The sequence below is a fragment of the Scomber japonicus genome, chromosome 21, assembly GCF_027409825.1.
Source record: "Scomber japonicus isolate fScoJap1 chromosome 21, fScoJap1.pri, whole genome shotgun sequence".
NCBI classification, from domain to species: domain Eukaryota; kingdom Metazoa; phylum Chordata; class Actinopteri; order Scombriformes; family Scombridae; genus Scomber; species Scomber japonicus.
This window is the reverse complement of record NC_070598.1, coordinates 17,548,094-17,689,943: the sequence shown is the minus strand read 5'-3', so window position 1 is coordinate 17,689,943 and position 141,850 is coordinate 17,548,094. Positions and strand designations below refer to the sequence as shown.

The 141,850-nt window shown below is 39.2% G+C and overlaps 12 protein-coding genes, 2 long non-coding RNA genes and 1 pseudogene across 21 annotated transcripts; 11 read left to right on the top strand and 4 right to left on the bottom strand.

Annotated features, from left to right (window-relative positions):
* Nucleotides 1–5,255: 5,255 nt before the first annotated feature.
* On the bottom strand, nt 5,256–7,572 carry cebp1 (CCAAT/enhancer binding protein (C/EBP) 1). Its single transcript, XM_053342261.1, has 3 exons — nt 7,448–7,572; nt 5,827–6,138; nt 5,256–5,725 (listed from the first exon to the last, which is right to left on the bottom strand). The coding sequence occupies exons 1-3, from the start codon at nt 7,448–7,450 to the stop codon at nt 5,420–5,422; spliced, it is 621 nt and encodes a 206-aa protein (XP_053198236.1). The 5' UTR covers nt 7,451–7,572; the 3' UTR covers nt 5,256–5,419.
* A 935-nt stretch (nt 7,573–8,507) lies between these two features.
* On the top strand, nt 8,508–12,598 carry ngdn (neuroguidin, EIF4E binding protein). The gene is made up of 11 exons (XM_053342254.1): nt 8,508–8,528; nt 8,760–8,819; nt 9,180–9,251; nt 9,651–9,788; nt 9,895–9,979; nt 10,144–10,196; nt 10,306–10,423; nt 10,662–10,836; nt 10,972–11,125; nt 11,805–11,868; nt 12,432–12,598. Exons 1-11 carry the CDS (start codon nt 8,508–8,510, stop codon nt 12,449–12,451), a joined length of 960 nt encoding a protein of 319 aa, XP_053198229.1. The 3' UTR covers nt 12,452–12,598.
* Nucleotides 12,599–14,275: 1,677 nt separating this feature from the next.
* Nucleotides 14,276–29,542, bottom strand: pabpn1 (poly(A) binding protein, nuclear 1). Of its 4 annotated transcripts, XM_053342256.1 has the most exons (9): nt 29,410–29,542; nt 29,052–29,241; nt 26,600–26,708; nt 25,602–25,669; nt 22,952–23,058; nt 22,306–22,393; nt 21,280–21,431; nt 15,870–15,893; nt 14,276–14,568 (listed from the first exon to the last, which is right to left on the bottom strand). In XM_053342256.1, exons 2-9 carry the CDS (start codon nt 29,184–29,186, stop codon nt 14,373–14,375), a joined length of 879 nt encoding a protein of 292 aa, XP_053198231.1. In that variant the 5' UTR covers nt 29,187–29,241; nt 29,410–29,542; the 3' UTR covers nt 14,276–14,372. The 4 variants fall into 4 exon arrangements, with proteins under 4 accessions (XP_053198231.1, XP_053198230.1, XP_053198232.1 ...); XM_053342255.1 differs by having other exon boundaries at nt 29,052–29,536; XM_053342257.1 differs by lacking the exon at nt 15,870–15,893 and having other exon boundaries at nt 29,052–29,536.
* A 1,590-nt stretch (nt 29,543–31,132) lies between these two features.
* zfhx2 (zinc finger homeobox 2) lies at nt 31,133–52,207 on the bottom strand. Of its 4 annotated transcripts, XM_053342247.1 has the most exons (7): nt 51,867–52,207; nt 49,557–49,716; nt 49,282–49,442; nt 41,088–41,246; nt 39,686–39,746; nt 35,063–39,267; nt 31,133–34,298 (listed from the first exon to the last, which is right to left on the bottom strand). In XM_053342247.1, exons 1-7 carry the CDS (start codon nt 52,146–52,148, stop codon nt 33,861–33,863), a joined length of 5,466 nt encoding a protein of 1,821 aa, XP_053198222.1. In that variant the 5' UTR covers nt 52,149–52,207; the 3' UTR covers nt 31,133–33,860. The 4 variants fall into 4 exon arrangements, with proteins under 4 accessions (XP_053198222.1, XP_053198224.1, XP_053198223.1 ...); XM_053342249.1 differs by lacking the exons at nt 49,282–49,442; nt 49,557–49,716; nt 51,867–52,207 and adding an exon at nt 43,565–43,640; XM_053342248.1 differs by lacking the exons at nt 49,282–49,442; nt 49,557–49,716; nt 51,867–52,207 and adding an exon at nt 42,929–43,062.
* thtpa (thiamine triphosphatase) lies at nt 44,337–46,953 on the top strand. 2 transcript variants are annotated; one of them, XM_053342260.1, is made up of 4 exons: nt 44,337–44,418; nt 45,737–45,806; nt 46,129–46,629; nt 46,747–46,953. In XM_053342260.1, the coding sequence occupies exons 2-4, from the start codon at nt 45,737–45,739 to the stop codon at nt 46,845–46,847; spliced, it is 672 nt and encodes a 223-aa protein (XP_053198235.1). In that variant the 5' UTR covers nt 44,337–44,418; the 3' UTR covers nt 46,848–46,953. The 2 variants fall into 2 exon arrangements, with proteins under 2 accessions (XP_053198235.1, XP_053198234.1); XM_053342259.1 differs by having other exon boundaries at nt 46,126–46,629.
* A 2,330-nt stretch (nt 52,208–54,537) lies between the features above and the next one.
* Nucleotides 54,538–67,869, top strand: dcaf11 (ddb1 and cul4 associated factor 11). Its single transcript, XM_053342252.1, has 15 exons — nt 54,538–54,727; nt 55,052–55,292; nt 57,710–57,837; nt 57,928–58,046; nt 58,298–58,362; nt 58,610–58,710; nt 59,693–59,839; nt 60,628–60,682; nt 61,056–61,124; nt 61,389–61,446; nt 62,883–63,068; nt 63,318–63,471; nt 63,959–64,111; nt 64,299–64,405; nt 66,712–67,869. Exons 2-15 carry the CDS (start codon nt 55,066–55,068, stop codon nt 66,787–66,789), a joined length of 1,647 nt encoding a protein of 548 aa, XP_053198227.1. The 5' UTR covers nt 54,538–54,727; nt 55,052–55,065; the 3' UTR covers nt 66,790–67,869.
* Nucleotides 67,870–69,403: 1,534 nt separating this feature from the next.
* On the top strand, nt 69,404–71,789 carry LOC128382349 (fat storage-inducing transmembrane protein 1). The gene is made up of 2 exons (XM_053342347.1): nt 69,404–69,693; nt 70,996–71,789. Exons 1-2 carry the CDS (start codon nt 69,404–69,406, stop codon nt 71,669–71,671), a joined length of 966 nt encoding a protein of 321 aa, XP_053198322.1. The 3' UTR covers nt 71,672–71,789.
* Nucleotides 71,790–71,923: 134 nt separating this feature from the next.
* On the bottom strand, nt 71,924–77,582 carry psme1 (proteasome activator subunit 1). Its single transcript, XM_053342217.1, has 12 exons — nt 77,503–77,582; nt 77,329–77,374; nt 77,037–77,069; nt 76,864–76,926; nt 75,329–75,430; nt 74,302–74,359; nt 74,008–74,105; nt 73,668–73,736; nt 73,449–73,516; nt 73,056–73,110; nt 72,765–72,851; nt 71,924–72,188 (listed from the first exon to the last, which is right to left on the bottom strand). The coding sequence occupies exons 2-12, from the start codon at nt 77,365–77,367 to the stop codon at nt 72,108–72,110; spliced, it is 753 nt and encodes a 250-aa protein (XP_053198192.1). The 5' UTR covers nt 77,368–77,374; nt 77,503–77,582; the 3' UTR covers nt 71,924–72,107.
* Nucleotides 77,583–81,633: 4,051 nt separating this feature from the next.
* Nucleotides 81,634–91,658, top strand: pck2 (phosphoenolpyruvate carboxykinase 2 (mitochondrial)). The gene is made up of 11 exons (XM_053342039.1): nt 81,634–82,089; nt 86,066–86,278; nt 86,437–86,621; nt 87,120–87,190; nt 87,630–87,765; nt 87,866–88,053; nt 88,712–88,874; nt 88,959–89,174; nt 89,636–89,773; nt 90,047–90,142; nt 90,301–91,658. The coding sequence occupies exons 1-11, from the start codon at nt 82,058–82,060 to the stop codon at nt 90,768–90,770; spliced, it is 1,908 nt and encodes a 635-aa protein (XP_053198014.1). The 5' UTR covers nt 81,634–82,057; the 3' UTR covers nt 90,771–91,658.
* Nucleotides 91,659–93,588: 1,930 nt separating this feature from the next.
* LOC128382348 (B-cell receptor CD22-like) lies at nt 93,589–101,574 on the top strand. The gene is made up of 8 exons (XM_053342346.1): nt 93,589–93,632; nt 93,984–94,059; nt 94,312–94,695; nt 94,877–95,182; nt 95,287–95,547; nt 100,356–100,661; nt 100,766–101,023; nt 101,486–101,574. Exons 1-8 carry the CDS (start codon nt 93,618–93,620, stop codon nt 101,572–101,574), a joined length of 1,695 nt encoding a protein of 564 aa, XP_053198321.1. The 5' UTR covers nt 93,589–93,617.
* A 3,508-nt stretch (nt 101,575–105,082) lies between these two features.
* On the top strand, nt 105,083–107,087 carry LOC128382347 (myelin-associated glycoprotein-like; annotated as a pseudogene).
* Nucleotides 107,088–107,516: 429 nt separating this feature from the next.
* On the top strand, nt 107,517–108,280 carry LOC128382201 (uncharacterized). Its single transcript, XR_008323699.1, has 3 exons — nt 107,517–107,565; nt 107,684–107,735; nt 108,107–108,280. It is a non-coding gene; the product is annotated as an uncharacterized LOC128382201 (long non-coding RNA).
* Nucleotides 108,281–110,787: 2,507 nt separating this feature from the next.
* On the top strand, nt 110,788–121,939 carry LOC128382346 (B-cell receptor CD22-like). Its single transcript, XM_053342344.1, has 10 exons — nt 110,788–110,888; nt 113,169–113,244; nt 113,497–113,880; nt 114,436–114,741; nt 114,846–115,103; nt 120,336–120,641; nt 120,746–121,003; nt 121,121–121,187; nt 121,306–121,357; nt 121,730–121,939. The coding sequence occupies exons 1-10, from the start codon at nt 110,874–110,876 to the stop codon at nt 121,937–121,939; spliced, it is 1,932 nt and encodes a 643-aa protein (XP_053198319.1). The 5' UTR covers nt 110,788–110,873.
* Nucleotides 121,940–124,377: 2,438 nt separating this feature from the next.
* On the top strand, nt 124,378–139,555 carry LOC128382345 (sialoadhesin-like). Its single transcript, XM_053342343.1, has 10 exons — nt 124,378–124,443; nt 125,563–125,638; nt 125,891–126,274; nt 126,827–127,132; nt 127,237–127,494; nt 137,968–138,270; nt 138,375–138,632; nt 138,748–138,820; nt 138,919–138,970; nt 139,343–139,555. The coding sequence occupies exons 1-10, from the start codon at nt 124,429–124,431 to the stop codon at nt 139,553–139,555; spliced, it is 1,938 nt and encodes a 645-aa protein (XP_053198318.1). The 5' UTR covers nt 124,378–124,428.
* LOC128382204 (uncharacterized) lies at nt 128,001–128,594 on the top strand. The gene is made up of 3 exons (XR_008323702.1): nt 128,001–128,040; nt 128,173–128,209; nt 128,572–128,594. It is a non-coding gene; the product is annotated as an uncharacterized LOC128382204 (long non-coding RNA).
* Nucleotides 139,556–141,850: the final 2,295 nt, after the last annotated feature.

The following is a 141,850-nucleotide window of genomic DNA, read 5'->3' as shown; positions in this document are numbered from 1 at the left end:
GACTGCCTTTATGGTCCAGGCTGATGTGAATATGAAAGGATTCACTTATCATTAGTACACATGAGAGAGGTATGGGGGGGGGGGGGGGGGGGGGCTGTTCAGTTTCAATCATATGTATCACTCTGTTGCTGGCACACTGCATTCTGACTGCAAGTATGACATCAGAGACGCATTTAATCTACTTCAGTCATCATGAGGCTGAAGGCTTGCCAGCAGTATTACTACAGAGTGCCACTATTACCACTACTACTAGTAGTATAAGAGATATTTTGAGTTACTCTTTCCCTCTCTCCCAGTAAATTAGACAGACACCTTGTTTTTAGGTGTCATATAATAAAATGCCAGACTTAGCTCACCTAATATGCATTGTAACAGCATCATATTTCATGTTTGGAGCATATATGCATCATCATCTTTGGTCCTTAAAGAATAAGGAGTCTACTTCATTAATATTTCCTTCTTCTTCTTTTTTTTAAATCATTGAAGGAACATAACATTGTTATGTTAGCATGGTGCCTGCTTCATCTTGAGTTCAAAGTACAGCCAATCATTCACTTTTATCTTTGTGGTAATCAAGACCTGACATGCAGCTCCCGCCCAGATGTGGATAGAATTCAGCAGTGACGTGTAACACAGTCAATCACACACTCACAGACCTGCTACATATACACACAGTTCACATTCACCTGTAAGGATATAAACCTCTCTCTCTCTCTCTCTCTCTCTCTCTCTCTCTCTCTCTTTCTCTTTCTCTCTCTTTCTCTTTCTCTTTCTCTCTCTCTCTCTCTCTCTCTCTCTCTCTCTCTCTCTCTCTCTCTCTCTCTCTCACACACACACACACACGCCACACACACACACACACAGAATCAGGACACAATTTAATTGATTAGACAAAAACATTTTATGTAATCTTGATTTGCACATTCACAGTGGTTATTTACATTTAAAGCATTGTAGATCTAGTTATTCAAATATATAAATCGTAGGACACCATAGTCAATATTATAATATAAAAGGTGACTAAACGGCAAATGGCAAATATCAAACGCTGGTGGTAATGACTGTTAAGCTACACTTGATGGCACCAAACCAGTTTGTTCCACTGGTGTTGCAGTAGCCAGAAGTGGCTCCACATGGGCAACACAGGCATTGCTGTAAATGTGAATTGTACCAAACACTAGAAAGCTTTTCTCCTATGTTAAAGAGGATCATAAAGTGGTAATACTGACATTAAATCTAACAGAAAACACCCCCTCCATCTAATAAGATTAATGTCTTCTGTCATCACAGTGAATGTGTGTGTGTGTGTGCGTGCGTGCGTACGTGTGTGCGTGCGCGCGTGTGTGTGTGTGTGTGTGTGTGTGTTTGTGTGTGTGTGTGTGTGTGTGTGTGTGTCTCGCCCACAGAGCACAATGATGGCTGCCACTTCCCCTCTAAATACCAAGATAAGACTGATGTATTACAGATAATGAACATTGGTGGGGATTTCTACTGCTGTCTCAACAGTGGTGCCTTTAAAATCCTGTATAAAACAAAGATAGATATTAAAATAAAAAATGTGCTTTCTTAGAGAGGGATGAAACTCTTCCATTTCATAAAAAAAGCACCAGGGTACAACAGATCATCCACCACCATCAAATTATTGCATATTGATTAACTGGATACTGTGAAGTTTTTTGAAGACATGGGTGGAACCTGAAGGGAAAGAAACTCAGTGTTTCACTGCAGAGTTATACTGAGCTGCCTCTAGTTGTGAACGTATGAATGTGGAGTGCGGAAGTGCTGAAACAAGGGTGAAAAGTTTATGCCTCCCATATTTGGACTCCATCTTGTGTCGCATGTATATTCGGTCAGTCTCTGCTCCAGCTGTCTCGATGGATGCTCGACCACTACCATAAAAACTAAACATATCTTTAATTGACAGCAGTTCTAAGATTAGAGCTGGTTCACTGGGGTTGTGGTGGGGCTCATATGGTCGGCTTGCTGTTGGGTAACTTGCTAAGGATTAGGCGAAATACAGTCTTTCTTCACTCTGTGGAGATGTTGCAGTCCTGGGACCACATATTGCCCCACACAACACTGTGGGACATTTCAACAGACACGGTCACACAAGAAGTCATTATGTGCTGCTCAGTACATGACAGGCAGTAAGTAGCCTGTAGCACACTTTCACTCTCCTTTGTAAATTAGTAGTTCATTACCAAAGTGACAAAAAAACATCAAGTTAATGTTTATCATGAGGATAGAGTATCCAGTTTGTAAAAATTCTGACATTTTATCAACCATGTATTTTCACTATTCAAAATCTTTTCACAATAAAAGGCACTTTAATTTATTATATTCTCTGATGTTTTCACCCCAAAACTCCTGAATTTACACACAATCAGCTGTTATTCATCCATGTTTGCAGCCTGTATAATCTACTAGAGATACTTATTATCTGTGAAGAACAGTGCTCAGTAATAGTTGATTAGATTTCATTCCTGCTGGATTAATTAAACTGCAGAGTTCATAAAATGCATTCACATTAAAGGTGCATGCTCTGATCAATATAGTGTTGTTCGTGTTTTCAGATCGGTTTAATGATTGCAAATTAATATTTTAATCCTCAGGCAGGTGTTTCTGTTATTATATAGTGAACAGTGGGGAGGTGACAGGAAATGTGAGGGGAGATGGGGATAACATGTGCAACAAAAATCCCTGATTGGACTCAAACTGGGGTTACTGTCAATGTCCAAGGACAACTGTGACATGTTATTGTAATATTTAAGTGGTAACTGGTAATAATGACAAAATGTCTTTACTATGTAAGAAGGTGTAACATCCACGTTGCTTCATTTGTTTTCAGTTCCTAAACCAGCTATAAAACCGCTATTCTTAAAAGCCTTTTTTATTTATTTACTTGTGATATTCACAACATGAGAGTCAAAGAGGGCATTAGAACTGGAACATGTGTGCTTTTGGTTATTTAAAAAAATATCATAATAAGAGTGATAATGCAAACATGCCTCAACCCTTATGAACCAAACTTCAAGAACTACTTTTGGTTCTAATACGGTATTGAACATGTTTTACCCCAAATATATAAGATATAAATATAATATGATGCAACAATTGTTTTGAGCAAAGATTTATATAAAAATGTGTCTGGCTGGCTACCCCCACCCCCTCCTCTCTGTCTCCTATCTCTGTGTCCCTTCACTACCATCACAGCCACAGGAAGGCCCTGGCAGCCCGAAACACTGATACTATCTCTGCGCTGCTCATCTCCGTCCTCCACTGTGTTGAAATCTTGCCCATCCCACAAAGGGAAACCGCTGGTGAACAACGGTCCATGGCATGACGTCCGTTTCTGTGGGTAGACAACTTATGGTAAATAATGTGGCAGGTGCATTTCATGTTCCCTGCTTATGGACAGAATAGAAACTGGGGTTATATCACACCATTTTTTATAAGAAAGATGTGTTGTTTGAGGGTGCAGTGTGCTGTAATGAAAGCTGGATGGTGTCGCATGTGTAAAGGCTATTTGAGGAAGCAGTGAAGCTGCTTCAATAACCAAAGACATTTTTAAATATTCTGTGTATATATTTTAATGTAAAATTAGAATCACTTGTTACAGGTTTTATATATAGGGAAATGGTAGACATAAAAGACCATGTTGCATTATATATAGGCACCAGCATTTTTTTAGGTAAAAAAAATTGACAAAGTATCTCTTCAGCAGTGTATTACTATAAATGTATATATAACACATTGACAACACCAAAGATAATCTCTTTATATGTGTTAAAATCTTTTCAAGTAATCCCATAGAGATAAGAGTATACAGAGAGAAACACTTAGATTTCATTTAATCCCCTGGAAACCACAGGCTGTTGTGTAACGCTATTGAGCAAACAACACTTACACTCATCTCTGACTATCAGAGTATCAGGTAGATGATAAGACAGTCTACATACAGTACTTATGTGAAGATGCTGCCTTTAAGAGCCATAAGTGAGTTTTGGAATTTGCTATATCGAAATATACATTTTTGTTTGTGTTTGTCCAATATTTTGGATTTTTAGATCTGCAGTACATCAAAATCTCCTTAAAACCTTCTTCCTATCTAACGCAGCTGTTTTACAAGTGTAAAAAGGTTTATATGTTTACAGATTCAGCCACTTCTATAAGGTTTCTGTGTGCTCTCAGGTCTCAACACTCACAATTTGAATATGCAATAACTCAAGAGAATTTACATTCAAATCCATCACCCTTTTTCCTACAGTAATCATGAGTAAGTCAACTCTCACCCAGAAAAACAGACTAAATAATCATGATTTCTTTTACTTACATTTTATTGACTCAGTTAACTGTTATACTGTCTATTTCATTTCTCAGCATAAAAGATCTCAGAAATGTAGCCAGAAATATAAGTGAAATTCTCTGAACTCTTACATTATCTTAGCAATAATAACTAACCACAGCATGCCTGTCGAGCTTCTGCTTTCTCCACATGTTGAAGCGGCATGCATGGAGTCGTAACAAGAGTGCCACTCTGTAAAGAGTTTGGCCTTTAAGAAACAGAAACAACAGAGGCCAAAAGCAAGGGCACATTATGTAGTGGGGTTACAGGTAATGTTAGAAAATATCTGTTCAGGGCTGAAACATGAGGGCTTTTGAAAACAAAAAAACAAAAAACAAGTTTGTTGGAAGCACAAATCGCATACTGACAAAACTGACACAGATAAGTCAGCTAGAAAATATGTTTTCACCCAGCTTGTGGGGTCTTGTCATTAGGCCAACAAAATCCACAGTCAAAGGGGAGAAACAAATGTTTTACTGTTTCCTTGAGTGCAAAATTGAATTGTTTCAAAAATGACTGCAAATTTCAAGTGCATGAGTAATCAATACCAGAACAGAAAACCTGACAGGCGTAGAAAAGGTGACTGAGGGGTGAGGATCTCAGCGAGTTGACCTTAATCTCCCCCTGGTTTGAACAGCAAACACAGAGGACATGACCTCAGTGTTCTCAGTAGTAACTACGGCCCTGCTGGTGTGTCATGCTTTCTTTCTTTTCAATTTTGCACTCCACACAGTAATGCATTCTCAAATCTACTTCTATAAGTGATGTAAAGTATATCATACATCCAGATGGGCTAAGATGGGCTAGAAGAAGCCTTATGGATGAGAAGTGAAACATATGCCAGAATCTAAAGAAAGGCCAGTTTCTCTTGACTTAGCCTTTCTGGATTTCTATGAGTAACTTTTTTTATTTCCTGATTTATCACAAATGTTTGCCTTGTTGGAGACTATTTGAGAAATCAACGAGGAGACTTTGGGGTTTGAGTCTTGGGGGTCTGACTAGACATATTAATGATTAATCTGATGCTTGTAATTAGATGTGAATACCAGGTAAACATGTGCTTCTTGGCTGTGTTCAAAGAGTAGACTCCCCCGCTGCTCCGTCCTCGGTTCCCTGCTGGTGCCGCTGTGACAGGATGTGTTTGAGAGTGTCCAGCTCCTGTGTCAGCTGCCCTATTCGCATCTGCAGCTTCTGGTTTTCCTCCTGCAACTGCATGGCCCTCTGCTGGGTCAGCAGGATCCTCCTGCGGGCCTTATCCCGGCTCTTTCTCACTGCGATGTTGTTCCTCTCACGTCGCATGCGGTACTCTGCACTGTCCTTGCTGATGCTCCTCTTGGTCACTGGAGCCCGCAGGGTTGGCAGGAGGAAGGGAGAGAAGTCCTGCAGGTGAGAATATCATACATGTCTTAGTTATGAAGAAGAATGATGAAGTTTTATTTTAGGTATCACACTCAGACAATGTGTAAAAACCTCTGTCTCACCTGTTGAGTGTTGGTATGGCTCTGGTGGTGGTTTGTGCTCCCTGCACTCGAAGTGTTGCTGAGACAGGTCGACGTGTACGGCAGGTACGACATTCCCATCATCTGCTCAGCCACTCTGTCATCACCGCCCCCCCTGACCAGTCCCTGAGACTGACTGTATGAGATCATGTCCATCGGAGTCAGCTGATTAGTCGAACCAGCCATGTTGGAAGTGGTGGGGTTCAGGGTCTGGGTGTGGGAGTGGGTGTGGGGCTGACCTGGGTATGAGCTCACCCACTCCTGGATGACAGACGACACCCTGGAATCAGACATCTGTTGGGGTTCAGTGAACAAAGTGGGATTTAAGTTTAATTTAAATTTATTTTTTTGTTAATCCCTTTTTTCAAATGAACAACACAAACTAAATCCAATGTACAACATACAAATAGAAAGCACTCTGATAGTCACAGAAGTAACATGGAGGGAAAAAAGAGAGCCAAAAAAAGGAAGAAGGAGGATAGTCATTAGTGCTTAAAGAACTAGCAGATAGGGTGGTTTCCATTTTATACACCCTCACTACTATGTCATACTGTATTTAATGTATTTAATACTGGAATGTATTTTTTTTACTTTGCTACATTTATGTGACATCTTTAATTATCAAATGGATCTCAGATTAAGATTTTACATATGAACCATGAGATCTTATAAAATATCATGCATTGTTATAGATTAAACTCCACAACTAGATAAAGTAATTATAATTAGGCCCACTACAACCAACTACAACAGTAAAATCCTGCTTATAATTGTCAATAAACTGTTGACGATAATCAAATACAATTTATCACAATTCAACACGTTGAAAGAGCTCATTTTACTGAACACGGTGTACTTTGATACTTTAAGCACATTTTACTAATACTTAACTGGTTTTGTACCTTTGCTCAATTAAGGTAATAGTGTTTTACAGCGTGGTGTTGCTACTTTTACTTAAATAAAGGATCTTAATTCTTCTTCCAGCACTAACCAAAGATACAAATGTCTTCACTTCACCATCTATACATCTTATCTTCTTAAGATAAAGACATATTATCAAGTAACACATCCAATATATATAAAATGATGGATGATTGGGTATATAAGAATATTATTTGGTTTAATGAAACAACCAAATTACAATAAAATGTGTAAGATACTTTTTTGCATGGGGGTTAAAGACTAAACACTTTAACCCCCAGGATGTAATGTTCTTAGTTGGTAAGTAAGTAGTAAAAGTAAATACAGATCTGCGTAGGCACAAGACAAATCATACAATAAACAGAAAAGTAAGGCAGAAAGAAACAAACACTAGTTTGCAAACCATGAATGAAAATCAATTATTTGAGACCAACGGTCATATAGTATTTCCGTAAAGCTATGAACCTGACTCTAGCTGACACTAACAGTCACTTTATCAAATAAAGTATAAATTACAAGAAAAGACCTTTAAATAACTCCATATAAATTCTGTTCAAAAAGAGAAGGTACAATGACTGATTATACTAAATCTAAGACACATTATAAAGTACCTATAGTATAAAAGTACATCTATGTTTGTTTAATATTGGTATAGAATTTAGTGAATTCTGAACAGACTTACCATGACTTTTCTCTCCACAAACTCTCAGAATATTCTTCAGGCTGTCCTCTGACAGTCTGACACTCTGCAAATGGTCTGAAAATAAGCCAGACAGGTACTCCTGTGATTATCACACCATCACTTCCTCTCTGTCTCTCTGTCTCTCTCTCTCTCTCTCTCTGTCAAACACACACACCCACCCACACACATCCACACACACACACACATCCACACACACACACACACACACACACACACACACACACACACACACACACACACACACACACACACACACAAAGAGAGAGATGTTCTGCTAACTCTAAGAGATTTGTAATATTAGCAGTCCAAGCTCTAATTGTCTGAACAGTGCAACATTGTAACACTATAACAGTATGAGCTCTAATTGACTGACAAGTGTAACATTGTAACATTACAACAGTATGAGCTCTAATTAATTGACCAGTACAGCATTGTAACACTATAACAGCTTGAGCTCTAATTAACTGACCAGTACAGCATTGTAACACTATAACAGTATGAACTCTAATTAACTGACCAGTAAAGCATTGTAACACTATAACAGTATGAACTCTAATTAACTGACCAGTAAAGCATTGTAACACTATAACAGTATGAACTCTAATTAACTGACCAGTACAACATTGTAACACTATAACAGTATGAGCTCTAATTAACTGACCAGTACAGCATTGTAATACTATAACAGTATGAACTCTAATTAACTGACCAGTACAGCATTGTAACACTATAACAGTATGAACTCTAATTAACTGACCATTACAGCATTGTAACACTATAACAGTATGAGCTCTAATTAACTGACCAGTACAACATTGTCACATTATAATAGCATGAGCTCTAATTAAATGACAAGTGCAACATATTAACATTATAACAGTATGAACTCTAATTAAGCGACCAGTGCAACATTGTAACATTATAACAGCATGCCATGAGCTCTAATTGTTATCGGAACAGTGCAAACGTGTGACAAGCAAATCATGCGCTGCCTTCGACTCTGTCCTTCTGCGGCTTCCGTATTCTCAATAAAATCAAAATGGCTTCCACTATTGACAACGTGAGTTGAGCTTAGCATGCTGCTAGTCAATAAAGCATTTCTGTTATATTTCCATGACTTTTGTCAACCTAATGGACCATTCAGACGACTGAATGTGTACACGTTGACTGTGTGTTAACGTGAGCTTGAGTAGAGTGAGGGATAATAGCTGTTTCATTTGTAAAGACTTGGGCTAACCAGCTAGCCTCCAGCTAACAGTTCTTTCTTGTATGTCTTTTCACTGTCTTACAGGATTTGATTGAAAGTGATTTGCCAAAGGCTGTACAGCTGCTGAATACTCTCACAGAGCAGGTACAGTATGTCGGTTATGTGGTGGAAATACTATTTGAATATATTAATTGAAGTCATGGGGAATTAACAGTCCCAAGTGTAATTATGTTTGTTTGAGATATGTAAACAAATTCTTTAAAATATATTTCACATGTCATGACACATCAGACTAAGTAGTATTGAAACTATTATAGTTCCATTGTTGGTTCAATCCCATATCATTTCAATAAAATTGGTCTCAAACCAAGGAAATTTAAATATTATTATTTAATGGCTGATTGTCTGTTTATTCATCAGTTACACTAACGACAGGGTACATAGTTGCAAAACATCTTAACGCTGTTTAAACCGCTCACAGATGAATGAAATCTTTCTTTGTAGGTGGCTTCAGTCACAAGTCATGTCCGCAAGTTGCTAACAAATGTCAAAGATGGGGCGTTTAAGACATCAAAGGTGAGTAAAAGCTTCATCAGAGCTCCAAAAGTACACACCAGTGTGTTTGTATTTTCTAAAGATTCTTACTGTATGCACCAAGATGTTTGGACCATCACAAGAAGGCAAACTAAACACAACACACAACAAAATAAGAGACTGAATACAGAGAAGCATCCTGCTGCTTGTCTAAGCATATTTGATCAACGTATTTAACATAAATACATAGTTGTCATGACTGATAATTTGTTTTTAGTCACTTGTTTTTCATAAATACTGATTAAACTGTTGGTCAAAACAAAACAAGCAATTTGGGCTCTTGGAAAACAGTGAGGTTAATCAATAAGGAAACTAGCTGTTAGTTGCAGTCTTCGTTTCTTTGAGGCCTTCTAACTCTCTGTCTGCCCTCTCTGTCTGCAGGGTTTGTCTTTCTTGGATCTTCGGTATCACCTGCTGCTCTTCTACCTTCAAGACCTCACTCATCTGATTAGCATCAAGACAGAAGGAGGCAAAATCAAGGACAGTGAAGCCTTGAACAGGGTGGTCACAATTAGAACGGTGAGATGGTTGTATGAACACACAACAAACAATAAACAAATTTTTTCACCTGGCATATTTAATAACCTTTCACCCCTTTACTGCTTTTTTTTTTTTTTTTTTAAAGGTCTTGGAGAAGATGCGACCGCTAGACCACAAACTGAAATACCAGATTGATAAACTGGTGCGCACAGCTATCACCGGCAGCTTAGGTGAGACTGGCGTGGCTTCCAGCAGTAATCTAACTTTTAACCTTGGCTTCCCATGAAAGATTTGATTTAGGTCACATGTCAAATATCAGACTTGTAGAGAGATTTCCTTCCACGTTTCACAGGCTTCAGTGTATAAACTGTCTTTTGTTTGTGTTGATTTTTAGCTGAAAATGACCCACTGCAGCTGCGTCCTAACCCTGAGAATCTCATCAGCAAAGTAAGGCCAAAAAAAATCCTCATAAATTAAAACTGTCATTCAGATACTACAGAGATATTTTTGTTGCAGGCTGAGTTTTTTATTCTTACATGCTTCATGAATTAAACAGCTGAGTGAATCTGAGGAGTCTGAAGGTGATGCTGACAACAAGGCGGACTCAGAGAAGAGAGCAGCTCACTCTAGTGGCAGGAGATATGTACCGCCCAAGATCGCCCCAGTGCATTATGGTAATGTTTGTGTATTTTTTTTGAAGAGTTTTTGTCTTTCTCTTTGTTATAAAATATTATTACAGTCTGCCTTTTATTAATAGAATAAAAAGGTTTTATTTTGTGTAAGTTAAAAGATTGTAAAGAATCTAGAAAGCAGCACATCTCCTCTAGTTCATTTGAGATGTTTTGTCTTACTTATCCTAAAGTACAATTTATAAAACCTGTATTAATAGTTATCCCGTTCTTTTTCCTCTAGATGGCGACATGACAGAAGCAGACAAGAAGAAAGCTCAGGTGGAGCGTCAGCGGCGAGCAGCCCTCAGAAGTTCTGTGATCCAGGAGCTTCGACAGCAGTACAGCGACGCCCCCGATGAGATCAGGGACCGACAGGACTTCCAGAGCGAGCGGGACAGCCGCGAGGAGATCCACAGGTATTTACTCTCCTACATGTTATTAAGACATGATGTGGGGTGGCTTAACAGAAATCATATTTGTATAAACACGCTCAAAAAGAAATAACGTGACGATGATCATGTTTTCCAATAATTCTCTTTTCCTCTTCGCAGGAAAAATTATGAGGAGTCGATGATGGTGCGTCTCAACATGCCGAAGCGTCAGAAGAACTCCAAAAAGAGAGGCATGATGTCTATGTCCGGCCAGCTGAGCGGGATCACACACTTCAGTGACATCACGGCGCTGACAGGCGGCGAGGGCGGCCAGGTGAGCTCATACTGTAACATCTGTACCTTATTTGCTGGTGTTAATTCAAAGGTTCGGTCCAGACGGTTAAATTAATATTAGTAAATTTCCCGTCATATGGGCTCAGACAGGAATTGATTGGGAGTTTTAAGGTGGAGGTTGCAGTTTCATTGGAGCGTGTATTGGTTGGATTCCTAACAGAGTCTGGGCTTAAAACAGCGGGACACACCAAATTATTTATATTGACTATTATGCAACTTTGGCTGCCACCAGCACACAATTAATGTTGGACAGAACAGCGCTGTTGTGTGTTTTGAAGAAGTCTGGGTATCTTGGTGACTCAGTTGTCTGGTGCTGTGCTGGCAGCATTGTTGGCAACAGCTACACTGTGTGCCTACAGCCTGCTGTCATAAAAAGTACTAATGAGTGAGAGTAATGACTGGCCGGCAGTCTCATGCTGATAGTCTGTTCCACCGCTTGCAGATGTGGAAAATTCATTCAGTTAAATGTATTTAAGAAGACTTGGAAAAATCCTCGTGCTATGTTTAGACCTTGTACTGGACAACATAAGACGCCACTAAAGGATGTCACTAACAGGCCCATCTCCATCCAGTATGAATGGGACCATTGTGGCTCATTTATTTCGATCACATTCTTAATGCGACTGCTGGTTCTAACGTTTTAATTTTCATTGGCGCAGGATGGGGACAACCCTCGCCCCAAGAAAAAGAAGAAACTTATGAAGAAGAAAACTAAAAGAAGAGGTAAGGACATTTAAATATGCTACGTAGTTCAAATGGATTTCATGGCATTTCGACACATCTACACTCTGAGATACAACGTGACAAGTCAGATGTGACAGTAAAAAAGACTAAGTTATGGTCAATTAACTGAAAACCTGCAGGATTCAGGGCTGCAACTGATCATTATTTTCATGATCAATTTAATGGCAGGGTTATCACAATATCCTAGAGCACAAGATGACACCTTAAATAAGCTCAAATGTAGGAGACCAAGAAAAATATCTTTTATTTAAGAACCAGGAACCATCAAATATTTCTCATTTTTGCCTTAAAAATGTATTTGATTATAAAAAATAGCTGTATTTTGATGATTCTAGGGGTTGAATTTTGGTCACTTCACTTACTAAGTTATAAACCTAAAAGCCCATTTTCTTTTTCAGATGTTGTCATAAATACTTATTTACATGATCACCTCTCTATAGCAGTACAGCACCAAGAAATGGAAAGGCAGCATTCAGTCATAGCTATTATCTGCATTATGAGCCTGTTTCATCTTAATGATCACTTGTTTTCTTTCTCTGCAGCTTTCAAGAAGCATAAATAGATCTGAACCGTGGCGCCCGACAATGTTCAAAGACCATCATCACGTCAGTTTAAAGGATTCTATTACCAACAAGTCTTACCAATGTATACATTCTCCAAAAGCTTTGCATAGTTTTTCACGTTTGCGGAATAAACATTTACTGTTAACAGTTGTATCTGTATGTCATGTTTCAATCATTTGAGACTGCCCTATTGTCAGACATAACACATTTTTTATTCAGTTTTCTCTCTTACCTCCTCCACTGTCTAAATGACTCTCTCATAAGAGCTGTGAACATTGAAATGAGGTAAAGATATTATACACATTCAATCCAGGCAGATGCTGCTTTAACATAGCATTCAAACACACCAGCCAACTGACCACAATACAAATGTAAAGCCTGCTTGTTCATGCATGCCCCTTCAGGAATTCACAAGCCCACCATCACTACTAAAAATTCCAGTATGTCACCTCAAGTATAAGCTAACATATGATTAAGTAGTTTTGTGCAGTATGGTTAGACTGTACTGTTTGACACAATTATCTACTGCCCACATTATCAGTCAGTTTTGTCATGTTGGTCAATATATAGTCCTGGTTCTATATTGAATAGTGTAACCTCTAGCCATTGGAGTACATAAATCTGTCTGAGCATATTTTCTGTCTATAAACAGTTTTTGTAAGTGTGTCCTGAATGGATGATTTTTACTAATGAGGGGTGTGAAGTGTTTCATCAACCAATGACCAACTAGTTTGTTAAAATAGCTCAGGGGTCATTTTATGAACCTTCAATTGGCGAGCATATATAGACAGAGCAAAACAGTGTTACACTTTACGATGAACAAGAAACGGGGTCAAGAGAAGAGGTCAAGGACAGACACATTCTCAATGAAATATGTAAAGGGCTTGACTTACAGATCATGTTCTCAATCATGGCCTTACAATGGCAGAGTCTGGTTGAAGGGTGCAACCACTGTAACTGGATTTTTCCCACAAGCAGGACTACCACAGGGTCACCTCCCACCACTGTCTTTAATATCTTAGTAGTTCATAGCAAATTTATATCAGTAGACACTTTGATAAGTCTGTTACATTGACAGCATGGTTAATCATTTCACTATCTTGTTCATAAACAATGACACAGGGACTCATCCTGATGGCAATGACATGTTCAGTAACGCATTTACTTTTGAAGCATAAACAGGATTTTGAGTGATAGTTCTGTAGTGCTGTTTGTATGAATTATTGCCATGAAATGGACCTACGGATGATTTGAGCAATGTACCAAAGTCACTGAGAAAAGCTCTCAGTAATCCAGACAGGACAAACTCACACCAACACAGTTTCATTTTTACACAATGTCTTTATTTTTTTTTTCTCCTAATTACAGACTCATGGGTTAAAAATAAAAATAAAAAAGCAAAACATTTTTTTTTTTTGTTCAAACCCACTCCCCCTTTTTTTTCAAGAAAAAAAAAATCTCCACACAAACCCCACCCCTGTCTTTCCCCGCCCTAAAATAACAGCTCCGGCCCACTCCATTCATTAAATTAATAATCAATGCCGTTAGCTCATCAGCCTTCCTCAGACAAGCCGTGACTGCACTGCGCGTAGTCAGAGAAAGGGGGCGCCTTAAGGTCCGCACTGTACACCCCAAAAAACACCCTTGTCTCTGGTCCTGCCTTCCTCACTCTCACGCAAACTTGCCTGCCTGCCACTCAGCTATGTTGGCTTCAGCTCTCTGTATATAAATCATGTGTTGGGTTGACGGCCTGTTAAGTGCCATCTGTACTGCAGTGTGCTGTGGTGTATGTTGAACAGGTGTGTGTGTGTGTGTGTGTGTGTGTGTGTGTGTGTGTGTGTGTTTGTAGTCTAAATGTGTATGTGTATGTGTGTGTGTGTGGGTGCGCAAGTTGAGGTGTGAAAAGGACTAAAAGCATCATCAGCGTTTGCTGTTGTAGTAAATGCCCCCTGCGGCGGGCCTATGGTCGCCCTGCCCCCCTCCCCCACCCCCCCACACGGACAGGATGGGGTGAGTGTGCATAGCGGGAGCAGAGAGAGAGAGAGACGCTGCAGAGACAGTGGGGGGGGCCTGCGCCACCTGGGGAGGGGTCGTCAGCCTCCACTGGTCCTGAAACCTGAAACGACAAGAAGTGGTCTAATATACAGAGAGAGGAGGGGGGGAGGGGGGAGGAGGAGAGACGGGAGACAAGGAGCACAGAGGGAGGGGAGGGGGAAAGGAGGGTGGGGGGGGTGGTGTTTGCACGAAATAAAAACATTGATGCCTGTCAAAAAAAAAAAAAAAAAAAAAGAATAAAACATGCTGCGGCCATGCCTGAGTTTGAGGTGACAGGTATGGACGAGCAGTGGGGGGGGGGGGGGGGGGGGGAGTTGGCCGCACAGCGAAGAAGCCCCCCCGCCCTCCATAAAATAGGGGGGAGGGAGGGGGAAAAAATTATGGATGTATAATCCCACTGAACACTGAAGGTCCGTCACTGTCCAGAGAGCAGTGCAGACAGTGAAAAACAATCCATAGTGTGATGAGCCAAAGAAGAGGAGGGGGGATGGGGGGGGGTAGTGAGGTGAGGTAAATGAGTTATAAAATGCAGGGAGACGGGGGGCAGGGGGGGGGGGATGACAGAGGCAGAGAACGGCGGACACAAAAGGGGGGTGGAGGGTGGTTGGGTGGGTGGGGAGGTAATGATATACTCCAAGCCACAAACTTAAAACACAACAACAATACTCTGACTAGCAGAAGTTTCACACATGTACGGTACATTAAAAACAAAAAACAAAAAAATAACAGAACACAGTATTCTTTCTTGTTCCTGTTGCCCCCCTCCCTCGTTTTTTTTTCCTTTTTTTCTCTTTTCTTTTCTTTTTTTTTTTTCCTTCTTGTATTGGTGGTGGGTGAGTGGGTGGGCTGTGTTGGTGATGGTGTGAAAGCAGGAAGGTCACAGCCAGACCAAAGGAGACACATCTGCAGCCTGAGATACCATCATTCCTCCCCCTCCCTCCCTCCCTCCCTCCCCCCCTCCAAAATACCAACAAAAAACAAAGAAAAACTGCCACCATGTTCTCCCCCAAATGGTCAACTTATACCTTACCAGGGGTGACCGCATCAACCTCCGCACACGCACGCTCACACACAATCGCACACTGCGGCCAGTCAGTCTCTCTGTCCAGAAGAAGTGTTTTGTTTTGGGTTTTTTTTTTTTCCTTTTTTTGTCTTTTTTTTCTCTCTTCTGGGGGGGGGGGGGGGGGGGATTCTCTTCTTTTATTGTTGGGGAAAGGGACTTTTCTTTTTTTTTTCTCTCATTGTGTGTGTTGTTTTTTTAAAATGGGGGAACAGAGAGGGGAAGGGGAGTTGATAGTAAAGGGGAGTGTTGGGGAGGGGAGGGGTGGGGGTGGGGGGGGGGGTGTTTAGTAAGGGGAATACCACGATGTTGTTCGCCCTCGGCCCCTGGAAAAGAGAGAGAAAAAGAGGGTGAGTTTTTTTCTGGTTGGCTTAAGAAGACGGACACCAATTTCCTGGTGTGATATTAGATTATAGATATGTGTAATGTGTGTGGGCAGAGAAAGGGTCTGCGGAAATTTCAGTTCCTAGAGGTAAAACTGAAGGGGGGAAAGAATATATTTATATTTATATATAGATATCAAAATGAATGACAGGATTCACAAATCACTTAATAGACATACCATCTTAACGGTATTGTGCCTTTGATCTTACAAGGTGTTGCATTACGACAAATCAGATCTGGAAGAATGAACTACAGTGCTGAAAGAAGCTGAGAGCAGCTTTGCCAAGAGAGGAAAAGTGTTTAATTTCCAGATATAAAAGATAATGATTAGTGGGTGTGGGTGTGAGGGGACAGCAAAGGCACTCTCTCTCCCTCTTTCTCTCTCTCTGTCTCTCTCTCTTCGAGAGCCGCCTCTGGGGTCACTGTGGGGGGAAAGACCTTGAGGACAAACAGCACCACACATATACCCCCAGCAAGACATGATGCACACACACACACACACACACACACACTTATACACACATTAGACAATTTGGGGGACAGGACTCACAACTGCATCGTTATTTTCCACACTCAAAACACATCCCGACACATACACAAAAGCCAGGCAGGAGCAACCTTTCCATACATCACCCCCCCCTCTCACACACTAACACACACACACACAAAAACAAAGCATTTAGTGGCAACAAACAAAACAAGGTCACACTGGGACTGAAACCAGTGGTTGTTAGGCTAGATGCTGAGGTCAGGCTGCAGTAATGAACCCTCGTTTCTGGGAGTGAACGCTGTAAAAGGTGAATCTGAGTTGGAGTATGTGTGTGTGTGTGTGTGTGTATGTGTGTGTGGGTTCATGTACATGCAAGGACATACAGAGAAAACAAACAAACAAAAAAAACCCAACAAAAGATCCTTCAACTTCATGAGTACAGTATGTGGGTCTTCTGGCTCGTATCAAAATCTTGGCTTTTCACTATGCCAACTTGGGAAGATGACGGAGCATGTTAATGGATGCAATACCCAAGAAAATACCTTTAGCGTAAACGTTAACACAATTTCATCTTTGTTCCCTGACTGTTTTCTAGACAAACGCCACTGTTTGGCTGCAATGTCCTCTAATACTATTAAAATCTGGCAAATTAAGCTTCACTTCAGCCTCTACAGGAAATACCTGCTGGAGCCTTCAGTAAAACTTCAACTTCTTGTAAAATACAAAGCCAATCAATCATGGAAAACGCTTTAATGTATTCGTACTATAAATCTTCCCGAGCTCAGAATAGATCAATGCAAAGATTTTGAACGAGCCATGTGTTTCTGTTCACCGTGGATGTGTTCCCACAACAAGACAAGGCACCAGTGAAAAGTGTTATTTGGTTCAGATCTGAGCCTGACTCTGCTCAAGTGCAGCCATCTTAAAGGAGACTAGAGATGAATTCCTGATGTCAGCCTCTCTGCAAGAAGTGATCAAGGCCAAGTCAAGTCAAATAACACTCTGCCTCTCTGCATGCTATTCTCTGTGGGTTATTACTGAGTGTTAACCAACGCTGCTAGATAGTGGGCAGATGCATCATGGAGCTATCAGCAATATCCACAAGGGTGTTTCATAATAACAGATTACTGAGTACAATCATTATAGTTAAATTACTGATGACGGAAACAACTGTCAGCCTCCCATGACCTTAGAGCTGCCAGCTTTAATCTCACTGACAAAACTGTGGAAACATTAAAACATATTAGACCGTGTGTGTTTTCAGCAGCTTTCTGAGGTTAATGCTCTTTTGCTGCTGGAGTTTCATTATCTTAAAAATAAATGCAAAACAGTCAGACAGAACGTTAAAAGTTCAAAGATGATAATATGTCTGACGTGCATATAAAACAAGCTAAATTAAAGCTTTTAATGCCAAATGCAGATAAGTGTGTTGGCTTGTAAACTGCCAGTGATCAGTTCTTTCAGCTTCTGGAGATGTGATTTAATATAAGAGCCTTCAGCTTCTCCTTGCGTCTTTGTGTGCCTTGTCCTGCAGCTCGGGCCAAATCCCAGCGAGTAAACTGGCAGGGTTAGGGTTTCTTGGTATGTGTGGGAGTGGCTGGGATAAGTACACAGAGTGATTAAGAGAGATTCTGACCTTGAGGTTCAGACACTCTCACACAAAGGAATGAGCGGAGATTAGGGGTGTAACGCTTTGTGCGTTTGTCCCAAACAGCTTTCGGTCCAGGATGTTCGGTACGCGACTTTTTCCTCGCTTCGGTTAGCTTCACTGACTCAAAACTATGACCGTCAAAATAGTTACAATAATTCAAGCACTCCACCTGAAAGTTTTGGTACCACTTAGCTGTAGTCGTGGTTACCTGTGCAGCAGCATTATTATTATCACTACTATTACTACAGACTTATCTCTGTATTTAAATAACATTGAAACAATTTGTCTCCTTCCCCTCTCTCAGCTCTTCACTCTGCCTTTGACTGAAGCCGTTTAGAACAACTAGAAACACATTTCATTTCCAACATGGTCGGACCACATATCAGAAAAAACAACCAAAAATCAGTGTAAAAACATCTGTCAGCAGGTGTTCTGTCACTGGTTGTTATCACTTTTCCACTACAGCACAACTAAACTGTTTCAGTCAGAGATGCATCAATTACAACAATCATCTATCCCATCTTGAGCAGACCCGGGACGGTCCTAGTGTAGACCCTGGCTAAAGCCTTTGTCTGAACCCTGAGCCGTGACGGTGTGCGACATGTTGCCGGTAAATAAATGTTTGAACAGACTAAAACTGCAGCAGATGTGCTGTAAGGTCACCGGTGGACAGCGAGTCTCTGCTGTAGTTTATAATCATTTAGTTTTTGTGTGTGTACTGCCGGTGCCGTCACAGCCCATCAGAGCCCATCAGCTGAAAACCATCCATTTTTTAAATTGGGAGCCGACTTATTAGAGCCTCTCAATTTTCAGTAATACTTTTGGCCTATGACTTATTATTGGATGTGTACATTTATAAATATAAAAAGACAAAAACCTCTTTTTTGTTCCTGCTATGCCGAAAATGTAAAAAACCATGACTCCAAAACCGAGGTACATACCGCCTATTTTGTGTACCGCTACACTCCTACCAGAGAAAAACGAAACAAGATAAAATAGACTGCATGAAGGGTTGTCAGCAGAAACCGTTAATCACTGTAATAAAGACCTCTGCATTAAGACTTTTATGCCCTTTCCAAAATGACTGCTGCAGCATCTTGGATACAGTTCTGTTTATTAAAACATTAAGTATTAAGCAACGGTCCACGGCCTAAGGGTTCCACATGCTTTCCACAAACCATCAAATCAGAATCTCTCTGTATCAAAACTCAGTGCATGTGTGAGGAAGTTGGCATGCTGATCAATGTGTTTGGCACCACATCTCCTTTCTCAGTCTCGACAGAAAAAAAAACACAAAAAAAACAAAAAAAAAAAACAAGATGGCTTCACAGATAGAGCTCCACCCTGGGGCTTACACGGAGAGAGATTCTTTACAGCCTTGCACCATACAAAGGCTACAGACAACCATGTGTTTCAATTACCTACACAACCCTCATTATTTTTCACAAATCTCATTTTTATAAACTAATTTTTTTTTAACTTTTGATAAATCTTGAAAGCATTTAGTCTGCAGTGACACAGCTTTGCAGTGGAAACAGGACCGGAGACTCTCAAAGCCCCACAGCAGAGCTCTCAAGTGAATCCCACACAATTTAATTCTTATGTGACCAAAATCATTTCAGAGATCTTGTCTGCCCTTCACAGAACACTGTATGTAGAAAGCCACCAGTATCCCCCCCAGTGCACATCACTCTGATCGGCCCCAGGCTTTTCCTGTTCAATCTGGATCACAGTAATGGCAGACCAAATTGAGGGTTTACATGCCTATCACAACACCAGAAGCACCGCCATGATTTCCAGCTGCAACATGTTTTGATGAGATGGAGCATTAAACACGAGGCTGCGGTGGAATGAAGCATGGTCGCTCTGAATGACGTACTTCGTTTTAGTTATCGTGCTGCTCCGTCACACACGGCCCGAAAACCTCTCGCAGTTATGCAGATGATTTGCGCTCTCCTGTGTCGTAAATATAACCTCCTCCAATCTTTCTAAAAAACCATTAAATGCAGCTGCTGGTACCTGTTATCGTTTAGTTGCAGGAGATTGTACTGGCGCTGACACAAACACAGATCCGATGTAACGGAGTATGAAAAAAAGCCTGGGAAGAACAAATTGATGTGCACGGAGTCTGTTGGCCTCCGTTGAAATGGTTGTGTGATGTGGCATGCAATGAGCTGCACCGTCCCCCAAAAAGCTGATGTGATGTCATCTCTAAACCGACCATGTGGCATGTTTGTGTGTGTCTGTGTGTTTCCATTACATTTGTGTTAATACAGTGCATCTCTCTCTCCCTCTCTAAAAACTAGTAAATATTTGATTCCATGATGACCAGATTAAGTAGATATCATGATAAAAATGTAATTAAAGTTTTAGACTCTAGATTTGAGGACAGAACTTAGCTTGATTCTTCCAAATAAATGAGTAAAAACCTTTTGGATATTTAACCTCCTCTCAATTAATTAATTGGTAAACTGCTATTCTGACGTTTCTGGACTTACCTTCTCTAAGCAATCATGAGGCAAAAACATCTTAATTTATCGTCCTGCTCATTCTTTTCACTTCGTTTTAGATGTGACCATTTTCTGACTCCATTTTATTCTGCCCAATTAAGTCTGGAGTTTAAAAAATGCGTGCAGCTGGGAATAGTGTGGTGGGCAGTAGCTCCAGCTGTATGAGGCGCACAAACATCTGCACTCGTCTATTTTCCGTTCGTTATCTATACGAGGGCCGGCCCAGGATCATTTTTTATTCCCATTTGGAGATTTGAGAAAGATTCTTAGATAAGTTTTCCATGTGGGCGATTGCTGGTTCCTGCCCTATTTATTCTTGTTGTGGTTAAATAAGCCTATCATTGATGGCCACGAGAATGTTCTAATTTTCTGTGGAATAGTTTATCATTTCTATGAAACTGACGGGACGGTTGTGGCAACTGTCCAATACTTGTTTTTCTCCCTAGCTGCCTCCCTCTCTTTTGTACAACAAAGCAAAGCAATAAAAATCATAATTGTGGGTCTATGTAAATCTTTAACGCCAGCTGTTGCTTCTGGCTGGTCATGATGGGATTTTCTTGTTTGTTCTGTCCTCCCTTCCCTTTCAGTGGAAACAGTGAATAAAATGCTGTGCATGCGGGGTGCAGTGCTCTCCCATCCCACGCTGTCACAAGTGAGGCGTCTTGGCGTCAGCTCACCTGAAGGCCCGTCCTCTGCCTCTGGGTGGCGTGTAGCCGCTGTAGTAGCGCGCACGTGACGAGAAGCTTCCTCCCCGTGATCGGAATCGAGCCCGTGGAAAGCCGCGGTCTGTGGTGCTGATGCCTGGTCTGTTTGTTCTCTTAGCGCCCACCTGAGGAGTAAGATTTTGAAGAAGGGATCATAATGTAAACTGACAAGATTGAGTGTTTTCTCTGCAGCTTTTGTGTTTACAGATAAACTCATCCAGCCATCAAACGGCTCTACACTTAATTTCTTTAGAAATGCATTCACTTCATGCAATTTCCGTTCCATCTGAATAATGTAGGAGGTCTGTTTAGCATTCTGTGGGTGATCTTATACCTGGAGATCCTATCATGTTCCTCAGTGATGCAAAAATATAAAATGTTGCCTCTCACACCAAACTACACAAGCCAATTTCAATTATTAGCAAACTAACCATTCACATGAGCTACAGTAATGTCTTCCTGGAATGTAATAAAACTATATACTCTTGTCTCAAACAAGAAGAATGAAGGCCAGACATTTCAACCCCTGCTGCATCAGTACAAAGGGAGTCTTTTAAAACAGGCTAACTTGCGTGTACCCGCTCAGCCAATCAGAACAAAATCTCATCAATTCCACCCAGAACTGGCACAGTGATCAAAGTGGTTTCTGCCACCGTCACTCCCAAGCATCAGTGTCGGCTACATTTAGCCAACACTGTTTCTTCTGCAACTGTTTAGTTATGGTGGTCACTGAGATTATTTTGTGTGTCTCGCTTCATTTTATAAATGCAGCGAGTGTTCCAAGTTGGACAATTGACAATGACGGAGCTCCATCACAAGAACTTAAACTTGTTTTTTGCTTCGTGACGAGAAAATGAACGACGATAATTTGCTGTTTTTCCCTCACAATGGTGTCACTTTTCTTGCCATAGAGACCTGTGAGTACTGAAAGTGAAGTGTGAGTGTCACTTAATCACACAGAGGGAGAAAAAAAAAATCTGAAAATTGAACGTCTCTTACCTTTATCTGCCTTCCTCTGAAAAGGGACTCGTCCAAAGCCATGGCTGTCCTAACAGACTCTTTGTCTGCAAACTCAATATAGGCAAACCTGGAGGGGGAAACAAAAAAAATCATCAAAGGAGTTAATGTCCATTCAACTACAAAAGTACAGCAAGAAGTAACATGAGAGCACCATTATCTTGATTCATCACAGACATACCACTGATGTATTCAATAGCAAATCCTGTCCTGTTAACTGCCCCCATAACTAGTTGATAAAAGGAAACCTATTCTGCTCCAGGTGAATAACCCAGTGTGTATAAAGCTGAAGCCACTCTGGTGGGACTTGATGTATCAGCAGCATTGTGGACAGGAACAGTGGTTGCCAAGATGTGCAACCAGAAGTCAAAATGTTTGACAGCAGTCCAAATCTGGTCCTGGGCAACCATTCCTGTCTACCCTGGCACTCCTAACAAAGCACCCACATTCTTTAAGAGTTGAACTGTCCGACTCTAGTGAACCTTTGGAAAGACTCAATTAAATCTTTTTAATTCACACTTTTCCCTCATCTCGTTACCTTGAACATTTCCTTCGAGATTATAATAACCTGTAATCCACCCCACCCACCCATCAACTGCATAGTGAAAGGTATTAAGTTGATTATTACCCCTTAGGATGCCCTGTGTATTTGTCACATAGGATGGTGACTCTGTTTACTGAACCGCAGCCATGAAAGTGAGCCTCGAGCTCTTCTGCTGTGGCACCGTAGTCCACCTGAGGACAGAAAGGGTAAAAGGTTAGTCATCAAGAGAGTTGCATCACCGTTACTAGAGCATGTACATTTACAATCAGAATGTCAAATAGTCTTCCTCAGTTACATGAGATTCAGTGTTTCGGCTTTTAAAGGTGGAAGACTTTGACTATATCTAGACATTAATCTCTGTCCCAAGACAACTTTAATGATAGTTATGATGTATTAAATATAACAGACTATAATAAAAACTACAAACACTGACAATTTTTAAAAATGAATATTGTGGCATTAATTGTAATATTTAAAAAAAACCTACACTTACATACAGCAATATAAATATAGTATTCACCTCCCTGGATGTTTTACTACACAGAATCACAGTGGATGCATAACAGCATCCTCCAAAGGCCCAAATATTTACTGTGACGCATCTAAATCATCAATGCTGCAGCCAAAATGTTTAAAAGTCAATGGGAATTTGATTTATGTCCAATCGGTGTGTGTGATTTAGATCAAATACACCTGTATCTGGAAGGTCGAACAGCTAGTTAATAAATGTATTCTAAAAAAAAAGGTTAAAAAAAACGTCTCAAATGTGAGGGAGTTCAGTTAGGTTAGTTTTTAAATAAATAGATAAATACAGTGCAGCTTTAAATCAGCCTAGAGCAGGTGTCTTAAAAAATTGAGCATGTGAGAAGGACACTGATGGGAGTATCCACTAAAAACACAGCTCTGAGGGAGCCACGGGTTCCTTTCGCTGAGAGACACTTGGCTTCAATCACTAATAAATGTGCAGTAACAAAGCCACGGTGGGGAGAGTCTGAAATGAAGTGAATTAGCAAAGCCATTCAAGCCTTTGTGGTAACCGCCATGAAAATGAATTATTTAAACCTCAGAAGTTACACTATTGGCCTGAATGTAAGACGACCCCTCCCCCTCTTTTCCAACACCATTGGAGGAATACATTGAGTACAGTTACATACTCACACTCTCCTATCAAGCTCTTTAAGGTGGTCAAAAATTATTTGCTGAGACTGTTTGTCTTTTGAGCTCCTAATCATCTGTGACTGGTATCTGGCAGTTTCATATATTCACTTTCTGCAGTGGAGAACTCAGAAAACGCCCTGAACTCGATTTCACGGCACAAAACTTGACTAACTGGAAATGAAACCACTTTTTTAGGGCTGACTGACTCTAACACACTCAATACAAAGACTTAAAAAGCAATAGCTTACCTAACAATGTAACACCTGTGTAAGAGGCCGTTTTACTTTATCCATTCAGAAAGAATGGATAAAGTAGTAGTGTATTCTTTATAGCCTCTAGTCTAATGGCGCTTTTCCACTATACAGGTCTACAGGTTTTTTTGCTTTTCCATTAGGGATAGTACCTGGTACCTGGTACTTTTTTAGTAAGTGCTCTGGTGAGGTTCCAAGCGAGCCGAGCCAATACTAAATGTGACGTCAACAGACTGCCGGCCACTGATTGGTCAGAGTGGTCACTGGAAGAGTCATGAGCCACAAAAATCAAACCCGGCATTTTTAAATAAGGCAACAGCGTAACAGCCATATGGCTCAATTTTCTTGCTTTGTGTGTGACAGAAAGACACATACAGCAGCAAGTACACCATCGTCTCCATGTCCTCCATTGTTTATGTGTTTGTGTCGCGTATAAAACGAAGTCAGGGCAGTTTCGCGCAGCCGTGCTCTGACGACCCCGCCCGCGTTGAGTAGGTACTATAGTAATGGAAAAGGTCGTTCCTGGTACCAAACCAAGTCGAGCTGAGCCAGAACTGTACAGTGGAAAAGCACCATAAATGTCTATCTTTGTCATCAAGTGGCTGACTTTGCAGCAGGAATATTGGTCGGCAGGTGTGTCATTCTTTATAACAAACGTTTCATCACTTGAGCCACTCACTCCGTAGTGATCAGCTAGACTCTGGTGGGTGTAGCGTGATTGCTTTCCCATAGTAATCGCAGCAGCTCTACTTGAATGTTATCAAATTTTAGTTTTATATTCTTTATGCTAAACGCCATGTTTGGAGGATCACAAACAAAAGGACATGGGGCTAATTTATCAGGAAGACAGTGGCTGCAAATACATCCACAGCCTCCATGCTAGTCGACAGAACTAAAGTGGTTCAATGTCAAGATTTGCAACGCTGATACTAAACAAGAAAGACTCAAGGCTGAAGTTGCAGTCAAATGCAGCTTTACAAAATAGTCACTTAAAAAGGCGGGCGATTTCATTCTAAGATTGTTTAATGCATATTTTGATACATTATCTACAATCAGGTACAGAAACTATAGATACATACAAGTGCCACTAAAATACTACTTTATACTTCATATGGATTACTATGTGTTTATTTGATATTTATAAAGATGAATTGGACAAATTGTATTGGATGCATTCAAACCTTTGAAACCTTAATTTTTTTTTTTTTAAAAAGACAAAATTCAGTGATTTTCCTTTAACGCCCTATCAAAGGTTGCCACAAAAATGAAGAAATAATGTGGCCAATATAGCCTCTGTGTGAGACAATGAAGAGACGTTTACTCACATTTCCGACATAAATAGATCTGCCATCTGCTTCCATCTTTTCCTCGATAGACATGATGACAGGACCGACTGCACATGAGGGAGAAGGGGGAGGGGGGAAAAGCTGAATAAGGAACAAAATATCTCACTAACTAACATTCACAAGTCTTGTTTCTTAAACTACAAGTATGTCTATGACTGGTAAATCTATCAAATGACAAGAACAGTATAACATACAGTTCTGAAGGCAATGCTAAAATGTCCTTTTTGGAGGTAATGACTGAGGATAACTATCTTCCTTTTTTATTAGCAGATACTGGTTTAAGGCTATATATACACACACACACACACACACACATATATATATGTGGTCAATTTCCTTCATAGTAATGTTTTCTGAAATACTGCGTAAACACTTTCATGCACCATCATTTCCTCTGTCTTACATTTGTACTACATTTTAGTTTTGCTTGATGGAACATAGTGATTAGAATGTTGTTGTATATACCAATCTGAATAACATATCTCTATCTAGATACAGGTTGAACATGAGTGATACACATTTTATAGATGAATACAGCTTCCATTAGAAAAGTGCAGTGTCTTGCAAATTCTATATTGTTTAAGTGTTCAGCCGTAACACAAACACGCTTCACAAAATCAATCATTGCTCCAACCACACACTGATTATTTATTCTAACTTTAAACTAATATTTAAGCAATTTCCTGCAACTGACATATCAGCACAACTACTGAGAAGAACATGGTGTGGATATTTTTCTAATAATTGAATATTCTAAACTGATCTTTAAATGTCATAGATTTAAATTTGCTATTTTGAGGTCGCTAGTGGTTGAAATTCAATGAGGCTATCAATTTTATTAAATTATTTTTTTAAATAATGATGGCATTCTTCCTTTATTGAATTATACTGTCAGAACAGAATAAGAATCATGGACAGGCAGGAAGAAAGAGAGGCCTTCCCCTCCCAAAACAAAAAACAAACCAACACAAACATACCTGGTGGGGGGCTGAGATTCATCTGTTTCTCCACCTCGTTCTGTAGCTCCTTCAGCTTCTCTGCCTCTTCCTCCATCTCTCTCACCCGGGCTTTGATTGCCTCCAGCTCCTGCAACAAACACACACACACACACACACACACACAAAAATGTCAGTCCATCGTGTTCACAAAACCGCACACAGAAAGATTAATTACAAGTCCAATAATCATACTTACATTGACGAGAACTGACCAAACACTAAATTTTAGCTAGGAAATGAAAATCACGGACAAATGTTGCCAGAACAGCCCTTCATCACACGCCGTTGACAACACTAGACCAGAGATGTTGAACCTTTGCGTGATCGAGCTGCCTTAACATGACCTCAATCTAAAAGAGGGACAGCAAGCGTGTGTACCGTTTTTGTCCGCATCATAAAATCCAACACTGAGACCGCTATAATCTAAAAATGGGCTGTCTGGCTGGTCTTGCACCTTTACTACTGTTCCACTGCCTCTCATCCCACACTATTAACCATGTTTACTACCATGCAGCATCATTTTGGCAGTAGCTGCTTCCTACAACTTGAAACCTCAACAAGACGAAAAAAAGTGTTCCACGGGCCCATGATACGCCTGATTAGCATTTTTTGGAACATGGGAATAAAATGTATGATTCAGTATGACACCCTCATACCCTCGTTTTTGTGGTTCCTCAACAAAGCCACTGTTGAGAATTGGCATTACAGACAACACAGAAACCACAGGACACTAAAACAATTGTAAACACAAAAATAATCAATACCCATTTCAATCCCAAATTCACTGGTATTGATTAATTTGCCATTTTATAGGTTACATGACACTGAGCATGTCAATAAATAATTGGTATATAAAATCAATAAAATGTATTGTTGCAGTTTTAATGACATTCAAATTCAATTAAGACATTTAGGAAGCAAAACGGGAAATCCCTATAATGAGGGCATAAATGCTCAGAAGAAAAACTGACACTCACAAAAACAAAAATGGCCAAAAAATCGAAATATTCCCACAACGAGCAGAGAGCCGGCAGTGTCCTCATGTGAGAGCAGACCCTCCTGTACAGTGGTGCACTGCAGCACAGTGGGAGTCACTCCAGCTCCATCCAGGGCTGCTGCCTACGGTGACAGATACCCACACCAGCACACACACTGACTGCAGGGTCACAAGCTGATCACATTCAATTCGAGCCTGCTTACCAGAGAGGAGTGCACCTGCACTCAAAAGGACCATCATTTCTCAGCCTTCTTGTATCCATGTGCCTGATAAAATGTCATCAATATTTAAAAAAAAAAGAAAGATATCATAACTGCATGTCAAGATCATGAAAGAAGAGAAGGTAATCCACAACCACAGCGAGATCATTTCAATAAGCCATCCAGCACTGGCACGTTGTGGCTCCTATTTTTTTGTCGCATATTCAGTCCAACCTCTTTCACTCCCCTCCCATCTCTAATTCTCCTTGCTCCAGCAAAACACTTAAGGATGTAAATCCAGCCCCTCAAATACCGCAACCCCCTGCATCTGCTGGTGCTCTACTACCCCCAAAAAACCCACCTGGACATACTGCATATAGACAGTATCAGGGAATATATATGCACCAGTGCACAGGTGCTGAAAATGAAAACCAGGCTGGTATTTTAAAAAACGCTGATTGTGCATAATGAAAAACATACATAGATAAAGGACACAGTAAATCCTGTGTCTGACTGTCCAAAATAAACGACAAAAGATGGTCAGGTGCACGTCTGCCATCTCCACCCCAGCTTTGTTCACAGCAGCTAGCTTGTTAGCCAATCACAGACCCATCATCATCATCTGGTAATAAATCTAGCCAGCAGCCGGACAGAAACGATAGCTTACGGTACAAAGGCCGCATTTTATCTGGTGACTGGTCATTACGGTTGACATGTTCCGCTGGTCAGTCTGGCTGCAGCACTTGATGATGGTGCCTGCGATAAGCTACCCGTTAGCCTGCCGTCGCTCGGTCATCTTGCATGTGAACACACCGGCGACTGAAATGCCGCAGCAGCCAGCATATGATGAGGGTAATGGGAGTTAAAAGGTGTCATTACCGTCAGCAGGTCGCCTTCTCAAGCAGGTAGACTTGCACAGCGGCGGTTAACTGTCTCCTACATCTCCGTCTCGCTTTTTTTTACCCCCCAACGGTTCTAACTGCTCCCTGGCGCAGAGAAACTGGCGCCGCTCTTGCGCCAAGATGGCCGCCGATACCACGCATGTCACCACCCATTTCTACTGCACTGCGTGAACCACAATGGCGGTTAATATCGTAACGCACACGGCATGTGACCCAAAGATTCTTTGTGGGGAAAATTTAACAAAACGGTTGCTATTGCTTTAACCGAGTATCCTTACATGACCAAAATATCCACTAGTATTCATGTGGCTGAAACAATGCCCTTCACTTACCGGGTCTTCAATCGCGGCCTCTCCCTCTTCTAACCCCGGTTCTTCGTCGCCGACACCCGGGTCTTCCAGCTCGGGATGTCCGGGGTCTGAATCTAGTAGAGACTCCTCCGCCAGTCCGTTACCGAACTCCGCCATCGCCCTGATCCAACTGTACCGACTCGCCTCGTGGCCAAACCACCGTTACAGGCCGCTACTCACACACACACGCACACACACACACACGCACACACACACGGGGGGGAGAGTGAGCGGAGCGGGGAGGCGGAGAGGAAAAAAACGGCGGAAAACGCCGCTTAGTAAAGTTAAAATGGGTAATAAAATGCCTGCTACAGTCCCAGCCACTACTCAAACAGCATACCACGATAAACAGTGACTGTTGTTTCACTCGCTGCCTTCGGGTAATGGTCCTAATTAAGACAAAGAAGCTAGTTTATTTACTTAATTGTGTATAAAAAAAAAGGCGAGGACTCTACGCGAGAGCGGCGGCGTCGCTTCACTTCAGAGATGGCAGCCGAGGGCGGAGTCGTGTATCACTGCGGGCGTACAACTCTCATTCCTATTGGTCAGTGGGCGATTCTAGACCGCCCTATTTGTCGTCTGCCGCGCTCCCATTAGATAATATAACAGGGCTTTCCGGTTCCCAAAATCACGTCGTTGCCTTTTAATTGGATTATGTTTCTGTCAATCAAATATCCCCGTCAAGTCCCGTGTACACTGGTAAAAGCAAGCTAATTGTACAGTAAATTGAGTCCAAGCACATTTGAGTTTCATTTAAATTCCCTCACACCCTCTCAGCGACAGTTGTATTAAAAGTTCAAGTTTACAGAATGATGAGATAAATAATTTTAAGTCTATTTTTGTGCAGAATGATATATGTGTAGAGTTTGACACCAGAAGGCCGTTTTCATATTTATCTGCTTAAAGTGGAAAGTTTCTCTAAACTCATGGAAAATCCAATTTTAAGAGACAGGCCTATGTACATGATTTGTGACATCACAAATAGTTTGGAAGCCAATCGCGATTCAATATTCAGTTATAAATAAAGCAAATACTCCATTACAAGTAAAAGTCCTGCATAAAAAATTCTACTTCAAATATTGGCAGCAAAATGTAGTTTAAGTGTTAAAGTAAACATAGTGTTTTGGTCCTTCTAACTGGTATATTATTACGTCATTAGATCATTAGATTATTAATACTGAAGCATCAGTGTGTAAGCAGCATGTTACTGTGGTACCTGTTGGAAGTGGAACTAGTTTGAACTACTTTATGTAAGCTAATTTAGTCTAATGGTTCCTAGCCTAGGAGTCAGGCCCCTCTAAAAGGTGACCAGATAAATCTGATTGGTCATGAGATGATTAATAGGAGAGAAAAGAAGAAAAAACAAAGTTCTGATACACAAATCTAACATTACATTTTTGGTGAAAGACTAGATCATTAGTTGAAATTAAACCATGTGAGGAGTTTAGAGGGGGAAAAAATCAATCACTATTTAGTGGAACTTAGACATCTGAAATGTGACCATAACCACACACTGCTTTTTTTAGGACATCAAGAGCCAAAAAGGTTGGAAACCACTGATTTCATGTTAAATAATGTGTTGTATTTTAAAAGCCTGTTATATTATCCATTGTGTCAAATAAATGAAGTGGAGTACAAAGAATGCCTCCCTCTGAAATGTAGTGGAGTTAAAAGTATAAAGTTGCATCAAATAGAAATACTCAAGTACAAGTACCTCAAAACTGTATTTTTAGTACTTGAGTAAATGTACTGTCATGTCCCTTCCAGCTGCTCCACCTGACTTGATATTGAGCAGAAGAGTGTCAATATATTGTTGTTATATAAGTTGTAAGTTGTTATAGTACTTAGTTACTTTCCACCACCACATGGAGCCTGCAGTGCACACACATAGAGAATGGACTTTACAGTGAAGTAGGAGTCATCTTGTGTCCTGCTAAAATATATTTGCATAGTTATAGATTGTGTCATTCTTTAATGAGGGAGAAGGAACAAATGTCATTTTAAGGATTTTAACATGATTTAACTTTTATGAAAAAAAACATATCAGACACAAATTATTACATCTTCAAACTTCAGTGACAGAGTTCCACTGTGATAAAGACAGATGTTATGTTGTTCAACTGATTTTATTTCTTTTTCTGTATATCAAAGAAAGCATAATGGAGACCAAACACAAAAAGGCAGGTACAAGTGAGGAGGAAAAAATAAGCTTAATCAAAAATCTAACAATTCAGAACAACACTGCCACTATTATTGTTCAATATTCATAGGAATACCAGAGCAGAGAGGTGGCATTTAAAACAATTATGGATCAATAATAATCAAAACAGTGATGAGTAGTAATGATAAATCGTATAAGTAGTAGTACAGTTATAACAATAGTGATAATCAAAGTGACAATGAAACGTAAGAGAATAAAAAGCAGATCTCCATAAAAACCTATCTAGTTTGGACAGTGCAACACCGTGTCTGTGTGTGTGTATGTGTGTGTGTGTGGGTGTGTGTAATCCCAGTCTCGAGCTTCAAGCACTCCAGTCCTTGCTTTACACACAAGATACAGTTTCCAACAGGAGTACAAATTCTAACTCTTGAAAGGACATTGTCACCCTCCTTGTTTCAAAAACCACACCAAGTGACGTTTCATGTTGCGTTGATGGCTGTGTTCATTTGAAATGTCTGTAGCTTGTGCAAAAATTGTGGACTAGTGCAAGTGTCAAGCCGTGGGATGTCCTTTACAGTTTGCATTTGCGAACACCTCTCCTGCTCTCTGTCGACCTCAAGATTGCTTTTTGGTTTTTGAATGACAGAAAGCAAAGGGAGGATTACTTTGGAATATCAGTTATTTTAATATATTTCCTTTACAAAAAGTTCATGTTTTAGTTTTGCATTTTGTTAAAACTATCAATAGTAACATTAATATACAACTTAAATTGAAGGAAAACATCTTTAGTATGTTAAGTGTCCTTCAACACAGCACCATCTTATTAGCTCTCAGTCAACACATTTAATGTTTCCCAATTTGCTTCCTAGATTTGAGTATCCATTAGTCCCTCACAGATACTAGGAATACTCAACTTTCTCCCTTGTCTTAGTTTCCAGATATTAGATCTCATTTCACAGCACGTACATTATCAGCATTAGTAACTCTGTTTCAAAACTTAACAAAACAGGAAAGCGGGGGGACAGAAAACAGCCCATTTTAAGCCCTGGTCTCTTGATATTTCTAGACTTTTGGCTTTTTGACCTAAATAAACATCAGTTATACCAGTTTTTTAATTGCTTCTATTGTCATTGGTATAAATACTGAAGTAAATAAAATGAGTACTTAAATCTCCTGTCTTATCCACAGTATTCATGGCAAAGAAAACCGTAAAATTTATTAAAATCGGCCCGACCCTCCGTGCTAGATGTGGATGAAATTAATTCACAAACATTTTATGAGGATCACCTGGGCTTGTATTTATATACCTGGTGGTGTTTCCTCTTAAGGCTGTCATATTTTCAACACACCTAAAAAGTAGGTGAAAACATCTATTTTCCCCAACGGGTCGGAAGAGCTGCATTCCAAAATGAGATATACACCATTTGGGGAAGAAAGTGAAATCCACAGGATCAAAGAGATTTGTCGCAAAAGCAAGTTTGTTAGTAATTATAGTCCTTGGCCAATAGAGTGCTGACAACTTTACAGGCAAGATTTGCTATGTTCTAGGAACAGAATACGACATTCAGAGTTTCCTCCCCCCCAAAAAATGACGTAAAAGCAATTTGGAACAGAGCTCTTCTTCATTTATATCCCCATGTCTGCTTCTTGCACAATATTATGCTCACACCTAAAGCATGTTTCATTAGACTAGCAAAAAAATCAATTTATTTCACGCGATTTATATTAAGGCATCCAACATGCATGGATGTATCTTTCCATAAAAAGACACTTGCATTAGAATGCTTAAAAACATTTCAAACAATGTAAAATGTGTCAAAGTGCGGTATGCCAAGATTCTACTTTCCTCGGACTCTCTTTTTGCCCTGTCTATTTGGATTGTCATGAAAACTATGAACATGTACATGGGGACAATTCAACAGCCCTATTATCTCTAAAGTACCTCTTTTATATCCCAAATAAGTAGACACAACACTCTTCAGATCACACTCTGTAGCAAATAAAAAGGTGACAGTTAATACCAGTTCTTCCACTCCCAATGGTTCAGTCCAATAATTTTATATCCAGGCAATCTCCACCCTAGAAGTGAAAGTAGGCATAAGAAAAAACAATTCCACAGGAGCAAAGTAGGAGTTATGAATGTGAGTATTTTGTGTTATCATCCCAAAAAGTGTTTCCGGCCCACTGTCAATCGGCCACTTCCAAAGAAGAAACACTTTTGCATCAGTCTTTAGGGGAGGACAGTTCAAGCATGGCAAGTTGAGTGCCTTTACAAATTATAGGAAGGTAACATATAACCACAGGGTTAGGACCAAAAAGTTTGGGTGAAGTGTATGAGGACTGAGGGGAAACTTGAGATGTGTTCATCACTTATCAGACAGCAACTGATTAAGTAACAAGCAGCCTGGAAATAGTTTGCTGTTGTATTGTATTCTAAGTGAACTCTACAGATTAACGGATATTGAGTCAGTGAAGGTTGAGCAAAGGATAGCGGGTGCAGGGAGAGCCAACTTCAAAAACTAAAGAATATTAGCTTTTGAGGATTAGTGCTCAAATTTGTTTAATAAAATCTGAGGAGCCCAAATGGGTCCAAGAATAGTCAGTGTGCAGACCAATCCTGATCTGAGTCTTTAACTGTTGCTGGTGGCCGTCGGTGGAGGCGACTCAATAATCATATCCCCTCCAGAACCAGCACCAGAGCTGGTTACTTGAGTGGAATGAGAGACCTGCGGGCTCGGCACAGTGCTGCCAGGTCCGCTGTTAGCGGTTCCGTTCTTGTTGACGAGCGTCGTCGGCTGACCAAAGTTAGTGGTTCTCAGGGTTGCCAGATGACGCGGGGAGAAGACGTGGTCCCTTGCTGCAGCCCGGGATTCAAAAGAGATGTTGCAGGCATCACAGCGGCCCGTCAGGGTCTCCTTTGGCACAGACTGGCCGGCCACTGGGGAAGCTGGAGGATCAGTAACTGTCAGCTGAACGGGTTTGGGCAGGATGGGACGATTGGCTTTGAGAGCGTTGTACTGCAGGTAGCTTCCTGAGCTCATGTCCACTTTCCCACCTGACAGAGGTGACTGAGAATGGAGAGGTGGGGTGGATAGAGAGGACCAGAGGGAACACATTTAAATGTCATATCATTTGTATTTACAGTTGTAGACTAAACCAGACAACATTTAAGCCCTCTATATAAATTCTATAACCACAGTTAGCAAGTGTGCTTTTGACTGGCATTATACTTTTACAACTGAGACAGCAAAATGTGCAGTATTTCAAGCACTCAAAAGAAGGCGACAGTAATACAAAAATAATAATAATAAATAAAAAACTATACGTGCAGTACTACAAAGATGCCATGTTTGAAATGCTGTATGTTGACTGCAACTATAGTATCTTCAACTATAAAAACTTACACAATAGGGCACTATAGCTGAAATCAATGACGACATCATTAAACCAAATATTTGAGAGGTTGACACAATATGGCTAATGTAAAATCACTAAATCAAATTAATGTTTAATCCAATGCACTAAACTAAACTTTTCACATGTGTAAAATCTAAATATAAGTCACGCATTGTTAATGTTTAAGGAGGCCTGAAATCATTTATTTAATACAATTTTGAAAAACACAATAAACTCACCACAATATGATTTTACTGAAAGTTAATACATTGTTAAACTATTGTACATCCCAAAATCAAGGTGTAAAGCCACAATGTGATCTATAAAATAAAGTTCATAGTCTGTGTTTTGTGTCTTGCTGTGCATTTTATTATACTTTCTAAACAACTTCAATGTAGTTACCACATATTTAATACAAGTCTACTTGCCAACTTACCATTTTCTCCTGCTGCAGCCTCCAGCGCTTCTCCTTGGCTCTTGTGTTTTGGAACCAGATCTGCACCACCTTGAGTGGCAGGTTGAGCTCGGTGCCAATGGCCTCACACTCCAGGGCGTTAGGGTGGGCACAGGTCTCGTAACAGGACTGCAAAATGGACAGTTGTAGGCAGGACAAGTGTGTGCGTGGCCTACGGCTGGATGAGTGGATCAGAAAGCTGTTTTCTGTTGGACCTGATTTAGCTACAACCGGGGTGGATGGGCTGGCCACTTTGGCAGAGCTAGGGGTATTCGGGCTGACTGGTGCTATGCTTGGGGTGGGAGGAGGGGGGATGGTACGAGGAGTCGTGTGTGTGGGAAGGGCCAGTTGTTCTCTCGATAAGGTGTTGATCTTAATAGGAACTTTGGGGGTCCAGTAGTTAAGCCCATTCTGTTTTTGTGGCACCACTGTTGTGGCAGAAGGCCTGTTGTTGATGGGCGTTGAAGGAAGCTTGGGTACCATGCGGTTAGTAGTCCATGGTCCAGGACCCATCTCATTGTCAGGGTCTCTCTCTTCATCAGTCTTTTCCTCCTCACTCTCCTCATCTAGCTTACGCTTCTGGGACGGCCGTGGGGCAATGGGGACAGGATCCTTGGGTGGTGGTAAAAGGACAGGGGGGTTGACTTTGGGTGCAACTTTGACCATAGTGACATTGCTGGTGGTTTCGAGCTTGGTCTTTGGCACTGCAGAGGCACTGCTGCTCACAGGAGAGACTGTGGTAGACGAAACAAACTCCTTAGGCTTGATGGGAACTGGGGTTATTTTTTTCATCACAGCTGGTTTTCCCAGCTCCTTCACAGGATCTCGCTCCGTCTTCATGAGGGTGCGCACAATTGGAGTAGTTGTGATGCATCCAGTATTGTTTCCAGCAGGCTTGTTGGAAAATATAGGTTTGGAAAGAGGCCATGTAAATTTGATGAGGGGCTTGCCAACTGCTGCCAGGGTCCCATCACTGATGAATCGGACCTCACCCTTGCGTTCCCTCGCCCTCATGTTCTGGAACCAAATCTGAACAACCTTCTTTGGGAGGTGGACCCATTCAGAAATCTGTTCAAACTCATGTTTCCCAGGGTTTGGGTCTTTGAAATAGCAGCCATACAGTATGTCAAGTTGTTCAGCTTGAATGATGGTCCTTGACCGCCGCATATCTCGATACCGCTTTCCTTTGGACTTTCTCTGCTGCTGATCCTGCTCCCTCTCCTTCTCTTTCTCCTTCTCTCGCTCCCTTTCTAATAATGTGGCATTCATTTTTTCTGCTGCCCTCATGTAAATACTAGATCTTGTCAAGTTATTGCAGTTGACCAGACTCGTACTGCTGTTGGAAGAGGACATGGCAGTAACAGATTCAGGTTTAACCTGGACGACGACAAGACCTTTGGATGTGGGCCTCAGGCCAAGCCCATCCAGTAACTGTCCCTTCTGTGCTGCAATTTTATCAGCCAGAGATGATGAGGAAGTAGCAGATTTTGAATTGTTTTTCCCCATGCTGAGATCCAGAGCAGACTCACAGTCACCACCATTGGACCAGTGAGAAGTTTGGTTGTGTGAAGAGAGGGTCTGTGAGAGAAGAGAGCTGGAGAAGCGTGTAATGGTTGGTGGGTTAGGAAAGATGGGTAATTTGCTCCCATCTCCAACCATTGATGGAGTAAGAGAGAGGACATAGGGGCTGAGGAACTGAGTGGAAAAGGAAGCAAGGGATAGAGGAAGTGTGTGAAGAGCGCCACTTGGAATCTGGTCCATGGAGAGGGACTGTGAGCTTGGAGGATCCCCTTGGGCCTCTAACTCAAGATCAACGTCTGGGTCCTGTCTCTCCTTCTTCACCTCCACCTCATCGCACTCAAACTCCCCTTTTCTCTTTTTTCTCTTGGATCTTGGACCCCCTGCTCCCTCCTCATCTTCATACTCATCCTCTGCATCAGAGAGAAACACAGTTGTGGAGCGCAAAACCTTTCCTCCAACTGACCCCTTGTCACCATGGACCTCCCGCTGTGTTTCATCTTTAGCAGGGCTTTCAGGACCCTCCCTCAAAGACCCATTCTGACTTTCCTCATCTGAAACAATGACAGAGGTGTAGACCTCATTTTCTGAGTCAGAAGTCAGACAGGAATCTCCCTGACCCTCCCTTCCAAAATCTCTCTGCCGGCGCTTCCCTCTTGTACTAGACAGATCGATTGCCTGACTACCTGAAGCTTCTGTGTCATCCTCACCTTCTGCTATAATCAGTGAGCTTTCCTCATCATCAAAGTCATTGTCAGAACTTTGAGCATTTCTTGTGAACCCTGCCAAGCCTTGCAGGTTTAGCATCTCTGTTGCCCTCTGCCTTTGTTTAGCATGTCGGGCTTGGCTCAGCCACCTACGCACCTCTTCCTCAGAAAGCCCTACCTCTCTACCCAGCGCCTCACAGTCCTCACGGGGAGGGCTTGCAGCATCAGCCTCACTTCGTGACTCAAAGAATGCCCAAAGAACCTCCGACTGAAACTCTGACAGCACTGGAAGGTCTGGATAAATGGATGACATTGTATTACAATGGGGCCGAGTTTGGTTGTTAGTTAAGGCATTTGTACTCGGGCTGGATTTTGGGGTGCCAAGAGAACCACAAGGGCTAGTGCCAGAATGTTGTTTTTGAGGAGTTGAATCAGGGCTAAGTGTAAGGTTCAAATTTAAAGGACTGAGGCTTGAGTTGCTGGGCATAGATGCAGAAGGCGAGAGGTTGTTATTGTGGAGGCTCTTCTCTGGGCCCGCTGGGGAGAGATTCAGGCTAGATGCTTTATCACCTTCCAGGTCCATCTGATTAGTCGAGCTCTCTCCATCTGTTGTGCCATCTCTATGTGCCTTCCCATTGTCTCCATTACTCTCACTCTTCACCTTACTTTCTACATGAAGATCTTGTGCAAATTCTCTACTATCCTCTTCCTCAGCTTTCTCAGTTTTAATGTTCACTGTAGTCCACTTAACCCTGTCCTTGATCTGATCTGAGACCTTCTCTTCAACTGTACCATCACTGTCCTGCTTCTCCTGTTCTCTCTCACTGTTTACACTTTGCTTTTGCTCTTCCGGGCAGGACTGTATGTTTGTAGTTAGTCCTGCAGAGGGCCACTGGTTCTGTAAGCTGTGAAGTCTTTGGGTTAGGAGGGCTTGCTGGGCTGTGCTGAGACCTACGAATGGCACACACTGGGTAAGGAGCTGGCCTTGCTGGTTTTCTGGGTGCTGCTGGGTTTGGGCTTGAAGCCCATTCAAGATCAAGGGCATGACCATCTGAGGCTGAGGCACAAGCTGAGTCGCGGCGGCACCAGGAGCAGCACCGGCCGCAAACAAGGAGGGGAGGAGGGAGTGTGAGAGGGTGTTGGGACTAGATGTGAGGAGGGTGAGAAAGGCTGAAACTGCCTGAGCTGAGGCCACAGGGGAGGTGAGGAGAGAGGGACCCACTTGTGTTGTTTGGATCTGCTCCCCATCTTTTGTAGTAGTCACCATCAAGGTCCCAGGAGCTGCACAGTTGGTGGTGGTAACTAACTGACTGGGTCCATTTCCAGATGTGCTCACTACAGTGTTTGGAGCACTGTTGATGCTGCCTCCCAAACCAGTGGCCACTGCACTGTTTGCAGCATTTGCAACAATACCAGCATTTCTGCTGCGGGTCTGGTGCAAGACGGATTTCATATGGCTCTCGAGGGTGATGGCATGATTGTAAGAGACTCGACATATAGCACACTGGTAGGGTTTGTTTGATATATATGGCCGAGACAGGACAGGTACTGTATTTTGGAGATCATTTTCTCCACCTTGTTTTGCAGAGCCTGTTGTCATCCTCTGAATGTGGGATGCAGAGTTGTAGTGAACACTCAAGGCAGTTCTACTGGGAAAGGATTCCAGGCAAGCATTGCATTTGAAAGACCGGGTGTTATTTGCAGCTGGCACACTGGTTTTACCAACTGACTGACTAGCGTCTGGGATTTCTGTATTTTCAGCTGCATTTTGCTGTTTGGCTCCTGTGAGTTTATTTCCCTCCTCTTCTGGCTGTGGCTCAGCTTCACCTCCCTCCTGTTCATTTATTCTCTCTTCCTCCATCTCTTTGTCTCCGAGCGTCTGGGTAGCGTCTGAACGCTCACTTGATTGGCAGGGGTCTGAACTGACGTCTTCAGCAAGCTTCAGTTGTGACAATACAGCGTCTGAAAAAACAGATATACATCCAGCTTTTATGTTACAGTAAAAGAGTTACTGAGTGATAACAGAGATACACATTTGCATACTGAATTTTGTACCAGTACCATCAACCTTAATGCCCACCAGCACCCTCCAAACCTGTATTAGGTCAATTTTCCACTGTCATTGTAATATTTCTTTATGGAGTTTTAAAATATGCTTAACACCAGGTCATTGCCTAAAAAAAAGGTCCTTGTTATAATATAAATCCATTCATAAGTAATTCAGGCTTGTCCAGCTAAAAACAAGTACGTACACAGTGTTATTAGAAGAACAATGAAGGGCATGTACAGTATGTTGTAAGAGTTCAATTTGGTGATTTTCTATCTTTTATCATTTTAATAATAAAAAGCAGATGAAAGGAACAGTCTTTTTCAAGCTGACCTGAAGACTTTAGAGCACCTTTGTCCTCTTTCCCTCCGCTGGCACTCTGTTTTAGAACAGCCTGTTAAAAGAAAATCAACCAAGGGAGAGTCAGTAAAAGTCCCAGAGAAAATTTAACTCTGCAACAGCGCCTTTCAGATGAACTGAATGCTATGTAGTTTTTGACAACATATGGGCGTGACTCATTGACGTGTGGTTATATTACACATTGCAATCCTAGCTAGCCTTTAATTTGCAAATTACCCTACAGACATAAATGTAGCCGTCTTTCATCAGTTTATCCACCAAGTCCCTCCATTTCTTTACACTTTACATAGTAAATTGTTATGGACCTACTTCAAATAGCGTGTTCAGTTAAGTGCTTACTTTCTTCAGATGATGACTATTCGTAAATACTTTCAGACGGATTAATCCAAATAATGAAATATTCAAACTCATAAATATAATGGACACTGAATCGCACACTGTTAAAAGTAAATACAACCACCCAGCACAGTTTAATTTACAGTTCAAACAACTAATCACCAAGAAATAAATAAACCATGTGTATAATAATCTAGTTATTCAACTATCTCATACAATATTACTTTGTTATGCTGAGGCTCGTTGGATAAGGATTTTAATAAAGGTTAATAGGACATTTATGTTGGGAAAAAATGCCATTGTACTTTTATTTCAGCTGAACAACAGCTAAATAACTAAAGCAGTCCCTACCTATGTTATTACCTACTTATAAAAGAACGTAGAAGGATATTAACTTTTACTAATTTGTTGTTTTGTTAACAGAACTTTGCAATTTACAGCAGCCCAGCAATAAATACTGATTTGGTGAAGTGTGTGTCTGTTTTATGTTTTAAGACAAGAAATGTTGCTCCAATTCTACCTGTGGCTACTTTTCGTCTTTGCTGAAGCAGTTTCTCTCCATTTTATCATGTTACCCATGATTTTGATACTTCTCTCCACTTGCCACATCACATCATTTTGTTACCAATACCCCAGTAGGTCTTACATCAACTCTCAAGCCCTTTGCAACTTTACTGCTTCAGAAATGGAGGGCCATAAAGTTGAGTCAACATCTCAGAGTCTAATGCAAAAAAAACAAAACAAAAAAAACAAAACAAAACTACTTAATAAGCTACACCAAACTTGTATTTACCTCAGGGATACAGCATTGCATTATAGGGTGTTTGTTATTTTGCCCAACCCCTGTATATTAGCCAGCAACAAGTGGGCTACTTAAATATGATGCACATAATTTATCACCAAAAGTAATAAGATTTTACCTTTCAGGGAGTATAACCAGTGTGGAGGAAAAAGACCCATGTGAACACAGACAAAGATTATGACACTGACAATTTCATATGTTTTGTCTGTATACCATATATTGCACAGCTATACTTACAATGTCCAGAAGTCTGTCGACACAAGTTGGAAGTACACTGTGTTGCTCAGTGAGATGTAGAGACAGGGAGGATCTGTCTGGTTGCCCTTTTTGGCACAGGGGGCACAGCCATTCAGCTGCTCCATTGCTTTCACTGCTCACCTTCTCTCCAGACTCCTCCTAAAAAGATAAAAATGCTTGTTAAAGAATTGTACCCACTAACAACATTTCTTTATATTTATCACCAAAGATGTATAAAGAATTTTATAGACAGGAGGAAGGGGAGGGGGGGTGGAATGAAAAGACATTTTTGTGAAGGAATGCAATATGGAGATAAAGAGGGGAGCTACAAGATAAAATTATACAATTAGTTGTTAATTATGTATCTTATAGTAAACCTGTACTCATCATGCAGTGTTGTGTTTAACAATCTACGCTCTTAATCATAAGCCATCTAACATGCTCACAACAACAGGCAAGTCATGTCCTTTAACAGCAAAACTGATCCCAGATCTGTATCTCATAGGCCTTTGAAGTTGCATTTCTGACTTCTTTTTCAACATTATCTATGTTTTGAAGTGAGGTTCACAACTATTTTCCCTGCAATGACCATATCAAATTACACAATAATACAATTACTTAAATAACACCTTTGAAATGTAAAAAGGAGTCATCACCTAATGCTTTCAAGCAGGCTCCACATGGCACTGTTGTGAAATCCAAATGGATGTTTTCATAGCTCTTTACAACCTATTTCCTTTTAATAAACTGACCTGATATTATAGATAGCATATATACTACATACAGAAGATAACATATACTAAATGCAAAGCATTCAAGAGTCACACAACAAAACAAAGCAAATCATAACATATGCTGCCTTAAAATATATATTGACTAAACTGCCTCTAGAGCTACTATTCCCCCGTTTTTTTGTTTGTTTTTGTTTTTTTAAATAAACGCAAGGACCATGTGGCTGATGTATTGAATATGATCAGTTGTCATATTGCATTAGCTCGACATATGATCAAATAACTCTTATTCCCATGCAATGCTATGAAAGTCTTATCAAACCATTCGTTTAGATTTCAGCATGCAGCTTCGATTCTATTTTTCTTAAAGCATTCATGACTCATAATGCAACCGAGACAGCAAATTCATGCCCATGAGGAGAAATACCTACACAGCTCCGGTCCCCACTTCCTCGTCATGCCAATTAGCAAGCTAGCGGGGGTAATATGACCAGATAATGTTTCGACAACAAGTCTATATCTGCAGAGTATGTCGTGTTTAAAAGCTGCTTATCACGAGGTTCATAATTAAACGCCAAGATATAACTCGACTGGCGTATCTCTACTTATATTTGGCTAATTAATGAGCAGTCTAATTAGCTATGCCGACCAGAGATGAATCAATTAGCTCGCAAGCTAGGTTTAGGTTTAGGAGCCCCCCCCTCTCCGTACCGTCGCATTACAGTGGTGTCTCTGAAATGCTGGTTAGCTGTTAGTTTACTGGATATAATTCAGCAGAGATAAGCAGACACTTCTACCAAACTGCAAAAGACAGAGCAGGCGGCTGGTTAAAGCTGGACGGTCGTTGCATTAATAAACCCAAAAAACAACAGAGGGTTAAGCCATTAACAGTCGTGTCACTTTGCTAGCTAGCCTGTTAGCAGGCATAGATAATTAACCGCTCCTCAAAGTGTCTCCAACTGGCTATCGTCTACGCTCCCCCCTTTACAAACTCTGCCTGCTCCAGGTGGGAAAGTGCAGCTTCATAACACCGACTGAGTTGACCCAGGAGAGAAAATACACTCCCCAGGCTTCAGCTCTAAAGACCTCGGCCTCGAGTTGCTTCCTTACCCCTGTGATTGTGGGTTGCCAATCGGGCATCTAGTGTTGCACCGCCCGCCGCCTGCTGCTCAACAGCGCAAATTGAGGCCTAGCCGGAGTAAAGCCATTTAATTAATGAACGTGGGCTCCGTTTACAGATGTGTTGGAAAACACTCGCACCCCTCCTCCTCCTCCTTCTCCTCCCTCGCCGCCCAGCAGACCCCGTTTTGACGCGTCCTAGCACTCCAATCCATACCTTTAACACTTAAACGGTGCAACACATGGCCATTTAAACTCGCCTTTTTTAACTGCTTCACGCCGTAATTGGCGAAAGAATTAAGCGCAGAAAAAAGCGGCGAGTACGTGCGCCGCGGTTTGCTTTTCGACGATGGGGGTGGTGTGTGAGGTAAAAGGAGAGCGAGGCGAAAGAGAGACGGAGAGAGGCAGGGGAAAAAAGTTTGGGATTTAATGTTGGATTTCTATAAGGGATCGGATTAGTATGGGGGCACAATCCGTCGTTTTTGCTCGATCCTCTATCAGTCGCAGGCCACTCTCCTCTCCTCCTCCTCCTCCCCCCTTCCTCTAACACCACGCTCAAATCAGCACAATTAATTCGCGACTGTCGTTTAATTAAGTTCGGAGCAATTAGCTATCGCGTTTTTTTACCTGCATGGTCGCCGCTCCAGCACGCACGCACACACACACGCTTCCTCTGTGGCTCCTCAGAAGTGAAAAGTTTTCTTGCCTGCCCTCCCTCTCTCTCTCTCTCTCCCTCTCTCTCTCTCTCTTTCTCTCTCTCCCCGGCTCTCCCCCTCCCTTCATTCGCCCTATCCCTCTCTCCTTCCCCTCTTCCCTCTAGTAAACAGACCACAGCTCCCCCCAAGGCTGATTGCTGACATTCAGAAGGGACAGACACGGCTATCAAATCCCTTATGTAACCCCGCAGATATTAGAGATTATTAATGTGCGCCGGAGCACCGATTACTGATTGAGCCATATAGATAAGACAAGAGATAAATGGTTCATATATTTATTTGATTTCATAAGTGTGTCGATGCCTAGATTGATCGGAATCCTTTTTAATAGCCAAATCCTTTCCTCCTTTTAACATTAAAGGTGAATAAATAAACGAGTCCTCATTCTGCCAACTTGGATCGAGTGTGACGAGTTAATTAATGATGAATAATAGAGACGTGACCGCAAGAGGCTTCACTTCACTCAGCACCATCCCACCTCGAATTATATGTCCCTTTTTCAATCAAATGAGAGGTGTGGCGCACATCAACAGCCTTCAGTATGTGGAAGAAATATTTATGCAGCGAGGGGGGGATTAAAAACTGCACCATCTGTATGCCCCTGCGTTACTGGGACAGGATGTGATGTCCCTGAATACCCTAATAGGTGTCTCTAATTGCGCCTGTGCAAAATTAACTTTGCTGACGTGTAGGGGCTGCTCGGATTGCTCTGCCGCTCAATCTTTCATGCCGATTTGTCTGGATTTAAAGCCGTGACTTTGGAAGGTGTGTGAGGGTGCGGTTTTAGACGTGTCTGCTTTGTTTCAGACGCTCTGCTGTTCAGTTTGGTGTTTTTTCAATTGTAGTTCATGCGTGACCTGCAGCAGTAGCAGCAGCAGCAGCGTCACTGAATGACTCGCGTGTTTGACTGGTTATGGTAGGACAGGTGCGACTGTAGCTTTTGCTGTATTGTAATAGAGTCGAATAATAAAATATCGACTGTTAAAAAGTGTGTTGTGTTAAAAAAGACGCATATAAATCAAGTAAATAAGATAAAGACTTTAACGACCGTAAGAAGATTCAGGCTAACTTCAAATCAGTATGGTGGAAATATTTAGGTATTTTCTTTAGTTTAAGTAAAGTATTTTGATCATATATGTACTAAAATATCAAAAGTAAGCGTTTCATTTGGCAGCCGAATGTATTAGACCACAGGCTTTATTCACCTACAAAGAAACTAAAGCTGTTAAATGTTCCAATTCACTTTAGATGTAGAAAACTACAAAGTGACAGTATTTAAGTACAACACAGTACTTCAAAACTGTGAAAAAAATATAGTGCTGCTTGGGTATTGTACTTAGTTAATTTGCACCATTAGATATAGAATCAGTCTATCTCATCCATCTCATAAAACCCAATTATCTGCAGTTACAATAACCAACATCAAACCTCAGATGGTTTAGAACCTGTAGCAGGGTATACAGTATTGAAGCAGTTTATAATTTTCAATGAATTGCCAAACAATATGAAAAAAAAGTATTTAAAGTCAGTTCCATTTGGCAGTTGAATTATGCATTACAATTTATAAGAGCGGCTATATTCACCTACAAAGTAACTAAAGCAGTTAAATCTTCTATTTGTGATGTAGAAAACCAAGTAGCAAAAAGTTCTTAAGTAGAACATGGCACCTCAAAACTTTGCAAAAGTATAGTGCTGCTTGGGTACTGTATGTAGTTAATCTGCACCATTAGATAAACATGCATAGAATACATAGAAACAAGATAAGATAAGATATTCCTATATAGTAATACTATATCAAAATACGATAAGGGATTGAATATACAGCTATTAAAACCCAATTGTTGCACTCACAATGATCCACATCAAACCCCAGAAGGTTTAAAGCCTGTGGTGAGGTATGTGGTGTGTTTTGAGGCAGTTTATAATTTTTGGGAAAACAACATTAAAAAAAAAAGGAGAAATTACATCTGCCAATTAGTTTACTTACCATAAACATTTTAATCAGTCTCACAGTAGGTCAGTGGTGAATTATGGTGTATTTGCAGGCATTAAGTACTGATGGTGTTGATCTGTGTCATTTCAGATGAGTGTGGAAGTGGAGAGAAAGTTTTTATGCAACGCTGACACTCTGAAAACGCTGGAGGAGATCGGGGGTACGCCTTCATTCTGCCTCCCACATATTTACGCATGGGTAAATTTAGAATAGAAGCATTTAGCTGATGCTGTGATCCACACTGACTTACAACCGGTCACTGAAAAGCTTTTCAAACATTTAATGACACTAATTGATGTGGTTTGCTCTGTAATCGTAGTGACACTGGCCATCTGTCTCTTGTTAATAGTGAAGCTTAATTATTTGTATCAGCCTCATTAGGATATCTGAGCTAAAAGTAGTTTTTATGCAAGAGTCAGTCTTTTTTTCTTTTTCTTTTTTTAAACTGTCTCTCTCCTACTGCCATTTCATATTTTCAGCAGTGTGTGTTGGTCAGCGGCAGTTTCAGGATCAGTACTTTGACACTCCAGTGTTTGACCTCACTTTGAACGACATGTGGCTGCGGAAGCGTAAAGGATGCTGGGAGCTCAAGTGCCCGACGACAACAACAGTCAACGGGACAGAGGAGACAAGTGGGGAACAATCTAAAGCCGCTGCATTGTGTAGTCGCTACAAGGAGATAACGAATCTGCCCGATATTCAGCTGAGAGTGAAAGAGGTCATCAAAGAGGACGTGGACAGTGAAACAACAGAGAAAATCTCATCACAGGAGGATGAGTCTTGGCTGGGTAAAATGAATCTAGTGTGCTTTGCAGAGTTTACAACAGTGCGACGGTCATTCACTTTAGAGGAAGAGGGGGTGCAGATAGATCTAGACCAAGCTGACTTTGGCTACCACGTGGGAGAGATAGAGGTCCTCATACCAGAGGGAGGAGATGTGCAATCCGCCCTGGAGAAGATTGAAAGAACAGCTCAGAAGCTGGGTGAGCTCAAAGCTGAACTGCTGAGCCGTCTATTACATTCAATATCATGTTTTCTATTCATTAAGTAGGATATCAGTTTGCAGCTCGGTGACCTGCTTTTCTGCTTCTTCTTCACAGGTCTGACTGGACATCAACGAGTTGAGGGAAAAATGAATATTTACCTTAAAAGATATCGCCCAGAGCACTATGAAAAACTACTGAGTGCACATGTTTTGTAAGAGCTATTCTATATGTGACAGCGTAATGGTTTTTGACATGTACATAGTCATATCTGTTAAACTGAGGTATTATTTATGAGAAAAGCTAAATGAATTTTATTGTAAGGGTTAGGGTTAGGGTTAGGGTTAGGGTTAAATCATTTTTTACAGCTTTAAGGTACTTAATGCTGAACAGAGATATACTGTTATTTTGCTGAATCAGAAAAGTCTTGTAACAGTGTTACGAGGGTAGTTTATAATCGTTTATTTTTATGGCTGTATTGTTTTTTTTCTGACAGTTAATAATTGTCACATCTTTGAAAATGCTCAATTTTAAGATTACTGTGAGGGGGAACTATGGATTTTATGAATGTGCACAACTCAAACTGAGCCCAGATCAGAAGACATTTGAGGAAGAAAACAGCAAAAGACCCTTGAACGTTTTCATGCTGTTTCATTATTGTTTTAATCTAACTAGGCTTTTTGTGTCCTTACAGTTATGTAGTTTTTGGCTGTAAGATGGACAATGTGAGAATAACAATAAATACTCATGCGATGATTAATGATGAAACCTGGCAGCTTTCTTTATGGCGTCTAAATCTGAATAACATAATGACATGACTTAATAACTCATTTCCAAAGCTTTGGAAATTGGGTATAGCATGTCACCTGTCACCTGTTCAGTTTTAAGGCTGCAAAGAAATACATAATATACATATATAATGATATGATTATATGTTTTAGCTACTTTTTTGTACATAATGAAGGAATGAATTGTTTGATATGGACAGTCTTCTCTGAGAAGCTCTGAGAAGCGTCTAAATCTGAATAACATGACTCATTTCCACAGTTTGGGAGGTTGAGTTCAGCATTTTTCCCGTAAACTGTTCATATTTTTAGAGGCTGCAACTTGTGATCATTTTATTCAGTGTATTGTTTAGACTATAAAATGTCATCAAATAGTAAACCTATTACTTCTCACACACAACTAGACAAAGATAAACAGCAAATTCACACATTTGAGAGGCTGACACTAGGGAACGTTCACTGAAAAATGATCGGTTATGATAAATAATATTTCCATCAGCTAACATACAAACAACAGTTAAGTGAGTCATTGTTTCAGCTTTAGATATTTCAATTGTGTTTGTGTCTTGTAGAAATCTGTTTAGCTTTTGTCCACTTTTCCTGTGAAGTAAAGGAATGAGTTGTTGTGATGTTTGGCTTCTCAAACACACTCACTTGCAAGTACAGGTTAATTATTGAACATGTAGTGTTTGTTTGTGAACTTCATGTCTTTCTAGGACCACAGCATTTTTTCATTAATATTACATTAGTTAAACCAAAGTGTTTCCCATTTTTGTTTTTGACCTAAAGCCAAAAATGGGTAGTGCAGAAGGGGTTTGTAGGGCAGAATGAGTTCTTCATCCCTCCATCTCACTGAGGTATAAAATATTATAATAGAACAAATAAAAAATAACATGTTAAATGCCACTTTAGCTAATAAATGTGGCTCTCTCCCAGTGTATTCTCTCTCCTATACGGCAACAAACTAGACTAACTCCTACACAGCGTCCGCATGCTTATAGTAATTCCATGCATATTTCTCAACAAAAACTAAATTTCAGTCACGCCCTAAAATTCAGCAGTGCAGAACTGTGATTGATACCAAAACATGTTTTCCCTTTCACTATACAAGAGCTGTGTTGTGTTATCATGACAAAGCATCTAGTTATGATGAGGAAATAATGTTGTTCAGTTTACAATACGTTTTACAACAATAATAACTGTATGATTATAATGAGACAAGTTAAAAGTAGTGTTGCTGGTATTCTTTTACAGAGATAGTAAATGAATTGGTTAAGTCTTTTTTTTTTTTTTTTTTACAGCATGCTCTTGTTAAGCAACATACATCAAACTGTAATTAGTGTGCAGCAGACATTGCAGGATGTAGTCTATGCAACTCACAGACAGTGGAGTCACTCTGATTGACAAAAGTAACAGCTCCCACCATGAGAAAAACTGTTCCTCCAGTATCTTCTCATGTTAAAAATACAAAGAAAGAAAAACATTTTCTCCTTATTTAAATGAATAACTTAATCATGACGTTTAACCATAATTAGAAAGAGAGGAAGGTCTGTGGAAATTACAGTGATGGGTTAAGACTGAGGAGATGAACATCACAGAACTAGCTGTGCCATAAATGTCACTCTGGTTAACCAAAGCAACTGGATTAAAGAAGGTAATTTCTCTTAGCAATTCAGTGGAGTAGACAAAAAGCTATGTGGTGTCTGCTTAATGACCGTCCCATGATGTATATTGATTGACAAGAGCAAAATTTCATTGTCTCTAAGAGAAGTTCATTGAAATGCTCACGCTCATCCAGGACTACTGCGCTGACAACATTAACGTGATTCTTTCATGAGACAGAGACTTGTAACAAAAGATGAGTTACCACAGTCACGCATTGATCGTCATCTTCAATTTCAGCCTGTGACCAATTAGGTGGAGGAGATGGAGGAGGTCTCTCATAGGTTGAAATCAAACCTTCGACATATTGTTCTGCTAGTCTAGTCTCGACAGAAGCGCCTGCTGTGAGTAGCTCAATCTGGACACCTGTGATAGACACACACATTTTACACAATAATCCATTATATTCCAAAGAATATTGTGTTATCTTTGTGAGGATTGTTAAAAGTAAAGGAAGTATAATTCATTAGAGAGACACACCCAGTTTTCTCCTGTATACCGGTCTCCGGTCTGACAGCTGGGTCCCTACAGTCCTCGTCCTGATCACTGGAAGATTACACTGGAGACCGATTTCATGCACGACCACTGAGTTGCACTGACAGGCCACATCTGCTCTTTGTAAGCATAATCCAGCTGTCCCCTTCATAAAAGACAAAAACAAAACAATACTGTTGTTACATTTACAATCAATACAGATGTTGATGATGTCAATACAATGTTACACTTAAGACATTTGAACCTTTTTCCCATTTTCACCCACCTTTATTTATCGTTTGTGGTAAACAGACTGCTCAGACTGCATGCCTGATTTTGAAAGTGTACTTCAGTGCAGCCTTCATTTAATAGTTTTATTCAATAATTTGTACAACATGTTTTACTTCGAATTTGGATGATATGTGAGTGATAAGTTAGCAGACCATAATAGATGAGACAGACAAGGATAAGTGAGACCAATTTTATCTGAGTTTCAAGATTCAACACAGCCTTGTTTTTTACTTCCAACTTTAATGGCAACAATCAAATGAAAACTACAGTAACATATCAACAACTTCCAATAAGAAAAAGAGGAAACACAGTGCCAGGTTACTGTAGGTAGTTAAAAAACAACATTTGGTAAAGGGATTGTGCTAGAAACTTTTTACTATTCAATAATAGCTAAATATAATATACAGGAGATAAAAATAAATAAAGTGGTACAGATAAATGATTAAGTAACATTAGTTGATCATTTTATTTGTTTCAAATATTGCCTTTCTATTTTTTGTCTTGATTACAGAACTGTACTATAATAATGCATTTTATTTAAAGGCGCCTTTCAAAGCCCTCAAGGTCACCTTACAAGGCACATATAACACAACAACAGTACATCAAACAATGAGCTTAATATCAATTACAAATAAGGTAAAAATGTGTTGTTTATTGATCCATTTCATATAGAATTTGCAACATTTATGATAAGTTGGATTTAAAAATGAACACTTTGGTCCATTGAGTTATTTCCAAAATAACTTAAAATATCATTGCTATAAAGTATGATCTGTTTTTCTAGATAGAAAGTTTTGTGTATCAATCCAAAATACTTTGCAATAGATACAATGGAAAACATACTGTAGGTGAAAATGTGTTTCTTTGTTTAGACTTATTTAGTTTAATCCTTTCCAGGATGTGCTTTACATGATAGATTATGTATAACATTTTTAAATGAAACGTCTTTCATTTTATTGTCAAACGAATATTTGTCTGGTATTCTCCAACAGCCTTTTTCCAGTTCAAGTCACCATAGACAGACGAACATTTGGAGTTGGGGAATATTATTCTCTACAAGGGTTTGTTCATTACCATATATCTGATTTAGGATCACGGCCTTCTTAACTTTAATTTACACTATGGAAGTTACAATAGTAACAAGGCACGCATGTATGCTTGAGGTCGGGTCAGATCCTATTACTTTAACAAAGAAATAAAAATATGAAGCAAACGTAAACAAAATTAAATGAAATAAATTACAAATAAAATGTCATTACATAAGGCTCTGGTTTTACAGCTTTAGAGTTCATGAAGTATTTTAGTGTCCAGATAGGATTTTAAGTAGCACATGAAGAAAGTAAGGTTGGATTTCTGTTTTGCCAATTTGCTGACGTGTGTATGGAAATTTTCTGATAGAAAAAAAATTACAGTATTAGCAGCACATATTTTCTCAACAGGAATTTCATCTGCAAAATAAATAAATATATTAAATTCAATTTTGAGTTTGAATTGAGTTGAGTTGACCTAATTTTGAAAAAGTAAGGTCATACCACTGAGTCTGACTAAATGTAAGGTCCCAAATTGGGTAATAACCATGTTTTTTTCCAGTCTATATCAATAGACAGATTATTCCGGACAAACACGGCCTAATTAGAGGCGTCCTAATCAATACGTAGCACGTCACTACCAACGCGCTTGCGTCACAGCCACGTACTACGCTTCTGCTGCAGACACCGTTCCAAAACACACACAGCCAGACAGCCACAACCCTCTCTCCACATCCACAGCTCACTGCTAAACTAGGACGTGACACAAGCGAGTTATTGCATCAAAAGTATTTACATTTAAATCACAAGAGACGAACATTTGGTCGCTTACATGTTCGTTAAGCTCGGTAACGAGTGGTTAAACACACCGTATGTAGACTTCACCAACTAGCTAGTTTCTATTAGCGCACACTTTGGAAAGCCACCCCGCCTCAGACCGTGTTGCACGGAGGAAAATATTTTGTTTGAAACTTCGGCCACTAAAGCAAATACTCACATGCTGAAACCATGTTGGGTATCCTGGATAAATGGATGGCACTGCGTCAGCTTTCAGAATTAACTTCTTGGCAAAACCCATCGACCTTTGAAAGAAATTGACGAAACAGTCGTTAGTAAAATGTGAGCCGCAGATACGGATTCCCACAGGATTTGACGGTCTGCTCAAGCGGTGTCTGTAAATAAAATCCAGCCATTTCTGTTTCAGCACAGGGTTCTTTGGTAAGTAGTGAATGGAAGCTCTCGGATCTGGTCTGCATCCCAAAACAGCACAGTCTGTCATATTTTCAGAGCTGTTTCAGAGATTATAACCACTACACCAAAAGCTCCACTCGAACTGCTTTCCCCCAAAGTACCTTTACTGTTTACTGTGTGCTGGAAGTTTCACATTTCCACATTGGTACTTGTGTAATATGCATGTACAGTGTTTGCATTTTCAGTCATGATTGGCTTCAAGCTTTGTGATGTCACAAATATATGCAGTGCCATGTGGACATAACTTATTTCTAAAGGAGCCCCTCCCCCAACTGTACAGTATAGGTTTATCCATCTTGGAAAGTATGTGTGGTGAGAAATGTGTTAGGGGCCACCATCCATCAATATTTTGCAATTTCTGTAACAAATGTGCAATATGCTGGATGACAGAATTTTAAGTGTAACCTGTAAGTGTTTGCATCCTATCCAATAGAAATGTTTCTGTGTACAGAAAAGTGATCAGATTTATGGCAGATCATTTTACAGAAAGCACAAAGGTTATATACATCAGGTTTTAAAGTATATCAATCTTATCTATCTTAGGTATGTGTGACAATTACATGTTTAGGTAGCGGCAGGTTTTTTTGTTTTGGTTTAGTTTTTAATTTGTTTTTCATTGAATGATTTAATTATATAATCATGGGAGTTTTTTTTCACAAGGAAGATCCAATGAAACAAGTCTGTTTACCTTCTGTAGTATCTGAGGGGCAAAAATTATCTTGTTATTCCCCCTGTTTGTGCAGCTCTCTGTGTATTGTGTAAGTGACCCCTCACCTCCAAATACCCATTAAGTGCACATTGCAGACTATTACAGCAGGCTACACATGAAAACACTATGTCGCCTTTAAACATAGGACATTGCCTTCCCCAGATACACTGTGTTTCTTTTATCTAAAATATACTCAATATATATACATTATAAACTAAAAAATCATTCATTTGTCTCAATGAGTCTTATTGCTCTTAACCTTGCTTTTAACTTTTAACACCCTTTATTTTGAATTGTGTAAAAAGCAAGCACTTCTAATGTCTTTATTTGTCTTATTGTGTTCATGTTTAATGTTTTGGTGTTTTTATGCTGCTTTGCAAAACTTATTTCTTCTCATGGGACATTAAGGATGTGAACTGGACTGGACATCAGAGTGAGTGGTGGTTAATCCAAAATTTGGAGAGCTAATTTACATTTAATGAAATCACTGTAAACCAAGTGACACACAGTGAGTTAACCTGTGGCTTATGACCCTGGTAGTACAACCCTGCAATTCAGAGGAACTGTAGCTGATGAGATTGTTTCAAAGGAGCTACATAATGGAAGTCAAGCATGGAGGGGCCATGAGATGATGAACCTCTTGTCAGAGATGTCTCAGAGGCCCCCTGTCCAAGTGCAATCCCAGGCACACACAATACACAAAGGTGTCATCATGATAGCCTCTTAGTTGTCAGTGTCATTTAATTACAGCCATCCATTATTACAGTCAAATGTTGTTTTCTCATAATGATAGCGATGTTGATGTGCTACTGCATACACCGAATGAGGACCCAAATAGTGGTCACATGGGGGTTTAAATGGGCCCCTAAGTATATAAGCTTCCATGGGTCACTGGACCTGCATCCCTGTCTATGATGTCAAATATAACGCTATTACAATTTCATTAGACAGACACTTTTATCCAAAGTGACATACTCGTGTGTTAATACAACACATGCAAGAATCAAATAAGGAGAGAACAACATGAGTAAATATATATATATAGTATATGGATGCCCATAGGTATAGGCATAGAGGTAATGCATACAGTGCATAGAAGCAGATAATACATTTTTATTGCAGAAGTCAATCAGGTGAGGAGGTGTTCAGAAAAGAGCTGGGTCTTTTTTTTCTTCTTGTTCCAACAGTTTGATGTTTGAGCTTCACTGTGCAGATGTGTGTGCAAAGTTTGATACTAGAAGGCTGTCTTCACAGTAATATGCTGAGAGTGGAAAGTTTCTTAGTGCTCATTGAAAATCCAATTTTAAGTCGATGAGCATACAATATTCCAATATTCTAGCCTTCAGTGCACACACACTGAGACTGGAGGAGACATTTTGTGTCCAGCAGTTAAACTTTTATAGTGAACAAAATATGCATATTCATAGATTCTGGAAATTATAATGAAGAACAGATGTCATTTTAATTTAATTTTGAATGTTTAACCTCCTTTTTGTGTTTGTGGGATCATCCATATCAGACACACATTATTAATCAATTGAGAGTATTTTCAATACATCTTGAAGCATGTCTGCAGAGGATCTTTACATTATACTGAATTGTACTGAATTGTACCTTTTAGTTAGAGTTTGGTCCACGGAGCAGCCTTATGGTCACGTGACGGCGAAGGGCACAGGGTTTTTTCACACTTTTGTAAACAACATGGCGACTCACGGACTGGCCCTGTTAGCAGACTGATGAAACACTGTGCTGTCAGACATTCAGCCTCTTTTTTTTTTTTTTTTTTAATGTGCGTGATACACGTCAGCGAGGTAACACACCGGGCACATTTGTAAGCTCGCCTGGAAACGACACCGAACTGGACCGACGAGCTGTCAGAGCTGTGTGACAGCCAGACGGTAACATTCACGTTAAGTCGTTAGCATTGTTAGCTAGCTCAACAATAACAGCCTCTGCTCTTTGAGCGTGATAAGATAAGGTGCAGTACAGTATGCGTGCTTGACGACTATAGTTTGCAGAATAAGTAGTTTGTCTGCATGTAGAAGTAGACGTGTTATATCTCGCGTTAATATCCTGAGCTGTTTTTTTTCTTCCTCTCTCCAGCCATTATTACCATTTCCTCCCTGTTTAAATGTCTACACACAGTCTATACATCCACACACTAAATAACTCTCAGCAGGTAAATGGCCAACTGTTTATGTTCAATGTGTTCTCCCTGTCAGGCCCTCTTCAGTCTATGGGCTCTCAGTCCAGTTCTGGGATGTCTGGTGGAAGGGGCTCTTCCAGTGGCAACCCAGTTGAGCAGCCTGAAGGAACAGAAAACAACCAGAGCAGTAGCAGCAGCAGCAGCAGTAGTAGCAGCAGCCGAGGCCGCAGGACGGCTGAGAGGCAGCCAGGAGACAGACAGACAGCACCAGAGGAGGACGTTGACTTAGCAGAAGTGCTGGCTTACCTACTGAGGAGGTGAACTGCGAAGGAAATTTGTAGTTTTAAACACAGTGACAGTAGTTCAGTTTCTTGACAGTGTTGCCCAGCCTGTTGTTTGTTTGGTGTGTTGTTTTTTTATTCATGTGGTTAACAGGATAGAAGTTGATATCATGACTTCACAATGATTCAAAACGCAGGATGTTAATCGTCACTCTGGTTGTACAGGTGTGAAATGCTTTTGCCATTACATTAAGAAAAAGTAAACAAACATAGATAAAAATACATCAAATATAAAAAGCAATAGAAGATAACAAATATATAAATGATAAAAACATAGCATATATATTTAATATTTTCTATTATAGTAGATTTGTAAACAAGGGTTACTAAAGTATAATTTCTTAGGGGTGCTCTGCAGAGAGTTCCAGGCGGTCACAGCATTAAAAAATGCGGATCTTCCAAGCTAGTGAAAACTCTAGGGACGTGAGTCATAAGACCGAGTATAAATCAAACATAGTTGAGATATCAGATGGCAGCTTCCCAATAAGAACCTTGTAGATAAATAAATACATATGCTTATCACGTCTCTCAGACAGACAAGACCACCCGACCTTTACATAGAGAATACAGTGATGAGTGCTAAAAACATCACCAGTAATAAACCTCTGAGGGCTTAAGAGTAGATGTAAATCACATCACTATAATGCAATGCTATTTGTCGACAAGATTATCTATATGAAATTTGACTGTGATGTTGTCATCTGTCCACCACTATACTATACTATACTATGGTGTTTAGTCCGTAACTCTCAATAATGGATCTTTGTACAGTGGAAGTATTAATGTGTTTGATGCCATTACTTTAGAGAATAACATGAACTTAGTTTTATGTGCATTCAGTTCAAGTTTAAGATCTGCAATATAATACAATATTGTATCATCCAGGTATAAATGTGCATGGCAGTTAGTTAACAATAAAATATGATTAATACAAATTGTAAAATTGTCTGATGCAGACAATTTAGGTATTGCTCTGCCCACTTGGTTTGTTTAAAATGATGATGGCAATGCAAATTATGGCTTGATTGTAACATTATACTGGAGTTACAGAGCATAAGAAAAAAATCAAAGTAAGAAATAAATAAAAGTAGTGGATAAAATATCTGATTACATAAATAGTTTCCTTTCAAGTGATTGTCCTGCATTTTCTTTTTGTTTTTTCCTAAAAGAGGCATAGGCTAATATTTCACCCATTGGAACAACATTCGCCATTTACCACAAGATTACTGGATTTATGTCTTCTGTATCATTGTACATTTTATAGTTCTGTGAGACTCATTTTTTGAAAGGATTGAGTTATTAAATCTCACATGACCAGCATCTTTTCCTTAGTACTCCTTAATGTCATTTGTAAAGGTGCATGATCTGATACATGCATTTGGCCAGTTTTAATACTATTAACTTTAAAGGGCTATATGAGATGCTTGGGTGAAGGGCAATACATGAAAAATGTACATTATTATATCACTTCATCACCTAGTAACTGGTTTAATTGATCAGTATGTCAATTTATGATATACATATAACTATAAATTAGTGATGTCTATATGAGATTTTTAAGGTACATTACCAGTCAAAAGTTTAAACGCACTTTCACAGGTCTGATCCAAACCTTTACAGGTGCTGTAGATTTTGTCAAATATGCAACCTTTTACAGGGGAAAGTAAAATAACACTTGTCACATTAGCTGCTATGAAAGTGACTTGTAATTGCTCAGTTCGCCAGACAGTCTTAAAAATAGGGGGAAGCTGGCAGCGTTTTTCACCTCTCTGTTAAGTGAGCAAATAATTGAAACATCACATTACATTCCAATGCTGGTACAGCCTAGTGGAGGTCGGGAATTTCCCATTGCAGTTTGATTTTAATGCAGTTAAAGAGACGGGGGAAATTTCTGAATATTCCCTCTGTTAATAACCACTTCCAAAAAAATGGTTTTCAACACTTGGAGCTGATCCATGACAGTGGAGGGGCCTCTAGTAATAACACAGCAGAGGAGGCAAAACTAGAAAGTACCTGCATCTATAAGAGTCGAAATAGAAAAGCAGCACTCTGGCTTCTCACTTCAGTTAGCTTTGAACGACCCTTGATGCTCCATCTGTTACAGTGGAAGTGCTCAGTGGAGAAACGGTACAAAACGGTTGCAGTATCAAAGCAGGCTGTAGGCAGACTGGTGTCTACCAGCTGGGCTGCAGCTGGACTGGTTACATTCTGAATGAGTGGATATGATTTTTTCAGTATTATGAACATTTATTTTCATGCAGTTATCAGCATTTGAGTTTTCTGTTCTACTCTTGACCATTATGCTTTGAAACACATCATTGTAGAGGGTTAAATAAATGTGATAATTTGTCCCAACCTGGATTGATTGGTTGTTAAACTAAGTCTTTGTGCAGGGGCCAGGTCAGACTGGTCCATGGCAGTGGAGCCACGGGGCTGCAGCTGGTCCAGTCATATTCTGACTCTGATGAGGACAGCGATGGAGCCTGGGAGGGTCGCCTGGGTGACCGCTACAATCCACCAGGTAACCTAGAATCAGAATATATTCTTTGTATGTGACATGTTTGTTGTCAGATATTAACCAGTACTGACTTGTTTTGTGTTACCTTGTCAGTGGACACTCAGCCTGACACAAACGAGGTCGACCGCAGTGAGATCCGAACTCAGATCCTGCTGGCCACGGCTTCCTCTACCCTGAAAGGCCGACACAGTTTCACCCACATGCTATCAGAGGTCAGACCACAGAGATACTAACTCAAAGCCAGCAGTCATACTGTAGACCAGACTAGAGTGCAACTGGCACATTTCTAGCATTAAAAAAAACAGCAAGAGGCATGTTTCAACATTATGACAACTTGTTTTCATAAGTTTTACTAAGAGTTTTTTGTGAATATTTTGAAAGCAGTAAGAGCTCTACTTTTACCACTTTACAGTATATTTTAATGAACCAGCTTCATCATGTTTTTGTGCTTTGTGGTTCTTAGAGAGAACAAGGCAGGTGTAGAGGCTCCAGTTTTTCCCATGGAGAGTGCAGTCGTATTCGCACACAGTAAGTGTTATTAAAGCTCTACAAACCTTCAGATATAATTTCATACAATATTACCAATAAGTGAAGAATTAGAATCACGTTGTTCAATAAGGAACACGTTAAAAAGCAGTTCATGATTGAGCATTAACTTTTGTTATGTTTTATTAGACTGATTTTGTGAAACTCTACAATACATCAGGCATGATGTTTACAAGAGGACTCATGCTGCTGTCTGTCAGATGATATTGACCCTTGTGCTCCTTCACAGTTTCCTGCCAAACTATGTATCCCACAAGGATACATACCAGCAGAAAGCCTTCTGTGGAGTGTACAGCGAGGATGGCAACATGTTCCTCTCTGCCTGCCAAGGTAAATAACTCGATATCCAACATGAGAAACCCGAGGAACTAAATCATATCTGAAAATGATTCTTAAAGTTTGTATAAAACTACTCAGACTACCAAATCTATCAGACCTATTTACGTAGTGTTATGCACAGAATGAGGTCAGTGACAGAAACGTTTTGTTAATTCCTTAACTTATATAACTATCTGACATTAAACTAGTGTAAACAAACCGCACAATAACAAATTTGCCTAATCTGGTGGCATCGTATTCATTTTCATTTCTGTTTTCCTTAAAATGTCACGTCTTTTTTAAGCTAAGTTGCTGTTTTGTAAGAAAACAGTTCAGGCCATAGATAACAGGTCTTCACCAGCTACCAAAGCCACACTCCCTGTCATTTGATACCAGCCTCCTATTGTGGAGCACAGCTTTCATAGTGGTCACATGAGGGTTTAAAGCTATTATACATAATTATTCTGCATTTAAATGTCTAAAAACGACAAAACCTATGTTATATATTTTGTTGAGTTGTGTACTGCCATTATCTCAAATGTTTCCAACAATTTTCAAACTCAGAGAAATAACTCAGTAACTCAGTTTGGTCTCCTATCAATAATGTCATACCCCCTCCAAAAAGAGTGTACATGTACAAGACATCGGCATTGCGGCTGAACTTCAGAAACTCAATTAAACTCTTTAAATTGACTTTTATTCAGTTTTAAGCCACATTTTTACAATATGCTTTTTAGATCTTGGTCGTTTTTAAGTATATCTTTTAACTGGATTGGACTGATTTTAGTCATCAGAAGTCTGGACTTCAGTTACAGAGAAATAAGCTGAGCAAACATAAGTGGCAGCTCAGCTCGCGTGTCCCCACGAACAAAAAAATATTTATTTTACGTGAAAATCGTTTTTTTTACTGGTTTAATCTCTGTGTTTGTTTGTTTGTTTTGGAGAGGATTTCATTTTTACTTCTTATGTTGTTTTTTTCTGTTGCTCGCTACAGATCAGAACATCCGCTTGTACGACACCACCAGGGGGCGCTTTCACCTACAGCAAACAGTGAAGGCGCGAGACGTTGGTTGGAGCGTGCTGGATGTGTGCTTCACTCCAGACACACAGCATGTGCTCTACTCCAGCTGGTCTGACTACAGTAAGGCTTCCGGTCCTGTTAGATACTGTATGATGTAATGAGTCCTCAGAGCCAATCATTATAGTGTTTTTGCTTTTCAAGTGTTGTGGCTTGGACAGCTATCCATTCCCCGAGAACCATACATGCTATCCATGTTTCACTTTCAGTAATGTTGCAGTAACATTAAGATAAATCAAACAACTTTATCTTGGCATTCATACATTTTTATAATTTTGCTTTTATGATATTCATGCAAATTCAGAAGACATGCTAAATATGTCAAAGTACGTCATTCTACCCATAAATCTTTGTGTTTTGGGCTTGTTTGTATTCTCATTCACTGTATGTATCTCACTTTGCCTGTTTGGAGTCACCAGAGTCAGTCCAAACATTTAAGGGCTCAAAGATACAAATTCACTTTACAATTTACAGTAATTTAATGTTCTTTAATGTTGACACTATAAATAACTCCTCAGCAAACTTGTTGATGCATTAAACAACTCAGGAACCAAATTCAAAGGCCCATTTATTGCAATAAATCCCACCGTCATGAAGGTTAGTTTTTCTTGATTTCAACTTGATGGTCAGAACTGGCAACAGTTTGTGCACATAAAGACCAAATTGACTTCTTTGAGGCCAAGCAGAAGCTGTATTTGTACTGTTATCTAACATTAACCAAAGCATCGGGAAGTACTGGGCATAGGTCTCTTTAATGTTTACCATTAGTACTATTAATAGACTATTACTCATTGTTGTCTGGCATCAGTTGCTGTTGTTTTGCTCATGTTGTGTCTCTGTGTTTCCCACAGTTCATTTGTGCAGTATAGATGGAGACAGTGAAAACCACACCGCCCTGGACCTCAAGTTAGTGTTTCCCCTCATAGTAACTTATAACATTATGGAGCAGGTAATCTGTCATTCCCTACCTGCCTCCACCCTCCTCCCCCTTCATTACCACCTGGATGAATGATGCTGTCAGAACTTATCACCTCGGCATCCATCCTCTCGCTCCGTGTGTGTTACTTTGTTTAATTGCAGAGATCATTATGACCCTATTTCAACAAAGCACTCCCATTAAACTCACAGTCCCTCTAACAATAGCGTTGTTTAAGAGGTGATGCGTGCCATCATCAAGCTTTTTTTTGGTGTGTGATAGACAGCGTAGTTATAATTCAATAATGGTGCTGTTGCTGTGGTGTCAACCTGCTTTGTGTGTGTGTGCTGTTGTGCTTTGTAGTCCAGATGAGAGGAGGTTCTGTGTGTTCTCACTGGCTGCATCCACAGATGGCAAAGAGATCCTGGGAGGGTGAGTACAATTTGCTTTTATGTTTGAAGGCAGTGACAGACAGAGCTGAAAGCAGGGCTGAAGTCTCTTTCAGAAATGTAAATTCAAGCAGCTCTTCTTGTTCTGACAGCTGTCTGCTCAAAGTGGAAGTTGAATACACTTTTTCTTCTTATAGCCAGTGTTATGAATACTTTAATTTTGAAGACGAGTACCTCATGTAAAGCACACTCAATCCAGGCAGATCACTAGAATTAAACCACTTCATTTGAATGTGTCTCCTTTTAGAGCAAATGACGGCTGCCTTTACGTTTTTGATCTCGAGCAGAATAAGCGAACATTGAAGGTTAGTGTGTGTGTGTGTGTGTGTGTGTGAGTGCATGTGCTTGTTTTCGTTTTGCCTCAACTGTGTGTACCTGAACCTGACTCATGCTACCTGCGTGTTCTTGCGCCTCATCCTGCGGTCAAGGTGAGCCGGACATTGGCGGGAACGAAAGTACACCAGCTCACATAAAGTTTAACACCAGCCTGCTGCTGTCTGTAACGTAGCAGCTGAGAGTCCACCACCACCCTGCGGTGGGACAGGGGGGTTAAACCCACCTCCCTTCTCCTCCCAGAAACCCCCCCTCTGCGTAGAAGTCAGTAGCTGACCTCCACCATCTGCTTCATCACTGTCTTAAGTTTCTGTCCCTCCCTTGCAATGTGTGTGTGTTTTGTGTGCCTTCCTTTTGTGCAGTGGTTATATTATTCTACTTCTTCATGTATGGAGCTGAACAATAATTTTCATATTGTTAAGAAATGCCATGAAAAAAACGTAACTAACAGCCAGCAATTAATTGAACCTGCTGACAAGTCCAAGTCTATGTTTAGGGTTATGGTCAGTTTGTTACTACTCCCCAAACACAAAATGAGCCACATTGTTGCACTGGCTGATACATTCCTTTATTACCATGAACACACTCACTGTAGTTAATTTGAAGTCAATGTCACACGCACACATCCCTGAAGCGGAAACACTCATGGGTGAAAATTGTCCCCAACTAAACATTACTCAATTTATCCAACTGTTTTAGGAAATGACTGAACTGTTTAAAAAAATGAAAGAAAAGAAACAATATTTGTGACAGTTTTTAAAGGTGCTATCATCTGTAGGAATCGGGGGTTTGGAGCTGAGTGCCACAGACAGGATAGAGAACAACACTGTTGGTTTTGGTATTTACAGTAACAGAAAAACAGAACATTGCCAGCCTTTTCATTTAATAGAATTAAATAGATAACTTCATTAATACAGACTACAATAAACTTATTATTGTCCTTTTTCTAAACACAATTCCTTTTATATTTAATTTAACACTTTATTAAAATAATTGAGCAACCCGCCATTATCCACACTGCCCATCTTATTCATACTGGTGTCTAGATATTTAGATATTTTTTGGCAAATATCAATAAGGGATGTTCATATGTAAACTGAGTTACAGTCTGGCAGAGGCAAACAATAGCTCACTTAACATTCACTTCCTGTTACATTTCTAGAGCTTGTTTGTAGCATTGACCTGCTCATCTGCTGCTGAGAACTGCACATTTATTTTTACAAGTTTCATTGTGTTGGCTCACGAATCCTTCTAATGTTCTACACCACACTCTACATGCACAAATACACACACACACACACACAAAAAAAAGACATTTTCACACAAGCTTGCATATCGCACACTTGTCTCGCACACGCCCTCCACTATGAAACACTGACTCTTTTTCTTCTGCGGCTCTTCCCGTCAGATTGATGCCCACGAGGACGACGTGAATGCGGTGGCGTTCGCCGACAGCTCGTCCCAGCTGCTCTTCTCTGGCAGCGACGACGCGCTGTGCAAGGTGTGGGACAGACGGACGCTGCGGGAGGACAGACCGCAGCCTGTCGGACAGCTGGCCGGCCACCGAGATGGCATCACCTTCATCCACAGCAAGGTGGGGGGAGGGGAGGAGAAGAAGAAGAGAGGAATACTGCGGGTGTTTTATCAGTCTGTAAATGAAAAGTGTTCATCACCAGACTGATGATTGAAGCCTGCAATTGTTAGAAAGTTGATCCATTTAAATGCCTCATCAGCAGCCATACCTCCTGCTCTAGTTCTCTGTATTTAGTTCAATTCAGTTAATTCATGATACTGTTTACCTTTTTAAACCTGATCATCCCCTATTGTGTCACGACTATGCCAGGGTGACGCCCGCTATCTGATCAGCAACTCGAAGGACCAGTCCATCAAGCTCTGGGACGTCAGGAAGTTTTCACCGAAAGAGGGGCTGGCAGCCTCACGCCTGGCTGTCACCCAGCAGAACTGGGATTACCGCTGGCAGCAGGTTCCCCAGAGAGGTGAGGAAGGAGGAGAAGGAGAAGGAGAAGGAGGGGAGAAGGGCAAGAAGAGGACAAGAGGAGGAGAGGTCACATGCAAGAATAAAAAGAGGAGGAGATTAAAGATGAAGCAATGTTATGAAGAAAAAAAACAGAGAGAGGGCCAATGACGGAGAGGTGAAACGTGAGAGTGTGTGTTGAGAGTGAGTGGCTATGACAGTATTAAAACCATGGAGGGGGGAGATGAGTAATAACTACCACAATTCAAAGAGGAGAGAAGGGTGAAGGATAGGAGCTTGGATAATGAGATTAAGTGGGGAGAAAAAGGGCAAGAGGGGAAAACTTACTTTTTTAGTCAGATCATAGATTTCCAGGATAGAAGTTGTACTAAACTCAGATTAGTTGTATGATTTTTTTCAGGGGTTGAAAATGGTATAAAGTTTTCTTGAAAATCATATGGGTAGAAATCTTGTTTCTTTATGTTTTGGGCCCTGTTTGTCCTTTTCAGCCCTGAAGAGACACAAGCTGACAGGCGACACCTCTGTGATGACCTACCGCGGTCACGGCGTTCTGCACACCCTCATCCGCTGCCGTTTCTCTCCGGAGTTCAGCACAGGGCAGAAGTTCATCTACTCTGGATGCTCCACTGGCAAAATCATCAGTGAGTGTCACCATGTGTCTGTGTTTGTGTGTGATAATGCAACAACTCCTGAGTTTTTTGTGTGTTCATGGGATTATGCTACATATATTCTCACATTCTACTTTATGTCTTACCTGTAATGTGCAGTTGTGTTATTTTGTATCTTTGTTTGTCAATCATTTTCAACTCTTTGCATCGGTCTGTGCAGTTTATGACGTACTGACGGGCACCGTGGTCTCCAGAATGTCGGGCCATGACGCGTGTGTGAGAGACGTCAGCTGGCATCCGTATGAGGACAACATCATCAGCAGCTCTGTGAGTACAAACTGTTTGACTGTAGATAATATGAAAGCTTGTGATCACAAATATTACATTCAGTCTGAAGAAGGCACTTCAGAAAAATTGTAAAATGATTGCATATAGCATCATTAAATGGAGTGTTTCCTCTAGTGTATCATGGAATTAAAATAATTCAGATAATCAGATGTTTTCTGGTAATAGCAAGAAATCAAATAGGCCTTTTGCAGAAATAAATGAGTATATATTTTTTGGTAAATGAAAAAAAAATTTTTTTATTGGCTGCCATTTAGTGAACTGAAGTTCTTGATATAGTCACATAGTTAATGCAGACTGTTAGGTCTCATCTCTCCACTGTCTGCCTTTAAAGGCAGAAGTGCACTGTTCAGTCATGTTGTGTAATTTTATTTGCTGTTTGTAAGTTAGTTTTATACTTGCTTCAAGAAAAGTGTTTATCATCATAAAGTGTTTACCATGTTTTATCATCAAACTACAAAAATAGTGGAAAACTTCAGATTACTTGTGAAATACTTGCATCAGATTGGATCAGTGAGATGTGTCACTATGGGATACGCCCCCCTGCATATTCCTCATAAGCATTTATCTCATTACACCAGTCCTGATTGGCTAGGGATTGTGACGACTGTCAGGTGGTTCCGCCTACCTTTTAAATAGTTTACGTTACGATGCAGGGGTCATTCAAACCTCAACATTTTCTCACTTTGCCCCAGCAAGAAGGGTTGTCTGGTGAGACACATCACTCATACTATTCTGAGAACTTGAGCTACACAAGTAACCCAAAGTTGTCATTCATACTGTTGTGACTGTATGTGATGTGGAGACTCTGTATTGCCAGACAAGCTTACCTCAGCAACCACCAGGACTCAAACAGTACTACTCTGTTCCAGGAAGGGCCCTGAGCCCAGTACTGCATGAGCCATGCACAGAGCAGAGACAGTCAGTCTGTAAAACCGGACAAAAGTGAGGGGCGAAGACCAGCCCACCACTGCACAAATGACCTGAATGGAAACCCCTCTAAACAAGGCTCAGGATGTGACCAAGCCATGAGTGGAATGAGCTTGCAGGCCCGCTAGAGCCTGCAGTCCCTGGCTTGTATGAGCTAGAGTAGGAGAGCAGTTGCTTTGTAAAAAGTTTTTCCATTTGGGGTCAACCCAGGATACAAAGAGTTGGTCACTTCTCCGAAATCTCTTAGTCATGTCCATACAGGTGCGAAAGACACGAACTGGACACAGCATGTACAGCTGCTGTTCTTCAGGGGAAGAAAAAGAGGATGAAGAGAATGCCATGAGGTCAATGGAAGAGTGTGAGCCAAACACCCAGAGCACAAAGGCAGGGTTAGGGTTAGGTTTTAGTGACTCCCTGACATGCCCCGTGGCAAACTGACTCCATTAAGGGTGCACCGAAAGTGCATGAAAACCACTGACCCGTTAAGCCAGCAGCAACACCGTCTTCAGAGACAGATGTTTCAAGTCAGTCTCCTGAAACATGGTTTAATGTTACATTCAAGACATGTGATTGTATGTGTGTGTGGAGTGGAAGAGAGACAAGGCTCACTGTCTCCACAACACATTCTCTTCCCTCTTGGCTGGCGCTGTTCTGGCGCCGCATGCAGCAATGAGGAGTCCGGGGGGGTGGCACTCTGGAACAGGGTGGGTGGGGCTGGCAAACAGAAAACCTCCAACTCAATCATCAGTGGGGAGGGGGGGCGGCTGTCAGGCTGAAGCTGTTATAAACCTAGCCGTGGTGCAGCTAGACGAAGAAGACGCCAGTCTATGGTGACAGCTAGATAGCTCCAGTCTGTTGACAGTTAAGTTAGCTATCTTAGAAAACAGGGTGAGATATGCTCCGAAGCATGAGGAGGTGTTTGAATGCACATGTCGTAGTATAAGCTATTCAAAGGTTGGTGGAACCACCTGACGGGGACATTGCAATTATCAGGATTAGCGTAATGAAATAAATGCTTCTGAGAAATATGCAGGGGGTGTTTCCCATTGTGAGACATCAAAACAAATACTATGGATTAGAATGTATTTTCCCATGAGACAGTATTACAGCCAGAAAATTAGCGATGTGCCTCTTAAAGCAAAGAGACTGAAAACCTGTAACATCAAGACACCAAAACCCCATTACAAGTTTCATCTTTAAAAAATCCAGAAAGAAAAAATATTAGCAAGACTGAAAAAGTTAAGAAAAATCAGGGAAATTCAAATCAGCCACTGTGGGAAACCAGTAAAAAAAACAACAGGAAAAATGTTTTGTGTCACATGTTTACCTCTTCTCCTCCTCTTTTATTTTCCCCACAGTGGGACGGAGCTGTTCGAATGTGGGAGCACAGACAAACCCATCCTCTAGAGGAGGAGAGAGAGAGGGAGAGAGACTGACAGACAGCAGGAGAAAGGCCTGGAGACGGCGAGAGAGGAACGACAGAGGAACAGATGTCAGAGAAAGTGACATCATCACAGACGGGAAGCCCTTACGGAGGAAGACAATAAGCTCACAAAGACTGAAAGAGACTTAAATATCTTTTAAATTCAATGCTGGATATTAATGATTACAATTATAGTGTGGTTGTGATGTGTTCATTTGGAAGGCATTGTAGCCTTATGTTGTCAAATGCTGATTAGGACACAGTGGGATGGCCGACATGTTTTCTTTTTTTCACAGTCTTGCGCAAAACAAACAGGCCAAAGCTTTTGAATTTGGCCTGAAACACTTCACGCCAAAAGTGCTGAAGCTCAAAAACGCAAAGCACCGCACTTACTTAATGAGCTATGGAAATTTAATGGTAAGTTAGTTATATAAATAAATCAATGTTGGATATTGCAGGGAGAAACTGACGATGATAATTCTGTATAAATGTATAGTATTTTAATGGTGTGTCAGGGAGTGTTTTCGGTTGTTGTCAGCGTGCTGATTCAGCATCGGTTTTCACTTTCCTGGTATGAGTAACAAGCTGTGTCCCATTTTAGGGTCTGTGTCTTTCAAAGCCTACATTGAGAGACCAGATATGTTCTAACAATCCAGTACAGTATTTGTCAGTTACCCGAAATCACAACTCCTGAACCTGGCTATTGTAGCTTTCCTGAGTTTACTATTGGTCCATCTCTCGGACAACTTCCTGAGATTCAACTTGTCTCAGTTCTTAAGACGAACCCCTGAATTTAACCACAGTAATGGTTTGAGGTCTTATTATTGATCCTAGGTGGACACTCTGTTAACACAAAAAAAGCAAGTAATTTTTGTTAGCTAATATAAACGTGATCTGTTCAAATGATTTGAATGTATGTGTTATCGAATACGTCAAGGTCAGAACTCTGTGAAGGGACTGGGAATGTGTGTGCCTGGATGAAAACTTGCACACTCATCTGTTTATGCAATTTTCAGGTGTTTATATCAAATCCCATATTTCACTCCCCAGAACCGTTGTTTTACAGTAACAATTAAACCTTTCTTCAAATGTATCTCAGTGAACAACAGTGTTTTAATAATGCAAAAGTGGGGCATTTAGAAAAGGGAACAATTTCATATCCTGTTTACAGTGACACTAAAATGTTATCACACTGAACAAATGATCGCATGACACTCAATGGTAATTCATTTTAAAGAGATTTTTCTTCCCTTAAATGTTGCAGTCAGTTTAATACAACTGCCAGACATGCATTTACCAGAACTACTCAGATCCTTTATTTAAGTAAAAGTACCTAAACAGCATGAAAAATCAGTAGCACACACAAGACAACCTCTAATTAGTTGCTACAGGAGCCAAAGTCACTTGAAGGCCATTGTAATGGCAGCAGTTGCAGCAAGAGCTCTAAAATTAGACCACAATTCTTTAGCATGTCTGGTTTAATTTACACTTACCGTTCCTTGCTTACAATGATGATACTCATAAAAACAGATCTCATTGTAATCTTATCCCAGCTGCAGCTTCAATGAAAGAAATAGCCTACATCACTTATTTAGAGAGGAAAGGGAGACCAAACTTTGTTACATCCAAAGAATAAAGTCATCATTAATGCTTGTCCTGTTAATTTTTATTTAAATTATGAAGCCATTGGGACATTTAAAAGAAAGAAGGGACAATAAAGAAGACGGGTGATGATAAAGCTACTCCCATTATAACAGTTGGAATATCAGTATACACTTGTGTTAGTCTGTATTTGAGAATGTACTGTATATTAGTAGATGAGTTGGATGTCCTGGCTTAAGTATGAATCCGATGGAAAGACTAAAATGCACTCAACTTGGCTCTGGGGGTTGAAGAGGTTTAAGAGGCTCCGGCCTGAGAGGAGGGCAGAGCCTGGAAATAAAAAGACTGAAAGTGCTGTGAGAAAACGCAGCTGTTCATGGCGCCAAATGCAGGCTGGCAACAGTTTATAACTTAAATTAGTTTTGGCTCCAGCAGCTGATTCTAAGAACAGCGAGTCTAAAGGAGAACCAAAGAAGGAACCAGTCATCCATTAAGTGTCAGAGGGATTTTTTTTCTTTTTTTTGCAGAGGTAGATGATTTGTTTGCTGCTAAATGCAAGTATATGTTGATAATGTTGCACACCAGCAAGTCTGATTGCAAACTAATTATTTTATCATGCATCATTTCAAGTTGTTTTTCAAGCCACAGATTCAGTTTTGGAACATTTGCTGCCTTCTTATATTATCTAGTATTGGATCATTGTTTGAAGAAAAATGGGTTTGAGTTACAGTAGCAGCCATTACCATGTCTACACTGTGAGTGTGTGATTGGAGGGGGAGGGCTTTTGAGGGTAAAGGGGACAGAGGGGTTGTATTTTTATAAAGCATGTGCTCTCCTGAACGCCTGGCAGTGATAAAGTAGAAAGGCTCCCAGAGTAGAGCTGCTGGTGTGACTTTCAAAGACAAAAGAAAGTGAGGCAGACTCCACCACAGAGCTGTAATCGGACACAAAGAGGAAAGAAGGGGGAGAACTTGTCAGAACTGAAGCTGTGACTGAACACCAATTATTACCAAGAGGGAAAAAACATGGATCTAAAGAGTGAAAACTCATCAAATGGTTGGACAACAACAGACATCAACTTGGAGAAGTTACACAAGATAGCTACAGAGCTGATACTGCCGGGAAGATTCCTTTTTAAACTTCTGAACGGTGCTCTGGTGTTTGTGACTAACCTAATGGCCAGAATTTTAGGAAGCAACACTATCAGGCGACATTTCCATCTGATGCTGTCTGCTGTGGTTCTGTTTGGGCCTGTGCTGAGTTTCTGGGCATCTAAGTACAGCATCTTCGCAAACAGCAACCACTATCTGTACAGGTGAGAGCTCTGCTGGGAAAAACATGTTTTACATGTTACCATTTCTGCTTTTCAAATGGGAATCTCATGTTAGTTACATTTGCTGGATAATTAACAAAGTGGATGCCAAATGTCATGAAACTCACCTGACACATTTAGGACCAATTAAAACGTAAAATCAAGTTTTCAAATTACACTTAAATGCCAAAATTAGTTTTGCAAGATTTTCTGGCAGTTCATGAATGAGTCACATGTTCCTCACTAGTTGAGGATATCTCCTCCTAAAGATCAGACATAGCCTGCTCATAAAGACTTTCTAAATCAATAAATTATGGGTAAAATGTAAGTGTAGTAAATATTTTATCACTGCTTTACAGACTGTAAGCTCAGAATCAAGGGAAGGGCTCTCTAACATGCAGCCACCTGCTGGTGAGACATTCATTACTAACTCATGCTGTGCAGCCAACTTTGTTTTAACACACTGAAGTCTATTTTAAGTTCTAGTGGGGGTGTGAAAAGTTTTTTAAAATAACAAATATGTTGCTGTAAAGTTTGCGGGAAATTTGCTAAAATGATGCACAACAAAAATACATATATGAAACTTCAATGAAGAGTTGAAACAACATAATACAGAATTAACTAATGTATACTGTATGATACTGTCAGTGTGGCAAAAGCTGATCTTTCTAAACTAAATATACTTCTATATTATATATCACACACACACACGCATATATATTTATATATATAGGTGTTAACATTACATCAAGTTGCCAAGTAGGCAGCCATGTCTGGATGTTTTTATTCATGCACTGTAACACCGTATTACTCATCTACAAAGCATTAAAAACTTGTTTTATGAATACTCCCTCCTGCCCGTTTTTCATCCTTCAAATGTATTACTGCATATTACTGTTGGTATCTATCCAAGTGCACATTTGAACACATAGGAGTAAGTTAATACAGGTTTATATGTGAGCTGGATGCTCATAAGACTACGTGCTCAGAGTTTTGTGAGGTTGCTCAGTGCTTTATGATCTTTAAAACTCGTTAAGTGAAGCCATTAGCCGGGCATCATTCATCCTTCGGCAGCACGTTTGAGTCTATTTTGCATATCACATACTCATTGAACTTGTATTTAACCTCAACTATAACAAACAATCCACTGTGTTCGCAGTATGTAATAGAAGTGTTGAATTCTGGCTGAAAATAAGAGGAACATATATATATATTATATAATATAACTGTGAATTTATGTTTCATTTTTGTGTTGTGATATTGACAGTTTCTGTGACTGTTCATGTTATACTGATTCTCTTACAGGAAGTTCCTTAAGTCCACATGGGGTTGGACCAGCATCTTCACAGCTTCCTTCATCCTCCTCCTCTCCCTCTCAGCTCGTCACTCCCTGTCTCTCTGCCTGCGCCACCTCTCTCGGATAGGGCTTGTGGGGCTGCTCTGGTGGGTCTGTAAGCGCCTCCTGACTCTGCTGGAGGATGCAGCGGGGACTTGTTATGAACCCATGGCTCCTGGTCAGGACACACAGAGCTCTGCCTCCTCAGGACAGACATTACTGCTCCTTCATGAAGACCAGACCAAAGCCTCTTGCCTCAGAGCCAACATGCTGTGGAGAGGTTATGAAGTATCCCAGGACGTCCTCATCCTCTGCCTGTGTTGCCTCCTGCTTGTCGAGGAATTGTCTGTATTTGGCCCTTGCCTGGCCCGAGCAAAGCCCCAGCAGAGGTCCCCAGGTGGTGCCCCGTTGAGGTTCGTCTTCCTCCTCTGTGTGGTTCTGCTGGCTGTGTGGATTTCACTGCTGCTGTGTTTGCTCACCCATTTCCCCACATTTCCCTCCCAGCAGCTGGGAGGAGCTCTAGGCTACCTGGGATGGAGAGGACTCTATCAGGGATGGTATAGACTCAAACCTAGCTGGGGCTGTCCTGGTTTGCCAGGAGAGGGACTTTTCACCACCACATATGGTGACGGACAATCACAATAGTATGAAACATTGAAAAAAAAATGTTTTGGGGATGACATTTTGTAGTTCAAAGCTGAGGATGTTTTGGAAAGTGAAAAAGTGTTCTCATTAAGATTGTGAGGAGAATGTAGGTGTAGTATACGTTATCTGCAAACACCCTCAGTATAAGTCACCGCTAAATTATTAACAGAACTCATATAAATATGCAGTTTGGTTTCATTTGTAGGTCAACAACATTAAAACATTTCCATCCAGACAAAGTAAGCAGAGAGAGTTATAGGAATCATATTGCTTTAATTTGTAATCTGAACCAAAATGCATGCGAAATAAGGAAATGGAGACAGTTTTGGCAGAGCGAGTGTTTTGTTATATAACGATAATGTCATACAGCACTAGTTGTATCTTGTTTGAAATCCTGTCTGCAGGAGACTAGCCTGTGAGTGTGCTGGAGCCAGCCTCAGTAGATGAGAGCTTTGCCGTCTCCTCTTGGCCTCTTAATCTTGTCGTAGTTCTTGTTAATGATGTCAAACAGCACAGCCTGCAGACAGAGGAAGAGAAACAGTGAATGAAATACATAAGAAGATGTTGCAGGGAAAACGCAATGTATCAGAAAGAGAGAGAGAGTGACGGTGAGAGAGACAGAGAGGTTAGAGGCAATAATAAAAAAAGACAAGAGAGATGCCCAGATCCAGAGCTATAATCGTGTCAAACAGCTCCTTTCATCATCACACAGTACGCCTTATTCATCAACAGCATCAAACACACTGGAACAATAGCAAGAGGACGGAGACAAACAGTGATTAATGGACAGGGGCTGGAGCGCCAATCAATTTAACACAAGAACAGCAATTAGTCTAATTACCCTCCTATTAGGAAGGAATGAGTCCATTTAGCCACCGAGCCTGCTACTGTGACACGGCTGGAATATTTTATATATGAGTCTGTTTATTATGAACGCGTGATTACAGCAGATGGTGGCTTCATACATCTTTCACACATACATGAGATTTGATCAATATTCACATGACATGTATGCAGTGTAAATGCAGTCACAAAACTACATGTAAAAATGGAAGGTTTTTACAAAGTGACCAACAGAGAGCAGGTGTCTTACATATGTGTTGCGGATGTCCAGCACCACAAGGCGGAGCTCATTGTACTGATACTGGTCCAGCTCGTGAACCAGCTGTCTGTAGTCTCCCTGTAGGACGGACACACAGCACAAGCACAGGGTTTATATACAAAAAAACATAAAATATGTACACTGTTTGTGCAGGAGAACACTGTCATTAATAGCTTTTACTTCATAAATAAACAGAGCATACAGTCTGAAGATGACACCCAATTAAACTTCACACATGTATTACAATGTAGCACTCTGTTCAAGAGACTTCAAGATACTGACCACATGGGATTGTTTGGAGGCTTTGGCCACAGCATCACCTCTCTCATTGTAATATCTAACAAAGAAAGAAAAGTGAGTTGTCATCCATTTGTAACAGTCCTCAGCAGGATATATTACTAGCAAACCATCTTTAAAGTAGCCCTGACTGTCCCATTAAATGTCAAACTGTCTGATTCAGTTGTGACATCTATCATACCACTCTGGGAGAGCTATGAATAGTAGATGATTACTTATAATTAATATAGCTGATTAAACATCTGTTTAGGTATATATGGACTGCTACATCAGTGGTGATGATGATGGATCTAGCTGCTGTGACTGCATCTTTTCTGTATCATTCGAATAAAATAAATAATCCTTTGGTAAATAAACTGCACTGGTGTGGTCTCTTACTTAGAAATCTGAGTTTGGAATCCCTCAATCTTGGTGCGTGTGTTGGTCAGCAGCTCAAACACTTTCTCCTGTTGGACAGAAACAAAGATATAAAAACCCTTCAAATTGGCTGAAATTCAGCTCTAAGACAAACATGGGGCAAATGTCCGAATGTCTTTTCAAGCCACCAAACAGATGATATCACTCTACTGCTTCATCAAATGGTCACCAGTTACCGACCTGCACAGCCACTCCAAAGTTGTTGCCATCCTCAATTCTAGGAATTTGGAGTTGCACCCACATAGACACCTGCAAGAAAGTATTATAAGTTTATCAATATCTTCACAGTTATTCCTAATATTAAAATGTCAGGTTTGTAACAATGATACACATTCAAAAAAAGAGTGAAGATGATTTTTTTTTATGACTATTTACATAACTGCTTAAATAAGACATGTGAGCTTCTGTCTTACTGTGTGGGCTCTGTTACATAAAATCATGCATAAACAAGTGATTCTTCCTCCTTTCGATGGTAATTTAGGTTATTAGGTTAACATACTAAAGAGACAATAAGACTGACCGTGTTGAGCTTCTCCTTCAGTGTCTGGATTTGAGGCTTGACCTGCTGCAGGAGGCTCTCTACTCGTTCGTTGCAGCAGATGGGACCACAGGGAGGCCCTGGAAGACAAAACAGAAGTTGGATGTTTGAGTTTCACTGTGGAGAATGATGCGAAAATATTATTTAGTGCCAATCACACAGAACTTCACTGGCACTGCATGGTATCATCATTCATATGAATAATCCAATTTCCTCTGTGTTCAATCAGCAGGTTGCTTTATCACTTCTCATCACCATCTCTGTCTTTGTCTTTACCTGATTCTTCGTCCTCTTTATCGCTGTCCTTGTCTTTCTTCCCCTCTTTTTTCTCCTTCTGCAACAAGAACAGAAGGGAGCAGGTCAAAGAGTTTTCACTGCCTATTAATCTCTCAGACAGCTCACCCACATGCTTTTTTCTGTGGCTAAATGAAGATGTCAAGTGTTGGATTCTCTTTGATATTAAAGAAATGTAACCTGGTCCCAGAAGTCCCTGCTCCTTGCACTTGGCTCTTTATTGCAGTGCAACAGCGTCAAGTTGGTTCCCGAGAGTTACTGCATGATCCCAAATATACTTGAAATTCATTTTTCCTCTCATAAAAGCCATGACACTGGCAAAGTTACACTCTTTCCTCCTCTAAATCCATGCATGCAATGTGTCAGAAACTGCCAAAATTGAAGGATAAAAAGGGTTTTTTTTAAAAATCTTATTTTGAGTGACTTTTCGGCTTCTGCTTGTCATCTACTCCTTACACAGGTCTCCTTTGAATGGAAGTCTAGTAAAAGTGTATTATTTCATATTATATATTTAAATGCAAAATAAACACATGATTCATAGCAGCTTCAGGTGTTTTTGTTTTAAGATCACTTGATATGAAAGGCCCACTCACTGCCAATTTGTAAAACACCCCTTGGAAATTGCAGAATTATTGGTTACCATGGTAACTAGGGACTCAGTGTTATGCCTTGATATAATATGAAACGCTAAATATAAACCCTTGGCTGAGGACCCCAGTGGAGAGGCTTTATGCAGCACTCCTGAATAAATTCAAAGGTTTGGAAAATGAAAGACTGGCTATTATAAAACCTGTTACATTTATATAATCTGGCACTGGTATTTACTTTCCATCAACCTCTTTGACCCTCTGGGGTGTTTTCTTAATTTGGCAATTACCTCAACATGTAAAACTCTTAACAGGTAGTAAGTCTTGCCACAAAATCTATACTCTACACTGCTTCCATTTATTTTGACTCCTTCAAACTGACAAGCTTACATCAGATTTTCAGACAGTAATGTGTCTCCTACCTCCTCCTTCCTCTTGCGTTTGGCCTCCTCTTTAGCTGGGTCTGGTATCGGGATGTCCAGCGGAGCCTTCAAAGAGGCCAGGTCATCGCAGCTGAATGATGTCTGAACAGCAAAGCAGAGCAAAAATAATCAATAACCTGCTTTTTCTGACTGAGCTTTTCATGGATGAAGTCAAGAAATCCCACAGAGAAATATGTACTTAAAGGGATACTATGCAGGATTTGTTGGTTTCTGTTTGTAAACAATCAGCTTTCAAAGTTGGACCCTCCTCCCAGACTCAATGAGTGAGTGAGACTTAGAGCAGCGGTGGCTGAGTGAGCTAGAGAGTGAACGAAGACAGCGAATAGCACTGGTGAAAACAAAACTGTGACACAGATACATAAAACTTTATTTTCTGATTGTCTCACAGTGGTTATGTTCTAAAGCACAAATAAACACGCCCATGCCTCTGCACAACCCTGTACGAAGGTTCTGTGACGCTGGATTTTGTGTGAATGCAGAGCTTCGTCTTCGGCTCTGGCCTCTCTGCCGTGTGTGTGTAGCTCAGCCCCGCCCTCGGTCAAGTAGACACAGAGATCTGTTGCTCTTTAAACATCAATAACACAGAGACAGAGAGCAGAGGAGAGAGGCAGTGATGTAAACAAGCCCCCAAGAACAATGGTGAAGCCAATTTGACATCATGGCCAAACTGGAATGACCATTTCCGGGTTTGATAGGGGCCCCACATTAAATCATGGAAAAAGGAATGCCTGTAAAATAGTGGGAACATTTTTTTGAATGTCACAGCCCCTGTGAAATGACTCATTTCACTATGAGTATTTGATCTATTAAATCATTTTATCCTCATGCAAGTTAGTTGAAGGGCTAAACCTAAATTAGCAGTCTCGACTAGCAGACTTTTCTAATGAGCATGCTCTGTGGGCTGCTGGGGCAACTTTCATAGGAATGAACAGGAACCCAGCTCCAATGCTGTATACAGGTCACTTAATACATTCATGGATTGAGTGCCCTGATAGCTAAGTGGTTACTGCACATGCCACATTGTAGCATAGCATCCCTGGTTCTAATCCAGCAAGGGACATTTGTTGCATGTTTTACCCATGTGTCTCTCTCCTCCTGTTTTCGGTCGGCCTATTCACCACTAAATAAAGCCCAAAAAAATTCCCCAAAAAATAATCCATGGATGTAACGTAGTTGCTACACTAGGAAACCTGACCTCACATCCTGTGGTCAATACACCCCCTGTGCCCAGATCACCCAACAGTGTCCCAAACACAGAGGGCAGGGTCTCTGCAGATACACCGCTACACACTTCTAGTGGGCCATAAGTGATGATTAAGAGAAGGATTACTATTGTATGAGTCCATACATTGTGTTTTAGGGAAATCCTGCATAGTATATCTTTAAGATTATAGAGTATAATTATATAAAATCTCATCCAATGAAATCCCAGAAGAAAGGACAGAGTAGTAGTAATGGACCATGAGATGACCCTGAGTGACCCCAGTTTGACTAATGCAGACACAGTTAAATACCTTCAGCAGCATCTGCAGCTCTTCAATCTTCTGAGGGAAAAATTTTGAGACCAGCTGTTCTGCCTGTTGTTGATTTAAAAAAAGAGAAAAAAAGCAGAAGAAGTATTATTACCATCTGAGTCCACCCTCAGCTTTAATCAATGTAATAAACTTAAATTTAAGAGATAAATTACCTCTTTGGTGAGCTTCTGGTTGAAGTCATCCACCTGGAAGGCAAAGATAACATGATTAAATTACGCTTTCATGTACTCCTCATCACACTCAACAGGCCACGTAGCAGCTAATTATATGGTAACTACCTGCTCACCTCATGTGACCCCTACTTATCAAAACAAGCACTCAAGTGGACTCTGGCTCACCTGTTAGTCTAACTGATAACTCAACCAGGTGCATGAGACGAAATACAGTTCAAATGTTGGTGGAAAACGCAGTTATAACTCATAGCAGCAGACATGTTGTGCTCACCTGTTTCTTCGACGCGAGGCGAATATCTACAGCAGCCATTTCGACTCTGAGGATGAGAAGTTATTAGAGTGAGTTTAATAAAGCTTTTCAGCATTAGTAGAGCAGTAAAAAACAACAAAAAACTATGATAAATGTGTAATTCAATGCCGCGCAACACGCAGCGAAAATACTCACAGTTACTCAGCATAAAAAGTGAAAATGAAAGTAAAGCATTGTTCCGTACTTTCCAGTTTGATATCAAGCGACGCTGTTGCATTGTGGGAACTGTCGTTTTAAAGAATAGTTAAGCATTTCTCATAACAAGAGCCCTGACAGGATACATGGAAGACATCCTCACTGTCATGACATGCTGTTTTCTGAATATCTTTTATGTGAGAATAAAGTGGGTCAAAAAGCAAAAAAAAGTGTCAACTATAGCAAATAATTCTTATGAAATTGTGCTATGTAGCCTATAGGTGTAGGGCTTCATGAGAATTGGGGACAATGTATTGTAAATAAATACTGTCGTGAATCATACTTTATTTTCAGTACTTTGATTGATCTCGAAATGATTTTACATTGAGCTACTGATTAATAATCAACAGGTGTGCATCACTTGATATACACGACCTACAGTAACATCTGTTTACATTAAAACAGCCCATAAACCCTGATCAAGTTATCAAATGTGTCATTCCACTAAATTAAATTCACATTTTGTAAATTACGCCTTTCCCATAAATTATCATTTTGCAGCCGCTCCTGTAATATGTGAGTTTGTCCACTAGATGGTGCTGCTGTTCTTAGTGTTCTTTGACAAACTACAGGAAATAGGTTATTATAAAAACTATTTGGGTCCGTTTTTTTTTTTTATCACATGCTCACATGAACAGGTGTATGAACCAGTTAGTGTTAATGAAGATTCTTCATAGTAAAAAGCATTCAAGATGCTTCTGTGAAAATTTCAGTGAAGCCTTCTGGGTTTACTTATTTAAATTGCAATAATAATTTGATTGAAAAAGACAAATGGCAAAAACAGCCTACTGCTACAAGCAGCAGGAAAGCTCCAAAAACCTGAGGACAAAATGTGTCTGTTATTGCTACCAGTATTTTAGAGATTTGATCACACGGACTCTTTCATTAGGAGCTGTGTGGACAAACCTTGGTCAATCCAGTGCAGTCAAAGCTTAAAACAAATACAGGATCCCAAGTGGACAGATAGGACGTCAGAACCTCCCATTGTAAACAGAATCATGGTCACCTGCAGTGCTGCATGCTAACATACCAGTGTAGGCTACTCTGTGTCATAGCAGATTCACACTGTGTCAAGTTAACTAATCTTGTATATTGGCTGATGAAGTGATAAACAGAGCCCAAACAGATCGAATCACTTGGATGACAGTGGTTAAAATGGGCGATAACTTGCAAAATGTAGAGTTTATGTAGTATAATGTGTAAAAGACAATAACAGATCACTCATCAGAGGCAAGGTATTATTCAAGGTTGGATCCAAAGGGCAAAGGGTGCACTTGTTTGCCCTGCAAACAACACTAGTTATTGATTCTACAGTTTGATTGAGTGAGTGATTAAAATCTGCAGTGTGTTATTCATTTCAGGGTGGCTGTTGAGAAATACTGGGGATAAAGGTCACACACACACATACGCATGCACACACACTCCACAGTTACACACTGACCATATTAACTGGATGCAGAGTGACAGAACAATCAGTATGAGTGCAGTATGAGAAATAAAGTGATAGGTTATAAAAAAATTTAAGAGCAATTAGGTGTCTCTTCAATCACTTTCAGATCTGACTGCAATACAAATGTTTATACCTGGACTCATCATGATCTATTGTAAATTGCTTTATACAAAAGCAGCTCGTAATGAAAGGTGAAGTTAAGTTTCTTTGTGGCCATTTCACAGCAAACATCATTAATATTCATTGTTAAGGCCTAAGTAGTTGCAGTAAACTGCTGTCTTGGTTATTAGAAAGTTGCAGCCTACATTGCACATCAGTCTGACTGAGAAAAGCTAAAAAGGCTACTATGCCATTTGAAAATAGCTGAAGAACATTTTAAACACCTTTAAATAATATGATATATTGTGTAAAAAAAACTATTTTAACGGTAGTCCTTGAAGGACATATTAGTGTCAGGCATTGATTTTGTCATTTCACCATCAGCAGAATAACCAACAACTGATGAAAATACATCTAAACATACCTAAAAACAGCAGTTCAGTCTATGATCTAGTAACAGGATAGTAAAAAAGCCTGATTTATATAAATTTCCAAATTAGTCACTGCAATAATCTGATGGCCCTTGGATCCAAATGTGACGCAAACTTGAGGCGTCGTCATATTAATCTATCATGAGAAAGCATCTAAAACTCTTAACTCACTTTGTTGCACAGCACTTATTCAACTTGAACCAGCCAGTTGCCTGATTAATTAGTAGATCATTGACAGAGATAATGATTCTGAATTAAGCCTACTGGACTTTGACTGTATAGATTTAACTTATACTAATGTTCAGTGTGTATGAACTCCCATTTATATGATTGTTTCTACATATTCCTGTAGGTCTTTTTCTATTTCATTGGTGTAATTTATGTTGTTTAGACTCTTTAATGGTGGCTGTTTGCCTTTTAACACAGGATGAGACATGACGAGACAAATAGATACATATGGCTGTGACCTTTAACAGACAAGTAAGAACTTCTAAAAGCCAAAAGTCACACCTTGGTACACTAAAAATCAAATAACAGCAAGTCAAACAGTCTTCAGTTAATCGATTAATGATGTCACAGCTTTTAATGGTGTCTTTTAGGCTTGTTTTTTGTTTTTTGCCAGCAGCTGCATTTCTGAATGCTCTCTTTCATAACCATGGGTTGCAGTCATGGGCAGTTTGCATGTATGCATTTATTCATAGCAAATGTGTGTGCGTGTGTGTTTGTTGTCCATATGCTTTGGGTTGGCTGCTGACTCTGCACGCCCTATCAGAGTACATGAGACAGAAAGGTTGAAGATTGACCAGACATACTGTCTTTATCTCCTATCTAGAGTATTTTCTACTGTCCACTGCCCCCACCCATTTACTTCCCCTCTCTCACATACCTCGTGTGTGTGTGTGTGTGTGTGTGTGTGTGTGTTTGTGTGTGTGTGTGTGTTTGTGTGTGTGTGTGTGTGTGTGTGTGTGTGTTTGTTTGTGTGTGTGTGTGTGTGTGTGTGTGTGTGTGTGTGTGTGTGTGTGTCTTGGAGCAACCCCTCCCCCAATTCCCAGAGAAAGAAACATTAACAGGAAACTCAACATTTAAATTAAATAACAGACACACTCGATTGGCCTACAAAGTCAGAATAAGTAATACATCTCCTGCTGGATCATGTCTTAAAGTCAAAACTATTTCAGTCACACAACTGGTTCATCAAAAGAGATAATTACAGTAAGATTTACTAGAGCCCCTCAGTGGGAAACTTCACAGCATATTTTGGCAACAAGGGTGAATGGCTTGAAATTTGAGCGCCGATAGTCAGAAAATGATGTAACATGATGTCAAATGTTGCACAGACTTGAATTGCTTCTGGAGGTGAAGATGTTAAGCTTTTTGCTTTAACGGGAGCCAGTTTAATGTCTTTTCTTCTGGAATAATTTATCAATCAGCAACGACTTTGACAGTTGATTAAGCATTCAAGTCATTTCTCAAACAAAAATGCCATTATGCTGATTGTGAGGATTTGCTGCTTATATATGTCTTCAGTGACAGGAACATGTATACTTTTATGGTTCTGGATGTCAGCTTTTTTCACAGCTGCAGCTCTAAAATGATAGAATAGTGACTTGTATTTTACCACAAACAAGTCAAAAAAGGATTGCAACTTCTAACTGACTCTATTTTGTCAGTTGTTACATTTACTAGCTATACATTTATGAATATAGGCCTGTAACAGAAAAATAGTTCATATCAGCTACATTTAAATGATATAAATATACCACATTTTAGGATGCTATATTCTACATGAAACCCTTTGCCTGGAAGTACACAAGAGAGCAGGTTGCAAGACACCCACCAACTTGTTGCATGATTGAAATGCAAGAAAGACAAAGTGTGTAGAAGGAGTGCAGGCAAACATAATGAAATCATCTGTTGACAGACTTGCTGTCATGCCTGAAACCCCCTGGCTTGTTTTATTTGTTTTGTTTTATTTATTTTTTGGTAATAGGAGTGGTAGGGGGAGGGTGGATGTATTTCCGTGCCACTGCTCGTATTTCCGGGTTGTGCCTGAATGGGTTTTTTTTTTCTCTGTTTGTACAGAAGTGCTCGGCGGTGCAGAAACTGTGGAAACTTGCATCAGCCGGGAGGAGCAGAGCAGGCTGGGTTATGCGTGGTCAGGAGGGGAGAAAACACAACAATATGGACACAACCTGCGAAGATTATAGTATATTTAAACTTTAAAACAACAGCAGCACTCAGCCTCCTCCCTCTCCTCCTCTTCCTCCTCCTCTTTCTTCTCCTCTAACTTCATGAAGCCGGTTTGACTGAGGGACACTGTGTTCGTGCAGCAGGACATCACACATTTACATCAAGCTGCATGTGTGTGAATGAGCAAAGTGCAAGGTCCCCTCAGAGCACAGATATGAGCCGTGGACAGCTCTAGCTCCTCTCTTCACCTCTCCAGATAACTTTCTATGTGCCTTTTTTAACACTTTTGTTTTTTTATTAGCTTCTTTTACTTTTTGCACCGAACATGTCGTGCCTTTTGCTGGGAGTTATACGAAGGTGAGTCAGTGTGTTTGTGTGTGTGCGCGTGTATTTACCGATTAAATAGTGATTTTTGCTCCTTGAACGCAACACCAACGGTACATTTCATTGTGCTGATGATTTCAGACTATAAACTGATACAGCTTGCATGTGCCAATCCTATGTATTTTTGACTGCTTCAGTTTACACACTAAAGGCCATCCATGCAGCTTGTTTTTAAAAAAATATTTATAATTGTGTGAATGTCTAAAATACGTTGAGGACACATTTCTGTTTAACATCTCCCCCACTTTTCTGAACTTATTTTACATGCACAATTCGATTTAACACAAGATTGCATCAATTTGTCTCCAGATTGAATGAGAATACACAATATGTATGTTCTTTAATCAGCTGGTCCACAGATAAAGCATCCATCACGCCAATGCCAGTATACATGCAGTATTTTTTTGTCTTCAGAGTTAGCACAGAAATCTGATTGTGAAACCATTGCCAGCCTGCTGCTGTGCTTACTGCTGCCAGAAACTTGTCAAACTTGATCTTAAGAGAAACTCTTCTCAGATTAGATGATCCCTTTAGTAAAATGTGAAGGTGACTTCATAGATTGCCTGAAAGTGATCATCAGTCTTGCTTTCTAACCTTTTTCCCTTCCAGGATTTGTCGTGATACACAGGGAAACTGGAGTAAATGTGAGCACTCTGTGGCAATGTGTGTGTGTGTGTGTGTGTGTGTGTGTTTTTATTCTAATTTTCTTACTAAGGCATGCATGTGAGTGACACCATGGCCAAGGCATGTGAGTTTAGTGACAGTAAGTTCATGTTCCTGAGCATTTTGTTTGTGTTTCTGCTTGAGAGATTGGTAATGTCTGGAGTCGTGGCTCCTCTATTTGCCTGAATGTCCTGGAGCATGTTCCGTTTACCACCCCCCTTCCAGTGTACTCACTGTATCGTACGTGTGTGAGGCTAATGTATGTAGCACGTGTGCATGTTCTAAGTGATACTCTGGCTTGACTCAGGCTTCTTTTGTAGACTCTGCCCCTTAAAGAGACTGTATACCAGGATCAGGCAGAGAAAAGATAGTGGGAGTGTAGGCGTGTCTGCTTGTGATGGGTGAGGATTGGCTTGCTGATTTGGAGGTGTGTTTGCAAGAAAACTACTCCAACCAGGGGAAGGGACACGTTTGTCATTAAAGTGACACCCATTAAAAGAGTAAAAAAAAGATGTTCACTTTTTAATTGCATGTAAAAAGTTTTACAGAAGAGTCATGGTACAATCCATGCTGGTCAAATGGAGGCATGCTTATGCTCATTAGGTATGGGGGATGGGGTGAGGAATGGAGAGACAAAAGGAATGAGGGCAATGAATGAGGGGAAGGGGGGCATTGGGAGCAAAGATCATCAGCAGGATTTATAGCCCTTTTTTGATGCAAAGAAGGAAGAATAGATATGCTGATCACATCCAGCCCTCAAACAATCAAATCATTTTAAAATTCAATACAGTTCATCTGCTGATAGATCTAATCACACTGGAGATAATATTCAGCACCACCTGAATGGTTACAGTAATTAGTGGCATGACAGTGGATGATTGGGAGCATATGTAATTGATTTAGTGTGTGGGGGAAGAGTCTAAAGTACTATGGAGGTGATTGTAAGTAGAATGGTTATTCTAATATCACCGATAAGACTGAAAAAAGTGTTTTTATTCTTTGGTCTTCTGAGGTTAAAAGTGAATCTGGGGTCCTGTTATACAGTAACACTGTTCATTTAGTTCCCCTTCAGCTGATCATCTGTTTATCTGTTCAGATTGCAGTCAAAGTTTAAATTCTCTTAAAACTGCTGATTTCTCAGAGCGGGTGCAGAGAAAAAAACAACAATCTGACAACTGAAATTCCCAATTGAAGAATTATGATGGCAGGTATTGATGCAAAATGCGGAAAAAATGTGAACATGAAATCTCAGAGGTCAAGTCTTCAATTGGAGAGAGAAAAACTGGCATGACTGATAAAATGCTCATTAGCTACAGTTGCACTTTGCATTTTGTGCTTTTTTCCTCTGACATAAGCACACACCTTAAGAGTAATTTGGGGTTCATCGTCTCGCTCAGTGCTCTAACATCTGCACAGAAGGAGTGTGAGTTGAAATCACAACCAGCCTTACGATTTAATGAATGACGTGTTCTTCCTACTGAGCTACAGACACCCCCAAAAGTGTATGTGAAAACCAATCTGCTGTCAAAATCACAGAATTGGAGAAAGACAATAAAAAGACACCTTGAGCTCACATTCCTTCTCTCACTATATGTTGAGTCTGCATTTCCAGCACAAACCAGACTGTGTTCATGATTAATTGCTCCCACATCAGTGGTTACACAACTGGCACGGTGCTGATCACCTGTAGAGAGGGAGTTTGATCCCTGAGGCTGGTGTCAGATTTTTCTCGACTCTTTGCGTGCTCACTGTCAAGTTACTTGTTACCTGCTTTTCTCGCTGAACATTTCAGTGTGCCTGCCGTACTTTGTACACTGCGGCCAGATTTACATGTGCATCTGCACGTACGTGATGTAGGAATAATGGCACACGCAGTGCAGCCAATTGGGAGCCGCGTGCCAGCACTTAATAGGACAACCGCATCGCTGTCTTTGAACAGCCAAAGTGGAAGAGTGTGATTTGTATTCCCAGTTGAACTGATTTTAAACTGGAGGTGGAATGTGGGTCAATTTATGGTTGCTACTACAACTACACATTTATCCATACATTGAATTTGAGGGACACAGGATATAAATCGCTCATCTCTCTGCAGAGTTCATCAGGGGTCATAAAACAAAGCGCATTCACACATTGTCCACTGTCCATTGTTTAACCACCGTTAGCAACCGTTAGCAACCAACAGGAACACACACACATACACATACACACGCAGTCCCGTGTTTTAACAGCTTATGTAGCTGCAGCCCTCAGTGGCTTGTGTTTGTGAATATCATGCTGCTAACAAACAATAGGCTGGCCCCCTGCATGCCTCTCTCTCTGTGGAGAAGTCCGTTTAAGGCTCTCAGGTTGCACTAACCACCCCGGGGCAGCAAAGGCATTGCATTGTCACTACTGTCACATGAAAAGCCCACAACTCCAATTTGAGGCCTTTTGTTAAAAGTGATGGTGTTGCCTAGTGCTCTTTTGTGGCCTTTAAAACTCCAGTAGTATCCACTGGTGTGAAAAATGAATGGGTATCAATGGGTATTAAGCATTGGTGAATAGGAAATGGTACAAATGACAGGCATTAATTAGAATCGGGGTTAAAAAAACATGAAATAATTGGATAAAATAGTTTTTCAGATGGATAAATCCCTAACATGCTGCAGCCCTATCTGTTATAGTAGAGTAAAATTATCTAATCTGGAGAGAAATAAACTTACTAAGAGTCTGAATTTGTGTTAAATGACTTTATCAAGCACCTGATCCACTGTGGACTTTATTTTTTCTCTCTGTGTGTGCACTACACTCTGGTCACAGTCAGGTCATCCAAGTTCATCTTCTCATGTACTCTATCTCCTAACCATGGCACTTTCACCATCCCATTAATGATTGAATTAGATCAGACAGATGGCAATGTATTCTCCAGTTTCTGTGAAAGGAAAAAAGGAAAAAAAATCTAGCAGGCTACTGTAGCATTAGGTGATACATCACAGGACTGTCAGGCTATCAAATCCATTTTTTGTGTGTATCTTATGTGGGAAAAACTGTGTGGCAGGTCTGGCTGGAAAATATCTTTGCACAATGAACTCCACACAATAGAAAGAAGACTTGATCGATTGATAGGGATTGTCTGTATTGTAGATGATTCAGTCAGTTCTATTTGTGTAGGGTTACACCCAACCCAGTCACAGGGCATTGTAAATTTAAATTGCCTCACTGATCTACAGCTAGTAACAGCCTCCCTCTGTTCAGATGTTAAGGGTAAAAAAAGTAACAGATTATTTAATGCCTTCTTCTCTTTCAGGCGGGGTGGTGTTGGGGCAAGTGTTGGGGTTCGGTCCCTGGCCTCCATCCCTTCGCTGCCCCCGGCAGTGGCAGAGTTTGTCAAGGGAGCAGTGGAAGAGTGCAAACCCAGCGGTGTGCATGTGGTTACGGGGACGCCAGAGGAAACGGCCAACATCCTGGCAGGCCTGGAGAAGGAAGGGATGGTCAAGAGGCTTCCCAAATATGATAACTGGTACGAGCTTTGCCCCCTACATTAGTTATTTATATTATACCTTATTGTTGGTATTAATAAGAGAGATTTCTAAAATAAAAAAGTTATGTGTCAAGCTTCACAGTTCCTAATGAACATCCAAGGTTCCTAATTTTTTTGCGTCTTGCTCTGTTTGGCAGCTGGTTGGCACGTACAGACCCAAAGGATGTGGCTCGGGTGGAGAGCAAGACAGTGATTGTGACCAAGAACCAGAGGGACACCATTCCTATCCCTGCTGGAGGAGCGAAGAGCCAGTTGGGCAGCTGGATGAGTGAGTCAGACTGGCAGAAAGCCAGAGAGGAGCGCTTCCCTGGCTGTATGACAGGTATGTTTGAAATTAAATGTCTGTACATTGTTGCATGAGAGAACATGTTTGTTCTTTTTCACATGATTTTGACATGATCATACAGTCAAGTGTTCATTCATTCATTTCATGTAGTGTACATACAGTATGTCTACTGTCTGTTAAATATTGTGAATATACTATGAAGAAAATGCATCTGAGGAAGGGGTCAAAAGTCATGGAATCAAGTGGAAACTATGGTCACTTTTTAGACTCAGAACAGAACAAAAAGGGGTGTAATAGGAATGTATTGCAGTTTAAACTCACATTTAAAAACTGTTTTGTTTTGTGTGACTTCAAGGCAAAAAATGAAAACATGATGAGTTTGAATCACCACAAATGTAATCAAACTCTACAAAGAAGATCCCAACATATATTTAGCCTTCTTTTTATTCTTACTTTGGTTCTTAAATGTATTTATTTTAAGAATTTGGGGCCTGACAGTCTGTCTGTTTTTGCCTCTCCTTCTCCTCTCTGTAGGTCGGACCATGTATGTGATTCCCTTCAGTATGGGTCCAGTGGGCTCTTCTCTGTCCAAGTATGGTGTCCAGGTACTGACTGTGCTCCTCAACACTTTACACTCTGAAAAACAAGGTCTCTCTTAGGGTATCATTTAGGAATCCAAGTTTTTTTAGAGCCTTTTAATGATGCCAGACTTAATTAGATATTCATTGTGTTGTGCTCATGAACACATCCCAGTAGTGTGGCCATATAAAAGGTCTTAAAGGCTGGTGAAGAAAGGCTTTGAATAATAGTTTTCTCACTACTGCCGGAAAATCAGTCTCAAGAGATCTTGTCTTTTTATTACTGTGTTATCATTGTTTTATAAGGTGATAAGTCAGTGCATTATATAACAGTGCTTCTTTTATCACTATAAATCACTGTGATTTATGATATACTTTAATGAATTACTAAAAATGGTATGGTTATTACTCACTGGAAGGCTTAGTTCAGAGAAAAGGGTGATTAAAAATGTTGTTTTCCTTTAAGGTGACCGACTCGCCATACGTGGTGGCTAGCATGGGCATCATGACACGAATGGGCACCCCGGTCCTGAACAAACTGGCTGAAGGCGAGGAGTTTGTGCGCTGTCAACACTCTTTGGGACGACCTCTACCACTCAAAGGTACAAATTCCAACAGTGTCAAACACATTAAATTACTGCTTTGTGTCATTATTTTAGTAAGTTTTACACATCGTCTTCCCTTCATCTTTTTCCTCTGCAGCCCCTCTGGTCAACTCATGGCCGTGTAACCCTGAAAAGGTGCTGATATCTCACCTGCCCGACTCCCGTAAAATCATGTCCTTCGGCAGCGGCTACGGAGGAAACTCTCTCTTGGGGAAGAAGTGCTTTGCCCTCCGCATCGCCTCCCGCATTGCCAAGGATGAGGGCTGGCTGGCCGAACACATGTTGGTGAGAATGCCGGCTGACACATTGTGATTGTGGCCTGTTAGAAAATAATTCTGGTATGGTGAGCTTGAGAACTCACTGGAGGGTCAGTTTTGGGTAAATGATACACACACAAAATAAACCAACTAAGCTGGCAGTGTGTAACAGTTCTGCCTCAAGCCTCCTCCTGACGCCTGACAAACTTCCCACATGCCATCATCATAATCATCGTCATCATCGTCACAATTGGTTTATCAGTTATCTTTTTAAAATATCTAAATGTTTAACTATAATCAGATGAGAAATGCAAATATATTTAATCGAAAATAAATAATTGTTTTTATGTAATTTGTGACACAATATGTCATCCTGGGATGTGATTTTTATTTTGATTATAGACTTTGGCTTGTTTGCAGTCTGTACTGTATGATTCCTGTAGTACCTATAGCTTGTTTAGGGCTTATATGCAAATGACCTTAATTTGAGTAAGGCTTTCATTGGGTTCTGAATTTTGTATTGCTGTATTGTCTGTTTGTATTGTTTCTATCGTACTGTTCAGGGACTCCATAGATGTAAATTATCAATTGGATGAAAAAAACATCTCCTCTCATAACTTAAGATTCCGTAGACACAAGATGGTGTGTTTTCAAAATATTCATTCACCACCCTCTCCTCTCTTCAGATTTTGGGTATCACCAACCCTCAGGGAGTGAAGCGTTATGTCGCTGCAGCATTCCCCAGTGCCTGTGGTAAAACCAACTTGGCCATGATGAAACCATCTCTGCCGGGCTGGAAGGTGGAGTGCGTGGGAGATGACATTGCATGGATGAAGTTTGACAGCCAAGGTGAGAGGGAGGAGACTCACTCTGCTGCTCCAAATGCAATATATTGAGTCTGATCTCATGTATTTGACACGTCCGTCTCCACAGGTAAACTGAGAGCCATCAACCCAGAGAACGGTTTCTTCGGTGTGGCTCCAGGTACTTCGGCCAAGACCAACCCCTACGCCATGGCCACCATTGCCAGAAACACTGTGTTCACCAATGTTGGCGAGACCAGTGATGGAGGCGTGTGGTGGGAGGGTCTTGACCCCCCTGCTGCTGGTATCAGCCTTACAGACTGGCACGGCAAAACCTGGAAGCAAGGTAATGTCAGCTTGGACTGTACAGGCCTTAAAAATACACTAATATTAAATGTCCTTGTGGTCCAGTGGTTGATTTCACCTTGAAGTCACTAATTAACATTTATGAGCATTCAGCAGTTTTTAATGATGACATTTTAGCGTGACTCATGTTTGTTTCTTTGCCAACATAGACATCCCATCCCAACAGGTCTAATTATTAGAGTCAGTGTATACAGTGCCATCTAGTGGTGAGCTTCAGTAATGTCATTTTCAGTCAATCAATCTTTGTCAATCAGTCTTTATTTATATAGTGCCAAATCACAACAAAAGTCATTTCAAGGCACTAAAAAAAATGTCTTGAGACTTTGAAAAAAATAGTGACCCAAGACCCAATGGTGTCTGTTCTGTTCTGAGTCATATTGGCCAAATGGGTATAATATATGTTGATGGTGGACCAAATTGTCATTTCCTCTTTGTAAACAGGCAGCTCGACCCCATGTGCCCATCCCAACTCCCGCTTCTGTACGCCGGCGGCTCAGTGTCCCATCATCGACCCCCTGTGGGAGAGCGAGGAGGGCGTTCCCATCGATGCCATTATCTTCGGTGGCAGGAGACCAGAAGGTTGGTGCTGTTTTCACCTAATTATACATATCAAGATTTTCTCCAAATAGACCCACATTATTTGGTATTTTGCGTTCAAGTTGATAATGAGGGTTTAAATACAGACAGGAAACTGGGCATGGGGGGATGTGGTATGGTATGCAAGACACATTACAGCCACTTCATAATGCTGCACAATGCTGATGTTGTCATTATATTAAAGTCTTGAGTGATGTCAGAATGAGATGTCATAGTAGTTGTGCAATAAATATGATATAATGTTGACATTGTTAGGAGTTCCTCTGGTCTACGAGTCATTCAACTGGCAACATGGAGTGTTTGTTGGAGCCGCAATGAGGTCTGAGGCCACGGCAGCTGCTGAGCATAAAGGTACAGACACACACACACACACAAACACTTGATTTTCAATGGTTTCAATGGCTGTCATTATTTTTGTGTGGATTTATAATTCTAAAAAATGTTATTTCTTTACTTGTCATACTTAGACTCATCACCAAAATTACAAAATGTTTAATATTTCTTTCCAGGCAAGGTGATTATGCACGACCCATTTGCCATGCGGCCATTCTTCGGGTACAACTTTGGGGACTACCTTGGTCACTGGCTGAGCATGCAGAACCGAAAAGCCCCCACTCATCTTCCCAAGATTTTCCACGTCAACTGGTTCAGAAAGAATCCCGCGTCCGGTGCCTTCCTCTGGCCTGGCTTTGGCGAAAACGCCCGTGTGCTGGAGTGGATCTTCAAACGCTGCAGCCGTGAGAGAGAGGACGAGGGTGCTAAGAAGAGCATTGTCGGCTGGGTGCCAGAAAATGGCGCCATTGATACTAAAGGTCTCGGCAGCAACGTAGACATGGGCGCTCTGTTTGACGTGCCCAAGTCTTTCTGGCAGAATGAGACCAAGGAGTTGAGAGCATACTTCACCCAGCAAGTTGGAGCTGACCTGCCCGCTCAGGTGGAGGCCGAGCTGAATGCGCTGGAGGACAGGGTGCACAATTAAAACCTTACTGACCTCAGAAACGGAGAGAGTCACTGATGACAAGATAATGATCATTAGGGTGCAATCACAGCCAGTGGCTGGGTTTACATACAAGGAGAATTTAGTTCAGAGCTAAAAAATCCCCACTATCAAACTTTCTCTGTGCATGAAAACTCAGCCAGTGATTCCTTCCTTTCTCTTTTATGAAGAGAAATCGGTTCATAATGTAATGTCAGAGGTGGTATGAGAGGGGAAACTAATAATCTACAATACAACATCTACCTTTGTGTCACTACTTAACACTAACACTGCAACACTGAATGACTAGTGCTGGGTTGTTGGTGGGAGGGAGGTTTGACTCTCAAAGTGAAGGTCAGATTTCTGTGAAGTTATCAAATTTGTCATGTAGACACGCTAATGTCACTCAACCACCATGGTGCACAATCAATATGGCCTAGCAGTGCCTTCGAGACATTTAACAATACAGTGTCCAGGCTGCTAATGTTTACAGGCTGAAACCCAAAGATCTTTTTTTATGGCAAAAATCTGACAAGTTTTAAAATTTGTATTCATTAAGATGTTTTAAGTCAGTTTTAGCACCAGCTCTTTTAATTCACTATTGTCTCATGAAATGTCCTTTATTTTTTAAATTGAGCTTTATAACCAAAAAACAACCATCAAAGATCCGTTACCTATTCAGTACATTGTAGCCCAGGATCACTATTCTTAATTCATTTAGCTACTTTTGTAATGTTTGTGATTAAACTGTATGATTTCAGGTGATGTTTACACACAATATGTGAAATGTTGGACCAATAAATGCGACTGAGATTATTAGGTATTTTTAGAAGTTGTATGCAAAGGTTTTTATTACAGTGCAATGAATAAATATCTTCAAATGCAATTTTATTCATTTTTGCTGTCATTAAATACAAATGAATATGAAAAAGGTAATGTACAAGAAAATGGGACATAACAGATGAACATTTAACATTCTTATTATCTTGTAATGCACTGTTAATATGTGTGCAGAACTGCTACATTCATTACATTCTTTTAGGCTAGATCCCTATTTAGAGTTTTGGGACCTTGATTTTCACCTTAGCTAGGTGACACGCGGTGGTCCTTTAGCTCCAAGGAGACTTCAACTCGGGCTCAGAGGACAATCTGGTTTACACTGAAAAAACATTTTAAAAATTACCAAACATACAGTATAAAAATGAAGGTGAGATGGATCAAGGTTGTTTTGTGTGCACAGACACAATGACATGAACACCAGCGATTATGGCATGTGGGATTAAAGTGCATTTGCTTCCAGTTCATTGGTTCAGATGAGAGAAATGCCCAGTCTGTTTAAAGGAAGGTCATTTCCAGCATGATTGGCCTAATTTTGTAATAATTGCAGTAAGGTGACTAAACTTGTACTGAATAACTGGTTCAATGTAATTTTAATTCACTGTAATTAATTCAAGAACCAATTTAAATCGGCATTAATATGTTTGGCCTCTTGGGGGCAGCAGAACACAATGTTAAAGGCCAGGTTCACAATTTTGCAAGTCTGTCTTAAAGCAGCAGTCAGGTGACCGTATGAACAATGACAGGATTTCCTTGCTGCATTCATCTCATGTTCATACTGGCTATTAAAAGATCTCCTTCAAATATGCTGTCAGTGTAAGTGATGGCCATAATCCATGTGTCCTTGTGTCCACACAGCTGGTATATCCAGCTCCAAAAATATTCTTATTCTCTATATCTTTTCCTTGTTTTCTTTATGTTTCTTTTCTTTCTTTTTCATTTTTTTGCTTTTCTGTTGGTTCAGTTTCAGTTGGCAGGATGAAGGTGTTTTTAAATCTCTGGGAGAGGTTGTTCTTTCCTCTTCTGAGAGACAGGATTTTAATCTCTTTGTCATAGAGCTCTTTCAGCTGCTTTACTTTTTCCCACCGCTCATCTTGTAGCTGATGCGTTGATCATTCTCACTGAAATAATGTCCCACTCCTCCAAAGAGTGCTGCCTGGGTGGGCCCTCCATGGCATTCTTTTGTACATGAACCTTAAGAGAGGCGATTTCTGAATTTAGCTGTGATGTCATTGAGTTTTTTGCTTTCCTTTGAGAATTCCCTCTTTTGGTTTCGGAGATCTGCTTCCAACTCATTTATTTTTAGTTGGTTGTTGCACAACTTGTGACTGAATTTCTTCCTTTTGAGCCTCTGCGTGCCTCTTATTGTAAAAAAATGTTATTTTCTCACTTCATGTAGCCTAAACTAAAGGCTGCATTTAAGAATAAAATAATGTGTATCCTAAAATAAATGGATCAATCATATCAGGTTCTTAGATAATTTCTATTTTCTGTGCTTTAAGTTTGGATTTGAGTGGGAATTTTTGGTCCAAAGATTTGTACTTTGTCTGTAGTGGTGCTCTGATTTGCAGAGGTCATTCAGCAGAGCACTGAAGTTGGAGCAAAGTGGCTCACTCAATGCTGGTGTGTTCAATGTATGATGATAATGATAAATGTATTGTGTGTCCAAATTGCACTAAATTACATACATACATACATACATGATGATACTGAATATCTAGATATATCTAGATATAGAACATATCCCGTGAGCTGGTTAAAATTCTGACAGGAGAATTTAGAAGCAGTAAAGGTGAGAACTGTTTGTAATTGTCAAATATTTGTAATGCCCAGGTCAGCTGATCTACGCCAGCTTTACCTCAAAATGAAATGTGGGTCTTCAAACACAGGAAGTGGACTTTAAATTGCAAAAGGCAACAAGGGAAGTTGCTAGTTGGTCTGTTGCACGACAGCTCAGCTTAAAACACTGGACAATTTCATCATTCACAAGATCTTCCTGCTGCTCTGGTTCTGATGTGGACTTGTTGGGTAAGACCGTCTTAACGTTTAATTTTTGTTATTTTTTGTTATTTTTATTTTGTTATTCAAGTGGAAAATATTTGATATATCTTTTTTTCTGTTTTAGTTTAGCAGTGTCTAATAAATGAGAGGTTACAGAAACATTTTACCATTAACAGACACCATAATCTCAATTTTTTGTATTATTTAGAATTGACCCTATATATTATATTTCATAATGCAGTTGTGCAGATGTATTTTATTTATTTAGTTTAAATATGTAAATGTGTGGATAATTTGGTTTAAAATAACTTAATAACTTAATAATAACATGATTAAAAGAAAAAAAATATTCCTGCATTGTTGTGTTTATAAATCCAGGTGATGAGATTGATGGCAGTCCTGTCTACAAATATGTTGACAATCAACATGTTACTGAGTGTCTTCTTTCTTCCAGGTGAGCTGTTTGTTCACTCACTTTTATTTGGAGACATTACTCAAATCATTTACAGTCTGAAACAAAGCAGAAAGATCAGCTACTTCTTACAACTGTTCACATCCTGACTGCAAAGTTCAATGTTTTATTTTAAAATTGTTACAAGACAGAAAAACATGCAACATACAGCTGCTGAAGTGTATTTATTGTATCATGAACCATCTCATCATGGAGATTTTTCTACTTTATGTTAATGATGATCTGATCTCACAGGTGCTTTGGCTGCTTGTCCTGATGATTCAGACCTCTTCATCACTGCACCACTGAAGATGGAAGCACTCAGTGGCTCTTGTTTGCAAATCCCGTGTAACTTTAGAGCGAGAGTACCAGAAGAATTTGATGGCAGCAGAACAACCTTCGGAGCGTGGATTAAAAGTAACCACAGATTTTGGGACAGTCCAAACAATGAGATTTTCAACAGTCGTCTGAAGGTTAACCTCTATCCAATGAACATTACTGGAAACCTGAAAGAGAAAAACTGCACCACTCTATTTTCCAATTTAACCACAACATATACAAACAGATACTTCTTCAGAATTGTGAATGAGCCATTTATGACAACAGCTATTTGTGATCCTCTTCAAATAACAGTCACAGGTAAGATAGTTTTGTTTTTTATTGGAACATACGATGATGTGTCGGATTATATGGAGAGCACTGTAAACCAAAATATAAACCAAATTAAAAGCAGGGCCAATAAAATGCCAAACATTAACCTTCACAGAGCTACTTTTACTGTATTCTTTATTATTAAGTCTGCGTTTGATTTTAAACACAGATTCTCCTCCGAGCCCAACAATTAAAATCTCAGGTGAGCTGATGGAGAAGGAGTCTGTCACTATAACCTGCTCAGCTTTCACTCCCTGTCCACACTCCCCTCCTAAACTCACCTGGAATCTCCAACAAGACGCTCACAACACAATAGAGGAGAACACAGATCGAACCTTTACCACTAAAATCCAGAAGACCATCACTCTGTCTGACAAGCACGATGGATACACCATCGCCTGTTCTTCCATCTACTCTGTGAATGAAGGACAAAATGTTAAGTCAGCAGAGGGAAAAGTGACTCTCAATGTTTCATGTAAGACAACCAGAGTTTGTTATTGGATCCTGTCAGCACATGATGATTCATGAGATATCAGCTGATTTTTAATGATTAACAATAATCTACCACATTTTACTCAGATGCTCCTAAAGACACCTCAGCAATGATCAGTCCATCAGGTTTGGTGTCACCAGGTAGCTGGGTGAACCTGACCTGCTCCAGCAGAGCCAAGCCTGCCGCCAACTTCACCTGGTTCAAGATCAACAAAGATGGACTCATGAAAGTATCTGAAGGAGACTTTTACAGCTTCAATGTGACAGATTTACTAGAAGTTTACTACTGTTTGGCCACAAATGATGTTGGTTATCAGATGTCATCACAGGTCCACCTGACTATTAAAGGTAAATGCAGGACTGTACTGAATCCAGTCTAATTTGGGACTCCAAAAGTGGGTGCACAACATCACCTGTTCTGTCAGATATCCTTTTAATTCAGGAAAAGATTTCAAGGCAGCAGATGAATAACTGATTCTCGATGCTGATCTGTTCTTGATCATGAAACTTTTTCAACCTAAGTGTGATTTTAGAGCAGACTTCTGATCTTTTGTTAGGAGAGCCAAGAGAATTTTGCTACAAAGATTAATAAGGTGTCACATTGTTGGTTCAACCTTTATGATATTAAAATGTAGAGAAAATTCATATTCCAAACATTGTGGTTTACACAGAACGTTTCCTTTCAAACAGTCTTCTTTTATGATAATGTATTCTTCTTCCACTTCACAAATCTTTTCTCTCCACCTGCCGAATCTTCCAGCCTCAGGAATGATGGTTTGTGATGTTTTAGAAACATAACATTTTACATTAAAGAGAAGGTGACCATGTGTTGTGTTACAGGTCATGAGAAATTGGTTGAGGTCTACATTATAGTGAAGGCTGTGGGAATTGTAATGCTTGTCAGTACAATGGTCATCTTTGAGTGGTGAGTCCAACTTTTTGATCATTTGCAACTACAGATAAATTGATATGATTTTAAATGTGGTTTGGATGTTTGAGATAGATCATTATTATCACAGCAGGAACTAAAATGAAACTTTCTCCTTTTGTTTTCCAGTTGGTTTAGAACAAGACGCTCCACCAAACCAGTGAAGGTAATAAAAATTTAAAATCTTAAAATCTTTCATTTTAAAAATCCACCATGAAATGTTCCCAATCGACTGACCCACAGCTACAGTATGTTGCTGTCTGATCTACTCAGTAATCATTGTTTATATCTTATCCTGTCCTACTTCTGAATACAAGTGTTGTTTTATTGAACCATTACACTAACTCACAGATGTTATCATGCTAACATACTAAATTATATCTTTCTATACATTATACCTTCTAAACATCTGCATCGTTACTTTGAAAAGTCACTTTGTGCTGTATAGTGAATAAAACTCTCAGCAGCAGTAAATTCACTACAGATCACTAACACCCCACTGTCTCTGTGCTGTTTCATTTCCACAGGACACAGCAGAAAATGTCAGCAGGGTGTTTGAGTTGTCATCATGAGCCACAAGGAGAGGACGACAACATGTTCACTATCAGTGGAATTACATGATATCCATTATTGTCTATTCTGTATTATAGGCTTATTCTTTATTTGCATTTTGTAATGTTTCAATATATCAAAAAGACAATTAAAGCATGTATATGATACATTAGTAATTCAATGCAGTGTTAAGCAGAAAAACGTATTCATCACTTAATCTATCGTTTGTGTTACATGTTTAGACACAGACTTAAAAAAGCTGCAGATGACTTATTTTTACATGTGACTTGTACAGCACCCCCCCCCCCCGCCCCCCCCCACACACACACACACAACACCCACCAAACAACATACAATTGTTATATATTCAGATGATCAATTGTTTCATTATTATGATTCATGTGATTTATTATGTACATGTAAATAATAAAACAGATTATGCATACCAGCTTACAATGAGTTGTGTTCTTTAAAGTGAATTTGTCATTTGAAGACTTAAGTTAGATTTGTGTTAAGTCAGATAGTGTTATCACACTATCTGACTTCCTTCCTCAGAGGACGTCAGCTGCATTTAAAGTGTTTGTGTGCAATATGTTAGTCTCTGAGGTCACACTAAGAGAAGTTCAGCTGAAGAGGGAAGTTGATGCTATGGTTGTAACTCTTGAGTTTGTCTTTGTTTTCCTTGATTGCTTTTGTCCACCAGATGCTCTCAGACTGTTTTTGGACTGTGAAGAAGGGGGATTATTTCAAGTTGGACTTTTTGGAAGGACTGAATTGTTACTTTGATTTTTATTGGTTGATCTGGTCTGTGTCTTCCTGGTGTGTATTCTCTGCTTCATAGTCTCTCTGAGTGTGATGTGGGTGTGTTTGTCTCTATTCTGTTTTTCCCTCCACACTTCTACCTTCACACCTACCCTGCATCTCCTTGTTAGTCCTGCCCTGCTATGATTGTCTTTCTCAGCAAATCACTCCCAGTCTGCACTTGTGTCTAGTCACCTGTTCCCCATTCCCTCATTAATTCAGTCAGTTTTTTCAGATTATTCAGAGACATGGTGTTTCTATCCATTTTTATGCTGATGACACACATATGTACCTGCCCATTGTCTTCTTTTTATGATGTTATAAACATTTGAAACATCTTTATTTAATCTTTACTTAATGTGTCATCCAGCACAATGGTGACTCTGTAAACATTATATTTTAAAATAACTCACATAATATCTTGTGTAACTTATTCAATGATAAACTTGTAATAACACAAATAAACAAGTGAAACAAAAAAGATTATTATCTCATTAATACATGAAGTTAATATATATAAATTATACATCTGTTCAAATGAATACATTGTTTTAGTGATCTATATAATTGTTTCTACATAATAGTGAATATAAACCTGCAGTGAGCTGCTCATATACTGTAAACTTGTTAAAATTCTCACAGGATGTGAGCAGTAAAGGTGGTCTTGATCTGTATGTCTTCAAACACAGGAAGTCAACTCATTTTTAAACTGCAAACGCTAAAATGGAAGTTGATAATCTGGTCTGTTGCATGACAGCTCTGCTTAAAATACAATTTTTTTGGAAATTAGCAAAGGATTTTTGTGTTGCTTTGATTCTGATGTGGACTTGTTGGGTAAGACCTTTAAGCTTTCTAGCCCATATTCTTTTATTATTTTGTTATTCTGATATGTCTCAAAATACTAAGACTCAGGCTCTTTCGTAGTTGTACAAACATATTTTCAGAGTCTTAAAAAAATCACCAGGAGTCTTCTGGGTTGAAGTGCAGTAGAGCTTTATTGCCGGCAGCAAAACCCAGGATCACATACAGTCAAGGTTTATGAACTATGATCTAACCTTCAATATTGGGTGACCTTTTTTATACCTACAAACTTACTGATGTCTACTGAAAAATATATAGACTCACTCCAACGATCTCATCTCCTTGTCGTTTAAACTGACCTTGACACTGGTATTTCCCTTTCATACCCATCCAAGTTATCTCATTTTGGCACACAAGATATCATCCCCACCTGTCCAATTATTTATCTACCACAGCAATCCTGGGCCATTCATTTCTCTACTACGGCAATCCTGGCTTATCTGTAACACACAAACTTTCTGCTGACACTATTATTTTCCAAATCCCTCAACCATGGTCTTTTTTAAAACAATGTTCCTTCTTTAACAGATACCATAATGTCACAACTTTGGTATCAGTTATATTTTACATTAAATATTGTAATTCATAATGTAGTTCTGCAGATTTACATCTCTGATTTACATTATTTTGTTTAAAACAACTTGTATGATGATGAATAATGATCAAATTAAAAAATGTTCCTGTATTGTTGTGTTTGTAAATCCAGGTGATGAGATTGATGGCAGTCCTGTCGACAAATATGTTGACAGTCAACATGTTACTGAGTGTCTTCTTTCTTCCAGGTGAGCTGTTTGTTCACTCACTTACACATATATATACATACACACATGCCCATGCACACATACTGTACATATATATAAACTCAAGTGCATAGATGATGTATAAAGTGCATTTAGCGAATACACACAGTTTCCTGGCACAGAAACAGGTCAGGGAGCAGTGGTTTAGGGGGCCAAGAGTTCAGTTCCTCAACAGCTGAGGGGTAAAAACATACAGCTGCTGAAGTGTATTTATTGTATCATGAACCATCTCATCATGGAGATTTTTCTACTTTATGTTAATGATGATCTGATCTCACAGGTGTTTTGGCTGATTGTCCTGATGATTCAGCTCTCTTCATCACTGCACCGCTGAAGATGGAAGCACTGAGTGGATCTTGTTTGCAAATCCCGTGTAACTTTAGTGCTAGAGAAGCAACAGAATTTGATGGCAGCAGAGAAACTTTTGGAGTGTGGATGAAAAATGACCACAGATTTGGCCCCTATCCAAACAATGTGATTTTCAACAGTAGTCAGACTGATAACACCTATTCAAAGAAAATTACTGGAAACCTGAAAGAGAAAAACTGCACCACTCTATTTTCCAATTTAACCACAACATATACAGACAAATACTTCTTCAGAATTGAGAATGAGCAATTCAAGGCAACGGCATACTGTGACCCTCTTCAAATAACAGTCACAGGTAAGATAGTTTTGTTTTTTCAGTCATATTGTTGTTTAAAATAAAAAGGAAATCAGTTGCAGCTTTGGTCTGAACAGCAAACACCATGGTCCTAACCTTACTGTCATGTGATGAAGATTGCAAAGGAAACTCAGTTGTGTGGAAATGTGAGATAAACCAGGCTGATTATAGATAGTCACTGGTTTGAATGTCCTGACTCACAGCTGAATAATACCTGAATATTTGTTAATTTGAAAATAAACTTTATTAATGTTGTCCACACAACTTTACAGTGAGAGTCACAAAATGTTTGTGATCTACAGTTTTTGCTTGAAAAAGGAAATCTGTGAAGTTATTTTCATTCCTCCATATTCACTGAAGGACCAAATTAGTTGTGGTTTGCTTAAATTGCTGATTCTGAAAGTCTCTGTCTCAATAAATGTTCACAATACTCAATGTGTTTTTTACCAATGGATAAAAACTAGGATGAAACGTTAAATTTTTTCAGTATAGCTATAAAATAAGTAACACGGATGTATAGTGTAAAGTCTGTGTTTGATTTTAAACACAGATTCTCCTCTGAGCCCCACAATTGAAATCTCAGGTGAGCTGAAGGAGAAGGAGTCTGTCACTATAACCTGCTCAGCTTTCACTCCCTGTCCACACTCCCCTCCTAAACTCACCTGGAATCTCCAACAAGACGCTCACAACACAATAGAGGAGAACACAGATCGAACCTTTACCACTAAAATCCAGAAGACCATCACTCTGTCTGACAAGCACGATGGATACACCATCACCTGTTCTTCCATCTACTCTGTGAATGAAGGACACAATGTTAAGTCAGCAGAGGGAAAAGTGACTCTCAATGTTTCATGTAAGACAACCAGAGTTTGTTATTGGATCCTGTCAGCACATGATGATTCATGAGATATCAGCTGATTTTTAATGAATAATAATAATCTGTCACATTTTCCTCAGATGCTCCTAAAGACACCTCAGCAATGATCAGTCCATCAGGTTTGATGTCACCAGGTAGCTGGGTGAACCTGACCTGCTCCAGCAGAGCCAAGCCTGCCGCCAACTTCATCTGGTTCAAGATCACCAAAGATGGACTCATGAGACTATCTGAAGGAGACTTCTACAGCTTCATTGTGACAGATGGAGGAGTTTATTACTGTGTGGCCACAAATGATGTTGGTACTCAGTCATCATCATGGATCCATCTAACTATTAAAGGTAAATGCAGAACTGTACTGAATCCAGTCTAATGTGGGACTCCAGAAGTGGGTGCACAACATCACCTGTTCTGAGATGCTCTGTGAATGAAGGAAACGATTTCAAGGCAACAGATGAATAATTGCCTGATTGTCAATGCTGATCTGTTCTTGATCATGAAACCTTATCAACCTAAGTGTGATTTTACAGCAGAGCCAGACTTCTGATCTTGTGTTAGGAGAGCCAAGAGAATTTTGCTACAAAGATTAATAAGGTGTCACATTGTTGGTTCAACCTTTATGATGTTAAGATGTAGAGAAAATTCATATTCCAAACATTGTGGTTTACACAGAACGTTTCCTTTCAAACAGTCTTCTTTTACAATAATATATTCTTCTTCCAGACTCAGGAATGATGGTTTGTGATGTTTTAGAAACATACCATTTTACATTAAAGAGAAGGTGACCATGTGTTGTGTTACAGGTCATGAGAAATTGGTTGATGTCTACATTATAGTAAAGGCTGTGGGAATTGTACTGCTTGTCAGTACAATGGCCATCTTTGAGTGGTGAGTCCAACTTTTTGATCATTTGCAACTACAGATAAATTGATATGATTTTAAATGTGGTTTGGATGTTTGAGATAGATCATTATTATCACAGCAGGAACAAAAATGAAACTTTCTCCTTTTGTTTTCCAGTTGGTTTAGAACAAGACGCTCCACCAAACCAGTGAAGGTAATAAAAATTAAAAATCTTGAAATCTTTCATTTTAAAAATCCACCATGAAATGTTCCCAGTCGACTGACCCACAGTTACAGTATGTTGCTGTCTGATCTACTCAGTAATCATTGTTTATATCTTATCCTGTCCTACTTCTGAATACAAGTATTGTTTTATTGAACCATTATACTAACTCACAGATGTTATCATGCTAACATACTAAATTATATATTTCTATACATTATACCTTCTAAACATCTGCATCATTACTTTGAAAAGTCACTTTGTGCTGTACAGTGAATAAAACTCTCAGCAGCAGTAAATTCACTACAGATCACTAACACCCCACTGTCTCTGTGCTGTTTCATTTCCACAGGACACAGCAGAAAATGTCAGCAGGGTGTTTGAGTTGTCATCATGAGCCACAAGGAGAGGACGACAACATGTTCACTATCAGTGGAATTACATGATATCCATTATTGTCTATTCTGTATTATAGGCTTATTCTTTATTTGCATTTTGTAATGTTTCAATATATCAAAAAGACAATTAAAGCATGTATATGATACATTAGTAATTCAATGCAGTGTTAAGCAGAAAAACGTATTCATCACTTATTCTATCGTTTGTGTTACATGTTTAGACACAGACTTAAAAAAGCTGCAGATGACTCATTTTTACATGTGACTTGTACAGCACCCCCCCCCCCCACACACACACACAACACACACCAAACAACATACAATTGTTATATATTCAGATGATCAATTGTTTCATTATTATGATTCATGTGATTTATTATGTACATGAAAATAATAAAACCGATTATGCATACCAGCTTGCAATGAGTTGTGTTCTTTAAAGTGAATTTGTCATTTGAAGACTTAAGTTATCACACTATCTGACTTCCTTCCTCAGAGGACGTCAGCTGCATTTAAAGTGTTTGTGTGCAATATTTTAGTCTCTGAGGTCACACTAAGAGAAGTTCAGCTGAAGAGGGAAGTTGATGCTATGGTTGTAAGTAACTCTTGAGTTTGTCTTTGTTTTCCTTGATTGCTTTTGTCCACCAGATGCTCTCAGACTGTTTTTGGACTGTGAAGAAGGGGGATTATTTCAAATTGGACTTTTTGGAAGGACTGAATTGTTACTTTGATTTTTATTGGTTGATGTGGTCTGTGTCTTCCTGGTGTATATTCTCTGCTTCATAGTATCTCTGAGTGTGATGTGAGTGTGTTTGTCTCTATTCTGCTTTTCCCTCCACACTTCTACCTTCACACCTACCCTGCATCTCCTTGTTAGCCCTGCCCTGCTATGATTGTCTTTCTCAGCAAACCACTCCCAGTCTGCACTTGTGTCTAGTCACCTGTTCCCCATTCCCTCATTAATTCAGTCAGTTTTTTTCAGATTATTCAGAGACATGGTGTTTCTTTCCATTTTTATGCTGATGACACACATATGTACCTGCCCATTATATCCACACACCCTGCCTTTGCAATGTCAAAGACTGGATGTCAAACAATTTTCTTCAGCTGAACTCAAACTAAACAGAGATCCTTCATTGTGTCTCAGCACATGGAAAAGCAAATTGTGCCATCTGCTGGTTCCCTAGTGGAACATTTCAAACCTGGCATTTTATTTGACAGTAATTTAAGCTTTAAGCAGCACACCAAAACACTTGTGCAGTCTTCTTTTTTATCATCTTATAAACATTTGAAACATCTTTATTTAATCTTTACTTTTAAAGACACATAGGCAATTTTACATGCTTTTATCTCATCATGTCTAGATTATTACAACAGCATTTTTACTTGTCTGAACCAAAAATCTATTGATGGACTCCAGATTGAACAGAACTCAGCTGTCAGGCGTTTAACCAGAACAAAGAGATGTGATCACATCCCTCCTGGTTTAGCCTCTTTACACTGGCTCCCAGTATGTTTTACAATTCATTTTAAGATCCTACTGATCACTGTTATGGTTCTTCACAGTCTCTCTCCCAGATATTTCTCTGACCTCTTAGTGCTGAATGTGTGAATACATACTTTGAGATCCTCTGTGGAGGTCTTTTCTCTGTTCCAGAGTCCCAGCTGAAAAGTACAGGGGGTAGAATATTTGCTGTCAGAGCCCTGAAACTCAGTTCTAACAAAAAAATCTTCAATTCTGTCCCAGTGAGCACCAACGATGTGATATTCAGTGAGAGTTTGTTGTGTCAACCACCTAAAATACTGTTTCAACGTCAACTTGTCATAAAACATAAATTAGTTTCAACATTTTTGATCTTTTGTTGAGTTGTAGACTGAAAGAGAGACAGTATTGATTAGTGTGAAGATATTTCTCCAAAGTCATATTACACTTTTGAGTGAAATGTGATGCCAAGCAATTATAATGTTGAATGTTCAACATGTTAGTTTTGCCAATTAGCACTAAACACAAAGTACAGCTGAGGCTGAATGGAAAGTGATTAGTTCTGCAGGAATTTTGTCATAAACCAAAGTATTGGACAAATTTCAATTTAGATGTGATGGTGACAATAGATGAAAAGTCAACAGATCACCAAAGTCAGTATGAATTCCTCTTCTGAGGACCATGAATATCTGTAAAGTTTTGTGTTCATCCATTTAGCATGTTGAGATATATGAGTTTGGACCAAAAATGGTGGACCGACTGACAAACACTGCCATCCATACAGTCAGACATCTTTATAAAAGAACAAAGAACGATTACAATTAAAACATTGAAATGATGAGTCAGCAGAAAATGTCTGTAGCTTTGTAGATGACTTAATCCTGATTTAATGTCATCCAGCACAATGTTGACTCTGTAAACATTATATTCTGAAATGATTCACAAATTAACTTGTAGAACTTATTCAAAGATAAACGTGTAATAACACAATAACACAAATAAAAACATGCACAGTGAAAAAAGTATTTTCATCACTGATTATCTCATTAATACATGAAGTAAATATATCATCTGTTAATTATTTATTTAAATTATTTTGTTTTTATTTTGTTTTTTGTGGGATAAGCAATAGATTAGCTGAGGAGGGATGGGAGGGTGAAGACTGGCAGGGGTTGGTTTGGGAGGGAGGGCTTTGACAATCTCTGTATTTTCACTGTCACCAATATTGTGTAATGTCAATGTATCTGAAAAAAGTCAATAAAGATATTGTTCAAAAAAAAAATCTAACTGTTAAATATTCATATCACTCAGGTCAGCTGATCTGCAGCAACTTTAACACAAAACCAAATGGACTTGATCTTCAAACACAGGAAGTCGACTCAGTTTTAAACTGCAAACGCTAAAAGGAAGTTGGTTAGTTGGTCTGTTGCACGACAGCTCAGTTTAATAAACTGGACAATTTTCACATGAGATCATCAGTTAAAGGATTTTACTGCTGCTCTGATTCTGAGGTGGACTCGTTGGGTAAGACCTTTAAGATTTTTAACCCAAATGTTATATTTTGTTATTTTTCGTGAATTGAAGTGGAAAATATTTCATGTAATATTTTTGTGTGTTTTGTTTATTACTATCTAATTAAATAGAGGTTGCTGATCATTTTCCATTAACAGAGACCATAATCTCACTACTTTGATGTCAGTAATAATTTACATTATATATTATAGTCAATAATATAATACAATATATATATATATAATAACAATATATCAATATATTGAATGTGTGAGTTTGTGGATAATCTGGTTGAAAATAAATTGCATTAAGTTGCAAAAAACCATTACATGATTAAAAGAAAAAATAATAATTCCTGCATTGTTGTGTTTGTAAATCCAGGTGATGAGATTGATGGCAGTCCTGTCTACAAATATGTTGACAGTCAACATGTTACTGAGTGTCTTCTTTCTTCCAGGTGAGCTGTTTGTTCACTCACTTTTATTTGGAGACATTACTCAAATCATTTACAGTCTGAAACAAAGCAGAAAGATCAGCTACTTCTTACAACTGTTCACATCCTGACTGCAAAGTTAAATGTTTTATTTTAAAATTGTTACAAGACAGAAAAACATGCAACATACAGCTGCTGAAGTGTATTTATTGTATCATGAACCATCTCATCATGGAGATTTTTCTACTTTATGTTAATGATGATCTGATCTCACAGGTGCTTTGGCTGCTTGTTCTGAAAAAATAGCCCTCTTCATCACTGCACCACTGAAGATGGAAGCACTGAGTGGATCTTGTTTGCAAATCCCGTGTAACTTTAGTGCTAAAGTATCAACAGAATTTGATGGCAGCAGAGAAACCTTTGGAGTGTGGATTAAAAATTATCTCAGTTTTGGCACCTATCCAAACAATGTGATTTTCAACAGTAGTCAGACTGTTAACACATATCCAATGAAAATTACTGGAAACCTGAAAGAGAAAAACTGCACCACTGTGTTTCCCAATGTAATCACAACATATACAGACAAATACTACTTCAGAATTGAGAACAGGCCATTCTTGGCAACAGCTTCTTGTCATCCTCTTGATATAACAATCACAGGTAAGATAGTTTTTTTTCCCAATCATAAAAAGGAAATCAGTTGCAGCTTTGTTCTGAACAGCAAACACCATTGTCCTAACCTTACTGTGATATTAAATATGTGATGAAGACTACAAAGTGAACTCAGCTGTGGTGAAATGAGAGAAAAACCAGCTTAATACCTGAATATTTAGTCATTTGAAAATAAACTTAATTGATATTTTCTGCACAACTATACAGTAGAAGTCCCCACATTTTTGTCATTTACTGTTTTTGCTTGAAAAGGGAAATCAGTTAAGTTAATTTCATTGAAGGACAAAATTAGTTGTAGTTTGATTAAATTGCTGATTCTGACAGTCACTGTCTCAATGAATGTTCACAATACTCAATGTGCTTTATTTCAAATAGGTACAATTTAGGATGAAAGATTAAATTATTTTCATTTTAGCTGTAAAAAAATAACACCGTAATGTGGTGTTAAGTTGTTTTGATTTTAAACACAGATTCTCCTCCAAGTCCCACAATTGAAATCTCAGGTGAGCTGAAGGAGAAGGAGTCTGTCACTATAACCTGCTCAGCTTTCACTCCCTGTCCACACTCCCCTCCTAAACTCACCTGGAATCTCCAACAAGACGCTCACAACACAATAGAGGAGAACACAGATCGAACCTTTACCACTAAAATCCAGAAGACCATCACTCTGTCTGACAAGCACGATGGATACACCATCACCTGTTCTTCCATCTACTCTGTGAATGAAGGACAAAATGTTAAGTCAGCAGAGGGAAAAGTGACTCTCAATGTTTCATGTAAGACAGCCAGAGTTTGTTATTGGATCCTGTCAGCACATGATGATTCATGAGATATCAGCTGATTTTTAATGAATAACAATAATCTGTCACATTTTCCTCAGATGCTCCTGAAGACACCTCAGCAATGATCAGTCCATCAGGTTTGGTGTCACCAGGTAGCTGGGTGAACCTGACCTGCTCCAGCAGAGCCAAGCCTGCCGCCAACTTCATCTGGTTCAAGACCAACAAAGATGGACTCATGAAAGTATCTGAAGGAGACTTCTACAGCTTCAATGTGACAGATGGAGGAGTTTATTACTGTGTGGCCACAAATGATGTTGGTAATCAGTCGTCATCAGAGATCCATCTGACTATTAAAGGTAAATGCAGGACTGTAATGATCCAAGTTACTTTAATTGTTGAAAAGTGGGAAGTGAGCAAAGGCTCCAACAACTTCATATGTCGTCACGTTTATATTGTTTTTTTTCCAAAAGCCCAGGGGGTAGATATTGGAGGAATCATTGGGATCATCATACTCATCTGCCTGGTTGTCACTGTGTGGTGAGTATCACAAATTATAGCAGCTAGCATGACTCAGTTTCAGGCACTTTAATCTGAATAATCATAGTTCAGTTTCAATCTAGATTTTTCATTCATGTGGTTTTTTGTCATTGTACAGCACTCTCATGTTTCTCAAGTGGTTTAAGTCGACACATCCACAACAGACTGAGGTAGGAAAATACTAAACAGTACTATACATTACTGCACTTTTTACAGTGAATGTTTTAAAAAGGTTCACAACACGAGTTCATCAAGTTCATTTCACACATCTGAGTGGGGAACATAAGTAACTGTGTTAAATGTGAAGTAACACCACAAACTCAACAAGCTTCCTCTTTCCAGGCTGCTTTGGTGGAAGGTTTAACCCAAATGAGTCCACAATTTCTTGAAACAACATACAATGTTTCACTGCTGTGAAAACAGTTTATTGTGATCTTTACAGTCTATCAGGGGGAGCTGAGTGAGAGAAAGAGGTTCATTGAGAGGTTAAAGCTCCACCTGCTGCTTCTAACAACTGTTTTTTGGTTACTTTGTTTTGCAGAGTCAAACAGGTGAAGAAGAGCTAGCTAAAACAGAAGAAGAAGGGATCCATTATGGAGAGATCAACTTCTCCAAGCAGAGACCTGGACAGTCCTCTGACTCAGTGCAGGCCAGCAGAGAGCAGCAGGATATTGTGTATGAACAGGTCAAAGTGTCCACGCCACAGACTGCTGACGGCCCAGAGGAGCTGTATGCTCAAGTGAAGAAGAAATGAGAGTTGTTTTGTTGTTTAAAGACAGATTACACTTTAGAGTAATTCATATTAAACATGACTTTATTTTTTATTCATTCATGCATTCATACAGGTTATATTATGCCAGGAACAGATACTGAAGCCTTGATGGAACATTTTCACTGTTCACAGTTCAATGAAGAGAAGCTCAAAACTTCCTCATCCTGCAGCTTTACATGTGTGCTGACATAGCATAGCTGTTGTATTATTAGTCATGTAAATTTCAGATACGATAAAAGCTCCGAATAGGGAACAAGTCTAAAGAAATCCAGTGAACGTGACACCAGAAGCAGTTCAGCACACACAGCAGCAGCGTAGAACAAGATTAGATTGAACCATAAGTTGTTTCTGTGTCATTTTGTTTTGTGATATTTTAAAAAGGGAAAAATCATTCTGTACACTTTGTGCTGGATGTGTTTTGTTTTTAACCTCTCCTCTCTATTTTACCTTTAGTCACTTATATGAAGAAAATCATTTGAGTGTTTTATTCCTTTTTACTGCTACCTTTTCTACTGCTAACTTATTAACTCACATTTCGACCCCTCTGTTTCTCTGGACCACAGAGCTGACCTCCTGATGAGATGACTTGTTTGTAACAAGGTGTGAAGTATTTTATGAAACAATGATCCTCTCTGCTCTGTCCATGTGCACTTTTACAAACTTCTTTTTTCATGCTCTTAAAAATAAATGTTGTATATTTAAAATACCTTTTTTTAAATCATTCCTTCTACATGATATATATTGTACAACCATTCTCATCATACATTTATTTGTGTTTTGATTAGTTTACATTAAAGATGACAAAACGGCTTTGTTTCCTGAATAAAAACACATCAACATGTCTAATATTGTAAAATAGAAAATCATGTTCTTAAAATGAATTTATAATATCTTCCTTGGTGTATGTTAAACAAAGAGATTTTGGTTTTGCTGAAAACTAGTTTCATATGAAGGTAATTTAATGTTGACTTAATTATTACAGTGATTATGAAAATAACTTTCATATTTACCTTTAAATTTAACATCTCAGTACGTTAATCTACATACACTACAGAGCACATTCATAAAAAATTGAGACAAAGATTTTTTTTTTTTTAAATGACATCATCCTTTAAACAGACTAGGGTGGCTGTGATGCATATTTGAGAATGTAATCCTCACCATCAATGTGCCAATGTGTACATAGATCAGGAGTGAAAATACAGCCAATGTGAATAACACCTGTGATTCATCTGCATTCAGACAGGATGGGACCAGTGTGAGGGCTGCTGCACAATCTTAATGTGCACACACCCTTTAAATAGACCAGGCTATTTGTGGATTGTGGGCTGAGGGCTGACATGTTTTAAGAGCTGGATGTACACACTCCTGTCTCCACTTCTTCAGTCTGTGTTCACAGTTCTCTGTGTGACCACAAGAGGGCAGAGGACTGGGAAGAGCTACAGTGCTTGGTAAGAGAAGACTCCAGGGCAGAAAGCCGTGACAGTACCCAATCTGTGCCGGGTGCCTGATCTGTTCTGCCCATGCACAAAATGCTACACAACACAAAATGCTACATGTCACCCCCCTAACCCTAACCATACCACTGCTCATAGGAAAAATCTAACTATATCTTGTACTGATGTTGTGTGGGTTACAATTGACACCTTAAAATCAAAACTAAAGTGATGTTAGAGGCACATGCTCAAACTTTGAGGAGTCTGTGTCCCTCTGGTTGCACTGCTTGCTCACTTTCATTTTCCCAGTCTTCCTGCATGCACTACCAGCTAGTTAACTACAGTTCAGCAGCCTTGCATGTAATCATGAATGGGGTCAAAGGTTCAACAGACATTGGCAGCCTACTTTTTAATCTTCAAGACTTGTGCAGAGGATACATGAACATTAACTATACTAACAGTTAAATCACTTTGGGCAAATTGAGTTCAAACTGGGTAAATGGTGTCTATAGCTTTGTAGATGACTCAATGCTGTTTTAATGTGTCATCCAGCACAATGGTGACTCTGTAAACATTATATTTTAAAATAACTCACATAATATCTTGTGTAACTTATTCAATGATAAACTTGTAATAACACAAATAAACAAGTGAAACGAAAAAGCATTTTCATCACTGAGATTATCTCATTAATACATGAAGTTAATATATATAAGTTATACATCTGTTCAAATGAATACATTATTTTAGTGATTTATATAATTGTTTCTACATAATAGTGAATATAAACCTGCATTGAGCTGCTCATATACTGTAAACTGGTTAAAATTCTCACAGGATGTGAGCAGTAAAGGTGAGAACTGTTTCTAATTGTTAAATATTCATATGATTCAGGTCAGCTGATCTACAGCAGCTTGACCACAAAACCAGATGGACTTGATCTGTAGGTCTTCAAACACGGGAAGTCAACTCATTTTTAAACTGCAAACGCTAAAAGGAAGTTGGTTAGTTGGTCTGTTGCACGACAGCTCAGTTTAATAAACTGGACAATTTTCACATGAGATCATCAGTTAAAGGATTTTACTGCTGCTCTGATTCTGATGTGGACTTGTTGGGTAAGACCTTCTTAGCCTTTTACCCCAGCAAATATTTATCATTTTGTTATTCTTCGTGAATTGAAGTGGAAAATATTTCTTGTAATATTTGAGTGTGTTTTGCTTAGTGTCTTATTAAATAGAGGTTGCTGATCATTTTACCATTAATAGAGACCATAATCTCACTACTTTGATGTCAGTAATAATTTACATTAAAGCTGCAAGCAGCGATGAATGGGCCCTCACTCTCCCCCACGCATGTCGGGCTGCAGCTCAGTCGGAGGGCGCACACGTAGACGCCTTCATACGCAGGCTTTTATTTGACGTTGCATGAAGTGGTGAAATATCACTTCCTGTGTTCTTTATGTGGAGCTAGAAAACAGCCACAAAGTAACACACACAGCCACTAATCATAAGTCATGTTGTAGTGTACGATGTGGAGAACACATCCTGTAAATTTCATATAAATCGGATAATGTTTGTCATATGAGGCTGACTTCCTGTGTCCAGTAGGTGGCGCTGTGTATTTGACACAGTATTGATGCATAGATGTGTTCAGGGCAGGACCCTGTACATGTGTGATCAATTTGGGGTAGATGGGACAATGTCTGTAGGAGTTATAAGGACTTCCTTCTTTATGGCGAAGCATCAAAATTGTCCGCACAGCCACGGCCAACAGGAATAAGTCATAAAAAACATTCTAATAACTGGTCTTATGTCTCAGCTGAGTCAATTTCATGTGTAAATACTTAAGATTATGGGAGTAATTAGTCAAAGACTGAAGCAAGTGACTTCCTGTTGCCAGTAGGTGGCGCAATGACTGTCACTAAATATGAGACTGTAGCCTACATGTGTTGAGACCAGGATGCTGAACAAGCATATGAAATTTGGAAAAGCTCAGACCATGTGGAGTCAAGTTATGAGGGTTTGAAATTTCATGGCGAGACATCGAAATTGGCTGTGTTGCCACGGCAATCAGGAATGATGGGGGTAAAAGCTTTTTATTACTTTTCATCTCCAATGTCTCAAGATGTTTCGTGGATGGGAAGTGGATGGGATCAAATCTCTAGGACTAGTTAGTTCAAATATGAGACCTGGAAATGACCAAAAAACTCACCAAAATTAAGCATTTTCCCCAAGATGGCCGACTTCCTGTTGGACTTTTTGTGTGTCTGGAGATGATACGTAAACCTACCGAATTTCATTCTTCTATGTCAGTTGGGAAAGCTGAGGTTCAATTTTGAAATATTCAAGGGGGCGCTATTGAGCCGTTTCGTTACGCCCATCCCATTGAAATATATAGGATGTTAAATGAACCCACTCCAGACGTGTGTGTTGAGTTTTGTTACCGTGGAGGTATCCTTTGACCCTGATAACTGTAATCGTATTTCATGGCGTTGAATGTGTTGTCATGGCAACAGTATTTGATGATGGGTCATGAGTTGCAGAATGTAGCATCACCAAGGTCTTATGTCTCAGCTGAGTCAATTTCAGGTGTAAATACTTAAGATTATGGGAGTAATTAGTGAAAGAAGGAAGCAAGTGACTTCCTGTTGCCAGTAGGTGGCGCTATGACTGTCACTAAATATGAGACTGTACATGTGTTCAGACCAGGACGCTGAACAAGCATCTGAAATTTGGAAAAGCTCAGACCATGTGGAGTCAAGTTATGAGGGTTTGAAATTTCATGGTGAGACATCGAAAATTCGCCACGTCACCACGGCAACTAGGAATGACGGACAAAAAAGTTTTTGATCACTTTTCATCTCCAATGTCTCAAGATGATTCTGTGTGAATTTGAAGTGGATGGGATGAAATCTCTAGGACTAGTTTGTTCAAATATGATGGAAAAATCGGCATTAAAATCAATAACTTGATTCAAAATGGCCGACTTCCTGTTAGAGTGACGTCATGGGTACCCCAGACTTTTTGGTGCATCTTGACATGATGAACATGTGTACCGAGTTTCGTTTGTCTATGTCAATCTGTGGCGAGGGGCTCAATTTTTTTCATTTGCCAAGGGGCACGTTTAGGGGGTCAAAGGCCGTTACTTTGTCAGAAGAAAAATAAAAATAAAGAGAAGAATCCTGGCAATTACAATCGGGCTTCACACTGGTCAGCGCTCGGGCCCTAATTATATATTATAGTCAATAATGTAGTTCTGAAGATTGACATCTCTGGTTTGAATGTGTGAGTTTGTGGATAATCTGGTTGAAAATAAATTGCATTAAGTTGCAAAAAACCATTACATGATTAAAAGAAAAAATAATAATTCCTGCATTGTTGTGTTTGTAAATCCAGGTGATGAGATTGATGGCAGTCCTGTCTACAAATATGTTGACAGTCAACATGTTACTGAGTGTCTTCTTTCTTCCAGGTGAGCTGTTTGTTCACTCACTTTTATTTGGAGACATTACTCAAATCATTTACAGTCTGAAACAAAGCAGAAAGATCAGCTACTTCTTACAACTGTTCACATCCTGACTGCAAAGTTAAATGTTTTATTTTAAAATTGTTACAAGACAGAAAAACATGCAACATACAGCTGCTGAAGTGTATTTATTGTATCATGAACCATCTCATCATGGAGATTTTTCTACTTTATGTTAATGATGATCTGATCTCACAGGTGTTTTGGATGCTTGTTCCTTACATTCAGACCTCTTCATCACTGCACCACTGAAGATGGAAGCACTGAGTGGATCTTGTTTGCAAATCCCGTGTAACTTTAGTGTTAGAGTAGCAGAAGAATTTGATGGAAGCAGAGAAACAATTGGAGTATGGATTAAATATAACCCATATTTTAAACAAAATTCAAAAAATGTGATTTTCAACAGTAGTCAGACTGATAACACCTATCCAATGAAAATTACTGGAAACCTGAAAGAGAAAAACTGCACCACTCTATTTTCCTATTTAATCACAACATATACAGACAAATACTACTTCAGAATTGAGAACAGGCCATTCAAGCAGACAGCTGTTTGTGATCCTCTTCATATAACAGTCACAGGTAAGATAGTTTTGTTTTTTCAGTCATATTGTTGTTTGGAATAAAAAGGAAATCACATGCAGCTTTGGTCTGAACAGCAAACACCATGGTCCTAACCTTACTGTGATATTAAATATGTGATGAAGACTACAAAGTAAACTCAGTTGTGTGGAAATGTGAGATAAACCAGGCTGATAATAGTCACTGGTTTGAATGTCCTGACTCACAGCTGAATAATACCTGTATATTTATCAATTTGAAAATAAACTTTATTAATGTTGTCCACACAACTCTACAGTGAGAGTCACAAAATGTTTGTGATCTACAGTTTTTGCTTGAAAAAGGAAATCTGTGAAGTTATTTTCATTCCTCCATATTCACTGAAGGACCAAATTAGTTGTAGTTTGCTTAAATTGATAACTCTGAAAATCTCTGTTACAATGAATGTTCTTAATACTCAATGTGGCTTTTACCAATGGATAAAAACTAGGATGAAATGTTACATTTTTTCAGTATAGCTATAAAATAAGTAACACGGATGTATAGTGTAAAGTCTGTATTTGATTTTAAACACAGATTCTCCTCCGAGCCCCACAATTGAAATCTCAGGTGAGCTGAAGGAGAAGGAGTCTGTCACTATAACCTGCTCAGCTTTCACTCCCTGTCCACACTCCCCTCCTAAACTCACCTGGAATCTCCAACAAGACGCTCACAACACAATAGAGGAGAACACAGATCGAACCTTTACCACTAAAATCCAGAAGACCATCACTCTGTCTGACAAGCACGATGGATACACCATCACCTGTTCTTCCATCTACTCTGTGAATGAAGGACACAATGTTAAGTCAGCAGAGGGAAAAGAGACTCTCAGTGTTCCATGTAAGACAGCCAGAGTTTGTTATTGGATCCTGTCAGCACATGATGATTCATGAGATATCAGCTGATTTTTAATGAATAACAATAATCTGTCACATTTTCCTCAGATGCTCCTAAAGACACCTCAGCAATGATCAGTCCATCAGGTTTGGTGTCACCAGGTAGCTGGGTGAACCTGACCTGCTCCAGCAGAGCCAAGCCTGCCGCCAACTTCATCTGGTTCAAGACCAACAAAGATGGACTCATGAAAGTATCTGAAGGAGACTTTTACAGCTTCAATGTGACAGATGGAGGAATTTATTACTGTGTGGCCACAAATGATGTTGGTCATCAGATGTCATCAGAGATCCATCTGACTATTAAAGGTAAATGCAGGACTGTACTGAATCCAGTCTAATGTGGGACTCCAGAAGTGGGTGCACAACATCATCTGTTATGAGATGCTCTGTGAATGAAGGAAAAGATTTCAAGGCAACAGATGAATAACTGATTCTCAATGCTGATCTGTTCTTGATCATGAAACCTTATCAACCCAAGTGTGATTTTACAGCAGAGCCTGACTTCTGATCTTATGTTAGGAGAGCCAAGAGAATTTTGCTACAAAGATTAATAAGGTGTCACATTGTTGGTTCAACCTTTATGATGTTAAAATGTAGAGAAAATTCATATTCCAAACATTGTGGTTTACACAGAACATTTCCATTCAAACAGTCTTCTTTTACAATAATATATTCTTCTTCCAGCCTCAGGAATGATGGTTTGTGATGTTTTAGAAACATAACATTTTACATTAAAGAGAAGGTGACCATGTGTTGTGTTACAGGTCATGAGAAATTGGTTGATGTCTACATTATAGTGAAGGCTGTGGGAATTGTAATGCTTGTCAGTACAATGGTCATCTTTGAGTGGTGAGTCCAACTTTTTGATCATTTGCAACTACAGATAAATTGATATGATTTTAAATGTGGTTTGGATGTTTGAGATAGATCATTATTATCACAGCAGGAACTAAAATGAAACTTTCTCTCTTTGTTTTCCAGTTGGTTTAGAACAAGACGCTCCACCAAACCAATGAAGGTAATAAATATCAATAATCTTAAAATCTTTCATTTTAAAAATCCACCATGAAATGTTCCCAATCGACTGACCCACAGCTACAGTATGTTGCTGTCTGATCTACTCAGTAATCATTGTTTATATCTTATCCTGTCCTACTTCTGAATACAAGTGTTGTTTTATTGAACCATTATACTAACTCACAGATGTTATCATGCTAACATACTAAATGATATCTTAACATTATACCTTCTAAACATCTGCATCATTACTTTGAAAAGTCACTTTGTGCTGTACAGTGAATAAAACTCTCAGCAGCAGTAAATTCACTACAGATCACTAACACCCCACTGTCTCTGTGCTGTTTCATTTCCACAGGACACAGCAGAAAATGTCAGCAGGGTGTTTGAGTTGTCATCATGAGCCACAAGGAGAGGACGACAACATGTTCACTATCAGTGGAATTACATGATATCCATTATTGTCTATTCTGTATTATATGCTTATTCTTTATTTGCATTTTGTAATGTTTCAATATATCAAAAAGACAATTAAAGCATGTATATGATACATTAGTAATTCAATGCAGTGTTAAGCAGAAAAACGTATTTATCACTTATTCTATCGTTTGTGTTACATGTTTAGACACAGACTTAAAAAAGCTGCAGATGACTTATTTTTACATGTGACTTGTACAGCACCCCCCCACACACACACACACACACAACACACACCAAACAACATACAATTGTTATATATTCAGATGATCAATTGTTTCATTATTATGATTCATGTGATTTATTATGTACATGTAAATAATAAAACCGATTATGCATACCAGCTTACAATGAGTTGTGTTCTTTAAAGTGAATTTGTCATTTGAAGACTTAAGTTATTACAGGATCTGACTTCCTTCCTCAGAGGACGTCAGCTGCATTTAAAGTGTTTGTGTGCAATATTTTAGTCTCTGAGGTCACACTAAGAGAAGTTCAGCTGAAGAGGGAAGTTGATGCTATGGTTGTAACTCTTGAGTTTGTCTTTGTTTTCCTTGATTGCTTTTGTCCACCAGATGCTCTCAGACTGTTTTTGGACTGTGAAGAAGGGGGATTATTTCAAGTTGGACTTTTTGGAAGGACTGAATTGTTACTTTGTTTTTTATTGGTTGATCTGGTGTGTATTCTCTGCTTCATAGTCTCTCTGAGAATGATGTGGGTGTGTTTGTCTCTATTCTGCTTTTCCCTCCACACTTCTACCTTCACAGCTACCCTGCATCTCCTTGTTAGCCCTGCCCTGCTATGATTGTCTTTCTCAGCAAATCACTCCCAGTCTGCACTTGTGTCTAGTCACCTGTTCCCCATTCCCTCATTAATTCAGTCATTTTTTTCAGATTATTCAAAGATATGGTGTTTCTATCCATTTTTATGCTGATGACACACATATGTACCTGCCCATTATATCCACACACCCTGCCTTTGCAATGTCAAAGACTGGATGCCAAACAATTTCCTTCAGCTGAACTCAAACTAAACAGAGATCCTTCATGTCTCAGCACATGGAAAAGCAAATTGTGCCATCTGCTGGTCCCTAGTGGAACATTTCAAGCCTGGCATTTTATTTGACAGTAATTTAAGCTTTAAGCAGCACACCAATAAACTTGTGCAGTCTTGTTTTTATCATCTTATAAACATTTGAAAAATATGACCAATCTTTACTTTTAAAGACACATAGGCAATTTTAAATGCTTTTATCTCATCACGTCTAGATTATTACAACAGCATTTTTACTTGTCTGAACCAAAAATCTATTGATGGACTCCAGATTGAACAGAACTCATCTGTCAGGCTTTTAACCAGAACAAAGAGATGTGATCACATCCCTCCTGGTTTAGCCTCTTTACACTGGCTCCCAGTATGTTTTACAATTCATTTTAAGATCCTACTGATCACTGTTAAGGTTCTTCACAGCCTCTCTCCCAGATATTTCTCTGACCTCTTAGTGCTGAATGTGTAGGTATGTATTTTGAGATCCTCAGCGGAGGTCTTTTCTCTGTTCCAGAGTCCCAGCTGAAAAGTACAGGGGGTAGAATATTTGCTGTCAGAGCCCTGAAACTCAGTTCTAACAAAAAAATATTTAGTTCTGTCCCAGTGAGCACCAACGATGTGATATTCAGTGAGAGTTTGTTGTGTCAACCACCTAAAATACTGTTTCAACGTCAACTTGTCATAAAACATCAATTAGTTTCAACATTTTTGATCTTTTGTTGAGTTGTAGACTGAAAGAGAGACAGTATTGATTAGTGTGAAGGTATTTCTCCAAAGTCACATTGCACTTTTTAGTGCAATGTTTGGGTTCGAATCCTGATCAGAGGTCCTTTGCTGCATGTCACACCCCCCTCACTCTCCCATGTTTCCTGTCGGTCTACTGATAAATAAAGGTGTCTATGCCAACAAAATCTTAAAAGAATGATTAAAACATTTAAATTATGAGAAAATGTGTGTAGCTGTGTAGATGATTTAATGTGTCATCCAGCACTATGTTGACTCTGTAAACATTATATTCTGAAATGATTCACAAAATAACTTATTCAAAGATAAACGTGCCCTAACCCTAATAACACAAATAAAAACATGCACAGTGAAAAAAGTATTTTCATCACTGAGATTATCTCACAAATACATGAAGTAAATATATCATCTGTTAATTATTCATTTAAATTATTTTGTTTTTATTTTGTTTTTTGTGTGATAAAAAAGTCAATAAAGATATTGTTAAAAAAAACAAATTCTAACTGTTAAATATTCATATCACTCAGGTCAGCTGATCTGCAGCAGCTTTACCACAAAACCAAATGGACTTGATCTGTATGTCTTCAAACACAGGAAGTCGACTCAGTTTTAAACTGCAAACGCTAAAAGGAAGTTGGTTAGTTGGTCTGTTGCACGACAGCTCAGTTTAATAAACTGGACAATTTTATCATGAGATCATCAGTTAAAGGATTTTACTGCTGCTCTGCGACTCGTTGGGTAAGACCTTCTTAGCCTTTTACCCCAGCAAATATTTATTATTTTGTTATTTTTCGTGAATTGAAGTGGAAAATATTTCATGTAATATTTTAGTGTGTTTTGTTTCGTATCTAATTAAATAGAGGTTGCTGATCATTTTACCATTAACAGAGACCATAATCTCACTACTTTGATGTCAGTAATAATTCACATTATATATTATAGTCAATAATGTAGATCTGAAGATGTACATATCTGTTTTTTTAAATGTGTGAGTTTGTGGATAATCTGGTTGAAAATAAGTTGTATGATTAATAAAAACTACATAACATGATTTAAAGTAGAAAATAAATCCTGCATTGTTGTGTTTGTAAATCCAGGTGATGAGATTGATGGCAGTCCTGTCTACAAATATGTTGACAGTCAACATGTTACTGAGTGTCTTCTTTCTTCCAGGTGAGCTGTTTGTTCACTCACTTTTATTTGGAGACATTACTCAAATCATTTACAGTCTGAAACAAAGCAGAAAGATCAGCTACTTCTTACAACTGTTCACATCCTGACTGCAAAGTTCAACGTTTTATTTTAAAATTGTTACAAGACAGAAAAACATGCAACATACAGCTGCTGAAGTGTATTTATTGTATCATGAACCATCTCATCATGGAGATTTTTCTACTTTATGTTAATGATGATCTGATCTCACAGGTGCTTTGGATGCTTGTTCTGAAAAATCACACCTCTTCATCACTGCACCACTGAAGATGGAAGCACTGAGTGGATCTTGTTTGCAAATCCCGTGTAACTTTAGTGCTGGAGAAGCAGAAAAATTAAGTGGCAGCAGAGAAACAATTGGAATATGGCTGAAAAATTATCATAAAAGCAATGTGATTTTCAACAGTAATCAGGCTGTTAACACATATCCAATGAACATTACTGGAAACCTGAAAGAGAAAAACTGCACCACTCTATTTTCCAATTTAAACACAACATATACAGACATATACTTCTTCAGAATTGAGAACGAGCCATACAAGGCAACAGCTGTTTGTGATCCTCTTAATATAACGATCACAGGTAAGATAGTTTTGTTTTTTCACTCATATCATTGTTTAAAATAAAAAAGAAATTAGTTGCAGCTTTGGTCGAACAGCAAACACCATGGTCCCACAGTCATTGGTTCTGACTCACAGCTGAATAATACCTGAATAATTATTAGTTTGAAAATAAACTTAATTAATATTTTCTGCACAACTATACAGTAAAAGTCCCCACATTTTAGTCATTTACTGTTTTTGCTTGAAAAAGGAAATCAGTTAAGTTATTTTCATTCCTCCATATTCACTCAAGGACAAAATTAGTCTTAGTTTGATTAAATTGCTGATTCTGACAGTCACTGTCTCAATGAATGTGGACAATACTCAATGTGCTTTATTTCAAATAGGTACAATTTAGGATGAAAGATTAAATTATTTTTATTTTAGCTGAAAAAAAATAACACTGTAATGTGGTGTAAAGTCTTTTTGATTTTAAACACAGATTCTCCTCCGAGCCCCACAATTGAAATCTCAGGTGAGCAGAAGGAGAAGGAGTCTGTCACTATAACCTGCTCAGCTTTCACTCCCTGTCCACACTCCCCTCCTAAACTCACCTGGAATCTCCAACAAGACGCTCACAACACAATAGAGGAGAACACAGATCGAACCTTTACCACTAAAATCCAGAAGACCATCACTCTGTCTGACAAGCACGATGGATACACCATCACCTGTTCTTCCAACTACTCTGTGAATGAAGGACAAAATGTTAAGTCAGCAGAGAGAAAAGTGACTCTCAGTGTTCCATGTAAGACAACCAGAGTTTGTTATTGGATCCTGTCAGCACATGATGATTCATGAGATATCAGCTGATTTTTAATGAATAACAATAATCTGTCACATTTTCCTCAGATGCTCCTAAAGACACCTCAGCAATGATCAGTCCATCAGGTTTGGTGTCACCAGGTAGCTGGGTGAACCTGACCTGGTCCAGCAGAGCCAAGCCTGCCGCCAACTTCACCTGGTTCAAGATCAACAAAGATGGACACATGAAAGTATCTGAAGGAGACTTTTACAGCTTCAATGTGACAGATGGAGGAATTTATTACTGTGTGGCCACAAATGATGTTGGTAATCAGTCGTCATCAAAGATCCATCTGACTATTAAAGGTAAATGCAGGAATGTACTGATCCAAGTTACTTTAATTGATGAAAAGTGGGAATTGAGCAAAGGCTCCAACAACTTCATATGTCATCACATTTATATTGTTTTTCTTCCCCCAAAAGCACAGGGGCTAGATCTTGGAGGAATCATTGGGATCATCATACTCATCTTCCTGGTTGTCAGTGTGTGGTGAGTATCACAAATTATAGCAGCTATCATGACTCAGTTTCAGGCTCTTTAATCTGAATAATCATAGTTCAGTTTCAATCTAGATTTTTCATTCATGTGGTTTTGTGTTATTGTACAGCACTCTCATGTTTCTCAAGTGGTTTAAGTCGACACATCCACAACAGACTGAGGTAGGAAAATACTAAACATTATTTTACATTACTGCACTTTTTATAGTGATTTTTTTAAAAAGGTTCACAACATGAGTTCATCCAGGTCATTTCACACATCTGTGTGGGGAACATAAGTAACTGTGTTAAATGTGAAGTAACACCACAAACTCAATAAGCTTCCTCTTTTCAGGCTGCTTTGGTGGAAGGTTTAACCCAAATGAGTCCACAATTTCTTGAAACAACATACAATGTTTCACTGCTGTGAAAACAGTTTATTGTGATCTTTACAGTCTATCAGGGGGAGCTGAGTGAGACAAAGAGGTGACATTGAGAGGTTAAAGCTCCACCTGATGCTTCTAACAACTGTTTTTTGGTTACTTTGTTTTGCAGAGTCAAACAGATGAAGAAGAGCTAGCTAAAACAGAAGAAGGGATCCATTATGGAGAGATCAACTTCTCCAAGCAGAGACCTGGACAGTCCTCTGACTCAGTGCAGGCCAGCAGAGAGCAGCAGGATATTGTGTATGAACAGGTCAAAGTGTCCACGCCACAGACTGCTGACGGCCCAGAGGAGCTGTATGCTCAAGTGAAGAAGACATGAGAGTTGTTTTGTTGTTTAAAGACAGATTACACTTTAGAGTAATTCATATAAACATAACTTTATTTTTTATTCATTCATGCATTCATACAGGTTATTTTATGTCAGGAACAGATACTGAAACCTTGATGGACCATTTTCACTGTTCACAGATAAAAGCTCCAAATAGGGAACAAGTCTAAAGAAATACAGTGAACGTGACACCAGAAGCAGTTCAGCACACACAGCAGCAGCGTAGAACAAGATTAGATTGAACCATAAGTTGTTTCTGTGTCATTTTGTTTTGTGATATTTTAAAAAGTGAAAAATCATTCTGTTCACTTTGTGCTGGGTGTGTTTTGTTTTTAACCTCTCCTCTCTATTTTACCTTTAGTCACTTACATGAAGAAAATATTTTGAGTGTTTTATTCATTTTTACTGCTACCTTTTCTACTGCTAACTTTTTAACTCACATTTCGACCCCTCTGTTTCTCTGGAGCACAGAGCTGACCACCTGATGAGATGACTTGTTTGTAACAAGGTGTGAAGTATTTTAGGACACAATGATCCTCTCTGCTCTGTCCATGTGCACTTTTACAAACTTCTTTTTTCATGCTCTTAAAAATAAATGTTGTATATTTAAAATACCTTTTTTTAAATAATTCCTTCTACATGATATATATTGTACAACCATTCTCATCATACATTTATTTGTGTTTTGATTAGTTTACATTAAAGATGACAAAACGGCTTTGTTTCCTGAATAAAAACACATTAATTCAACCACCTTCTAAAATTTGCAGTTAAATTGGTTGATCCTAACATTTCACACATCAACATGTCTAATATTGTAAAAAAGAAAATCATGTTCTTAAAATGAATTTATAATATCTTCCTTGGTGTATGTTAAACAAAGAGATTTTGGTTTTGCTGACAACTAGTTTCATATGAAGGTAATTTAATGTTGACTTAATTATTACAGTGATTATGAAAATAACTTTCATATTTACCTTTAAATTTAGCATCTCAGTACGGTAATCTACATACACTACAGAGCACATTCATTAAAAATTGAGACAAAGATTTTTTTGTTAAAAATGACATCATCCTTTAAACAAACCAGGGTGTTTGTGCATGGTGGCTGTGATGCATATTTGAGTATGTAATCCACACCATCAATGTGCCAATGTGTACATAGATCAGGAGTGAAAATACAGCCAATGTGAATAACACCTGGGATCCATCTGCATTCAGACAGGATGGGACCAGTGTGAGGGCTGCTGCACAATCTTTATGTGCACACACTGACATGTTTTAAGAGCTGGATGTACACACTCAATGTCTCCACTTCTTCAGTCTGTGCTCACAGTTCTCTGTGTGACCACAAGAGGGCGGAGGACTGGGAAGAGCTACAGTGCTTGGTAAGAGAAGACTCCAGGACAGAAAGCAGTGACAGTACCCAATATGTGCCAGGTGCCTGATCTGGTCTGCACATGCACACGACACAAAATGCTACATGTCACCCCCCTAACCCTAACCATCTCACTGCTCATAGAAAAAATCTAACTATATCTCGTACTGATCCTGTGTCGGTTACAATTGACACCCTTAAAATGACTAGTGATGTTAGAGGCAAAAGCTCAAACTTTGAGGAGTCTGTGTCCCTCTGGTTGCACTTCTTGCTCTCTTCCATTTTCCCAGTCTTCCTGCATGCACTACCAGCTAGGTAACTACATCCTCTCTTCTCACTCTATGCAGCAGCCACAGTTCAGCAACCTTGCATGTTATCATGAATGTGGTCAAAGGTTCAACAGACATTGGCAGCCTACTTTTTAATCTTCAAGACTTGTGCAGAGGATACATGAGCATTAACTATACTAACAGTTAAATCACTTTGGGCAAATTGAGTTCAAACTGGGTAAATGGAGTCTGTAGCTTTGTAGATGACTCAATGCTGTTTTAATGTGTCATCCAGCACAATGGTGACTCTGTAAACATTATATTTTAAAATAACTCACATAATATCTTGTGTAACTTATTCAATAATAAACTTGTAATAACACAAATAAACAAGTGAAACGAAAAAGCATTTTCATCACTGAGATTATCTCATTAATACATGAAGTTAATATATTGTCTGTTCAAATGAATACATTATTTTAGTGATCTATTTAATTTTTTCTACATAATAGTGAATATAAACCTGCATTGAGCTGCTCATATCCTGTAAACTGGTTAAAATTCTCACAGGATGTGAGCAGTAAAGGTGAGAACTGTTTCTAATTGTTAAATATTTATATCATTCAGGTCAGCTGATCTGCAGCAGCTTGACCACAAAACCAGATGGACGTGATTTGTATGTCTTCAAACTCGGGAAGTCAGCTCAGTTTTAAACTGCAAACACTAAAAGGAAGTTGGTTAGTTGGTCTGTTGCACGACAGCTCAGTTTAATAAAGTGGACAATTTTCACATGAGATCATCAGTTAAAGGATTTTACTGCTGCTCTGATTCTGATGTGGACTCTTTGGGTAAGACCTTCTTAGCCTTTTACCCCAACAAATATTTATTATTTTGTTATTCTTCGTGAACTGAAGTGGAAAATATTTCATGTGATCAATTTGGGGTAGATGGGACAATGTCTGTAGGAGTTATAAGGACTTCTTGCTTTATAGCGCAGCATCAAAATTTTCCACACAGCCACGCCCAACAGGAATAAGTCATACAAAAGATTCTGATAACTGGTCTTATGTCTCAGCTGAGTCAATTTCAAGTGAATATTACGGGAGTAATTAGTCAAAGACTGAAACGAGTGACTTCATGTCGCCAGTAGGTGGCGCTATGACTGTCACTAAATATGAGACTGTACATGTGTTCAGACCAGGACGCTGAATAAGCATATTAAATTTGGAAAAGCTCAGACCATGTGGAATCAAGTTTTGAGGGTTTGAAATTTCATGGCGAGACATTGAAATTGGCTGTGTTGCCACGGCAACCAGGAATGACGGGGGAAAAAGCTTTTGATAACTTTTCATCTCCAATGTCTCAAGATGTTTCTGAGCGAATTTGAAGTGGATGGGATGAAATCTCTAGGACTGGTTTGTTCAAATATGATGACAAAATCTACATTAAAATTGAAAATTTGATTCAAAATGGCCGACTTCCTGTTGGTGTTAGGGTATGTATCCAAGAGACTTTTTGGTGCGTCTTGACATGATGAACATGTGTACCGAGTTTCGTTTCTCTATGTCAATCTGTGACGAGGGGCTCGATTTTATTGATTTTGCAGGGGGCGCTAAAGAGCCATTTTGCCAAACCATAAAAAACCATAAAATATCAAATTTTTCGCAGGGTCTGGCTTGCATGCAAACTTTGATGAGTTTTGGGGCACGTTTAGGGGGGCAAAAAGGTCGTCATTTTGCAAGAAAAAAAAAATCTTGGCAAATACAATAGGGCTTCGCCCTGGTCAGCGCTCGGACCCTAATTATATTATAGTCAATAATGTAGATCTGAAGATTGACATCTGTGGTTTGAATGTGTGAGTTTGTGGATAATCTGGTTGAAAATAAATTGCATTAAGTTGCAAAAAACCATAACATGATTAAAAGAAGAAAATCATAAATCCTGCATTGTTGTGTTTGTAAATCCAGGTGATGAGATTGATGGCAGTCCTGTCTACAAATATGTTGACAGTCAACATGTTACTGAGTGTCTTCTTTCTTCCAGGTGAGCTGTTTGTTCACTCACTTTTATTTGGAGACATTACTCAAATCATTTACAGTCTGAAACAAAGCAGAAAGATCAGCTACTTCTTACAACTGTTCACATCCTGACTGCAAAGTTCAATGTTTTATTTTAAAATTGTTACAAGACAGAAAAACATGCAACATACAGCTGCTGAAGTGTATTTATTGTATCATGAACCATCTCATCATGGAGATTGTTCTACTTTATGTTAATGATGATCTGATCTCACAGGTGCTTTGGCTGCTTGTCCTGAAAAATTAGCCCTCACCATCACTGCACCACTGAAGATGGAAGCACTGAGTGGATCTTGTTTGCAAATCCCGTGTAACTTTAGTGCTGGAGAAGCAGAAGAATTTGATGGAAGCAGACAAACCTTTGGAGTGTGGATTAAAAATAACCCATATTTTAAACAAAATTCAAAAAATGTGATTTTCAACAGTAGTCAGACTGTTAACACCTATCCAATGAACATTACTGGAAACCTGAAAGAGAAAAACTGCACCACTCTATTTTCCAATTTAACCACAACATATACAGACATATACTACTTCAGAATTGAGAACTGGCCATTCTTGGCAACAGCTGTTTGTGATCCTCTTAATATAACAGTCACAGGTAAGATAGTTTTGTTTTTTCACTCATATCGTTGTTTAGAATAAAAAGGAAATCACTTGCAGCTTTGGTCTGAACAGCAAACACCATGGTCCTAACCTTACTGTGATATTAAATATGTGATAAAGACTACAAAGGAAACTCAGTTGTGTGGAAATGTGAGATAAACCAGGCAGATAATAGATAGTCACTGGTTTGAATGTCCTGACTCACAGCTGAATAATACCTGAATATTTATTAATTTGAAAATAAACGTTATTAATGTTGTCCACACAACTCTACAGTGAGAGTCACACAGTGTTTGTGATCTACTGTTTTTGCTTGAAAAAGGAAAGTTATTTTCATTCCTCCATATTCACTGAAGGACCAAATTAGTTGTAGTTTACTTAAATTGCTGATTCTGAAAGTCTCTGTCTCAATGAATGTGGACAATACTCAATGTGGTTTTTACCAATGGATAAAAACTAGGATGAAATGTTACATTTTTTCAGTATAACTATGAAATAAGTAACACTGATGTATAGTATAAAGTATGTGTTTGATTTTAAACCACAGATTCTCCTCCGAGCCCAACAATTGAAATCTCAGGTGAGCTGAAGGAGAAGGAGTCTGTCACTATAACCTGCTCAGCTTTCACTCCCTGTCCACACTCCCCTCCTAAACTCACCTGGAATCTCCAACAAGACGCTCACAACACAATAGAGGAGAACACAGATCGAACCTTTACCACTAAAATCCAGAAGACCATCACTCTGTCTGACAAGGATGATGGATACACCATCACCTGTTCTTCCATCTACTCTGTAAATGAAGGACACAATGTTAAGTCAGCAGAGGGAAAAGAGACTCTCAATGTTTCATGTAAGACAACCAGAGTTTGTTATTGGATCATGTCAGCACATGATGATTCATGAGATATCAGCTGATTTTTAATAAATAAAAATAATCTATCACATTTTCCTCAGATGCTCCTAAAAACACCTCAGCAATGATCAGTCCATCAGGTTTGATGTCACCAGGTAGCTGGGTGAACCTGACCTGCTCCAGCAGAGCCAAGCCTGCCGCCAACTTCATCTGGTTCAAGATCACCAAAGATGGACTCATGAGACTATCTGAAGGAGACTTCTACAGCTTCATTGTGACAGATGGAGGAGTTTATTACTGTGTGGCCACAAATGATGTTGGTACTCAGTCATCATCATGGATCCATCTAACTATTAAAGGTAAATGCAGAACTGTACTGAATCCAGTCTAATGTGGGACTCCAGATGTGGGTGCACAACATCACCTGTTATGAGATGCTCTGTGAATGAAGGAAACGATTTCAAGGCAATAGATGAATAACTGATTGTCAATGCTGATCTGTTCTTGATCATGAAACATTATCAACCTAAGTGTGATTTTACAGCAGAGCCAGACTTCTGATCTTGTGTTAGGAGGAGAGCCAAGAGAATTTTGCTACAAAGATTAATAAGGTGTCACATTGTTGGTTCAACCTTTATGATATTAAAATGTAGAGAAAATTCATATTCCAAACATTGTGGTTTACACAGAACGTTTCCTTTCTAACAGTCTTCTTTTACAATAATATATTCTTCTTCCAGACTCAGGAATGATGGTTTGTGATGTTTTAGAAACATAACATTTTACATTAAAGAGAAGGTGACCATGTGTTGTCTTACAGCTTATGGGGAATTGGTTGATGTCTACATTATAGTAAAGGCTGTGGGAATTGTAATGCTTGTCAGTACAATGGTCATCTTTGAGTGGTGAGTCCAACTTTTTGATCATTTGCAACTACAGAAAAATTGATATGATTTTAAATGTGGTTTGGATGTTTGAGATAGATCATTATTATCACAGCAGGAACTAAAATGAAACTTTCTCCTTTTGTTTTCCAGTTGGTTTAGAACAAGACGCTCCACCAAACCAGTGAAGGTAATAAATATTAATAATCTGTTTAAATTTTAAAAATCCACCATGAAATGTTCCCAATCGACTGACCCACAGCTACAGTATGTTGCTGTCTGATCTACTCAGTAATCATTGTTTATATCTTATCCTGTCCTACTTCTGAATACAAGTGTTGTTTTATTGAACCATTACACTAACTCACAGATGTTATCATGCTAACATACTAAATGATATCTTAACATTATACCTTCTAAACATCTGCATCGTTACTTTGAAAAGTCACTTTGAGCAGTACAGTGAATAAAACTCTCAGCAGCAGTAAATTCACTACATATCACTAACACCCCACTGTCTCTGTGCTGTTTCATTTCCACAGGACACAGCAGAAAATGTCAGCAGGGTGTTTGAGCTGTCATCATGAGCCACAAGGAGAGGACGACAACATGTTCACTATCAGTGGAATTACATGATATCCATTATTGTCTATTCTGTATTATATGCTTATTCTTTATTTACATGTGTTAGTGTGCCATTTACAAGAAGGCAGATAACTACTTCCTCTAGGTAGATGTTTAATGTCATCAGCAAGATTACCCAAGACTTCATCAGTATGTTGCAGTACTTTTGTTTCTTTTTTGTACATTTCTTCTTTCTTTTCAGTCAACATGACAACATCTTCTTTAGTAATGTTGGACTGAGTCATGGCAACAATGTTTTTCCTTTTGTTTTTAAGATATTGAAAAAAAAGAAAAAAGAAAATTAAGCATGTAAATAATACATTATTAATGAAATGAAATGAAAAACTGTTAAAATATTCATTTTCAGATTTCTTGCCAGGAAGCTTTTCATGCAGTGTTTAATATAAAAACCTTTTTATCACTTATTCTATCATTTGTGCTACATGTTTTAAAAAAAAATGGTATTTACAGTGCAAAATAACAAACATAAAAATGGATTATATCTTTTACATAATAAAGAAGATTAAGCATACTGATTTGTAATGAGTTGTGTGAATGTTTTTTGTCTTTTTGTTTTATTTTACAGTGAATCATTTGAAGTCTTAAGTTTTTCACAGCATCTGACTTCCTTCTTCACAGCTGCATTTAAAGTGTTTGTGTGCATTATTTTAGTCTCTCAGGTCACATGATATCTAGAAGCCTATTAACCAAAAAAGATAAACTCAGAGAGGTTTAGCTGAAGAGGGAAGTTGCTACATTATTCTTTTGCATTCTATCAAAATTAAGTAATTGCCTCACTAATATTACTTCAAAATCATGTTTTTCTCATTGTTTAGAGGTGAGTTTGGTTTTTAATGGCACCTTGTACTTCTGGACCTTAGTGCAGTCTTTGACACAATTGATCACAGTATCCTCTTCAACACACTGAGGCATGGGTGGGGTACCTGGTTCAGCAATTCATCTTGCCTGTCAAATGAGAGGTTCTGTGTCTCTATGAACAGCGATGCCTCTTCATTTTCTTATATAAAGTATGGTGTATATACATGCTTCTCCTTGGCCCATTATTAAGAAACATGGTGTTGAACCTTTACGACCTGGGTACTATAGCAGTCATCATGACTCAGTTTCAGGCAATTTAATCTGAATAATCATAGTTCAGTTTCAATCTAGATTTTACATTTATGTGTTTTTTGTTTTTTGTACAGCACTCTCATGTTTCTCAAGTGGTTTAAGTCGACACATCCACAACAGACTGAGGTAGGAAAATACTGAACATTACTACAGCACTTTACTGTTTGTTGTGAATATTTTAAAAATGTTCACAGCATGAGTTCATCCAGATCATTTCACACATCTTAGTGGGGAACTTAAGTGACTGTGTTAAATATGAAGTAATACCACAAACTCAACAAACATCCTCTTTCCAGGCTTATTTGGTGCAAGGTGGAAGACTTCGCAACTGACATGAGCAGATAATTTCTTGAAACAACATACAATGTTTCACTGCTGTGAAAACAGTTTATTGTGATCTTTACAGTCTATCAGGGGGAGCTGAGTGAGAGAAAGAGGTGACATTGAGAGGTTAAAGCTCCACCTGATGCTTCTAACAACTGTTTGCAGAGTCAAACAGGTGAAGAAGAGCTAGCTAAAACAGAAGAAGAAGGGATCCATTATGGAGAGATCAACTTCTCCAAGCAGAGACTTGGACAGTCCTCTGACTCAGTGCAGGCCAGCAGAGAGCAGCAGGATATTGTGTATGACCAGGTCAAAGTGTCCACGCCACAGACTGCTGACGGCCCAGAGGAGCTGTATGCTCAAGTGAAGAAGAAATGAGAGTTGTTTTGTTGTTTAAAGACAGATTACACTTTAGAGTAATTTATATTAAACATCACTTTATTTTGTATTCATACATGCATTCATACAGGTTATTTTATGTCAGGAACAGATACTGAAGCCTTGATGGAAAATCTTCACTGTTGACAGTTCAATGAAGAGAAGCTCAAAACTTCCTCATCCTGCAGCTTTTTTCGTTTCTGTTATCAATATGTTACATGTGTGCTGACATAGCATAGCTGTTTTATTATTAGTCATGTATATTTCAGATAAAATCTCCAAATAGGGAACAAGTCTAAAGAAATCCAGTGAACGTGACACCAGAAGCAGTTCAGCACACACAGCAGCAGCGTAGAACAAGATTAGATTGAACCATAAGTTGTTTCTGTGTCATTTTGTTTTGTGATATTTTAAAAAGTGAAAAATCATTCTGTTCACTTTGTGCTGGATGTGTTTTGTTTTTAACCTCTCCTCTCTATTTTACCTTTAGTCACTTACATGAAGAAAATCATTTGAGTGTTTTATTCCTTTTTACTGCTACCTTTTCTACTGCTAACTTTTTAACTCACATTTCGACCCCTCTGTTTCTCTGGACCACAGAGCTGACCTCCTGATGAGATGACTTGTTTGTAACAAGGTGTGAAGTATTTTATGAAACAATGATCCTCTCTGCTCTGTCCATGTGCACTTTTACTAACTTCTTTTTGAAAAATAAATGTTGTATACTTACCCTACCCATTCTCATCATACATTTATTTGTATTTTGATAAGTTTACTGTTGAAAAGCTTTGCAGTTATGTTTGAATGGCATGTTGCAAAAACAGTAATCAAAAAGCTGTTTAAACGAGAAAAATATATCATAACCAGAACTCCCTCTATTGAACACATCACTCCTGCCCTGCTGCAACTTCATTGGCTCCCTATCAAATCCCGCATTGACTTTTAGATTCTACTCCTCACGTTCAAGATCCTTCCCAACCTGGCACCATCATATCTCTCTGAACTTATTCACATCTACACACCTTCCCGAATTCTCCGATCCTCCTCTGCCAACCAGCTCTCTGCCCCGTCTGCTAACTTAACCACCATGGGGTCAAGAGCATTCAGCCGATCTGCCCCCCGCCTTTGGAAATCTCTCCCACCAGATATTCCCACTTCTGACTCTGTGTCCACCTTTAAATCCAGCTTGAAAACGCACCTATTCAGAGTGGCATACTCTGTCTCACACTAACTATGCAATCACATTCTTGTTTATTTATTGTACTAATGCACTTTGTAGTCACATTCATATTTATTCTTTATCTTTGCACTAAATGTCACCTGATTTATATTGTTTGATGTACTGTTGTTGTGTTATATGTGCCTTGTAAGTAGGGGTGGGACGATATGCTTTGGTGATGATTCGATTGTATCACGATTCTAATGTGCCGATTCGATTTGTATCATGATTCTCGATAATTGCGATTCTACAAGTATTGCGATTCGATATAATCAATCATTGCAATTTTCTTTTCCTTCTTAAAAACCAAACAAGTTGAATCATACACATCTAGAGATGATAAAGCATGAGACATTCCCATAAACAATGCACATCAGTCTGTGTCACTGTAATGAATTGTTCAATAGATGAACCAATATGTTTTTAAATAACAAGTAAAGTGCTCTGACTGCTCAGTGCTCTCTGAAGTAGTGTAATGTCTGATAGCTTTAAAAAAATAACATACACATGTATGCTACACTTAAATAGGTATTTTCTGTTGTTCAGTCAACCTGAGCTGTTGTAACAATAAATAAAACATAATAATAATGGTTTATTTTTGTAGTTACCAGTTTTACTTTTTCCATCATTAGGCTTCCATACTAAATGTGAGCTAGATTCCCCTGCTGCTCTCCTCCTCTCCCTAGCTGCTGCTGACTGTGAGATCTGAGCAGGTAGAAGCTGATAGTTGACTAACTATAACCAGGGAGCACACTGCAACAAGGTTAATGATCCACACAGTCACATTATATCATTGATATGACGCGCAAAAGCGATAGAAAACCGATCGTTTTTTGTGCGCGTGCATACGTGCGCACGCACGCTTCGTGCCGACCTCGGCAGGATGCAGTAGTTTTATGTAATGTGAACTGCTCCTACACTTTAGAAGATTTAGGTGCGATTAGTGTAATAAGCAGCAACACACACACTATTAGGACGCTATGCTCTCACATGCGCTGCATTGAGTCACACACACACACACACACACACACACGCACACGCGCGCAGTCACTCTCTAGTGCGCGCTCTTGCTTGGTCGCTCCAGATGATGGAGACTTACACGACGTCCAGGAGAGTTGGGTTGTCTGCTTTTGTACTCCCCCTACTTCAGTAGCTTGTGAAGGGAGGGGGCAGGTTGTGTTATGAAGCCTACACCGAAGCCAAAAGCGAAAATATATGGTTAACTAGCTGCTAGCAACTTCTAATGAAATCAAGCAAGTGATTAACGTCAGGTTACTTCAAGCACAGTCATTTTTGCAGTGGTGATGAGAAGGTAGTGCTGTAAGGTAATAAAATAAAACACTTGGCCAAAATAGAGCCTCTAAAATAGAAAAAAATCGATTCTGGGGAGAAAAATTCAATTTTTAAAATCATCCCATAAAAAATTGCGATATGTACATGAATCGATTTTTCCCCCCACCCCTACTTGTAAAGTGTCCTTGAGTGCTTTGAAAGGTGCCTTTTAAATAAAATGCATCATTATTATTATTATCTCAATGTCACTTTTAAACCACATTTTATAGTTTTAATCTAAATGTCTTGAACTGTGTTTCACACTGTTCGTTCCATGTTATGCTGATGACACACATATGTACCTGCCCATTATATCCACACACCCTGTCTTTGCAATGTGAAGGACTGGATGTCAAATCATTTTCTTCAGCTGAACTCAAACAAAACAGAGATCCTTCATTGTGTCTCAGCACATGGAAAAGCAAATTGTGCCATCTCCTGGTTCCCTAGTGGAACATTTCAAGCCTGGCATTTTATTTGACAGTAATTTAAGCTTTAAGCAGCACACCACATCTACTTTTTATCATCTTATAAACATTTGAAAAATCTTTATTTCATCTGTACTTTTAAAGAGAGAGATAATTTTACATGCTTTTATCTCATCATGTCTAGATTATTACAACAGCATTTTTACTTGTCTGAACCAAAAATCTATTGATGGACTCCAGATTGAACAGAACTCAGCTGTCAGGCTTTTAACCAGAACAAAGAGATGTGATCACATCGCTCCTGGTTTAGCCTCTACACTGGCTCCCAGTATGTTTTAGAATTCATTTTAAGATCCTACTGATCACTGTTAAGGTTCTTCACAGCCTCCCTCCCAGATATTTCTCTGACCTCTTAGTGCTGAATGTGTGAATACATACTTTGAGATCCTCTGCAGAGGTCTTTTCTCTGTTCCAGAGTCCCAGCTGAAAACTACAGGGGGTATAATATTTGCTGTCAGAGCCCTGAAACTCAGTTCTAACAAAAAAATCTTCAATTCTGTCCCAGTGAGCACCAACGATGTGATATTCAGTGAGAGTTTGTTGTGTCAACCACCTAAAATACGGTTTCAACGTCAACTTGTCATAAAACATAAATTAGTTTCAACATTTTTGATCTTTTGTTGAGTTGTAGACTGAAAGAGAGACAGTATTGATTAGTGTGAAGGTATTTCTCCAAAGTCATATTGCACTTTTGAGTGAAATGTGGTGCCAAGCAATTATAATGTTGAATGTTCAACATGTTAGTTTTGCCAATTAGCACTAAACACAAAGTACAGCTGAGGCTGATGGGAAAGTGATTAGTTCAGCGGGAATTTTGTCATAAACCAAAGTATTGGACAAATTACAATTTAGATATGATGGTGACAATAGATGAAAAGTCAACAGATCACCAAAGTCAGTATGAATTCCTCTTCTGAGGACCATGAATATCTGTAAAGTTTTGTGTTCATACATTTAGCATGTTGAGATATTTTGGACCAGATAGGTAGTTTGGACCAAAAATGGTGGACCGACTGACAAACACTGCCATCCATACAGTCTGTTACGACCCCGATTGTGTCTAGGGGTAGGGACGTAACAAATAAAACAACACAACAAAAATATATACTCAAACACAAGAGATCCAAACCAAAAAGTCAATTTATTAATTAGCAAACTAAGGACGAGCTTCCAAAAACCAAGGGAAACCGATCAATGAGTGGCAGACAAACCACACCGCTGGTCAGGAACACCAGGAACACCAGGAACTAGCACACAGCTCAGTTCAGCACACAGCTCAGTTCAGCACAAACCACAACACAACCAGAAGACCAACTGCCAGGGGCCTGGAATCAGCTCCACAGGTTCTTAATAGTGTCGTGTCGTTCACGAACGTGTCGTTCGAACGAACGAATCTTTTGAGTGAACGAAGTGAACTGAATCACTTCATGAACTGATTCGTTCCTTTCTCAGTTCAGTTCAGTTGAGCTCAGCCGTGAGCATGGCTGCCGGTCTGGAGTGGAACTGCCGCGACTCACTCACTCGTTCACTGCGAACGAATCACTCAGTGAACGACAACACTTTGACTGACTCTGAGTGAGTCTGACACAGCGCCACTTTCAGCACAGTACGTGAACGAGATTCATGTCCTCAGCATGTCGTTCAATGATTCGTTCGCGAACGTGATTCGCCGTCATTCAGTTCATGATTCAGCCCACTTTCAGCACAGTACATGAACGAGATTCACGTCCTCAGCAGGTCGTTCAATGAATCGTTCGCGAACGAAAGTGGCGCTGTGTCAGTCACTCACTGACTCAGGGCACTGAGGGCTGAGGAGTTGATTCACGTTCAGTACATGTACTGCTAACATTAGCGCTGTGTTGCTAACATCAGTGTAGCATCATGTTATGTTATTTTACTGTGCACAGAGGACACTTTCACTGTGTAATATTTTTAGTGCATGTATAAGCAGCGCTGCGTCTCCCGCGAATGATTGTATAATATAGTCCTTGAACGCACCGTCCCTCAGTAAGTGAACGTCAACCTCAGGGCTGAATCATGAACTGAATGACGGATTATTTGGCTGTTTATCAGTTCAGGGAGTTGGAGAGCACTGAACGATTCGGTGAACGAATCTTTTGAACGAATCATTTTAATGAACGGATTCTAAAGAGTACAGTAAAGTAAAAGTACAGTAAAAAGAACTGCCGTTCCCATCACTAGTTCTTAAGCTGTCTGCCTGACGAGCCACAGCTGATGCCAATCACCAATCAGTGGGGAGAAAAGGGGGCGGTACCTGCAGAAAAGGAAAAGGGACAAGCAAGAAACCACAAAAACCACACGGCACGTAACGCAGTCAAACATCATGAAAGAACAAAGAACGATTACAATTAAAAAATTGAAATTATGAGTCAGCAGAAAATGTCTGTAGCTTTGTAGATGACTTAATGCTGATTTAATGTGTCATCCAGCACTATGTTGACTCTGTAAACATTATATTCTGAAATGATTCACAAAATAACTTATTCAAAGATAAATGTGCCCTAACCCTAATAACACAATAACACAAATAAAAACATGCACAGTAAAAAAAGTATTTTCATCACTGAGATTATCTCACAAATACATGAAGTAAATATATAATCTGTTAATTATTTATTTAAATTATTTTGTTTTTATTTTGTTTATTGTGTGATAAAAAAGTCAATAAAGATATTGTTAAAAAAAACAAATTCTAACTGTTAAATATTCATATGATTCAGGACAGCTGATGTGCAGCAGCTTTAACACAAAACCAAATGGACTTGATCTTCAAACACAGGAAGTCGACTCAGTTTTAAACTGCAAACGCTAAAAGGAAGTTGGTTAGTTGGTCTGTTGCACAACAGCTCAGTTTAATAAACTGGACAATTTTCACATGAGGTCATCAGTTAAAGGATTTTACTGCTGCTCTGATTCTGAGGTGGACTCGTTGGGTAAGACCTTTAAGATTTTTAACCCAAATGTTTTTGTGTGTTTTGTTTAAAATCTAATTAAATAGAGGTAACTGATCATTTTCCATTAACAGAGACCATAATCTCACTACTTTGATATCAGTAATAATTTACATTATATATTATAGTCAATAATGTAGATCTGAAGATTGACATCTCTGGTTTGAATGTGTGAGTTTGTGGATAATCTGGTTGAAAATGAGTTGCATTAAGTTGCAAAAAACCATAACATGAAAAAATAATAAATCCTGCATTGTTGTGTTTGTAGATCCAGGTGATGAGATTGATGGCAGTCCTGTCTACAAATATGTTGACAGTCAACATGTTACTGAGTGTCTTCTTTCTTCCAGGTGAGCTGTTTGTTCACTCACTTTTATTTGGAGACATTACTCAAATCATTTACAGTCTGAAACAAAGCAGAAAGATCAGCTACTTCTTACAACTGTTCACATCCTGACTGCAAAGTTAAATGTTTTATTTTAAAATTGTTACAAGACAGAAAAACATGCAACATACAGCTGCTGAAGTGTATTTATTGTATCATGAACCATCTCATCATGGAGATTGTTCTACTTTATGTTAATGATGATCTGATCTCACAGGTGCTTTGGCTGATTGTTCTGAAAAATTAGCCCTCTTCATCACTGCACCACTGAAGATGGAAGCACTGAGTGGATCTTGTTTGCAAATCCCGTGTAACTTTAGTGCTAGAGTAGCAACAGAATTTGATGGCAGCAGACAAACAATTGGGGTGTGGATTAAAAATCATCTCAGTTTTGGCACCTATCCAAACAATGTGATTTTCAACAGTAGTCAGACTGTTAACACCTATCCAATGAAAATTACTGGAAACCTGAAAGAGAAAAACTGCACCACTCTATTTTCCAATTTAAGCACAACATATACAGACATATACTACTTCAGAGTTGAGAACGAGCCATACAAGGCAACAGCTATTTGTCATCCTCTTCATATGACAGTCACAGGTAAGATAGTTGTTTTTTTTTACAATCATAAAAAGGAAATCAGTTACAGCTTTGGTCTGAAAAGTAAACAGCATCCTAACCTTACTGTGATATTAAATATGTGATGAAGACAAAGTAAACTCAACTGTGGTGAAATGTGAGAAAAACCACTCTGTAAACAGATAGTCATTGGTTTGAATGTCCTGACTCACAGCCAAATAATACCTGAATATTTAGTCATTTGGAAATAAACCTAATTGATATTTTCTGCACAATTATACAGTAAAAGTCCCCACATTTTTGTCATTTACTGTTTTTGCTTGAAAAAGGAAATCAGTTCAATTCATTCCTCCATATTCATTGAAGGACAAAATTAGTCTTTGTTTGATTAAGTTGCTGATTCTGAATCTCAAATAGGTCAAATTTAGGATGAAAGATTAAATTATTTTCATTTTAGCTGTAAAAAAAAATAACACTGTAATGTGGTGTTAAGTTGTTTTGATTGTAAACCACAGATTCTCCTCCAAGTCCCACAATTGAAATCTCAGGTGAGCTGAAGGAGAAGGAGTCTGTCACTATAACCTGCTCAGCTTTCACTCCCTGTCCACACTCCCCTCCTAAACTCACCTGGAATCTCCAACAAGACGCTCACAACACAATAGAGGAGAACACAGATCGAACCTTTACCACTAAAATCCAGAAGATCATCACTCTGTCTGACAAGCACGATGGATACACCATCACCTGTTCTTCCATCTACTCTGTGAATGAAGGACACAATAAGTCAGCAGAGGGAAAAGTGACTCTCAATGTTTCATGTAAGACATCCAGAGTTTGTTATTGGATCCTGTCAGCACATGATGATTCATGAGATATCAGCTGATTTTTAATGAATAACAATAATCTGTCACATTTTCCTCAGATGCTCCTAAAAACACCTCAGCAATGATCAGTCCATCAGGTTTGGTGTCACCAGGTAGCTGGGTGAACCTGACCTGCTCCAGCAGAGCCAAGCCTGCCGCCAACTTCACCTGGTTCAAGATCAACAAAGATGGACTCATGAAAGTATCTGAAGGAGACTTCTACAGCTTCAATGTGACAGATGGAGGAGATTATTACTGTGTGACCTCAAATGACGTTGGTAATCAGTCGTCATCACAGATCCATCTGACTATTAAAGGTAAATGCACAACTGTACTGATCCAGGTTACTTTAATTGATGAGAAGTGGGAATTAAGTAAAGGCTCCGACAACTTCATATGTCGTTACATTTATATTGTTTTTTTTACTATAAGCAAAACTACAGGGTGCAGATCTTGGAGGAATCATTGGGATCATCATACTCATCTGCCTGGCTGTCACTGTGTGGTGAGTATCACAAATTATAGCAGCTATCATGGTTCAGTCAATCATAGTTCAGTTTCAATCTAGATTTTTCATTCATGTGGTTTTGTGTTATTGTACAGCACTCTCATGTTTCTCAAGTGGTTTAAGTCGACACATCCACAACAGACTGAGGTAGGAAAATACTCAACATTACTTTACATTACTGCACTGTTCATGATAAATGTTTTAAAAAGGTTCACAACATGAGTTCATCAAGATCATTTCACGCATGTGAGTGGGGAACATAAGTAACTGTGTTAAATGAGAAGTAATACCACAAACTCAACAAGCTTCCTCTTTCCAGGCTGCTTTGGTGGAAGGTTTAACCCAAATGAGTCCACAATTTCTTGAAACAACATACAATGTTTCACTGCTTTGAAAACAGTTTATTGTGATCTTTACAGTCTATCAGGGGGAGCTGAGTGAGAGAAATAGGTGACATTGAGAGGTTAAAAATCCACCTGATGCTTCTAACAACTGTTTTTTTGGTTACTTTTTTTGCAGAGTCAAACAGGTGAAGAAGAGCTAGCTAAAACAGAAGAAGAAGGGATCCATTATGGAGAGATCAACTTCTCCAAGCAGAGACCTGGACAGTCCTCTGACTCAGTGCAGGCCAGCAGAGAGCAGCAGGATATTGTGTATGAACAGGTCAAAGTGTCCACGCCACAGACTGCTGACGGCCCAGAGGAGCTGTATGCTCAAGTGAAGAAGAAATGAGAGTTGTTTTGTAGATTAAAGACAGATTACACTTTAGAGTAATTTATATTAAACATGACTTTATTTTGTATTCATTCATGCATTCATACAGGTTATTTTATGTCAGGAACAGATACTGAAGCCTTGATAGAACATTTTCACTGTTCACAGTTCAATGAAGAGAAGCTCAAAACTTCCTCATCCTGCAACTTTTTTCATTTCTGTTATCAATATGTTACATGTGTGCTGACATAGCATAGCTGTTTTATTATTAGTCATGTATATTTCAGATATGGACAAAATCTCCAAATAGGGAACAAGTCTAAAGAAATGCAGTGAACGTGACACCAGAATCAGTTCAGCACACACAGCAGCAGCGTAGAACAAGATTAGATTGAACCATGAGTTGTTTCTGTGTCATTTTGTTTTGTGATATTTTAAAAAGTGAAAAATCATTCTGTACACTTTGTGCTGGATGTGTTTTGTTTTTAACCTCTCCTCTCTATTTTACCTTTAGTCACTTATATGAAGAAAATCATTTGAGTGTTTTATTCCTTTTTACTGCTACCTTTTCTACTGCTAACTTTTTAACTCACATTTCGACCCCTCTGTTTCTCTGGACCACAGAGCTGACCACCTGATGAGATCACTTGTTTGTAACAAGGTGTGAAGTATTTTAGGAAACAATGATCCTCTCTGCTCTGTCCATGTGCACTTTTACAAACTTCTTTTTTCATGCTCTTAAAAATAAATGTTGTCATTCTTCTACACGATATATATTGTACAACCATTCTCAACATACATTTATATGTGTTTTGATTAGTTTACATTAAAGATGACAAAACAGCTTTGTTTTCTGAATAAAAGCACATTAATTCAACCACCTTCTAAAATTTGCAGTTAAATTGGTTGATCCTAACATTTCACACATCAACATGTCTAATATTGTTAAAAAGAAAATCATGTTCTTAAAATGAATTTATAATATCTTCCTTGGTGTATGTTAAACAAAGAGATTTTGGTTTTGCTGAAAACTAGTTTCATATGAAGGTAATTTAATGTTGACTTAATTATTACAGTGATTATGAAAATAACTTTCATGTATACCTTTAACTTTAGCATCTCAGTACGTTAATCTACATACACTACAGAGCACATTCATTAAAAATTGAGACAAAGATTTTTTTGTTAAAAATGACATCATCCTTTAAACAGACCAGGGTGTTTGTGCATGGTGGCTGTGATGCATATTTGAGTATATAATCCTCACCATCAATGTGCCAATGTGTACATAGATCAGGAGTTAAAATACAGCCAATGTGATTAACACCTGTGATCCATCTGCATTCAGACAGGATGGGACCAGTGTGAAGTATTTTCACTCCTGATCTATCTTTATATGCACACACTGACATATTTTAAGAGCTGGATGTACACACTCCTGTCTCCACCTCTTCAGTCTGTGCTCACAGTTCTCTGTGTGACCACAAGAGGGCGGAGGACTGGGAAGAGCTACAGTGCTTGGTAAGCGAAGACTTCAGGGCAGAAAGCCATGACAGTACCCAATCTGTGGCGGGTGCCTGATCTGTTCTGCACATGCACAAAATGCTACATGTCACCCTCCTAACCCTAACCATCTCACTGCTCATAGGAAAAATCTAACTATATCTTGTACTGATGCTGTGTCGGTTACAATTGACACCCTTAAAATTACTAAAGTGATGTTAGAGGCAAAAGCTCAAACTTTGAGGAGTCTGTGTCCCTCTGGTTGCACTGCTTGCTCACTGTCATTTTCCCAGTCTTCCTGCATGCACTACCAGCTAGGTAACTACATCCTCTCTTCTCACTCTATGCAGCAGCCACAGTTCAGCAGCCTTGCATGTTATAGTGAATGTGGTCAAAGGTTCAACAGACATTGGCAGCCTACTTTTTAATCTTCAAGACTTGTGCAGAGGATACATGAGCATTAACTATACTAACAGTTAAATCACTTTGGGCAAATTGAGTTCAAACTGGGTAAATGGAGTCTGTAGCTTTGTAGATGACTCAATGCTGTTTTAATGTGTCATCCAGCACAATGGTGACTCTGTAAACATTATATTTTAAAATAACTCACATAATATCTCGTGTAACTTATTCAATAATAAACTTGTAATAACACAAATAAACAAGTGAAACGAAAAAGCATTTTCATCACTGAGATTATCTTATTAAAACATGAAGTTAATATATCGTCTGTTCAAATGAATACATTATTTTAGTGATCTATTTAATTGTTTCAATTGTTGTTGTTGTTGTAATATAAACCTGCATTGA

Coding starts and splice junctions, on each gene's coding strand:
- cebp1 (XM_053342261.1), bottom strand. Junction 5,726..5,826: donor GCCATACCAACACTCAACAG/GTGAGACAGAGG, acceptor TCTCACCTGCAG/GACTTCTCTCCCTTCCTCCT.
- ngdn (XM_053342254.1), top strand. CDS start 8,508: ATGGCTTCCACTATTGACAAC. Junction 9,252..9,650: donor GGGCGTTTAAGACATCAAAG/GTGAGTAAAAGC, acceptor CTCTGTCTGCAG/GGTTTGTCTTTCTTGGATCT. Junction 10,837..10,971: donor AGCCGCGAGGAGATCCACAG/GTATTTACTCTC, acceptor TCCTCTTCGCAG/GAAAAATTATGAGGAGTCGA.
- pabpn1 (XM_053342256.1), bottom strand. CDS start 29,186: ATGGCGGAGTTCGGTAACGGACTGGCGGAGGAGTCTCTACTAGATTCA. Junction 26,709..29,051: donor AGGCCGCGATTGAAGACCCG/GTAAGTGAAGGG, acceptor TGTTTGTTGCAG/GAGCTGGAGGCAATCAAAGC. Junction 23,059..25,601: donor GATCTATTTATGTCGGAAAT/GTGAGTAAACGT, acceptor TTCTGTCCTCAG/GTGGACTACGGTGCCACAGC.
- thtpa (XM_053342259.1), top strand. CDS start 45,737: ATGAGTGTGGAAGTGGAGAGAAAGTTTTTATGCAACGCTGACACTCTG. Junction 45,807..46,125: donor AACGCTGGAGGAGATCGGGG/GTACGCCTTCAT, acceptor TCATATTTTCAG/CAGTGTGTGTTGGTCAGCGG. Junction 46,630..46,746: donor AAGAACAGCTCAGAAGCTGG/GTGAGCTCAAAG, acceptor TCTTCTTCACAG/GTCTGACTGGACATCAACGA.
- zfhx2 (XM_053342247.1), bottom strand. CDS start 52,148: ATGACAGACTGTGCTGTTTTGGGATGCAGACCAGATCCGAGAGCTTCC. Junction 49,443..49,556: donor GGTATACAGGAGAAAACTGG/GTGTGTCTCTCT, acceptor TGTCTATCACAG/GTGTCCAGATTGAGCTACTC. Junction 41,247..49,281: donor ACGATCAATGCGTGACTGTG/GTAACTCATCTT, acceptor TTATCTTTTTAG/GAGGAGTCTGGAGAGAAGGT.
- dcaf11 (XM_053342252.1), top strand. CDS start 55,066: ATGGGCTCTCAGTCCAGTTCTGGGATGTCTGGTGGAAGGGGCTCTTCC. Junction 59,840..60,627: donor CTCCAGCTGGTCTGACTACA/GTAAGGCTTCCG, acceptor TGTTTCCCACAG/TTCATTTGTGCAGTATAGAT. Junction 64,406..66,711: donor ACAACATCATCAGCAGCTCT/GTGAGTACAAAC, acceptor TTTTCCCCACAG/TGGGACGGAGCTGTTCGAAT.
- LOC128382349 (XM_053342347.1), top strand. CDS start 69,404: ATGGATCTAAAGAGTGAAAACTCATCAAATGGTTGGACAACAACAGAC. Junction 69,694..70,995: donor AGCAACCACTATCTGTACAG/GTGAGAGCTCTG, acceptor ATTCTCTTACAG/GAAGTTCCTTAAGTCCACAT.
- psme1 (XM_053342217.1), bottom strand. CDS start 77,367: ATGGCTGCTGTAGATATTCGCCTCGCGTCGAAGAAACAG. Junction 77,070..77,328: donor GCCTCGCGTCGAAGAAACAG/GTGAGCACAACA, acceptor TTTGCCTTCCAG/GTGGATGACTTCAACCAGAA. Junction 72,189..72,764: donor TGGACATCCGCAACACATAT/GTAAGACACCTG, acceptor CTCTGTCTGCAG/GCTGTGCTGTTTGACATCAT.
- pck2 (XM_053342039.1), top strand. CDS start 82,058: ATGTCGTGCCTTTTGCTGGGAGTTATACGAAG. Junction 86,279..86,436: donor CTTCCCAAATATGATAACTG/GTACGAGCTTTG, acceptor TCTGTTTGGCAG/CTGGTTGGCACGTACAGACC. Junction 90,143..90,300: donor GGCAGCTGCTGAGCATAAAG/GTACAGACACAC, acceptor ATTTCTTTCCAG/GCAAGGTGATTATGCACGAC.
- LOC128382348 (XM_053342346.1), top strand. Junction 94,060..94,311: donor GAGTGTCTTCTTTCTTCCAG/GTGAGCTGTTTG, acceptor CTGATCTCACAG/GTGCTTTGGCTGCTTGTCCT. Junction 95,183..95,286: donor AGTGACTCTCAATGTTTCAT/GTAAGACAACCA, acceptor CATTTTACTCAG/ATGCTCCTAAAGACACCTCA.
- LOC128382346 (XM_053342344.1), top strand. Junction 113,881..114,435: donor TCTTCATATAACAGTCACAG/GTAAGATAGTTT, acceptor TTTTAAACACAG/ATTCTCCTCCGAGCCCCACA. Junction 115,104..120,335: donor GATCCATCTGACTATTAAAG/GTAAATGCAGGA, acceptor TTTTAAACACAG/ATTCTCCTCCGAGCCCCACA.
- LOC128382345 (XM_053342343.1), top strand. Junction 125,639..125,890: donor GAGTGTCTTCTTTCTTCCAG/GTGAGCTGTTTG, acceptor CTGATCTCACAG/GTGCTTTGGCTGCTTGTCCT. Junction 138,271..138,374: donor AGTGACTCTCAATGTTTCAT/GTAAGACATCCA, acceptor CATTTTCCTCAG/ATGCTCCTAAAAACACCTCA.